This window comes from Podarcis liolepis (assembly GCF_965112155.1).
Source record: "Podarcis liolepis genome assembly, chromosome: 3".
Classification (NCBI taxonomy): Eukaryota; Metazoa; Chordata; class Lepidosauria; order Squamata; family Lacertidae; genus Podarcis; species Podarcis liolepis.
Genome location: NC_139557.1, coordinates 3322781 through 3466504, shown reverse-complemented (window position 1 = coordinate 3466504; position 143724 = coordinate 3322781). Strand labels below are relative to the sequence as shown.

At 42.5% G+C, this 143724-nt stretch overlaps 5 protein-coding genes and 1 long non-coding RNA gene across 8 annotated transcripts; 3 read left to right on the top strand and 3 right to left on the bottom strand.

The window, feature by feature from the left end:
- Nucleotides 1-3221: 3221 nt before the first annotated feature.
- LOC310702413 (serotriflin-like) lies at nucleotides 3222-12534 on the top strand. The gene is made up of 8 exons (XM_083493891.1): nucleotides 3222-3259; nucleotides 4486-4545; nucleotides 5393-5497; nucleotides 6152-6239; nucleotides 8822-8970; nucleotides 10306-10400; nucleotides 11663-11751; nucleotides 12187-12534. Exons 2-8 carry the CDS (start codon nucleotides 4486-4488, stop codon nucleotides 12309-12311), a joined length of 711 nt encoding a protein of 236 aa, XP_083350017.1. The 5' UTR covers nucleotides 3222-3259; the 3' UTR covers nucleotides 12312-12534.
- A 7974-nt stretch (nucleotides 12535-20508) lies between these two features.
- On the top strand, nucleotides 20509-30655 carry LOC310703177 (serotriflin-like). The gene is made up of 8 exons (XM_083495328.1): nucleotides 20509-20604; nucleotides 21624-21685; nucleotides 22148-22252; nucleotides 24161-24248; nucleotides 25733-25881; nucleotides 26400-26494; nucleotides 28834-28922; nucleotides 30402-30655. The coding sequence occupies exons 2-8, from the start codon at nucleotides 21626-21628 to the stop codon at nucleotides 30527-30529; spliced, it is 714 nt and encodes a 237-aa protein (XP_083351454.1). The 5' UTR covers nucleotides 20509-20604; nucleotides 21624-21625; the 3' UTR covers nucleotides 30530-30655.
- Nucleotides 30656-38869: 8214 nt separating this feature from the next.
- On the bottom strand, nucleotides 38870-49841 carry FAM161A (FAM161 centrosomal protein A). 3 transcript variants are annotated; one of them, XM_083495159.1, is made up of 7 exons: nucleotides 49635-49841; nucleotides 47288-47523; nucleotides 44570-45748; nucleotides 42359-42526; nucleotides 42081-42180; nucleotides 40916-41076; nucleotides 38870-39238 (listed from the first exon to the last, which is right to left on the bottom strand). In XM_083495159.1, the coding sequence occupies exons 1-7, from the start codon at nucleotides 49767-49769 to the stop codon at nucleotides 39001-39003; spliced, it is 2217 nt and encodes a 738-aa protein (XP_083351285.1). In that variant the 5' UTR covers nucleotides 49770-49841; the 3' UTR covers nucleotides 38870-39000. The 3 variants fall into 3 exon arrangements, with proteins under 3 accessions (XP_083351285.1, XP_083351286.1, XP_083351287.1); XM_083495160.1 differs by lacking the exon at nucleotides 49635-49841 and adding an exon at nucleotides 47800-47954; XM_083495161.1 differs by lacking the exon at nucleotides 42359-42526.
- Nucleotides 49842-53726: 3885 nt separating this feature from the next.
- Nucleotides 53727-68042, bottom strand: CCT4 (chaperonin containing TCP1 subunit 4). Its single transcript, XM_083495281.1, has 14 exons — nucleotides 67759-68042; nucleotides 65625-65677; nucleotides 64475-64564; nucleotides 63199-63307; nucleotides 61610-61752; nucleotides 60574-60695; nucleotides 60352-60484; nucleotides 59595-59734; nucleotides 58993-59089; nucleotides 58134-58244; nucleotides 56241-56371; nucleotides 55913-56147; nucleotides 54175-54288; nucleotides 53727-53885 (listed from the first exon to the last, which is right to left on the bottom strand). Exons 1-14 carry the CDS (start codon nucleotides 67889-67891, stop codon nucleotides 53871-53873), a joined length of 1626 nt encoding a protein of 541 aa, XP_083351407.1. The 5' UTR covers nucleotides 67892-68042; the 3' UTR covers nucleotides 53727-53870.
- Nucleotides 68043-69998: 1956 nt separating this feature from the next.
- Nucleotides 69999-137731, top strand: COMMD1 (copper metabolism domain containing 1). The gene is made up of 3 exons (XM_083495326.1): nucleotides 69999-70784; nucleotides 95857-96138; nucleotides 136527-137731. Exons 1-3 carry the CDS (start codon nucleotides 70407-70409, stop codon nucleotides 136632-136634), a joined length of 768 nt encoding a protein of 255 aa, XP_083351452.1. The 5' UTR covers nucleotides 69999-70406; the 3' UTR covers nucleotides 136635-137731.
- A 606-nt stretch (nucleotides 137732-138337) lies between these two features.
- LOC310703213 lies at nucleotides 138338-143508 on the bottom strand. Its single transcript, XR_014523999.1, has 2 exons — nucleotides 139835-143508; nucleotides 138338-139584 (listed from the first exon to the last, which is right to left on the bottom strand). It is a non-coding gene; the product is annotated as an uncharacterized lncRNA (long non-coding RNA).
- Nucleotides 143509-143724: the final 216 nt, after the last annotated feature.

Below are 143724 nucleotides of genomic sequence, written 5' to 3'. Positions count from 1 at the left end.
AATTCGAGATGCTAGAACATTAGGAAGAGCCCTTCTTAGAAGCATGGTATTTATGGGAACAACTTAATTTGTACTGAAAAGTTCATTGCTAATATCTGTCATAGCCAAAAGTAACACAATGCACCACTATGTGGACTCAATTCACAACGGGCCAGTTCGCGGACAATGGGCTGGTTCATAGACTCACCCATCCAGGGATATAATATGCACACAAGGCCACAATTGTACTTCACCTGCGCAATAACCTCCATTTCCCCACTCAGTTGTCAGTGGCCAGGGTTATTCTTCTGAAGGAGGGAAGGATGAAGGTCTATGGGCAATGAGACCACCAACCAGAGCCATGATTCCATCACACTGATGAAGTATTTGAGCCTGCTCCCATTTCCCACACCAATGCATCTTGTGTAAGAAAACCAGAATGAGAGGCCAAACCTTAAGATAATATGCGAGATATGAAAACGTATTATGACATATTATTGGCTCAGTGCTTTAAAAAAAATATTCCAGCACAAAAAAAGTCATGACATCCCTTGTTCTAGAAGAACATTTGAATAGGAACATTCAGTTTTGAACATTATGACTTGCCACAATCCAGAAAGGACATGTAACACAGTCACTGTATTTTGCTTTTCCTGATACATCCTCCTGCTCCCATGAATCCCTACTCTGCTTCAGCAGATTCCAGAAGCACATGCAGAAGAACGTATGTGCAGCAATTATGTCAGGATGCTAAGTGGACAGAAGCAATCACTGAATGCTGGAATGCCACTCAGTATGCCATCATCAACATCACCTCTGGAAAGATCAGCTGTGTGGCATCACTGCATAAAGAGATACAAGCGGCCAAGTTATCAGCAAATGAGGGACACCAGAACATTTCCTATCACTTCAGCAGTGCATAAATAGTGCAAGTAGTCAATAGCAGGCAGAGCCCAACTATTATCAGGAGGGACTTAACCCTTCCCTTGCTACAGTCCTGATCCAGACTGGGCGACTGACACCTGCTTCCATTGGCTCAAATGGGAGCTTTACTTCCAATATAATTAGCAGGCACCAGGGACCAATGATGCCATTAAAGAAACAACCAAACCAGCTAGTTTAATCTGTGGTGTCAGACCAGGAAATATCAGACAGACATAGGAGAAACTGGTCTGGAGAGTCCCAGGACTGCAACCTATGGAAACAATTGTGACTGAGAAGCAAGATCCCCTATGCTCAATGTGGTTTACTCCCAAATTGGTGCTTAGCACTGAAACTGTACATTCATGCCTGGAAATAGGCAATAAAACTAATTTCTGCATGTCATAGGAGTGCTGGGGAATAGATACAATTATTATTTCAGAAGAAAACCATGTCAAAAGGTAATGTAAAGAATTGCACATTTTTCTAGACACACAGGTAATAATGATTATTCAATGAAGAATGGACTATGCTACAATTAAGTCCTAAACTGAAGGCCCATATTGTTAGATCCGCACTTCTGAAGCCCATCCCATATAGCTGTGTAAACCAATCTTTTAATTTTTCTTATAAACTTTTACACACCCATTATCTATGCTTAATTAAGTATTCTATGTATTTCTTTAAATCTACGTTCGGTTCTTGCTCAGATTTATTTAATAATTATTCATTTAGATTCATGCTGTTATGCTATTTATTTAGATGTTTTGTTTATGCTGGTCTATGACCATAATACAGTAAATAATAATAATAATAATAATAATAATAATAATAATAATAATTAGTATCCACACTGAATTTTCAGGTACTGAAAAAAATACATGAAATGACATTTGCCCGCCATCATGATGCTCCTGTGATCTAATCACATTTTATCCTCCTCTTCCTCCTTCAAGTACAAAGAATGTCTTCAAATCCTATTGTGGGCGAAGGGGAGATTCAATTGGCAGTTCTCTATTAATCCTGTGGCAAATGTTTTAGCATATTTTGACAGAAAACCATTAATATTTGATGCGTTAATTGTAAACCTTTACAGATAGCAGCAGAATTTTATGGTTAATCTGCATCCCTGAAAAGAACAGTTCATATTTAGTTATTTACAGTGCTTTTCCGGGGGGGTGCAGGGGTATGCGTACCCCTAAACATTTTGTGAATTTAAGCCTGGTTTCTTTGAAGGGCAGTATTTCGATATAAGTAGGAAAATGAGAGTACCCCTAAACATTTTTTAAGGAAAAAAGCACTAGTTATTTATAGAGTTTTCTTAGCTTTTCAAGAAAATTTGTCTGTTATAGGAAGCACACAATTTTGTATCAAAAGAAATGGTAGCCATTATTATGCAATGCTACCTAAAAAGCATTTATCCATGAATGTTAACACATCCAACATTAAAAATCCTCAGATCTTCTAAATCAAGAGTAAAGGCAGGCACATCAGTGATCTGATTCAGCCACACCCCTTGACTTTTGTAACCTATGCAAATGATTGATACATTGGGTTTTCTAAACAGCTTGTGATCACATACTGCAATCTGTAATGACTCAGTGCCTTCAACCATTCATGATGGTTTGCAGTTGGTTTAGAGTCTTAGGCTGCAGCTGCAAGTACATTCTGCTTTGGGGGGAAATGGGACTTGCTTCTAAGTAAATGTGCTTAGCTCTATGGGTGATGAAATGATGCCATAGGACAGGGGTCAGCAACCTAAGTCCCATGGGCTACAGGCGGCCCATGGGGGTTGTTTAACCGGTCCCCGACCTGTCCTCGAACTGAGCCACCCGCTCGGTGAGTCCCCACGTGCTGCGCTAAACCAGTGCAGCGCAGCACGGGCACTCGCTTCCGCAGCACCGAAAATTGCGTCTGCGCAGGCACAGGCAACAGAAATCGTGGGCGGGCGCACTCACACACACACACACACAATCCGGCCCACAGAGGGATCTCCACTGGAGTGAACCGGCCCAGGTGAGGTAAACCTTGCTGACCCCGCCATAGGATAAAGAACAAGCACAGATATCAATCCTTCATAAGAAGTTGGCAGGCATGAAAGAGCTCACTAATAAGAGATGCTTTGTTGTTGCATAGAAGATGGTTAATAAATTTTAGGAAATAATATTTTTTTAAACAGCGTAAGAGAAATCCAAAGTTCCCCCTGGTCAAAATTGTGTGATTTACTGTTGGACATTGAGTCATTCTGCAGAGAAGGAAACAGGAGTGGTATATAAGCATAACATCATCCAGTGACATCCAGAACCCCCTTAAATCTACAAAGAAGGTTATTCCAGTCTTACTAGAAACAAGGAGGAAGGTAAGATTTTGGGAGGGAGGGTGCCAGTTTATACCATAGTCTGCTATATCCCATAGTCTGCTATATGAAGTTTATTAGCAGAGTTAAACAATTTAGGTTATCTCAGGAGGATACAACTTTTTGATCAAATTTCTATTATTTATGTACTTATTTCATAAAACCTACTAGGGTTACCATATTTCATGAAAATCCAGACACAAAAGCTGTTGAGCTCTTTTAGGCAAAGTTGTTGAGCTGTGGGGGGAGAGGGGGCAAAGTTGTTGAGTGATTTGCTCCCGGGCACTGTTCCCGACAGCCGGATCCCGGGTATGTAAAAGGTAAACGACCCCTTATAGTTACGTCCAGTCGCGAATGACTCTGGGGTTGTGGTGCTCATCTCGCTTCACAGGCCGAGGGAGCTGACGTTTGTCCGCAGACAGTTTTTCCGGGTCAGGTGGCCAGCATGACTAAGCCACTTCTGGTGCAACAGAACACCGAAACCAGAGCAGCGCACGGAAACAGGCCGTTAATCAGCTGCCAGCACAATATCAGTGTGGCTGAAAGGACCTAGTTGAGAACCTGTGATTGTACCACCTGTGAATTTTAGCATGTACTGGAAGAGATTTCTGTTGCACAACAGATTTAAACAATGGGAATTAACTTTCTTCTCCTCCTGCTGCAGCCCCATACTTACTCACAGAATCTGTTCCAGGGTGTTGGGAGCCCCTCCAGACAGTGGCGTAGCGTGGGGGGTGCAGGGGGGGCCGGCCGCACCGGGCGCAACATCTGGGGGTTAGGGTTAGGGGGCGCAAATCCACAGGTTAGGGGGCACAAATTACTTGCCTTGCCCCGGGTGCTGACAACCCGCGCTACGCCACTGCCTCCAGAGCAAATTGAGGGGCAATTCAGTGAACTGCAGGGGAAAAGAAAGGAAAGGATGGCTGCATAATAAAGGAAATTTGAAGGGCTCAGGTGGTGTTTTCCAGTGCAGCCACTATGTCCACTAACCAGAGACAGAAGCAAAATAGTTTAGTGGGGTGGAATCAGATGCAACATGGTGACTCTGGATCAGAGACACTTGCCTGCGGCACTCCTATTCCAGGAGGTACAAGTCTCAACTAGTGGCACATGAGCAATTTGAAATCTAAACTACTACTCAGAAGAATGGCACCATGTTTCAATAAGTACGCTCTTTATCTAAACAGAAACTCTAAGATAATCTCTCCAGTGTTATTTTGTTTTCAGAGATGATCCTGCACATCGTGTTGCTGAGTCTTGCTGCTCTGCTGCAACAGCCTGCTTCAAGAGTAAGTTGTTTACGTTGTGTAGTGTAGCAATACTGGGAGATGCTAAACAGTCTCAGTGAGTGGGACGTGAAAAGTTACTAAAGTTAGCTGGATTGTTTTCAAATGCAAGATTTAGTTGGGCCTCACTTTAATAAGCCAAAATGCTTTTGACTGCTTCATCCATAAACACATTGAAGTGAAAAAAGATCATACTTAACAGGAAGTCCAAGCAAATGGAATTAACTTGGGTTAACCTTAAAACATGATGGAAGGATGGTCCAGTTACATATCCCACTAAAAGTAATGCTAAGTTTCTCATAGTTTTCAGTAGCTGTGGATTTATCCAGAGGAGTCCAGAGACATCTTGACGCCTCTGCATCACCCAACTGGAGGACCTGTTGATCTGCTCCATGGAGCCAGTGTGGTGTAGTGGTTAAGAGCGGTAGTCTCCTAATCTGGGGAACTGGGTTCGCGTCTCCGCTCCTCCACATGCAGCTGCTGGGTGACCTTGGGCCAGTCACACTTCTCTGAAGTCTCTCAGCCTCACTCACCTCACAGAGGGTTTGTTGTGGGGGAGGAAGGGAAAGGAGAATGTGAGCCGCTCTGAGACTCCTTAAAGGGAGTGAAAGGTGGGGTATCAAATCCAAACACACACACAAAAATGGTCAGAACACTTAAAATACATCCCTTCAATTTTAGTTTACAACTGATGTTTCATTTATGACAGAAGAGCCTGACAGAAGCAAGTGCACACTTTTTAACCATGTCCATGATTCTTAGTGAAAGTATGCTAAAATTACATTGGTGTGATGAAAAATATAATCATATAAATAAATACAAGAAAAAAATACTCACTCTCTCACTTTAGGCACATGCACAAGGGGTTGGACCAGGGGAGCGACAGGAAATTCTTGACAAGCACAATGCCCTGCGGAGAGGAGTGCAGCCACCAGCAAGCAACATGCTGAAGATGGTAAGTGTTTTAAAGGTTTACTACGCTTTCTGGCTGGCAGAAAATTGCATGCGCTAGTTTATACATATCTTTTATTATTTATTAATTTATATTCCCTAGTGGCTACTACATGATTTGCAACTATAAACCCAATCTATAATTAAAATACACAATAACATTAACTTATTTAATTCATATATACGACTAAAAGCATTCATTGTCCACTACATAGACAATGAAAATGCATTTTTCTGAGAAGCTAAGTAGAGCATCTAATTCAGCATTTTAACCTTGGTTTGAAGTGGTTCACGGACCCTGGTAACTACTGTTACGTATGGTTGGCATGGGTCAGGAAGAATAAACAAAAATGTTCACACAACCCAGGTAGTATCTGAGAGCACCTAACTCAGCATCTTTGACAGCTGGCTGTTGCCATCAACCATGACGGACATGAGTCAGGCAGATGTAATACTAAGCCCAAGAGGGAAAAGACTGCACACTTTGATTTTGCTTCATGTATTCAAACCATGACATAGCCTGAGAAGAACTATCATTAAAAAGACACACAAGTTTTTTAAGAGAGCTGAAAGGTGAAAATGATCAGGCAAATATGAGCCTCTCCATTTTTACATTTTGCATCCAGTCTCATGTTTAATACATATTTTTTTCTTATAGGAATGGAGTGGAGCTTCAGAAGCAAATGCCAAAAGCTGGGCAAGTAGATGTCAATATCAACACAGCCCACCACAACAAAGAGCTGCTGGCAAGTAGAGCTTTCACTAAGCATTGTAGAAATAATTTGGAGATCTGAAATAGAATCCACATTTAGTCACCATTCACTAACTCTTCAGGAACCCTGCAATTGTCATTCTGCAGATAATACTGAAAATACTGGAGGAATGCCACTAAAAGAGGAACGGTGGAATGTTCTGGTTCTTTCAAAAAATTGAGGTCAGAATTCCACACTCAGTTCTGACCAGCTAAGCTTTGTCTGCAGGAGTGGAGGAAGGGGTGTGTGGTGGGGGCAGACCATCCTGGGTGTGGTGTCTTCGCTGAGGGGGCTGACATTTGGCACGCCATCCGCCCGCAACTCCCAAGCCTAGCCCGAGCTGTAGGGGGAAGGGGGAGCTGCGCCACTTTGCCATTGTCATTTCTCCCTTCCCCTTTGTTTCGACAGCTCGAGGGAGACTTGGGAGTCGCAGGCAGGCTGCGCACTGAATGTCCGCCATTGGTGACTCGCTCCACCCTCAGCTGCAGACCTGAGTGGCTATCCTGCGCCTGGGAGGGCACTCTCCGCACCCTTCAGAAGTGTGCCCCGCCCTGGGCAGCACTGGCATATGCTCCGCCACTGTTTGTCTGTACACACACTTTACACCACGCGTGTCCAAAGTCCGTTTCGGGGGCCTAATCTGGCCCGCTGGTCAGTTTAATCCAGCCCCTGTAGCAGTTTATTTCTGGGGGGAAATCCCCAAAAAACCTCAACAACTTTGGACGGCCCTTTGGACAGCCCTCACGGCCCTTCACTTCATCAAATCTGGCCCTCTTTGAAAAAAGTTTGGACACCACTGTTTTACACCAATGATGCATACTCCCTCGTTCTCTGAGAATGGTAATGGGACTCACTTGAGTTCCAGCTGGAAAAAAGCCCTGCTTCCACATACTCTATTATGATCTGGTTTTTTAAAGCATTATTTATGGCCACATCAAAGAAGCTGACCCACCAACTCCAGGTTCTCAGAGGGGAAGTGGACTTTGTGGCTCTCTGTTGATTTATGTAACTTATTTAGTAACTGACGGCAAATGTGTTTTCATATTGTGCTGTTCTTGATTATGAGGCTTTTGATCGGCCATTTTTCCCTTATCTTGGTAAACTGCTGTACAGTGTTGCCTCTTTTGCACAAGTTTCTTTAATATTTTTCTCTATATCTTTATTTTTCTTTATATACCTGTGATCATCGTTTGAGACACTTCTTCATGTGTCACACCATGAAAGGTCTAGATGGTGTAAATTCATAGAATCATAGAATCATAGAGTTGGAAGAGACCACAAGGGCCATCGAGTCCAACCCCCTGCCAAGCAGGAAACACCATCAGAGCACTCCTGACATATGGTTGTCAAGCCTCTGCTTAAAGACCTCCAAAGTAGGAGACTCCACCGCACTCCTTGGCACCAAATTCCACTGTCGAACAGCTCTTACTGTCAGGAAGTTCTTCCTAATGTTTAGGTGGAAACTTCTTTCTTGTAGTTTGGATCCATTGCTCCGTGTCCGCTTCTCTGGAGCAGCAGAAAACAACCTTTCTCCCTCCTCTATGTGACATCCTTTTATATATTTGAACATGGCTATCATATCACCCCTTAACCTCCTCTTCTCCAGGCTAAACATGCCCAGCTCCCTTAGCCGTTCCTCATAAGGCATCGTTTCCAGGCCTTTGACCATTTTGGTTGCCCTCCTCTGGACACGTTCCAGTTTGTCAGTGTCCTTCTTGAATTGTGGTGCCCAGAACTGGACACAGTACTCCAGGTGAGGTCTGACCAGAGCAGAATACAGTGGCACTATTACTTCCCTTGATCGAGATTAGGCCTTTTCTGCAGTGGCTCCACATTTTGCAGACTGCTCTACGCAGAGACGCTCAACTGGAACCACCATTATATATCTTTAGGAGCCAGGCAAAAACTTTCCTCTATAACCTTAGCGCTATCAGTCAGTTGGGTTTATTGTGTTTAGCAAGAAGCTATTACACACTTAAAAACAATAACAGGAATGCTAATAATAACAGGAATACTGCACTGCTACTAATAATGGTTAACATTTCTACTCCCCAACGCCTACCTCTTTAACTATAACTGGCCTTTAACTATCTATGGCCTTTTAGAAATGGGTGGGATTTTTTAATGTATTTCTTTTTCTTCTTGGTTTTATGGTTTAGCTAGTGTCATGGTGGGGTGGGAGCTGTGTGGCTGTCTGGTTGGTTGGTTGGAAGTCACTTTAGGTTGCCGTGGGTAAGATAAAGCAACTAGCATATTTAATAAATAATAGGAATAATAGGAATATGCTCAGTTGTTTACTCCCTTTCTTGAATTGTTGAAATACTCTGTTATGGGGATGAAGAGAGAGAGAGAGTGCACTATACCTTTTGCTTTGGAACTATTGTTGTACATACAAATGTATACAGATTTACTTAAGCAGACAGATCTGCGGGGGGGGGGGCAAATCCTGCTTGGAATAAGCAAGTTTTACCGGTTGTAACATGTTTCTCCAAAGCATTGAAGAGCTCCCCTTGTTTATAGAATTCCCCGAATCACTAATCATGACTTTTCTTAATGTTAACCGTCTCCACTTCTAGATGGATTCCCATGTGGTGAAAATTTGCTCATGTCAAGTGCCCCTATGGCATGGTCTAAAGTAATTCAAGAGTGGTACAACGAGGTGAAAGATTTCCAGTACGGTGTTGGAGCGGTCCCTGCAGGAGCCAAAGTTGGCCATTATACCCAGGTAACTCAAACACCGTTTTGTATCTTTGTCAAGTGCATGGTTCATCTAGTCAATCCATGTCTGACAGCCCTCTTGCATCTTGGCTTGCTGCTGCCTGTAGTGGGGGAGGAGAGCTGGAAAAAAGAAATCCATATTTAGACAAATCTAAAATGTCTGGGATACAATTTTCCATGGCCCTCTGGCAGCTATAGTGGTTCCTAGGGGCTTAATTTGGTCAGAATCAACTATAGACTTCAGAATTAACACTAAATGCATTAGTTCTGGTAAATGAGCCACCATAGTTGCTGGTGGGCTGTGAAAATTTGTGTCCTGGGCTTTTTAGACTCGTCTGCAGTAGTGCTATTTTTCTGGAAAGAGAGGTGCTGGAACTCACCATGAACACCTCCCTTAGAATAGCACCTGAGAGTCTACCCATGTACTATCTGAAGCCAAAGGGTGTGTTGGTTGCCAGATGTGAAATATATTAGCATTATTTTCAGTTCTTCCACTACACTTCTGGGACTGTGCAAAAGAAAAGATAAAGAAACCAAGGAAGGTTCTTGTGCCCCCAACAGGTGACACATCACATGGCAGGTAGACTGCTTTTGGTTTGGTGGGTCACTTTGGCCAGGGGCGGCCTCTCTCACATATTCCTATTCATAGTTTTCACACAGGAAGGATCATTGTTCTCTCTCCTACACCTTTGCTTCTGAGGGTTCTTCAGGCACCCATGAGGCCATTCCTATTCACAGCTGTATATAGAATCATAGACTCACAGAACTGTAGAGTAGGAAGGGACCACAGCGGTCATCTAGTCCAGGCACATCCAACAGATAGATCGTGACCCACCAGTAGATCACAGGATGTTTGTGTTAGATCACTGGTAGATCACTGTTCCCCCCCCCCCGAAGCTCGACAACTTTGGCTCTTCTAGAAAAAGCTCAAGAACTTTGATTTGAACCCCAAAAAGAGGGGTAGATCACTGCCAGTTTTTAACTCTGTGAGTTGATCGCAGTCTCTTGGGAGTTGGCCACTAGTCTAATCCCCTGAAATTTTGCCCAATGTGAGGCTTGAACCCACAACCCTAAGATTAAGAGTTTCATGATCTACCAAATGAGCTATTTCTGAGCTGCTACTGCCAGAGGAAGAAAATGATTGAAATTGTTATCTGGAAATTGTTTATTTCTTTAGTATCGTACTCCTTTTCAAGGTGCTCCTAATTATGCACAACACAAAGTGGAGATTGATTTATTTTTGCGGGGGGAGTTTAAATGGTATTGTCAGGTGAATGTTTTCCTGGCTCAAAACAGTTAGATTCTAACTGTTTTTCTTGTGTGGATGTTTTTATATCTACAGGTGGTTTGGTACAGGTCTTACAAAGTCGGTTGCGCTATGAACCAGTGCCCTCAAAATTCCCTAAAATACTACTACGTTTGCCAGTACTGCCCTGCGTATGTATCATTCAGTCAGTCCGTCATTAAACCTGTTAGTCATTTCTTACCCAAGGTCTCTAAGGGACTTACAACACATTTAAAGCACAAATAAAAAGGCATCATACGATAAAAACAACTTCATTAAGAACCACAGGATGCAAGGGCAACACATTAGTAATGTATTAACTCTGCATTTCAATGGTTGCCAACCAACTAGAAAACAAAAACAGCCAGGTCGTTCCTCTTAGCTTTGAGCCATTTGCCAGGAAATCAGGAAACAACAGTGGGGGGGGGGGAGTTTAAGTCAAAACCCCTCAGAAAAGAATTTTCTGACAATCTATGGAAAACTTTATTTATTTATTGGGTCCTCTGAACAGCTGGAGATTTTCACTCCTCCTCCGGTGAATATTCAGTGACAGGCCCTCCCTAATTTCACCACCCATTACGGTTTGGTGCACCGGTGAATCCAGTTTCATCTTACCTTCATATTGTTGCTGAAGGAAGCAAAGGGCTGTGCTCCCACGCCTTGCAGCCCTCCTCTCTTAGTGCCCATGGCTTCTGTCATCCACCAGTACGCACCTGCAGCATATTCAACATTAAGTGAGCCACAGTGCCTCAGAAAAGAATGTTCTCATTTTTAAGCTTGTTGTGAACCAGGTGTGGGAACCACCAACCCAGAGACCTAATTAGCCTTGCTCCCAGCCATTCAAGCCCCGCCAGGTGCTGGATTTTGTCATTTGAAGAGTTAGTTGGCCGGTCTACATTTTCCTGGACTTGAATAGAACAACTCATAGTAATAGGCCTAATTGAACATATATTTGGGAGGCAAAGAAGATACTGCACCTCCTCCTCTCCCCCCCCCCACCCCACTCCTGCAGCTGCACAGCAGGCACAGAAGTGTTCGCTCCTGCTCAGTCTGACCACCTGGCTATGTTCCCCTGCTGGGAAGAGGAGTGCGGCCAAAGTTCCTTCTTCCCACACAATGTCCCTTCTCCTGACAGCCCAAACACTCTGGGAGGGCGTTCCTATCAGTGCTGTCTCCACCCAACTCATCCAAAGCCCAGGTCTACCTGAATTAACCTTAATTCGATTCAGGCTGAAGGCTTTGGCTGAAACCAGTTCACAGCCCTACTCCTCAGATTGCACAATATTTGTGCTATAAGTTCATTGATTAAATAAATGGAATAGAACTTTTCTAATTAAGAAAATCATTTACTGAGATTATACGATCATTCTAGTCAAATATATCCTTGTTTACTCTTTCACTTTCATCATTCCAGAGGGAACATAGTAGGATCACTTCAAACCCCATATAAATCTGGATCACCTTGTGCGGCCTGCCCTGGCTCATGCGACAATGGATTATGCAGTGAGTAGAAATAACTTCAAATATTATCATAATGCCTTTTTTCACTTTAGAAAGGACACTTAATAAGAATGGATCCCAGTAAATTTGATGGAAGCTTATTCCTGAGTAGATGTGCACAAGATTGTAGACCCCATAACCTTCCTTATTCTGTAGGTGGTTGCAGGATGTCTATGTAAATGTTCTCATGACCTGCACATCCACCCTTAAAAACATGTCCAATTTATTCTGGGTTACAGCCAGGATTGCTAAACTAATTACTAATTCAGTTCCTACATTCATTAAAACAACTGCTAAATAATGTTTTAAGTGGGGGGCTTTTTCTTGTAAATCACCTCCACTATAGCAACTAAAAATGAAAGCATCTCTTGAGTTTGAATCACAGGGGCATTTTGCTTTTGTTAACTCTGATGTGTTCTTGTCCTTTTTCATTTTCAGCCAATCCTTGCAAACATGATAATAAGTACAGCAACTGTGACGAGGCAGTGCAATCGCAAGGGTGCAAGGGCAGCCTTGCGAAAGACTGTGCTGCTTCTTGCTATTGTCCTAATGAAATAAAATAGGGGGTCCCCCTGCGTGATCTTCGTTGAACTCTGCATTCTCATTTAATTTCATCCTCTAGCATCTTCTGACAAATCCCATCCAAATGAAATTTGTTAATTTGTTTTTGAACCGGAAAACTCATAAAAAGTCTTGCATGCATGGATGTTTTCATTCTTTCTTTTTGCCTAATGGGGAGGAATGGAAGTTGGGAGTAGGGTCTTACAGTCGCAGGAAAAATAACAGACACAGAAGGTGGACAGAAGGTGGACAAACGAAATGAAATCAACACAGCATAAGCAGCTGCTTACACCTGGGCCCACCCTGACATAACACAGGTGAAAATTCTCAAGCCAGGAAGAGAATAAAAATTGATGAGTTAATTGAGTTTAGAATGTGAGACTGCACATGATCAGAGCATTTTGTTGCAGTTTATCAAAGTCTGCGAACTGGCTTGTGTACCAAAAGTGGAACGTAGCAACCAAAGTACAGAGGATGAAGAAATGTTTGCTTTCTTGGCTTTGTCATGAGTTTCTTCACATCACATTATTTATGTATTTATACACACACACACGGACCCACATTTGTATTGAAATTTTCCCCAGCAACGGGCAAGAAAAGGCTCTGGCGTGATGCTGTGGCCCAGTGAAGCAGTACAAAAACAAGAATTGGCATTAGTTTTATTTGGTTCCTTTGTGGGAGCATAACACTGGTAACCCATTTTCATCAGTGAGATATTGGAGGGCCAGCTACTCTAAACAGGAAAGATCCCTAAGCAGGTATATTTAGAGTTGTTGGAGAGCGAAGGGCCCAGAAACAAGAGCAGGGCCCTGACTCTTGTGGGACCAGGCGTTGGGCTCCCCAGCCCATATAAATAAGAGACAAATATGACTGGTTTTGGGGTCAAAACAGGTCACAGTTTTATTGAATACAGATGAAAGAGGTTTGGCTTGGGCATGGGGCAATCTAAATACTTCCGGCTCACCCGCTGGAAGTGACGTGGGGTCAATCCAGGCAGGGGTTCCTAAGACTTGCATCAAATAGGGTGACCACTGTCTGGGGAAGTGCCTTCAGCCCTGGCTTCACTGACTTGAAAGATAATCCAAGCATCTATAAATTTAGAAAGCCAAAACATGAAGGTGATATTTTATCAGATGGCAGCAGGTGCTGAGCACCCTTAGCAACAACGACATGTCTGTATCCAAGTCCCACTAGGGACTCAAGAAGGTAAGGGGCTCCCAGGTCAGCAGAATAAATCAAACAAACTTATTGTACCTGCTGCTAGCCTGACACTGGCCAGAGGAGGACAATCTAACTGTATACTGGAGTGTGTTTGTTTAAGCACTTTCCTCTGTGTCCATACTATTTCATTCACTGTCCAAGTGTGCTGCCTTTCTTCCTATATACATAAAAATGTAAGGTTGTCATCACACAGCCCCCATTGGATGACTTGTAGTGCATGTAACCATGTACGGTATGTAAAGTGTAGGTGTATAACAACTGACTGGTAGGGGAATTCCTGTAGCTCCAATAAAACAACTGAGAGATGTATGGAGGGAGCTAGTGGTATAAGCCTTCTTCCCTGAGAGTATGAAGCATGCAAAGTAGTAGGGCACACAATAACCCTCAAGAACAAATGGGCAAGGGGGGGACTTAAGAGGCTATGGGAAAGTCACACAGCATCTACCTTCCATCATAATTTATGGAACTTCTTAGCCTGTCAAAGGCTATAAAATGTTGACAGGAGCCCCAAACATTAACAGTAACCTGCCCCAAAGAGAAAATGGGTGTGTATGATAAAATTACCCCCCTTCACCACAGAAAAACCACCCTGCATTCCTGGAATGGAGCAGGGAGGACTGAAAACTGCCCCCTGATGGGCTGCACAATAGGGGGAGGAGAAGGGGAATGTAGGGAACCCAGGAGAAACCCCCACAGAGCCTGCAACCACTGAACCCTGCTGCCTCAAAGGGGGCTGTAAACAGCACATTGTTGTGGGGGAAGCTGGCCAGGATGCCCACCCAGCTCCCAGAGGCCATACACCATGGTGATCTGGATGAGGCCACCACACCTGCCACTCACCCCAGCTTCTGCAGCTGCCAACCCATCTCCATGGATTATGAAAACCCTTGGAGCAGGAGCCATGAGGAAACCACAGTTGCCGGGCACACTTTAATGCCCCAAACACATCTGACTTCCACCAAGGCCCAACCTACTAAGTAAATTCTTATGATCCTGAATCATTAAGGTTTCAGTGGTGTTTTTCCACCAGATTTGTCCCTGTTTTTGAAATAATCTGAAGGCTATATTTTTTTTTTGTTTGCAAATATGGGGGGGGGGGGTTACTTGGGGATTTCTGTTTCATTTCTGATTTCCTGATATGTTTTTGATGCCTTTTCATTTATTAGCTAATTCAAGCAGCCCATATTGTTTCCATAATGACAAAGTAACCAACAATGTTTCATAATCTCTTTAATATAATTAATTGCAATCAGTGGAGGCAGTCCTAGACAAAGTTTCCTCTTATATTATGAGGCGGGGGGAAGTATAACATTTTGCCTGAGAAGAGACCAATGTTTTTAATGTTCCAAACATAGGTTGCTTTTAACAAAATCTTTTAGTCATAGCAACCTGAGCATATATTGTAGGCTGAACCATTCACAAGATTGGAATGCAAATAGATACCTGCTATAAAATGAATTTTAAACATTATTTCACAGTGGTGAAAATGATTATATAGCGTATCCACCCTAAAAGAGGGCACATGTTGCAGTGAGACCTGGAGGCTGACCTCCTGGTTGTAGGTGGGTATATTGGACAGCCACAACACCCGATTGGTAGGTCCCTCGTTGCTGGGTATAATCTGGCCAATGGGGTGCAGTCTAAACGGACCGAGGGACCTAAATATACCTAATCACATGACCCAGAGCTTCCTCTTTCGGCTCGTGCATCAGAACACCCACCCACCTCTCCCTACTATTAGGCCATTTCGCGATTGACCTTGCTATGCCGTCGTGTGTCGTCTGTCATTGAGACAGGGGCACGGCAGGAATTTTCCCCACTTAGCTGATTGGCTGTTGCCATTTGGGTTGCGCCTGCCGGGTAGCAAATCGTCACAACTTGTAAGGTTATGGATAGGGACTGGTTCAGGTGATAGGGATGGGAGAACGGTCTCACCAGCCCTATGTGAAGGGTATTCCGGTAAAGGAATCCAGGGACTCAACCCGAAAAGGGGTTGTGCCCATGCCTGAGTCCAGGGGAGCATCTGGGGAGGGGACAGAGTCTGCTCCTGGGCTTTTCACCTTCCTCAGGTGTTCATCCTTGGCTGACCTATGATAGAGCTCTGGGTCAGTGCTACGGTACCTGCAAGGGTGCAGGGAGCTAGTCGAACCAGAGCCTATGCAACCACTCACCTTTCTGTAATCAATAAAGTTGTGGCCTAAATTCTGCCAAAAACCAAAACTAAATTTTGAGTCAATTGTGTGTTTATTTAGGGGGGAGGTCTCTGGGTCTAAACACACAAAAAGCCACCTTCACTGGTCCTCAGTTGTAAGAACACTTGGAAGTGTTCTTTTTTAGAAATATACTTATGGAGATGACTAATATTTTTCATAGCCAGAACTAACACAATGGGACCACTCAGACTCAGTTTGCAATAGGCCAGTTCATGGACAATGGGTTTGTGGACTTAACCATCTAAGAATTTAATATGCATATAAGGCCATGATTGTACTTTGATTGAGCAATAAATCCTCATTCTACACCCTGGCTGCTGATTTTTAAGTGGGAAGGATTGCTCTTCTTTTCAAAGAGAAGTGGATGAAAGAAAGCCTACCAATGCAGAAATGAGACCACCCTCCTGACCCCTGACTCCCTAGGACAGGCATAGTATTGGAGGCCAGCCCAATCTTCTCACTACTTCCCAAACCAACCCATATTGTGTTGTTGTTGTTTAGTCGTTTAGTCATGTCCGACTCTTTGTGACCCCCTGGACCAGAGCACGCCAGGCACTTCTGTCTTCCACTGCCTCCCGCAGTTTGGTCAGACTCATGTTTGTAGCTTCGAGAACCCTGTCCAACCATCTCGTCCTCTGTCGTCCCCTTCTCCTTGTGCCCTCCATCTTTCCCAACATCAGGGTCTTTCAAGGGAGTCTTCTCTTCTCATGAGGTGGCCAAAATATTGGAGCATATTGTGTTAGAAAACCAAAACAAGAGGCAAAACTTCAGTCTAGTAAGTGAGATATAAATGACATATTATTGGCCCTGTGCCAACAACTTATCAAGAAGCGTTCAAGATATACAGTGGTGCCTCGCAAGACGAAATTAATTCGTTCCGCAAGTTTTTTCTTCTTGCGAGTTTTTCATCTTGCGAAGCACGGTTTCCCATAGGAATGCATTGAAAATCAATTAATGCGTTCCTATGGAAACCGCTTGCCAGGCTGGCGGTGCGGAGAAGGGCTTTTCTCCCCACCGCAAGCCTTCAGGACAGGTACGGGAACAGAGGGGAAGGGGCGCGGCGCTTCTCCTCTGTTCCCGGGGCTTGCGGTGGGAGGAGGGTTTTTCCTCCCCACCACCAACATTCAGAACAGCATTCTGAATGTTGGCGGTGGGAAGGAAAACCCTCCTCCTACCGCAAGGCTTCAGGACAGCCATCCGAAGGCTGGCGCGGGGAGAAGCTCTCTCCGCCCCACCGCCAGCCTTCGGAGCAGCCTTCCGAAGGCTGGCGGTGGGGCAGAGAGCCCTCCTCCCGCCGCCAGCCTTTGGAGCAGCCTTCCGAAGCCTGGCAGTGGGGCGGAGAGCCCTCCTCCCGCCGCCAGCCTTTGGAGCAGCCTTCCGAAGCCTGGCAGTGGGGCGGAGAGCCCTCCTCCCACCGCCAGCCTTCGGAGGAGGTCCGAGGACAGTGGGGAAGACGCGCTGCGCTTCCCCGCTGTCCCGGAGATTTCCCTATGGGCTTTCGTCTTGTGAAGGAAGCCCATAGGGAAATTCATTTTGCGAAGCGTCTCCAAAACGGAAAACCCTTTCGTCTAGCGGGTTTTCCGTCTTGCGAGGCGTTCGTCTTGCGGGGTACCACTGTAGCTTGTTCTAGCCGTATGTTTGATTTTGAGAATTACAGCTTGTAGAAATCAAGAAATTACTTACAATATTACTTACTGTTTTTTGCTTCCCCATTGTCATGTTCTACCTAAATAGGTTACAGAAATGCAGGAAGGGCTGGATTAAGACCTACAGAAGCCCTAAGCAACCCTGTATGTGATTTTTTAAAAAGCAATACGAAACCATAAAATAAAATAATATTTTTCAAATGACATGAAACTTACATGTGTGTGCTGAAATTAAAATCACTTTTCTGCCTAGATTTTCTGATTGCAAAATTCTGGATGAATTCATCGAAGCTGACTTGATGAAGCATGTCTGCAATGGCGGAGGAAGGGGGTGCGGTGGGGGCAGACCGCCACTTGGGGACGGGGTGACAAAATGTCGGGCGGCACTCAACGCAGGGCCTGCAGTGCACCCAAGCCACACGTGTCTCCTGGGAGAGACACGGTGGCTTAGGCGCACGCGGGCTCCATGCTGCCTAAATGGTCCTCCCGCTGCCTCCCTCCCCCCAGCTGTAGGACGACTGAGTGGGAGGAGCGGTGGACTCGTAATCTGGTGAACGGGGTTCGCATCTTTGCTCCTCCACGTGCAGCTGCTGGGTGACCTTGGACTAGTCACACATCTCTTGGACTAGTCACACAACTTCAATTGCAGCATAGATATCAGAAATTTGTCTTTGAAGTGCAGTGCTGTTCCTATCGCACTGCCATTGGCTTGTTTTTTCATAAATTTCTTGCAGTAATGGGCTTCTTTGCAGTCAGTATAAGGCAATATATATTTTGATACGTCTTCTGCAGGCAAGTCGGCAGTAGCCAGAAAATTTCTCACTTTTCTCAGTGGAACCATTTTTTTTTAAGCCTCCTACCTTGTGGAATTCCCTTCTAAGAGACATAGAGTTGGCACTATCAATCCAGGAACTCCAGGACTCATTTATGGGAAGAGGCTCAATAGCCGGCTCCTATCAGGAGAGGCAACGATCGGTATCTGTGTGATCCCTGTGATCTGCTGGCAGAGTCTGAAATGTTAATGAGCACCTCAATGCTTCTTTCTCTCTGCAGTTTTGCATCAGGAAGAGATTGCCCTGATTAATGCTTCCGATTTTAAAAAGAACGGAAAGATGTTAGAAGGCCGTGGAGGGGTTTACAAGGGTGTGTTTAACTGTACAGTTGGACTTGGGTTACATTTGGTGATAGAACAATATGGGGAACAAGGTGTTTCACTGTGTGTTCCCTCCATCTTAGGAGAAAGGAGTAACTTCAGACACCTCCTCCACACTTGTCACAGCCTGGTCAGGTTTGTGGGCAGCTGTACCCATATCTATAAGACCACAGTCAGATTTATATGTATTAGCCAACTGGTATCAAGTGATTTGCTTTTAAAGTCTATTTCAGAATTTTGTAAGTTTAATTTACAATGAATGGATGTCTGTATCATCAAAACAAATCAACTGGATTGTCATATTGTGTCTTGAAATGAATTACAGTGGTGCCTCAGGTTACAGACGCTTCAGGTTACAGACTCCGCTAACCCCAAAATAGTACCTCGTGTTAAGAACTTTGCTTCAGGATGAGAACAGAAATCGCCCCATTAGCTAAAGAGGTGCTTCAGGTTAAGAACAGTTTCAGGTTAAGAACGGACCTCCAGAACGAATTAAACTCTTAACCCGAGGTACCACTGTAGCGTTAAACTTTGCAATGATAATACATTTTTGCTCTTCTGTTCCCAGCCACTTTAGGCCTGTTTGTGTTACAACCATAAAAATAAGTCGGGTTCAAGGGGTGTGTCTTTAGCATTCTGTATCATGAATGTGCCAGTCGCACTTCTGTGGGGAAGGAGAGCCACAGCTTAGGGGCAGCCACAGAGAATAGTGTGAAACTGACCTCTGCAAACTCAGCACAGGTAATGTAGCACTTGATTTTCTGTTTCTTCAAATACTCAATAAGATTATATCCATAACTCAGAGGACTATATCAATAATAAGACATAGTTTTGTTACAACACATGATGGGGATCTGATTTCGTCACATTACCGCTATCTACTTGAGTAAGACGCCCTTTGGTTTAGGTGGGGGGAAGTAATAAAAAAGGAAGAGAAAAGTGCGTGGAGTGTAAGGAAGTCTAACAAACATTTTCCCCACAGTGACTACTTCAGTGTTTTTTTTAAAAAATATGAAATACAGTGGTGCCTCGGGTTAAGAACTTAATTCGTTCTGGAGGTCCGTTCTTAACCTGAAACTGTTCTTAACCTGAAGCACCACTTTAGCTAATGGGGCCTCCTGCTGCTGCTGCTGCCGCACCACCACCACGCGATATCTGTTCTCAAAGTTCTTAACCCGAGGTACTATTTCTGGGTTAGCGGAGTCTGTAACCTGAAGCGTCTGTAACCTGAAGTGTCTGTAACCCAAGGTACCACTGTATTAAAGTTTTCAACAACAAAAAAATCCTCTCATTTATTATTTATTTTATGGTGCCTCTGCTTTGCTGATTCCATAAGGACATTCTTAGTCTGCTTATTGAGTAATCCAGAACTGAGCACATGCAACAGGAAGTATTTGCAGAAATTATATCTCCACTGTGATGCTAATTGAACATAAGCAAATACTGAATATTTAAATGGCCGTTGGCGTGTGATAACATCATCTCCAGGAATACCAGCTGAGTGGCATCAATGCATCAATAGATGCGGGAATCAGCAAAGGAGTGGAGCAGAGGAGGGAAGGAATGGGTCCAACTTTCAAAACAAGAAGATTTCCTATCACTTCAACATCTGCAGTAACAGGTTAAAAACACTTACCGTACATCCTTGTTTACTAGATTATGGCACCACCAGTGCATTACTTCATACACAGAAAGAAGGAAGAAACCTCTTTGGTAGCAGCAATAGCTTGTGAATTCCTCTCATTACAATGTATATTGAGTCAATGATGTGTTTAGATCTACCAGCGATAAAATGATGCCACAGGATAAAGAAAAGGCACAGATATCAATCCATCATAAGATGCTGGTTGGAATTTTTCAGGAAATAAAACATTGTTAAAAAGACATGTGACAGATTCAAACTTCTGACTGGTCAATGAGGTGTGTAATTTACGGTTGGACACTGAGTCATTCTGCAAAGCAGGAAACAGGAGAGGTATATAAGCATAACATCGCCTGTTGATTTCCATAACCTCTTTGAAGCTACAAAGAAGGTACTTCAAGTCTTCCTTGAAATAATAAGGTAAGGTTTAAGCGGGGGGGGGGTTGTTAACCTATACATTAGCCCGCTGTATCCCATAACCACCTACATGAAGGTTGCTAGGAGAGTTAAGTAAGATAAATTGTATAAAAATAATTGCTCAGGAGGATGCATCTTATTGATCAAATTCCTACTGAAGAATCTGCACTTAAGCCATCTGTCTTCATTGGCTGTATTGCTGGGGGTGTATCTAATTTATGGTTTACAAAAGTTTACTGTCATGCTTTCTCATGGGAGGTAAAGGTAAAGGACTCCTGGACAGTTAAGTCCAGTCAAAGGTGACTATGGGGTGTGGTGCTCATCTAGCTTCAGACTAAGGGAGCTGGTGTTCCGGGTCATGTGGCCAGCATGACTCAACCGCTTCTGGCGCAACAGAACACTGTGATGGAAACCAGAGCGCATGGAAATGCCGTTTACCTTCCTGCCACAGCAGTACCTATTTATCTACTTGCACCGGTCTGCTTTCGAACTGCTAGGTTGGCAGGAGCTGGGAGAGAGCAATAGGAGCTCACTCTGTCACACAGATTCGAACAGCCGACCTTCTGACTGGCAAGCTCAAGAGGCTCAGTGGTTTAGACCGCAGCGCCACCCGCGTTGTATGTGTAAATACTGTGTGTGTAAATACAAATCTGCATCCGAGTTACTACAGGTCAATAATTATTTCTAACTGCCTGATTTTGGGGTGGGGGTGGGTTTCAGCAAGTTGTAAGCTATTTTAAGCATTGTACATTCATTGGGAGGGTGTGGTATAAATCTGCTAAAATAAATTGCCACTCTTAAACAAGCCTTATTCATCCCTTGCATCCAGAGATCTTCCAGCAGGTTCTGATCTGCCACCTGCCCTGTTCTAGGAGGCACAAATCTATTTTCTCATGTGGAGCCACATGAGCATTTTGAAATTTAAACTACTACTCAGAAGAGTGGCACCATGTTTCAATAAGTATGCTCTTTATCTAAACAGAAACTCTAAGATAATATCTCCAGTGTTATTTTGTTTTCAGAGATGATCCTGCTCATCGTGTTGCTGAGTCTTGCTGCTCTGCTGCAACAGCCTGCTTCAAGGGTAAAGTGTTGTTGTTTTTTACGTCGTGTAGTGTAGCAATACTGGGAGATGCTTAACTCTCTCCTATCTCAGTCAGTGGGACATGAAAAGTTACTAAATTTAGCTGGGTTGTTTTCAAATACGGGATTGGAGCTTCGTCAACCTAAACATTCTCTTTAATTAGCCAAAATGTGCTTCACTGCTTCATCTGTGAAGGCAATAAATTTTAAGAAGATCATACTTAATGGAGGAAGTTGATTTCAATAACTGTGGATTTATCCAGAATACATCAGAGAGACGCTAATGCCACGGCATTGCCCAACAGCTTACAACAGCTTACAACTGAGATTTTGTTTATGTCAGATTTCATTTATGGCATGTTTTCACCATGGCCATGTTTCTTACAGAAACAGTGCTAAAATTATATTGGTGTAATATATTATGAATAAATGCAAGAGGAATTTAATCACTCTCTCACTTTAGGCACATGCACTAGGGGTTGGACCAGGTGACCAAAAGCAAATTCTTGACAAGCACAATGCCCTGCGGAGAGAAGTGAAGCCAACTGCAAGCAACATGCTGAAGATGGTAAGATAGAAAGAGGTGAAATTCATAGTTCCAGGTACATTGGCAAGTGGTTTGCATGTTTACTACTTTCTTGCAGGCAGAAAACTTGTTCTTGATCACTTCAAGAATGAGGCTCACAAGCAGATTTGCATTTCACAAGGGAATGCCATTTAAACATCATTTTTTAATTTAAAAAGGACAAGCAGGCACATGATATTTGCATATGCTAATTCATAGGTATAAGTGTGAATTTAGAACTAATCAGTATGATTTCAACCGAAATACAATGCAAATGGGGAACCAGACTGTAACCCTTGGGCCTCGTCAGTTGGCTGGCTGGGTGTTCCTAGCTTGTGATATTAGAGTCAGCTTAAGGAAGTCGTGCCGATTCATGTTAAGCAAGCAAGGTTCAGCTTAATGAGTTGCAGTAATCATTAGTAATAATAGTGCAGGCTCAGAGTCTATTGATGCCGCTTCTCACCTCTGCGCTTTGTGTTCCCTTGGATAGATATAATCCAGCCCTTGCTTGCTTTAACTTCCTACATGTTCTTGTCCAATCAGGAGAAAAAACACCATGTATGCTTTCCCTTCCTCCACTTGTCCATGTAGTGGGCTAGGAATATGCACTTACCTCAGTAGTAACTTAGTAGTAGCTGAGAGTGCCTAACTCAGTCTCCTAGGTAAAAGGTAAAGGACCCCTGGATGGTTAAGTCCAGTCAAAGGCGACTATGGGGTGTGGCACTCATCTCGCTTCAGGCCGAGGGAACCGGTGTTTGTCCACAATCAGCTTTCCGGGTCATGTGGCCAGCACAACTAAACTGCTTCTGGTGCAACCAAACACCGTGACGGAAACCAGAGCGCACGGAAATGCTGTTTACCTTCCCGCTGCAGTGGTACCTATTCATCTACTCGCACTTGCATGCTTTCAAACTGCTAGGTTGGCAGGAGCTGGGAGAGAGCAATGGGAGCTCACCCCGTTGTGGGGATTCGAACTGCCAACCTTCTGATCGGCAAGTCCAAGAGGTTCAAGTGGTTTAGACCACAGTGCCACCCGCATCAGTTTCTTAATCAGGGTTTGAATGATGGTTACTGACATTAAGCAGGGCTGATAGGAGTCAGGCAGATGTGATGCTAAACCATGGTTAAGATCATCCAGGCGTTGGGGTTGGGGCAGAACCGGCCCTCCCATGAGGCAAGCTGAGGCAACCGCCTCAGGCAGCAGAATCCACAGGGGCAGCAGTTCTGACTCCAAGGAACATGCTGTCTGTCACTGTTGCCACAGTGGCAGCTGTGGTGCCTTCCTTGGAGGACACGGCTGCTACCACCTTGGTACCCCCCCCCCATGGCACTTCCCCCTCAGCAAATAGGAGGGACTGCTCATCTCCTCCCACTTCTAAGGAGGAAATATCTGGGGCTGCCCTCTGGGGTCTCCTGGGCTCTGCACCCACCTGGCATGATTCAGAGATGGCCCCTTTCCCCCCATGAGAGCCTTTGATTACCAGTTCAACCATCAGGTAAGGCTGATTTGATTCCCTCCCTTGTTCCCAATGTAGTTCTTCAGTCCCCGCTTGTTCCCAATGTTGATCTTTACCCCCCCCCCATTTTTTCTGATGTAGAACCTCATTCCCCCCTTCTTTCCTAGTGGGGGGCACTATTTTGTGGTTTGTCTCAGGTGCCAAGATATCTTGGGCAAGTGCTGGGTTGGGACTGGCTCCCAAGAGTGATGGGAAAGGACGGCAGTTCTGTTTTTCCTTCATATATTCAAGCCATGACCCAGCCACAAAATAACTATCATTAAAGGGGAACATGGACATACACATCAAGGTTCTGAAGAAAGCTGAAAGGTGACAAGCGATCAGACAGATATTATCTTCTCCATCTTTACAGTATGCCTCCATTCTCACCTTTGCGACATCTTTTTTCATTTAGGAATGGAGTCCTCCTGCGAAAGCAAATGCCGAACGCGTGGCAAAGAAATGTCGTTTTGCCCACAGCCCACCAGACCAAAGAATTGCTGGCAAGTAGAGCTGTCAGTAAGCACTGTAGAAATGTTTTAGAGAGACCTATAATATAATCCACATTCAATCAGCATTCACTTATTCCTTCAACAACCTTGCAGTCGTCAGTCTGAGCATAATTTTTAAATAGCATATTTTTAAAAAAACACACTGGAAGAATGCCACAAAAAGGGAATAATACAGAGGAATGTTCGAGTTCTTTCTAACATCCAAACTCAGAAATCAGCATACCTTTGCCTCTATACATGCTGCATCTACCTTAGATGCATACAATTTTTAAAGCACCACACAGCAGTTCATACATGTTCGTTCCGGATCCTGGAAGTATGTAGTTAATCACTAAAATAATAAATCTTTTGCAGTCACTAACAATTCAGAGATGGCAACATTTTAAAACAAGACCTTTCAGCTTCCACTTTCTTCCACTGAAGGTATTCCTTTGGAATTCATCAAAGGATGCCAGCTATTGAGCAATTAATACAGCACAGCTGAGATTAGCCTTTTTGGGCTGTATAATAGATATGTTTAATGTCTTATACGCTGACAGGTTCTAAATTCAGACTATTTTAATTTGCTCTAGCGAACCTATGGATAGTCACCAAAGAATCAGAACCACATGAAAAAGGAAGCTCATTTAACATTTACTAAAAGTAATTGACAAATGTTTCTTTCTGGTAACACCTTTGAATAAGTTTACTCGTTAAAATTAATTCTTCATTATTTATTGCTTGTACCAAAATGCAGACTCTTCTTTCTTCCTCTACCTTTCATTGCAACTCAGTTTTCCATATCAAATGTAAACCACAAATTCTGCCCACATCTGGGACTCAGCTAGACTGGTAAAGAAAAAGTGATTTATATGCACTGTATGTGTGATATAACATTGTGCCACCAACGTAGAGTTCTGTTTTTCTCTACCTTGTTACAACACTTTAAAGTGAAACGTTTCTAGCTAAGAATGTACCCTACTGAAACAAAGACTTCTGTCTCTAAAGAGGGATTATAATATTGGTTGAAATAAAGATATTCTTGTATAACAAACATTTAATATAAAGACAAATACCTGGGCAATTATACATCAATCACCACCCTTAGTGTGCCCAGTTCATATTTTATATCCCCCCTTTCACCCCATAGTTTAAAACTGAACAGCTGCTTCCCAGTTTAATCAGATATAGATAACTCCTAAACGCTAAGCAAGAAACATGGAACATCAAAAGGTATCCCAAATAGAACTGTATCAAAGAAGTTATAAGATTTATCATTCCCAATTAAGCAAAGATTCTGTGTTGTTCAAGCACTGGCTCAAATGGGTTACATACAGTAAATAAAATCTCTCCTCGGGTGAACAAATTCTGCTTGAATAAACAAGCTTTTCCCTGTTGCATCATGTTCCCCTGAAGCATTGCATGACTCCTCGTTTACAGAATTTCCTAGGTCAGGAATCATGAGTTTTGTTAATGCTTCTCATCTCCACTTCTAGATGGCTTTTCATGCGGTGAAAATATATATGCATCATCTCACGCTACTCCATGGAATGACGTGATTCAAGCTTGGTACAACGAGGTGAAAGATTTCAAGTACGGTGTTGGAGCAGTCCGTCCAGGGGCCGTAATTGGCCATTACACTCAGGTAACTCAAACACCGTTTTGTATCTTTGTCAAGCGCATGGTTCAGCTAGTCAATCCATGCCTGATAGCCCACTCACCTCTTGGCTTGCTGCTGCCTGGGACCTCACAGAAGGAGGTGAGAAGGGGTGGTTGTGTTCCTCGTGTTTCACCCAGTACTTTTTTTCATATTTTTCACATAGGACGTTCAGATAATGGATTGTCTTTATCTCTGCTGTGCCTTTCTTTCTGTGGTTTCTTCAGACCCCCATAATGCCATTCACATTCACAGCTCTATACATTTCTGAGCTGCATCTCCCAGAGGAAAAAAATTATTGGAATTGTTACTTGGAAATTGTTTATTTCTTTAGTGTCATACCCCCTTTTCAAGGTGCTCCTAATAAAGCAACACAAAGTGATGAAATCTAGGGGTTGTTTTATTTTTATTTTTAATGCTGGTGTTAAATGTATGTTTTTCTGGCTCATTATGAAAACAGTTAGATTCTAACGTATTTTCTTGTGTGGATGTTTTTATATCTACAGGTGGTTTGGTACAGGTCTTACAGAATTGGTTGTTATGCTGCCCACTGCCCTCAAAACCGCTTGAAATACCTCTACTTTTGCCACTACTGTCCTGCGTATGTACTATTTAATTATTTATTGAGCTTGTTAGCTGTTTGTTACACAACGTCTTCAAGGGATTTAACAACACATTTTAAACATAAATATGAAATACATTAGACTATAAAAACGGAATGGAACTCTCATAACAGCCACAGGAAGTTTGCACACTAGTAAAGCAGTAACTCGGGATGTCAATGGTTGCTAGCCAGCTAGAAAACAAAAACAGCCAGGTCATTCCTATTACCTTGGGTAATCAGGTGGCAGCAGCTGGTGTTGTTGTGTTGTGTTGTGTTGTGTTGTGTTGTTGTGTTGTGTTGTGTTTGGCTGAGTCAAAATCCCCAAATAATTTTCTGTCAATCTCTGGAAAACTTTATTTTGGGAGTCCTCCTGAACAGTTGGTACCTTTACTCCTGTTAAGGTTTGGTTCACCAGTTTAGCTATGGTTTAGGTAAAGGGACCCCTGACCGTTAAGTCCAGTCGCAGATGACTCTGGGGTTGCGGCGCTCATCTCGCTTTACTCGCCTAGGGAGCTGGTGTTTGTCTGCAGACAGCTTCCGGGTCATGTGGCCAGCATGACTAAGCCGCTTCTGGCAAAACCAGAGCAGTGCACGGAAACCCTGTTTACCTTCCCGCCGGAGGGGTACCTATTTATCTACTTGCACTTGACGTGCTTTCAAACTGAAAGCAGGAGCAGGGACCAAGCAACGGATACTCACCCCGTTGCAGGGATTCGAACCGCCGACCTTCTGATTGGCAAGCCCTAGGTTTTGTGGTTTAGACCACAGCGCCACCCACGTCCCTTAGCTATGGTTTAACCTTGCCTTAATACAGTGGTGCCTCGCAAGACGAAATTAATCCGTTCCGCGAGTCTCTTCATCTAGCGGTTTTTTCGTCTTGCGAAGCAACCCTATTAGCGGATTAGCGGATTAGCGCTATTAGCGGTTTAGCGGCTATTAAAGGCTTAGCGGCTATTAAAGGCTTAGTGGATTAGCGGCTAAAAGGCTATTAGCGGCTTAGCGGCTTAGAAAAAGGGGGGGAAGCGGGGGGAAATCGGAACACTTGCAAGACGTTTTCGTCTTGCAAAGCAAGCCCACAGGGAAAATCGTCTTGTGAAGCAGCTCAAAAACGGAAAACTCTTTCATCTAGCGGGTTTTCCATCTTGCGAGGCATTCGTCTTGCGGGGCACCACTGTACTGTGAAAAGGCACAAAAGGCAGCGCCCCCACTCCTTGCAATCCTCCTCTCTTCATACCCATAGCTTCCGTCATCCACCAATTCACACCAGCAGCATATTCAGCATTAAGTGAGCCACAGTGCCTCAAAAAAGAATGTTCTTTTTTATTCATTTACATATTTATTAAGTTTGCTCTAAACCAGTGTTGGGAACCTCCAACCTGGCTTCCCTGTTTGACCCACCAGGATATTTCAGCCAAGCCAAGCCACACCTGCCTGCCCTACACCTAATGTTATATAGAAGCAGATGGGGGCAGACAAAGACCTGGCTCAGCTGAAAGAGATTTTCAGGCACCTCTGTCAGGTGGACCAGTGGCAGCTGCAAAGGCCTGTTCAAGGGGCTTAACAAAGGCTGGCATCTTTGACAAGCAATGCAGAGCCAAATTCTTCAAAGTTCAGAACCCAGGAAGTTTTACCCAAGAGGGTAAAGGGTTCTCTTGAAAAGTGTATGGAGATACAGGAACCCCTTGATCATATTTTGTTGCATTGCTAGTGGGCACATATGGTACAGTCTGTGAATAACGCCCGTGAGATTCTCTTTACTGATGATACAGACCCAGCCCTTTGGAAGAGGTATCCAGCTATTAACATTCCTGAGAGATTACATAACACTGGGAGGTCCACAAGATAAAGGGAGTTAATATCAGATTGTCAATGGACAGAATAATCTCCACAGAACATTAGAATAATCCAAATTACAACATGCTGTGTTCATTAAGTTCATTTGCATTGGCTCGTTCTGGGTGTTGAGTTTTCACCCTTCCCTCTTTAGAAACAGGGATGTGGTGTTGTGCAAGCAGCTTAGGTTGCACATAGGAAAATAAAGTAGTTGTGTTTTATCCCCCCCCCCCCCATGTGATGTCCTGCCTTTCTAGTAATTCTACAGGCAAGACTTCTTCACTCTCCAGCCAAGGCATCCCAGCCTCATTTCCATTCCCACTAGCAGCTAGAGCACAGCATTACTGAACTGACGCCACTAGATTGCTCCCTCTGAATACAAACAACCGGCTACAGCATACCAGGACTGAGCTGCTTTGGGTTTTTTAAAAATATATATATTTATATAAATTTCATGAAACAAATAAAAAAAACTGTGCACTTTTTTGCATTTCTCATTCCAGAGGGAACATACAAGGCTTACTTAAAACCCCATATAAGTCTGGACCATCTTGCGGGGACTGCCGTCATGCTTGTGACAACAAATTATGCAGTACGTACAAATAACTTCAAATATTAAAGCTTCTCCATCTTTTCTTTAGAAAGGGCACTCAGTTAGAATTCAGAACTCATTGGGCCTGTTAACTGTCACCAAGTTAGTATAAGGGATAGTAGGAAAAGCTGTGCTGATTTCTGCTTAGAGGCCCTACTTCTGGATCTGCCCCAATGAGCACTGGGAGCAGCTTCTGGTGTGATGTGGAAGTCTTGCATCCAGATATGATACTTCTGCGCTGCATGCACAATGCACTGCCAAAGAGATGCTTGGCCCTGACAGTTTAGCCAGGAAGGAAGCAGGAGATGGGCAGGCATAGATCCACTGCTGCTTATGAAGATCTATATAGATATCTCTGTTACCCCAAGATTACAAGGTTATTTGTAGAGTGGAAGGGATATCACCAATTATATTCTAAATTTGAATGCTAAAACCAGCATATTCCAAACCTAGTTACTCAGAAGAAAACCCCACTGAATTTGATGGAAGCCGGGGCAGCACATCCCATTTCACCACTAGAGGTGAAATGTGAAGTTCTGTCTTGCCTTGCTGCCACTCCCGCCACCACCTAATTTCTCCTGCCGCTACTGCGCACCCTGACACATCTGCCAAAGGTGGAGTAGCAGCGCTCCCATCAGCACCAAAGATCTTGCCCCAAATGGACACAATCTTGCCCAAAACTGGCACTGATGACAGTACCACTTCTCCATCGATGGTGGGGAGGTCATACCACCTGCAGAAAGGCTTCTGCCTCCTGAGTCACAATAAGCTTTTATATTGTTAAGGTGAATGTAGGGATTTCTACATAATGTTCATAAGATGTGGCAATCAAAGCATGCCCAATTTCACAGCAACATAGGATTGTAGAGTTGGTAGGGTCATCTAGCCCAACCCCCTGCAATGCAGGAATCTCAGCTAAAGCATCCAGGGCAGATGGCCACACAACCTCTGCTTAAGTCCACCACCTCCCAAGGGAGTCCATTCCACTGTCAAACAGCTCTTACTGTCAGAAAGTTCTTCCTGATGTTTAGTCGGAATCTCCTTCCTTGTAATTTGACTCCATTGGTTCAGGTTCTACCCTCTGGAGCAGGAGGAAACACGCTTGCCCCATCTTACATGTGACGGCCTTTCAGATACTTGAAGTTAGCTGTTAGATCACCTCTCCGTCTCCTCTTCTCCAGGTTAAACATGCCCAACTCCCTCAACCATTCCTCATAAGGCTTGCTTTTCAGGCCTTTTCTTCTGAGTTATGGTCAGGGTTGCTAAACTGTTTATGCATTTAATTATTACATACATTAGAACAACTGTTAAATAATATGTTCAGTGTTCTTTTTTCTTTTGTATAATCTTCAGTTTTGATCTTAAGCTCCAGTATATGAACTAAAAATGAAAGCGTCCCTAGAGTTTGAATCTATTGGGGATGTTTTGCTTTTGTTAATGTCCAGACTGATGGTAGCGTGTTCTTCTTTTCACTTTCAGCCAACCCTTGCAAACATACTGATAAGTTCAGCAACTGCCCTGACTTAGTGAAGTCAGAAGGATGTACGAAACAAAACATGCTGAAAGACTGCACTGCTTCTTGCCTGTGTAAGAATGAAATAAAATAGGTCTCCTTTTGGCACTGATGATTTTCGTTGAACTCCACAAACTCACCTTCAGCATCTTTTAATGATCTTTTCCAAATGAAATTTGTAAACAAGCTTTTAAAATTGAAAAATAAATCATCTTGCATACATGGATGTATTTTTTGTGTAAGGTGGGACTGGAAGTTGGGACGGGAGGAAAATTTTCAATTTACAAAATTAGCAGCTGCTACACCAGGGCTCACACTGCATACCATAGTTAACATCCTATGCTCAATGAGAAACTGCAACAATCGCTCCAAAATGCTAGAGAGTTGTTTAAAAACAATATTAGAAACTCAACTGGAGTGCAAGCCACAGATCAGCAAAGGTAACATGAAGACCAAGAGGCTGCCAGTGTGGTTAAGAAGTGGAATCTAAGGAGGTTTTAAACTGTTCAAATGAAGGGAATGAAAAGGAACACAAAATTTGGCCCAAAAAATGGTAAGCAGACAGTAAGGGATCCTAAAAAAAGAATTTGTGGAACAGGAACACATTGCTAAAAATATTAGGACCAACAACAAAAAAGTTCTTTAAATACACTAGCATCAAGACACTGCCTAGGGAGGCAGGTGGACCTTGGGTGACAGGGGAGTCAAAGGTGTACCAAAGGAAGATGAGGGGACTGCGGAAGAGCTGAATGAATTATTTGCATCTGTCTTCCAAACAGAAGATATAGGGCAGATCCCAGCGCCTGACTAACTTTTGCAGTAAGAGTCTCTGAGGAACTCCAACAAATAGTGGTGACAAGAGATGAAGTTAGAGGCATAACAGAGAAAATATAAACGGGAAAATTGCTGGGTCCAGATGACATCCATGCAAGAGTTCTCAAAGAACTCAAATATGAGGTAGTTGATCTTATAACAAAAATATATAACTTGTCCTTCAGATCAGATGGCACACCTGCGGACTGGATAGTAGCCAATGTAACAGCAATTTTTAAAAGGGAGACAGGAGGATCCTGGAAATTAGTTTCATGTTTCTGGGCAAACTGATGGAAAGTATTGTTCAGAATCATATAACCAAGTATATAGAACACCAAGCCTTGCTGAAGCATGATGCTCTGAAATGGGGGATAACTTTAGGTAGCAGAAATAGGGGCATGTGGAAGGAACAGAAGAACTATGATAAATCCATTCTAGGAAGAGACAGGGTTGGATCCTAAGGTAAGGTAAGCAAATTCAAGGAAGGAAAATGTGCCCTTTCTTTCCCTCTTGAAATCCTCTCTGGAAGGCCAGGAAGCTCTCTGTTCAATCTAGGAATTTCCTTCAGCAGTCCCCTATGGCACACCCTCTATTCATAAGACCACAGAACTTGAAAGGACCTTGGCAGTCATTGTCAGGCCCCTACTGAGTCCAGTATCCACAATGCAGGATGCAACTACAGCACTCCCAGACAGGTGGCTGTTGAGCCTCTGCTTAAATACCTCCAGAAAAAACCCGATAATAAATGTTGGAAATGTAAAGAAACTGAAGGTACATTCTTTCACCTTTGGTGGACATGCCCAAGGATTAAGGCTTTCTGGGAAATGATATATAATGAACTGAAAAAGGTATTTAAATATACCTTCTTGAAGAAACCAGAGGCCTTTCTCCTGGGCATGGTCGGCCAATTGGTGTCAAAGAAGGATAGAACTTTTTTTATGCCACAACAGCAGCAAGAATACTCATTGCAAAGTATTGGAAGACACAAGATTTACCCACTTTGGAGGAATGGCAGATGAAGCTGATGGACTATATGGAACTGGCAGGAATGACTGGCAGAATCCGAGACCAAGGAGAAGAGTGGAAGAAGATTGGAAGAAATTTAAAGACTATCTGCAGAAATATTGTAAAATTAATGAATGTTAGAATGATGTTGGATAGAAATTAAGTGGTTTCCAGCTGTAATGCTTTAAGGGAATATGAAAAATGGGTTGTTAATAGGGGAAAATCTAATGTTACTATTTTAAGACCAAAGATTAGGATAAACAAAGAGAGTAAGGATTTGCTGAGCCAACAAATTGAACTGGAATACAAAAAAGGGAGGTATGAGGAGGTCCAGGAAACAAGTTAAGGAAAATAAGTAATAGAAAAATGGAGTGGTTTTTAAATTATTTTTATTTTGTATTTTTTTTTTCATTTTGTATTGTAATATTTTTTAAAAAATCTTAATAAATATCTTATAAAAAATAATAATAAATAACTCCAGAAAAAAGAGCCTACATCTCCTGAGGCTGCCTGTTCCATTGCTGAACAGGTCATACCGTTAGAAGCTTCTCTTAATCCTTAGCTGAAATTTGCTTCCGGAAACTTCTGTCCATCATTTCTAGTTCTTGCCTCTGGAGAAACAGTTAACAAATTTGCCCCAACCTCATACCCTCCAAGATTTCTCTGATGAAAATAGGGACGTCCCATTCCATAATAATAATTTTACTATTTATACCCCACACATCTTATTGCCAGGCTCTGGTATAAATACTGCAAGAAATATATATAAGTGAACAGTAGAGAAGAGTTACCCCTATTTTCAGCTTCCTTCCTGATGCAAATGGCAGCTGCTCAGGGCTTTTTTCAGCCAGAGCTCACTGGAACTCAGTTCCGGCACCTCTCAGGTGGGTGCCATTGCCATTATGAGAAGGGTGAGTTGCAGCACCTCTTTTTCTAGAAAAATAAGGACAGGGTAGATGAGTCTAAAAAGCCCAGGACACAAATTTTCACAGCCCTCTGGCAGCTATGGTGACTCTCTCCCCCCCCCCCTCTCTCTCTCTCTCTCTCTCACACACACACACACACATTGAATGACAACTGTCTCCTCCCACCTGACATCTCAAAGTGCTTCCACCAGCTTTAAAGGACGTTTGCCCTGTGACTAACCACAGTGGGATAACTGCTATTCAAGAAACAGAAACATCTCAAGGCCTCTGGTGGACAGGAAACTCAGGTGCCAGGAAACATTACCTTGCCAATCAGATGTTCCCTCTCTTGTTGAGAAAAAGCCTTTTCTAGGAGGGGGGGGGAAATATTATGTTTGTACTTTTGGGTGGCTTTAAGAATGACTATTGGACAGTAAACAGAAAAAGACTATGATACTTCAAGGGCAAAGTCTTGAAATGAACATGGAAATGGAAACCTTAAACTTGACATCTAGTTAACAAGTAAGGCAGTGGATCTTAACCTTATTTGGGTCATGAACCCTTCTGAGAATCTGATGAAAGCACATAAACACAAAATTTTGCATTCAATCTATTTTATTGCATTGGAAAAATCATTGCTTTTCTGCCCAGTTCATGGATCCTCTCAAGCCCTTCCATGGACCACAAGTTAAGGACCCCAGATACAAGTTTAACCAGTGTAAGCTTCTCAATGAAGTCAAGAGAAGCATCCATCAAGCTGTTTCACTGTACTCAGCATTTTAATATAATTATTTAATAGCCAATGTAAGTGTATGTCTGATATTACTATTGTGCTTTTAAAATGTTTAGGAACACTGTAACAGTAAGAAAGTTTTATTTTTGAAATGCTGTATATATTTAAAAGTAATGAATCAATGCAACACTGATTAAGCCACACAATGCTGAGTCAATGGCAAAAGTCCTTTTGAATTTTAAAGGAGCATTATAAGCAGAGGTTTAAAGGAATATTATAAGCAGAGGTTTAAAGCGTTCAGATTTCCTGATAGTAGACTAGCATTGAGACCTGGGGAACTCTTGGAATAACTGATGAAATCTTATCTGAATAAATAAAAAATGAGCAGTTTGCATGCTATGTCTGTTTAAGACGCAGTTTGCCAATTCTTTGGGGTCGGTGGCCATATTTGAGGAAATTTTGAGAAAATGTCTTACGGCATATCGCAGCAGACTCCCTGGAAGATGGTGGACACTCATTCATTTGAAGCAGAGATTAGATGGCTACTTGTCAAGGACTCTTTAGATGTGATTCCTGCACTAGAGGAGGCCTTGAGGTCCCTTCCAACTCCACAATCCTATGAACAGGGTTGCCATGGAGATGTGGTATAATACAAAAGGATTGCCACAGAAGTGTGGCATAACACAACATGGCTGCCACGGGGGGGGGGGGTGCCACTGCTACTGCATCTGAGAGACAGGACCACAAAGTGATGGGGCAATCTGCCTCATCAAAGGAAGACAACTAGACCAGCCACTGCCACACCTGCTCTCGGAAGGAAGCTCTTTGTACCTCTCCTCTGTTCAAAACAGATGAAATGGAGGCATGTTCGGTGGGGGGGAGGGGGGCCAATGCAAACAGGAACTGAGTAGGAAGAACAAGTTCTTCTGTATTGTGGATTTTTGAAGAGATATTTATGGAGACCTACAGTACCGCTGGCGACCCCTGAGCAAAGCATTTACTGCTACGCATATTAAGTCATTTGGTTTTTCCAACTATAATTAAAAAGTAACCTATTGGCTGCAACACTTACCTAATTTTTGTACTTTTTATACTTTCCTCACCACTCTCAAAATACTTTTTAGTATAAAGGTTTTATCACTATACTGAGATTCATGACTGCTGAGGAAAGTATCATTTCCACAAACCCTTTGCAGAACAGTAAACCTACATTTTGAAAATTCAAAGGATGAGTCCGTATTGATATTATACTGTGAGCCCCCTGATTGGACTGTGCCTCAAAATGTGACGTAGAAATAATTTGATAAATGTAGCATAGGAATCATAGGCAAGCGCAAGGTACCACCTCAGTTATTGTCATAGTGCATGCCATACCATTCAATGAAATTATTGTGTGATGATCTAATTTGAGATCTGAAATTTCTACAGATGCAAAGGAATAGCAAAGACAGAATAAATAAAAGTTAGAAACTACCGTATTTTTCGCCCTATAGGACGCACTTTTCCCCCTCCAAAAATGAAGGGGAAATGTGTGTGCGTCCTATGGGGCGAATGCAGGCTTTCGCTGAAGCCTGGAGAGCCCCACCGCCAGCCCCACAAGCTCGGGGGACAGCGGGGAGGTGGAATGCCGCCATCCCGCTGTCCCCCAACTTGGTTAGAAGGCTGGCGGGGGGGGGGAGCCTGCTCCTCCCCGTCGCCAACCCTGCAAACTCGGGGACAGCGGGAGAGGCGCAGCGCGCCATCCCGCTGTCTCCCGACCTGGTTTGGGGGTTGGCGGAGGGCTTCCCCCTCCCTCAGCCCCGCAAGCTGCCAGAGCGATGCCGAAGCTGCGCGCATCTTGGGCATCGCTCTGGGTCGTGTTCTGGGGGCTGGGGGAGGGGGAAGCTCGGGCTTCCCCCGCCCCAGCCCCGTGCCTGGGGGGGGGAAATAATTTTTCCCCTTTATTTCCCCCCTCCCAAAATCTAGGTGCGTCCTATGGGCCGGTGCGTCCTATAGGGCGAAAAATGCGGTATAAAAAATGACAATAATAGAGTACAACTATGTTTTGAAGTAGCAAGTTTTCACAGATGCTACAAATCTAGTATTTGTATCTTAGAGATGAATCTTGGCAATCATTAATTAGTACAGCTCTTGGCAACTTTCCCCACTTCTAAGCTCTGCTGCACTGATTCACATGGGACTCAGCTACCTTCATCAATTTTACTGTTATAAACATGTAACACCAGGTGGCGCTGTAGGGCTGTGCTTCCTAATGGAAAACATTGCCCAACGGTGGGTGTGGGGGTCTTGTGGATCAAAAGCTTCCACTGCTTCTCCAAGCTTCAGGGCAAAATGTATATCCAGAGGTAGATGATTTTTACCACTCATAGAGGAACTTTGCATTCTGAGAGTGACACACCCTTCAACCACTATGCAATAGTTTGGGCTTCAATTGACTCATTTACTTAAGATATCACGTAAAATTAATCTCTAGTTTTACTAACATTTAGACTGCCACATTTCTCTTTGAGGGTTGTTGGTTTTTCCCCCAAACAAGTGGTATATAAATTTTACGAAATAAATAGAACACACACACACATACAGTGGTGCCTCGCAAGACGAAATTAATTCATTCCGCGAGTTTTGTCGTCTTGCGATTTTTTTCGTCTTGTGAAGCACGGTGTCGGAAAAGTTTTGGAAAAGCTTCAAAAATCACCAAAGTCTTCAAAATCCTCAAAAAAGGCTACCACACCGCGTGCTATGAGTTGCTCCTCGAAGTCAAGTCGCAACTGTATTAACGGTGTTAAGAAAAAGGAAACAAACTTGCAAGACGTTTCCGTCTTGCGAAGCAAGCCCATAGGGAAAATCGTCTTGCGAAGCAGCTCAAAAAACAAAAAACCCTTTCGTTTTGCGAGTTTTCCGTCTTGCGAGGCATTCGTCTTGCAAGGTACCACTGTGTGTGTGTGTATATATCGTCGCCTAGACACCCCAACTTTTACACGGGAAGACACCCGAGGACACCAAAACCTGCATTCCTGTACCCGTGAAAATCTACGAAAACATATATATATATATATATATATATATATATGGAACAGCCATTGCTTATTTGTCCCAGAATCCTAAATGCAAAACCTGATACCTACAGCACTAAACAGAGACTTACCAGTTTGCAATCTCTACCCTGGAACAGTGCCTGAAAGCTAAGGCTGTCCACAGGGCCCAAGATTTGCTTTGAATCTATATGCAATTTCTCTCTCTTCCTGCCATGTTCTGTGCTCTCATCACTTCAATCTATGTTTTGGATTCCAAGCTGCATTATATAAAACAGAGCTCTATGGTGTAGAATCAAAAAATACCTAGGACTTGCCAAATTGCAGAGAAAGCCTGTCCAGTTGGAGATTGTGCTGTAACTTTCCTTCATAATCTATATTAGGGCAATAACTTCAGTGGGCCAATTAAAACACCCAAAGCCATAACAGTTGCATCTTTTCAAAGGGGACTGTCTCTTGCTCTTTCTTACCTTAAGACAATAAATAGAAGGTCCATGTGATGTGTATTCTTGCTGCTACATTTAAAAAAAATTTCCTGTGGCTGTTTGTGTCCTCCAAGATAGGCCTTCAGACGTCTGATACAGGCCTCACAATATGAGGCTCTCTAGAAAATGGCCTGGAGAGCTTTCTTATGGTTTGATTAAAGCAGGGCAACAAAGAATTTATGAGACAGATGTAAATTTTAACTTTTAAAAAGTATCCTCTGCTGCTGTGCTTTAACAAAATTCAATCCAAATTTCTTCAGGGCTCTACAAGCAACATTTTTGGCAGTCTCGTGTTTTACAAAGCCCATGGACCTAGAGAAAGAGAGATATACAAAAAACAGAACTATTCTGTACAAAACAAGCAGAAAATCACATGGCCTTGCGGGAGCACTTACTCAGTTTTGAGAAGGGGGATTATATACATTGTGCTTCAACCTCAAATCAGCCTAATTCACCTTGTTATTCAGCCTCTACACACAGCTGAGGCACACCTCTACTAAAATCTACATGCTTTATACTTGCTTATTTTGCCTCATTCCCCTGCCCTTGCTCTATGTAATATCTTGCCTGATTAAGAATTTTGGAAAACACAAATGCTTGCCACTGCTTTGTGATATTTCGATTTGTCCTAATAAGGAATTGCAAACTGTAGATTTTGGAGGGTTTTTTCCCCTTAGGGACCAACACAGCTACCTTTGCTTTTTATAATAAAAGGAGTAAATGAAAGGTGGCTTCAGTGGCCCAGAGAGCCTTCCATCAGCTTTAGCTGGTGGCCCACTATCTGGACAGGGACAGCCTAACTACTGTTGCCTATGCTCTGGTAACCTCTAGGCTGGATTACTGCAATGCGTTCTACGTAGGGCTGCCTCTGAAGGCGGTTCAGAAACTTCAGCTGGTGCAGAATTCAGCGGCCAGGTTGCTCACTGGGGCAAGACAGTTTGAGCATATTACACCAATCCTGGTCCAACTGCTCTGGCTACCAATTAGTTTCTGGGCCCAATTAAAAGTGCTGGTTTTAACCTATAAAGCCCTAAACGGCTCAGGACAACAATACTTCAAAGATCCACCTCTTTCTATATGGACCTATCCAGCCCCTGAGATCATCTTCTGCGGCCCTTCTTCGTGTGCCTCCTCCACGAGATCCAGAGGGTGGGAACACAAGAACAGGCAGTGGCTCCCCATCAGTGGATTGCTCTCCCCAGGGAGGTTTGCCTGGGGCCTTCATTATACACCATTAGGTGCCAGGCAAAAACATTCCTCTTTAACCAGGCCTTTGGATGAATGACATCCGATGCCTTTTTAAAATGTGGGGGAAGGATTATTGGGTTGTTTTTGTTTTGATTGTGAATTTTGTGGTTTTATATTGATTTTATCCTGGGAACCACCCTGAGACTTGCAGATATAGGGGAGTCTACAAATTTAATAAATAAGCCAGTTGAAAACTCACAGCTGATCAGCACATTAAAAATGCTTCAAAACTCTATTTGCACCAGTTGTCTCATTTTCTCCATCTCTTATATTATTATTTGGAACAACAGAATAAATTCAAAACACCAAAACCCACACGACATGGAAGCAGCCATGTATTTCAGTTAGCCTTCATCATCACTGGATTTTTCTGCGGGAGCTTGTTCATTGTTTTCACTTTCATACTCCGGAGCCTCCTGGCCATCGTGATCTGGCTGAGCTTCCATGTCCACCTCCTCTTCAGAGGCTTCCACATCCTCCTCCTCATCACCATCCTCCTCTCCACAAGACTGGGCAGAATGGAGCCGTGAGCTCTCCCATTCTCTCTCAGATTCTCCACCTCCTGCTTTATTTTCATTATCACTACAGGAGAAACAGAAGAAAAACACTGCCCATTGGCATCCTCTGAAGAACAGCTGACCCAATCAGATCACAGCCATAAGGAGCTATTTTCAAATTTGTCAACTGGCGTGATTTCGTGTTATTGCACTGGTGACAAGGTTATTGCATTGTAAAATTTAGTTTCAACTTGCGTAGCATTATGGCCTGCACCCAATGCAGCACTAAGTCACAGGTCCATCAGTGCAAGGATTTATGCTTTGTGCAGCAGGTCCCCTCCACTTTTCCTTCCCCCCGCCCATGTGCCCTGCACCCTCAGATACCCTCAAAGGAGGCATCTGCAGAGACAAAACCATCAATCTCGGAATGCTTCATGAACAAAGAAGCCATCAGGCTGCCATGCACGTATATTCAAAGGGCGCACTGGTACAGAAGATCACTTTCCCCCAGACAAAATGGATCGTAAGCCCACAAGAACAAAGAATCCCTGGAGAAGCATGCAAACTCTAAATGCCTGCCCTTCTCCATCTTGACTATAAGAAGACAGTAAGTGATAAAACCATCACTGTGACCTTTCTTGAGGACATCCTGAAGCAAGTCACCCAGCAGCCTGCTTTCTGTGTGAAGCAATTTACAGAATAGCCTTGTTTTTAAAATCAGCACTCCGATATTGGAGCCATGCATGTGGTTGGTCCTCATACTCATGGACCTAGCTCTAGCTCTAAGTGCCAGTCAGTCTTCATAGAATAATCAGCCACAAGCCCAGCTAGGTCAGCTCAATTAGAAGTTATCAAGCTAAAATTACTAATGTTCCAACATGATTGGTATATATGGGATGGTTCAGGGGGTGGCCTCACAGCCCCTCCATTCTAGGGAACACTCCTGAAAAATAAGGGCAGCTATTGTCATGTCCACTAGAGAGCTCCAAGTCTGCTGTTGATCTTCCAAAAGCTGCTTGATTACCTTGCCCATTCCAGTTCTTGCAGTTCTGATGTAATAACCTAATAACTGAGTAAAAAAGGAAATGCACACTTGGTGTAATCCCAGCTAGAGGAAGCATCCGTGGACTTTTAGGTTTTGGCAGTTTGCTTTACTTTGAGTACTTTTACTATCAATTCTTCAATCCACCAATCAACTGCAGGTATAAGGGCTGTGAATATTTTCACATTCTTTTCAATGGGTGAAATCCAACAGTGTCCATCTGCCAGTAGAATGACCACAGCTGGCAGGACAGATCTCCCACCATCTTCCATGTAGTCCCCTGCATGCTCCCCAAAAGAGCTCTGGAGAGTTGGGGAACCCACTAGACCAGACTGGGATAGCATGGGGGCCAGAAGAGGAAAAAGAGGAAGGGGAAGTTGATGCTGACTCACATGATGCTGTCACCCAATGGAGATTTAAGTCTCTCTCCAGAGAGGAGGTGCAGACATACCACATGCACATGAGGCTTTGGATTTTAGAGTTCTGCGCTATTAGAATAAACTACAGCAAAAGGGGCAGTTTGAGATTAAAGTTGTCAGTTTCCCTCTTAAAACATCTAGGGCAGGGATGGGGAATCTGTATCCCTCCCAATTTTGTTAGACCACGGCTTCCATCATCCTTGAACCTTGGCTGGGCAGTTGCTGGCAGTTGGAGTCCAACAACATCTGGAAAGCCACAAGTTGCCTATCCTGATCTATGGCAACCACCGGCAGTATTTACCTTTCGCCGTCTGCTGTCAAAATGTCAGAGCCACCACTGGAATGGTCCTGCAAAAGCATTTCTGTAGCTGTTTCACCTTTCTTTGAAACAAACTCTTCACATAGTCCCAGCTCTCGAAGAATACCGGAGTAATGCTTCTCGGCTGCTATTCGTGCATTTTTCTATATTTTAGGAGAGGTAAAGTAAAAGAATAACAAAATACATTAATAAGATACTCTTAAATTTAAAGAATATACAGTGGTACCTCAGGTTAAGAACTTAATCTGTTCTGGAGGTCCGTTCTCACCCTGAAACTGTTCTTAACCTGAAGCACCACTTTAGCTAATGAGGCCGCCGCACCGCCACCGCACGATTTCTGTTCTCATCCTGAAGCAAAGTTCTTAACCCAAGGTACTATTTCTGGGTTAGTGGAGTCTGTGACCTGAAGCGTCTGTAACCTGAAACGTCTGTAACCTGAGGTACCACTGTATACGGCTGTGGATGTGTACATTGGTTGCCAAACATCCATGACCTCAGAGCATGAAAATGTTGTGGAACACAAACACAAAGCTTTAGACAGTAGCATTTTTAAATTTGGTCCTCAACACCTCTGCGCCAGCAAACACATTAAATGTTTAAATTACATGTTAAATATATTAAACGTTTAGATTACATATCTGCTCAGCTAGGGCTGGTTCATCCATCTCTGCCCTTGACTTGCAGCCTTAGGTAGAAGGGAAGACATACTACCACAGAGCAATACCATGTGCCAGAAATGGAAGAAGCAGACCTAATGTTGTTGCATTATTTTAAGTAAGCCGCTTGGGATCCTTCTGGATCAAAAGGCAGACTAGAAATCAAGCAAGCAAACGAAACAAGTGTAAATAATCACAGTTAAATTAAGTGGCGTCTCCTCTACTCTTCACACTGTGGTGGGTGGATTAGGAATGCAGAGTATAAAATAAGACAGCTTAACCGGGACATTACTGTACACAATTATAACCAGGAAGGCAGCAATCATTGCTGGCTGAGAAAGCACAGACAAATGAAATGAGGCATACAGAAGTGATGCAATGGGAGACAGGAGCCTGGGAAGGTGGCATAACTTGCATCACCTCAATGACAGTTCTTGATCATCAGATAAAGAAGAAAGCTGGCACCCCAATATATGAGAGATGTCAATAACCTGTGTCGCTTGTTCCAACAACAGTGGCCTCTTTTTCACTCTTTCTTCCATTTCTTCCAGCTCCTGGAGATATTCTTTCATTCTCTGCTTTTCATGTTTCCTGTTTTTTTAATATACCATGACATGGAAATGGTATGGAATTTAATCATGAACTTTCACAGCAAAATAAAAATAGAAGCAGCAAGACTAAACTATGTTACACACTTTGAGGGCCTGCTACTGAACTAATGATCTTGCACCTATTGGGTCAGGATTTGGAGGCTACATTAGCAGAATACCTGAGTATTTTAAACTTCGATTTATGCATCTGAGCTAGACTTTGATGGGGATCATTTGCCTCAGCCCGGGTGTATATAAGTCTCTGTAGCTTTCTTGCTCTTTCTTTTTGTTTTGTTCTATTTTTCTTCTTCTCTTCTTCTGCCTTTCTTTTTTCCTCAGCTGACTCCCTGAATAACAAAATAAAGCAGAACGAAATAAATTTAAATTGAGAAAAGGCTTTATAGACTTTCTCAAGGATACATTTACACAGACCAAGAAGTAATGTGCTTCACACAGATGGCAAATCCCACCCAAATATTACTTCATCTGGTGCCTGTGTCCTGTCTTGGAATGTTGCCATGTTGCCTCTTTTGTATAAGTATATTTTTTATTATTTAAAAATATGTTTTATCTCTTTACCCTTATACATAATCGTGCGCAATTGTTTTTCTTTCTTTCTTTTGAATTGCTGGAATATTTTGTTAGTCTTGTGATACATTTAATAAAAAATGATGTGAATGGGTATGTGTCAATCTCAACTTTTTCTATAACTTATTATTGTAGATATATGGAATGAGTAAGAAGGTTGGCATAACTTAATATAACAGGAGATCCCCATTATGAACTTTCTTGATGCTGGTACCAGCTGTATCTCAAAAATATGCCCTGGAAGGCACTGAAGAGACATCCTGAGCTCAAATACCTTGTGTAAATATCAGCATGTGTAAATCTAGCAACTAATAACATCTAATCAACACCTGAATGGATGCCGCCACGATAATAGTAAGGTAACTTTAAGACAGGAAGTAAACAAGGATAAACAGTTCAGTCATTGCTCACTAGATCCTTTCAACTTTTTATTAAGCAAAATAAAGAAAATGGGAAATAGGCAGGAAACTCTGGGAAGAAACAACAGAGCAATAGAAATACTAAAATTATAGGAATTGCTCATCTCAGAGCTCCCTTCCTTCTCCATTAGAATGAATTGGCTAAAATTTTTACAAAAACCCTAGATTTTCAATGGTTAGTTAGCTCTCCAAGCTCCAGGAAAGGATTCTTACTTAGCACTCCAAAGGAAACAACACAACCTTTGCTTCAAGGACAAGTCTACCTTCCCCCGCTCCATTTCTTGACTTGCAATTAGTGTGGGTTCTGTGGTGAAATTGTCACACTCATTTTCTACAGGCTTTTGAGAACAGTTAAGGATTCTTTCACTCACTCTTTGCCTGCTTAAATTGTAATTTTGCTTTCTGAAGCAACATTTATCTATTCTGACACTTTCATTTCATATGATACACCTCTGGTGTAGGAACTTCTTGTGGGCACAACAGACGCACATCATAACTCGATCAAAGGATCCTAAACCCCTCAGTAGTGTGTGTATGAATACACGAGTGTGGGACATGCAGGTGAGTTCAGACATACATGCAATGTAACAATGTACTTCCTGTAATACTCCACCGTGAGACTAATCAAAGATGGTTTCCTTATCCTAAAAGAGAGCATAGCCAAGCATCCATCCACAGTTCTCTGGAGACATCCATTGCTACAACCACTACATCAGAACACTGAACTCAGGAAATGGTTGGCCCCCTTGGTCTTGTCAGCTGTGTAACTAGGGCAAAGTGACTGGCGCCCCAACACCAGACACAAGATCTGGGAAGAGGGGACGCAAAATCAGCTGCTGACAATGGAGTGTGGCTTAAAACAATTATGGGGAGGAGAAGGACTTCCCCACCCGCCACCCCCATTCCCTGAAAGCCCCAGAACAGCACATGGAGGAAGGCAAGGGGGGGGGTTCATTTCATCTGAAATGCTTGCTCTGATGAAATGATTGCCTTAGTGCAACACTGAATTCCTCTCCAAAATAGCATGAATTTCACACATTCAAAGATAATCTTCATATTTCGTTATAAAAAAAAAATTAATATGATTAACATGATTATGTTTAGTTGTCTACTTATATGTTGGTAAACAGATACAAAAACCAATAAAAATTACTTATATAAAAAAAATCCACGTGCAATTAGTAAAACCATTATAAAGAGAGAATAATAGTTTTATTAATCCCATGTGGATCATAGTTTTAACTTCAATTAAGATATGCAGCGATACCTAAAACAAGTATTTAGTACCTTATTGCATCAACATGGTTTTATTTTCCACAGGAAACTTGAAATTAAACTAACGACAATTACCGGTACATCAGTTCAGGCCTGTGAACAGCTCACCTGACTGCTTGTAGTCGTCGTCTTGTAGATTCTGTAATTCTTGGAGATACAGATTCTTCACAGCCTAAAGGAGATGGATTTGCATTCAAAGACCTCATTTGAGGCTTAGCTCTTGAAGAAGCATAGGGCCAGCGTGTTTCCTTTAATTTTTCTTCATCCATTTGAATGTCCTCAAGAATTTTCTCTTTGTTGGATGCTATATTTGGTGTACAGAGATTGAAGGGTTCACAGGCTGTAATGTGTTTCACATTCTTCTGTCTCTGAAGCCGCTTCAGGAATTTTTGATGTAAAATTTCAAAATCTGGGACCTTGCCTTTGGTCTTTGGTTTGTGTTCTACTTCTTTAGTCAGCTCAAGATGATTTTGCTGCCTATTCTTATTAATGCCTCTGTTTCCTAACCTACTGTTAGGGAGAGATGAATTGCGCAGAAGCTCTGCTGATCTCATCTGAATTCTAATATCTCTATAAAGCTCTTCCTCCTTTAGCTTCTCATTAATTTCTGAACTATAAACAAATTTAGGAACTGGCTTTGCTTTGAATACTTTTGCTTTCTTTTCTGGTGAAGAAACGTCCTTCAACTGCATTTTCTTCATTTCTTTCTTTCGTGCTTCCCGCTCAATAAACTGAAATGGCTTTTGTGTAGCTAGAAGGATCTCTCGCCTCCTCTCTCTTAGTGACTTTCTACGTTCTTCATTTTGCTGCATAATATCATGATAGAGAGGGAAAAAGACATAAGCAGGCACTGGATGGGCTCGGAATTTCTTTTGACATTCTGCTTCCTCCTCCAATTCTTTCTTCAGCAAGTTATTTTCCAGTTCAATCAGTGACTTTGACTTTATGTTCTGTTGTTTTATCTTAGCTTCTCTGATAGTCATCTGGAAAGGCTCAGGTATTGTGATCTTTGGGGACCACTTTTTTTTCTTCCTCCTGCTCTTCCTCAAAGTCTGTAATTTGGATAAAATACTTTGGTTGCCGTGAGAATAGTCCTCCGAAGATGACCGATCCCATGAATTTTCAGCTTGCTCCTTACCAAATGTCAGTGATCTGTCTTCACTGTCTTCTAACTCTAATTCTTTATCAGATATATGAGATAAATCTGAATGAAAAGAATTGTTCAAATCAGGCTCAGAAAATGATTTACACATATTCTGAGGTTGAAAAGGGCTTGGCTCCCAAGATCTAAAAGGAAATAAAAATGTGAAGGTTAGTTTTCTGCAAGCAGCAAAATATAACCAGACTGCTTTGATGAATAACAGAATGGAGGAGCATTTAAGTCTAAAGAATCCCACCAGTATAGCAGGTTGGGCTATACTGGTTGTGTCCCAGGTCATCGCCTTTGTTACCAGAAGCCTGAAAAATAGCTCTCCCCAAACTGGGTGATCAAAAGCAACTTAAACTGCATTTCTTCCTTATGATAAAATGTAGAGTTTAGTGAAATATTTGTGTTAGGACCAAGCAGCCATAGGCTGGATACTAGCTTTATGTCTGCGATCAGAATTCGCATCACTGGTCTCCTGTAAGACAGAGAATAGAAGTAAAAATAAGAAGTATTCCTATTAGCAAAACTGAACATTAATTTTAGAAGGCGCTCCCTAAGGAATATCTGCACAGTGTTCTAAAACCTTTGGAAAACCCTACGCAAAAGTACTTTGTTACTAGGAACAGCAATGATAAGCCACAGCTCATTAGCAGAGCCTCTGCTTTGCATGCAGAATGTCCCAGGTTCAATCCTTGGAATTTTCAGGTGCTGCTGGAAAGAAGCCAACTGGAAACTCTGGAGAGCTGCTCCCAGTCAGTGAGGCAATATGGGGCTAGATGAATCAATGGGTTGACCTGGTATTAAAGCCGCATACTATGTTCCCAAAAATTAATTTCAGTCCCATTTCAGTACTTCTGTCCTAAGCCATGGCTTCAGATTCTGGTGTAAACAGGAAGCCTGGTTAGTCTAGCAGCAGCTAATGCCACCATCAGACGTAATAGTTAATTGGTGCTAAATCCCTAGGAAGAATTTACACTCCAGTCCAAAAGGATCGAGTGGGGAAGAAAGTGGATGCAACCCTGCACTCCCAATTGCTTAAGCATAGTTAAGCAATTAGCAGTGTTACACACTCAGTAACTGAAAGTTAAATAATTACCTTCCGACATCTATATGTATATCTATATATAACCTATTGTACACCACAATAGTTGAACCAATTCTGACGTTTTCAGTAGGATTAAGCAGTTTATCCTACAATTAAGAATATTTTCAAACAAATCAAGGCAAGAAACACACACACATTCACACAATACTCAGTTCTCTTCCTTGTTCAGCTGTTCTTTCTGAGTTACCTGCAGGGAGACAAGTGCGGCCAGATACAAAAATCTAGAACTGAAGGTTCTTCGGCAGTTTAAAAAAATTAAGCTGTTGGCATATAGTATATAAAACACAGTTTTGGTGATATTATCAGCATGCAGATTCCTCCATCATATACAGGCAGCAACTATTTCATGCAGGGGCTCCGTTCCTGGCCCCTGCATGTGTCAGCAGAGCACACATAAGAACACCCCACCCCATTCTGCCCTGTTCCGCCCCCATCCCCCATTCTGCCCTCTTCCAGGTCCAAAAGAGCTGCACGTCAGCAATCATGTGTCAATCCCTAAAAGGGTTGCTGCCTGTAACTGCATATTTAACATCTTCAGATAAATAATACTACAAAAATAGATTATAAACCATACCTATCATTCATACTATGGGTCACATCCACATTTGTTAAAGGTTGAACATCTTTTAGATACAGTTTATTCCGATACATGTTTTCCAATTTTGCCATGGTCTCCAGGTGAGCGTACTTAAGCTCTTCCAGCTTTAAATAATATTCTTGATTTGAAAGGTACATTTTGGAGAGGTCTATCCAGTCTCTGCAATCGGCTTGTCCAGTAGAACGCTGCTGTCTCTCCGGACTCAAACTATCCTGAAACAGAATATTATTATAATGTTTTCATTTCCATTGGAGATATAAGTATAAAATGCTAGTAATTTGGTCAAGTGGTAGGTGCCATCAACTGTGAAACTTGGCGCCTCTCAGCACTGAAAACTGCTGAGAAATGGTAAAAGTAGGGTCCAATCTGCACGACATCATCCTGTAGCCAAAACTGCTCAACTGTAATAAACATTTAAATCCATTTTTATTTCTAATTTCAAATGAATAATTGCATTTCAGCAACAGATATACTACAACACTATGCACCTTTCTGGTTAGCTGCATGTAAACTCATTTCGACTCCTCTGATGTAAAGCTCATTAAGAGATTTGTGTAGGCTTGGTATACAAATACCATCTGGTTCCTATAGTATTTGTCTTACAAATTCTCAGAAAGATTACCTATGCTAATGTCTTCAATCAAAATGCAATAAGAGAAGTAAAACCATTTAGAATTGATTCCATCGGTTTTCCTTTATTTCATACAATTTATATACCACTTGACTGCAAAAAAGAGAATGCAAGTTAAAGAATTTAGAATGTTTCGAAACTTGCAGTGTTATTACCTTTGCAGTTGACAAATTTAAAAGTGCAAGCTTTTATTCTTAGAACACTACTACTCATTAAACAGCTGGTTTTCAGTCTGCCACCTTTCTTGTTCTAAGTGACAGCCCAGTGACATGATTGGCAGCAGAAAAGAGAGGAGGCAGGAAGACGACCCACGTGTCATGGAGCCTGATCCATCATACACAAAGACACACAGACTTTACAATATGCACTCTCCTTCATGCCAGAGAGGAAAGGCAGACCTTAGCACAGCCTGGCAAGGTACAACTTCCACTCATACAGAACAAAACTGGACCTACAGCAATATCTGATTGTCGGCATTTTCAGCCCAGCATATAAAAAATGTCATGGTTATGCCCAACATCAGAAAGACCTGCCACCTCCGTTTAAAGCAAAAGTGCACAAGAGGCACATGTTTCACTCGCAGAGTTTTCATTGTGCTAATACAAACACTGCTGATTAAATGTGTGCCAATCTGGCACTCATTCAAGGCACAAGCATGGGTGATTTTGAGAGGAATTGTCAATCTTTCAGTGTTTCTCTTTCTTTCTTATTAAGCATATTTGGTTTAACTGTTTTTCTTAGCTGCTAGCATTTGTGATTTCCAATCACTGCAATCACAGCTGGAAAAGCTTTGGTTGCTGATTTCTCCTAGTTATTTACATGGTGGTTGTGTTGCTTTTATTTTTTCATACATGTTACGTTAGACGATGTACTGATGTATAATTCCCCATGCCCCAATATTTCCCCTTCTCTTAAGGCATTGTGTCCATGGCTGTAAGTCACTTGGCGATCTTCTGGGTAAAAAGCAACTAATAAGCTTACCTTTACCTTTTTAAGCTTAAAAAACAGATAAACATTTTTGTTTAGACAAGCCTACCCAGGTGCTTAGAAAGTTCAGGTAATTTTAATCTGTTTCAGTATTTTAACTTCTACAGGCTTTAAACTATGGTTGTGAATTTTTCTCGATTTTATTGTTTTATCTTTTTCTAAAAAGCTCTGAGGTTTTTAACAATCAAGCGGCGTATAAATTGTGCGAAATAAATAAATAAACAAAAACAAGAAGAAGATTTAACTTCCATCTAGCCTAATCCCCCTCCCTGCTCTTTGGCAAAATAGTTGCCTGCTAATTACTGGGTGGGAGCATTCTTCATTATTATTATTTTTCTTTCTTTGTGGTCATTGCATGTGTGCGAGTGTGTATAATAGACCTTCAGGGGACAAAGGACTATTAAGTTGTTTATTATTATTATTATTATTATTATTATTATTATTATTATTATTATTAAATAATAATAAACATTATTATAAACATTATAATAATAATTTAATAATAGTTAATAGTTAATAATTAATAAATATCATTAATTAATATTAATACGCTCCTCCCCTCCGCTCTTTGGCCTCGAGACCCGCAGCCAGCGCCGCTTTTCCTGGCAGGAAGGGCAAAGGCTCCTCTGCCGTTCACTCCCGCGGCCACCAGGGGGCAGCCCTCCCGCCGCCGACTCCGGCCTCCTCCCCCCGCTTTCGGCCTACCTGCCGCTCGCCGCCCCCCGGCGCGGGCCGCCCGCCCTCCCTCTCGTAGAGCGCGACCGGGGCCCTGGTGCGCGGGTCGACCGGCGTGTGGAGGCAGGAGGCGGCGAGCAGGGCGGCTCGGTGGGCCGCGTCCATGGCTCTCTTCGCGCGGCGCAGCGCAAGGCCGCTTGGCCCGGCTCGGTTGCCAAGGCGACGGCGCTACGGCGGCTCCCGCGGGACACAAAGCCCTCGCCTGACTGCTGGCGAACGCGGAGCCCCGGCTGCTCCAGAAAGGCGAGGCGGGGCTGCGAAGCCGAGATGAGGGAAGGGACCCCAGGGGTCATCTAGTCCAGCCCCCTGCGTTGTCCTTGGCTGGGCTCGAACCACCGACTTTCTGGTTGACATCCAGGCGCACTGACCCTAATACGTATAATCTCCCTTGTCTGCCGAGACAGACGGGGGGCAACCTGGCCTGGGTGCTTTAGCTGAGATTCCGGCACTGCAGGGGGTTGGACTAGATGACCCTCGGACCCCTTCCAGCTCTGCACTTCTATGTGAGGAGTAAAAGTGGTGAATTTAAAAAAGAAAGAAATTTGGACACTATTATTCCCCCACCCCATAGTGAGCATAGGCACTGACTTGTGCCTGGGCTCCCACAATTTTTTAATGGAGGGGCCACCGCCCTCCCGCAAGTTCCACTCTGTAGCATGTGGGTGCACACATCACATCAGCACGCACACACACACCCGTGATGTGCCCAAGTGACAGCAGCAGGCCATGTGAGGGATATTATTATAATAATTATTATTTATTTTAATTTATATACCACCCTTCAATGAAGATCATCACAGGCAGGGCAGTTTACAGCGTAAAGAACTCAAAATACATAATGTAATAACAAAACAAAACAGTGTATCATGTCCACCTATCAGAATTTCAGGGCGGGGAGGGGGGCAAATAAGTATTCGTTCACTTTATTTGTATGCAGTTTTTCCAGACCCAAAAAGAAAATCATGCTCAAAGCAGCTTACAACAAAGAAAACAGGAATACATTTCAAACACTAAAGCAATTTAATAATACCGTACAAAAAAATCAAATTTCAATACTATATAGTAAGATAGAAGCATTCAGTAGCAAAAATAACAAGGGAGCTTCACAGCTTCACCTTAGTCCTAGAAACACCACTGAGATTGTATGTAAATTATGAACCATGCTATGATGTAGGCCACTCTTCATATCTCTTTTGTATATTACTCAGTTTGTGTATTATGATTTTCGTTCTTTCACAAGGGAACCAAAAATCATGAATAGCAGAATAGAATCTTAGAATCTTAGAGATGGAAGGGACCCCAAGAGTCATCCATGCAGGAATCTCAGCTAAAGCATCCATGACAGGTGGCCATCCAACCTGTTTAGAAACCTCCAAAGAAGGAGAGTCCACCACCTCTTGTGGGAGTCTGTTCCACGGCTGAACAGCTCTTACCTTCAGAAAGTTTTTCCGAATGTTTAGTTGGAATCTCCTTTCTTGCAACTTGAAGCCATTGGTTTGAGTCCTACCCTCTGGAGTAGGAGGAAAGAAGCTTGCTCCCTCTTCCATGTGACAGCCCTTAAGATGTTTGAAGATGGCTATCATATCTCCTCTCAGTCTCCTCTTTTCCAGGCTAAATATACCCAGCTCCTTCAAGCACTCCTCATAAGGCTTGGTTTCCAGACCCTTGATTATCTTGGTTGCCCTCCTCTGCACACATTCCAGCTTGTCAACATCCTTCTTAAATTGTGATGCCCAGAATTGGACACAGTAGTCCAAGTGTGGTCTGACTAAGACAGAATAGAGTGATACTATTTCTTCCCTTGATCTGAACCCTATTGAAATTCATTTTGTTAGCTTGTGCCCAGTTCTCCAATCTGTTATGGTCATTTTGAATTTGATTCTGTCTTCTGTACCCCTCCCAGTTTGGTGTTATCTGAAAATTTGACGAGCATCCCAATTCCTTCATCCAAAACATTTATAAAGACGTTGAATAACAACAGGCCCAGAACAGAACCCTGCTGTACCCCATTTGTGACTTTTTTCCAGGATGACAAGGAACCATGAATGAGTACTCTTTGGGTTTGGCGAGTCTACCAGCTACAAATCCACCTAACAGTTACCTTATTCAACCCACATTTTCCAGGTTCCTTACGGGACTATTATGGGGAACTTTGTCAAAAGCCTTAATAAAATCAAGATACACTGTGTCCACAGCATTCCCCTGATCCACCAAGTTTGTAATTCCATCAAATAAAGAAATCAGATTGGTCTTGCATGACTTACTTTTGAGAAACCTATTCTGGGTTTTAGTAATCACAGCATCCTTTTCCAAATGCTCACAGATTGACTGTTCATCTGTTCTACAGCGTTCCCTAGTATCGATGTCAAGTTCACCGGTCAGCAGTTACCTGGGTCTTCCTTTCCCTTTTTGAAGATGGGGACATTTGCCCGCCTCCAGTGTGTAGGGGTCTCACCTGTTCTCCAATAATTCTCAAAGATAATAGACAAAGGCTCTGAAACTACACCCACAAGCTCCTTTAGTACCATTGGATGCAGTTCATCAGGCCCTGGAGGTCTGAATTCATTTAAAATAGCTATGTGTTCCCTTACTACCTCTTGTCCTATCTTGAGCTGCAGCTCCCTCCTTACATCATTTATTCTGTCATCACCAGGTTGGGCAGCATCGCTTTTATTTTGGGTGAAGACAGAGGCAAAGTAAGGGTTGAGTAGTTCCACTTTTTCTCTGTCACCCAATAGCATTTCTCCATGTTCCCCATGCAGAGGACATACCACTTGCTTGTTCTTACTTACTTCAGGCATAGCCAAATAAACTTTTTACAACACCTCTCTATAAATTTCAAGATCTATTGCCTTATTGGGTTTCTATTGATGAAATACATTATCGGGGGCAAATCTCCATACATTCTATGCTGTACAACTATATTGTTACCCAAGTTGAAGAGAGCACTGGATGATAGAGAAGATGTATGGTTACTGCCCTTGAACTGACTTAGCTAACCATGTCTACTTAACTGAAAAGTAGCAATTGCATTGAAAATGGACAATACTGCAAGAGACCTTTCAGAAAATATGCACCTCAGCTTATTGTACAGGTAAGTATGGTTTAATAGCGGTCCTCTGAACCCAATGGCAGCACCGAATTAACGCATGTGCATTCTGCTCTATTGATTTGTATGCAGAGGTCCCAAATAAAACAGGAATTTGGATATTTCTCTAGTTTTCTTTCTATTCCTGCACATTACACTAATATGCAATCATATACACGCTTGGGAGTAAGCTTAATTATACTCTAAGTGGTTTACTTCTGAACAGATGTGTAACAGATTTCATTAAGAATATAAAAGCTGCTTTTATTAATTCAGATTATGACATTTATATCCCACCTTTCCTAGCTCAACATGGTTTACATGGTTCTTCCCCTCCAACTCTGCAAGGTCAGTTAGGCTGAAAAGAGTGACTGGCCCAACGCCATCCAGTAAGTTTCATGGCAGAGTGGCAATGCTGATCTTCCACACCCAATACTCTAACCACGAAATTACACTGGCTTTTTTCCAATGGTGACAGCAAGTCTAGGCAGACTTGTTCAGGACAAATTGTAGAGGCAATTGTATTAGTTGTAGGTTCTGTTGTTACAAAGTCTTGAGGCACCTTAGAAAACTGACCTAGATTTATGGTACAAGGGCTCATGTCACCAGCAGCATGAACTGATGTAACTTCTGACACCATTCATTTTAGGCGTTTAATTAAAGCTGAAATGAAAACATGTCGTCTCAGCTGAAGCAAAGATGTGGAATTACAGACAGACGAGAAACACAAATTACTTCCATCCTTATCCAGAAAACCCTTTGGCTTGTCTTCTGTTAAGTTTGACTTTGAGTTTGAAGCTACCATGGCTTACTGCTAGCATAACTATAAACCTTTTTAAGTGACTGATCAGTTGAAATCAAGAGTGGCAACTTTGGTTTCTGTGGCAATACTGGTTTTAACTCTAACAGCATCAATTGTTGTAAACTGCGGGAGGCGTGCTTTGTTTAGCTATAAAGACAATGTAAACAAGATATGCCTTGAGAATTTAAGGTTTTATTAATTTAAGTTGACAAGTATACATGAAATGTAACTGGGAGTTATGCAACGTCCAATGAAGGAACTGCATTCCAAACTTGCGACACTGTGCTGAGCTTCACAGTCTGTTTCTTTAGTCATCTCATCGAGTATTCACCTGCAAAGAGAAACAGAATGGTATGGAATGATACTTTTAACCATTACCTTCAAATGTCTCTGCATCACCAACATTCTTTTGTATCATTGTTTGCATCCAGCATTAATCTACACTTTCACTAAGTTATTTGTCTCTTTAAATTTGAACAGCAACTTTCATCATTTAGTTACAAATGCAGCATGTTAACTTGCAGATTCACATTGTGATCTAATAGGAATTGTCATTTAAGATTTGCTAACTGCTATGAAATACCCATTTGCAAGAATGTTAGCCTTTAAGTGTAACTTACCACATCATCAATCTTAAGAATACTGCGGACTGTTTCTGTCGCCAGGGTCAGAGCACTGATGGAAACCAACAGAGGCTGGACCACCAATTCTTCCAGGATATTGGAAATTCCACCCTACAAATTAAGAGTGGAAACCTCAGTTTATAAACAAATTACCAGCATAAATTACATGAAATTATGTATCTCAACATCTTCATTCTGGAGAAATGCACCTCTGTCTCATCAGGTGGCCAATCAACTCACGTAACCATATTCACATCCAAGTTTTAAAGTGCTTTTGAGCATGCTGTACATGATCTCATCTTGTAGGAAAGAACAAATATTCTTGTGCAGTAAGTATATGAGGCACTGATGGCATGCAGCCAAGGAATATATTTAATTATACTAATTCTAGTTGAAGTAGCCTTAAAATAATCAAATATTTTATAGTGCTGACTATGTTAATCTTTACCATTTTTAATAAAACCGCAATAAGTGTTATATATAATTATTTTTGTAACACCAGTAAAATGTCATAATAATAAGAAGACGACGACTTATCAGTTGTTACATAGTAGGTTTCCATCAAAGATTAAATTTCACAACATGAAAATAAAAGCAAGCCACTTTTTCTGTTGCTTAACTCTGGGCAATAAAAGGTCACTTTTGATGGATCTACAGAGCCAAATATGTAATTCTTGGTTCCTTGGATCAGTAAGCCACAACAATCAATTATCTCTAGGTACATTCCACTATCAAGCTTCAAAAACCACACTTGACATTTTTCAAACATAAGTAAAGCGAAGTTCCAATGAGTAGCTCTTGCATTTAAGATAAAGTTTTATATTTTGGAACCAACTGGACCAAGATCCGTGTTGAATGAATCCATCTGAGCCTATGTTTAAGTTCCAACTGGACCCTGTATCACTAGATTTTTTTTTATGATACCATTTTGCCATTTTATGTTAATTTGTATTGCTTGTACACCACTTAGAATTTTTAAAATTATACTCAGAAATAAAATAAAAATACATTTAGCAACTGTCACAGCTGAACAGCAAAATAGGCTTGAGAATGCAAGTCAACACAAGTCAATGCTGTTTTTATGAAACTGAATATGTTAATTGGGGTCAACATTTCGTGTGATTTTTTATGAATCAATACCGTGTAACAAGAATGCAACCCAAGGGATTCCTCTATTGTATTCCTTTGCAGAGGCTGCCAATTATTACTGAAATTACACTTAGTAGTAGTATTCTGCGCACCTGACTGGGTTGCCCCAGCCACCGCAACAAAATGTTGCAGTGCAGGCAACTGCTGTTCATGAGTCCAGCTACTTCAAACCTCGTTTTCCATTCAACCAGCCAAACCACCCCAACCACCAGTCAGCATTTTGTGGCCACTAATCAAGTTTAATCTTAATCAGGCTGTTTCTAGGGAGCCCTCCCCCCCCCCATTTTTTTTTTTTTTTTTTTTGCCTTTAAATATATCCTGTACCTGAGCGATCCACAAAACCTTTTGATATCTCTGTTCTGCACAGATGGTACCATTTTGGCTACATGTAAAATTACACTCACAGGCGGAACACCAGAAATAAAGAAAACAAATACATGATATTTTGACTGTTCCTTTGAGTTATGCATAATGCGGTGAGCAGCATACAATAAACTACATAATAAACTCCAATATAAAAAACAAAATTCTATGGCATAATATACAATAATATGTATTTGTTTTGTCTCACCACTTTGCACCTTACCTTTCTGACATTAATTCCTGCAGTTCTCTCGCCTTGTGCATGTCTGTTTCTCAACTCAGTCACAGTAGAAATAGGATTAAGGCCTGCATTTTCAGCCAGGGTGGATGGAATTATTTCCAAGGCCTCTCCATAAGCACGTACACAATAAGACTCCATGCCACTCAAGGTGCGAGAATATTCATCCAAGCGTAAGGCCAACTCTATTTCTGGTGCTCCACCACCTGCAATCAGGGCTCTGAAATTAGAATTTTGCAGTTTGAAAATGTTAACAAAAGGCATTTGTAAAGCTGAATGGTGACTTTACTGGTCTATAAGTCTTATACATTACCTTTTCTTTACCAAACAGCGTATGACACACAAAGCATCGTGAATTGAACGTTCAGCTTCTTCAATTACTAGTTTGTTGGAGCCACGGACCACAATTGTTACCGTTTTTCCAGGGCTGGCACACCCTGTAATCTGCAGGACAAAAACAGTGTCACTACAATATTTAGAGAATTAGCAGCGCTGCTCCTATGGATCCCCCTGCCCCACCCAAAGAGTCAATGAAGTACCCCCAAAGGCCATTCTAGATCTGAATGAGCAGAAAGAATTGACTCCAATATCCGGACAATCCCAATGGAGATGAATAAAGTTCTTGATCAGATGGAAAGAAGATAACAACCACGCATGTCCATCAAACCACCTAAAATACTGTGATGCCTGCTTGGGGCTGCTCTTCACATTGTTGGAAGCTTCAACCAGTGAGAAATGTAGCAGTCTACTCCGTTATAGGGCTGTATCAGCAGACGCATATTACCCCAGTGTTCCATTAATGGTCTGCTGTAGAGGCTAACTATGTTATAAGAGGCTTGGCCCATCACAAATTAGAGATGACTGTCTTCCCTGAGTCCTGCTATAATCTCCTGGTGCCAATAAAGGGTGGACTATCTCTTTGCCAGGTAAAGATGAGAGCCTCAATGAACAATTTTCACAGTAGTCCAAAAGTTATGAAAATACCCCACAGTAAAGCTTCAGCGTAATTTCTTTTGGGAATCGGCACTATGATAGAGGGATCATTAACTCTAAGGTGATGAGGTTTCATTCTGTGTGAAAGGTTGCGTTTCACACATGCTACTATTAGTGTTACTATTAGCATACACAGTCATACCTCAGAAGTCGAACAGAATCCATTCCGCAAGTCCGTTCAAATTCCAAATCATTCGGAAACCAAGGCGCGGCTTCTGATTGGCTGCAGGAAGGTCCTGCAGCCAACCGGAAGTTGCGGAACCCATGTCAGACTTTCGGGTTCCAAAGAACATTTGCAAACCAGAACAATCACTTCCAGGTTTGCGGCATTCAAGAACCAAAACATTCGACTCACAAGGCATTCGACTTCTGAGGTACAACTGTAACTTGGGACCAGTTTACCTATGAGATTGCCTTACCAAACATGTGCCCACTTGACAACTTCAATCGGTGGAACTGGCACTACTACAGTGCCACATAACGCCCCTTACACATTTGTAAGAACTCAATAGTTTAGTGTGGAACTCCCTGCCTATTTATATCAAACAAACGGAATCCATTCCGGAAGTCCGTTCGACTTCCAAAACGTTCGAAAACCAAATCACGGCTTCTGATTGGCTGCAGGACATTTGGACATTTGGGTTCCAAAAAAAGTTCGCAAACAGGAACAATCACTTCTGCATTTGCAGCGTTCAGGAGCCAAAACATCAGAGTTCCAGGGCGTTCGGGATCCAAGGTATGACTGTATTTGTTTTGGGCTCTGTTAAAGACATTCCTGTTTATACAAGCCTAACCAAATGCTTGGTAATGATATGAATTGTAATCTAGTTTTTTAACTTTTTGTATGTTTTAATGCAGGTGGTCCAACACACAGCCCAGGGGCCGTCTGCCACCCTTGAGGCCTTTCTGGCGGTTCCCTGAAACATTACTGACCCCCTCTCCATCTCACTTTGCCGAAGCTGGGTAAGCAAGGCGCTGGGCTTTGGGAAGGAGGCAGGAGGGCTCTGACAGGGACCTAGAGTATGAAAAGTTGGGCCTCCCTGTTCTAATGTATTGTATTTTTTAAAATCCTGATTTTATGTTATCTTTTTGTAAACCGTTTTAAGGTTTTTACAATCAAGCAATGTATACATTTTATAAAAATGACATGAAAATTACTTCCTCAAGTGTCATAAAGAAGCAAGCTAAATAGCTAAACAGGAGTTCTGCTTACCTTTACTAGCTTTCCAGATCCATTTAAACTGACCTCTTCTGCCAGTTCAGCAGATCCCAGCATATCCCCAGTAAACTGATCAATATGAGCAACTGGCTTGGTTCCAATGGTCTTTTCAAAAATAAATCAACACAGGGACCAGATTAAAAAGGTATGATATAGTTCAATATGCTATACTTTATACTCAGGCTGCAATCCTATACCCACTTACCCGAGAAGAAGTCCCATTAAATTTGGTGGGACTTCCTTCCGACTACTCATGTATAAGCTTGAAGTAAGACAGCTGCATCTTTATACGCAAGATCAGTGTTTTTCAACCACTGTTCCGCGGCACACTAGTGTGCCGCGAGATGTTGCCTGGTGTGCCGTGGGAAAAATTGAAAAATTCGAAAGATTTTTTTTTAAAAAAAAAGTCAAATTTTCGCCCACTAGGCAGGCGCCGGACTATGTCCACCCTATTTTCCATCCATCCTGGGTGGGGATCAGATCGGATGGGATCGGATGAGAGCGGACAGGCAGTCCGCTCTCATCCGATTCCCCATAGAGAGCAGCGGGGCTCTGACATCTCCCTCTCCGCACACAGTGGTGGTGTGCCTCGTGATTTTTTTCATGAAACAAGTGTGCCTTTGCCCAAAAAAGGTTGAAAAACACTGCGCAAGATGACACATTACCATTTCCTTGGGAAGAAGTGAGACTAATAGAGCCTACTAATTCTTTCACATATTGTTTCCTCCCACAGCCTACATACCAAGTGTGTCACAAATTCCAAAGCAGCACCAATCAGTATTATGACCAATTTCAATTACTTTTTGAATCAAATATTCACCTACAGCAGAACTAGTTAACAGCTCCTCCTTACCTTACATATAAACTCAATGTCTTCTCTTTCAATATCTTTAATCACCATTATCTTCATTTTGTTCAAGAAATGTAGTGCTAGATCACTTAGAGCATCCCTGAAATCAACACAATGAATGAGCTAGAAAATCAACAAGACTCACAGCAGCGTTATTAGTGATGGGCAAGCTACTCTGATCAGACTCAGAATTTCCCAAGACTCAGAACACACCTTTAAGTATCCTGGGCCCGACGAGATGTCATTATTTATCCTGGGCCCAACTGGATGTCATGGAGTGCATCATTGGTTTGAAGCTTTTCCTAAATCTCTCCAAAAGGCCTACAAGCCCTCTCCCTCTCTACACTTTACTCAAATTGAGTCACCTAACATAATAGGTAGTTGGACTAAACATTCAACCACATGTGTGTGGGTGAAATCTGACAGTTGGTCAGAGCCTCAAATGTGGCTGAGTGTCTGGTCCACTGGCCAGATTCTGTTGTCTGCCCCTGGTTTAAGGAATACATTTCAGAGCAAGTCTCTTAACCTTTATCACACCGTAAACAATTTTAATCCCGAATATCATTCATTCTTCGACAGCAAGCACATTACTGGAATAAACATACCGCAGAATAGATTTCTGAATGAGCAGCACATTGCATCCTGTCTTCTTAATTTGCTTGACTAAATTGAGAATGTAAGCTCTCTCTTCACGCAAGACTCTGTCCATTTGAGTGTAGTCAGAAACAACAATTTGGTTATCCATCTAACAGGAGAAGAAGCATAACAAAGCTTAACTAAGCATCTAAATCAGAGATAAGACATCGTGGTTCAACTCCCACCATTCCTTACTATTGGCCATGCTGCCTGGGACTGATGGCAGTTGGAATCAGCATGCTGGCTACCCTTAATCAAAATTTCTATATGTAGTATAGTAATATATAACTCACTGTCTACAATCAAAGCATTCAGTTGCAACCTAAGCAGTTGCAAGCTTAAGCTTAGTTTATAGAAGAATATGCCACTGATGACTATTTCTTTTATGCTAATACCTCTTTTTCAGGCTTAAACTGAAGAGATATAGGAAGTTCAGTAGTGGGCCAGTAGTTCCTGCCAATTCTTAACAGGAAACCTTAACAAAGATTTTGACTGTTAAAAACAAGAGTGCTGAATATCTGATATGCTGTTGGACCACATAAAATCTATGTAAGCAACTGATCATACAAGTCAGCCCACCCCTATTTTAATTTTTTGGCATGTAATTCTATTCAGAAAGTAAAATAATGTACTGTTAGCATACTTAGAATTTTTAAGAAGTTGCAATCAATGTGTAAAGATAGCTGATAATGATGCAAACATAACAAATTAAGCAAAGCAACTTACATCTGTCTTTGGAGCTGACAAGCAGAATTGAATGAGACCTATCTTAGCTTTTTCAACTCTGGTTATACCACCATTGGCCACTTTCTGGGTGAGGACCAGCCCTTCAACCAATTCACAGTCATCAATTGTGCCTCTAGAAAGAAGTATTGAAAGAGTAAGCTAGCACAATAATAATTAAAAATAAATAGGTAACAGAATTTGTATTTTGAGATTACTACTTACCCAAGCTTTTTAACAATTTTGATGTCTCTAAGATCCACACTGCTAGCTGTATTTGGATCTATCACCTTCATCACAGCTTCCACACTCATTGGAGAAAGCAAACTAGAATACTGTGATACAACCTGCAGGGATTTAGTGAAGACCCACATTTTACTTGGGGGGGGGGGGTTCATTGGTTATGCACATTTCCATAAGAACTTCCACCAACGGATCTGAATTTCAATCTACCTAACAGTTACATTAAATTAAACAAACGGAGATCAACAGTTTATATTGTTTCTTTGTAGGACTCATAACAGTAAGTAATTGGCATGTTGTTTTCTTAATTTTTCTTTTCTTATTTAAGACAGAACCAGAGAGCAGTATGGAGGTTGCAATTCCCATTCTGAATCTCTAAGTAAATCTCTGACTCAGCAATACAATTTTAGTGGTGAAGTTAAAGAGCAGCAGGGCAAGATCTAAGGGGAAAGAATACGCAGTTGCAAAGGCGGAATTTTCACTATTAAAAGGCAACATTGCAAGTAAATAATGATGCCACACACATTCAAAGGATCCTGCAGAGGGTGCGCCTCTCTTTAAATGCTAGCAAGCAGGATCAGAGCACCACTGAGAGCCAGTGTGGTGTAGTGGTTAAGAGTGGTAGTCTCGTAATCTGGGGAACCGGGTTCGATTCCCCGCTCCTCCACATGCAGCTGCTGGGTGACCTTGGGCCAGTCACACTTCTGTGAAGTCTCTCAGCCCCACTCACCTCACAGAGGGTTTGTTGTGGGGGAGGAAGGGAAAGGAGAATGTGAGCCGCTTTGAGACTCCTTAAAGGGAGTGAAAGGCGGGATATGAAATCCAAACTCCTCTTCTTCACCATAAAAGATTCCTCTCAAGAAATGTCTGGCAATTCTAAGTAATTGAAGCATTCCTAATATTACTGTAAGGAGGGTCCAAACTTTGGCCTCAATTATTAGTTAATACAGTTGCATGCAATTTATATTTAAAGCACGAGCTAGACATGCTGTAACCACGTATGTCACAAGTTACCCACCTTTGAGTTCAGCGCAGTAGCTGCATTGTTAAGTAGGGTTTCTCTGTCACTCAGCTCAACAGGCTGCCCCATGCTGGTCAGGATCTCAGTACCTTTATCCAATGCCTTCTGGAATGACTCAGAGATGATTGTGGGGTGAATTCCTAGAAAACAGTTTAAGTTTATTCAGCAACACTTAAAAACAAGTCATTGGGGGGTGAAGTTTCCAGTTGAATTAGCATATAAAATATGCTTTGCAATATTGCACATTAATATAGCTCACATTGACTTATTGCCCTTAATCCTGAATATTAAACTGGTTGACAAATGAACTGTAGCAATAGAATTCCAAACCTTCCATTGCCTTGACTAAAAGAAAACACTAATCATCCATTTTAGCTGGACCCCACCCCCATTATTTTAGAGAAAACACAATGCATGAAACAACACTTTAGGCCCATCATAAAAACGATTGTTTCTTTTTCTGATTAAGATCCAATTCCTTCCAAAAAACAACAACCCCAAAACCCTAATAAAATTATAATAAAGTTTTCTGGAATATTTTCCTTCACCATATCTATCATCATGTATCATCATCCTTATTATTAAAGGTAAAGGTACCCCTGCCCAAACTGGCCAGTCTTGACAGACTCTGGGGTTTGTGCGCCCATCTCACTCAAGAGGCCGGGGGCCAGCGCTGTCCGGAGACACTTCCGGGTCACGTGGCCAGCGTGACAAAGCTGCATCTGGCGAGCCAGCGCAGCACACGGAACGCCGTTTACCTTCCCGCTGGTAAGCGGTACCTATTTATCTACTTGCACCCGGGGGTGCTTTCGAACTGCTAGGTTGGCAGGCGCTGGGACCGAGCAGCGGGAGCGCACCCCGCCGCGGGGATTCGAACCGCCGACCTTTCGATCGGCAAGCCCTAGGCGCTGAGGCTTTTACCCACAGCGCCACCCGCGTCCCTATCCTTATTATTACTAACCTCCAAAAACTTTGTATCACTGAACATATACACAAAAATCCATTCGGGGGAGATATGTTGCAATTACCACAGGTACGTAATAGTGCCAATACAAAAATTTAGATACATCCAATAGTCATATCATGTCAGGAGTAGGGCTGGGCAATATTTGATTTTCAACATGCTGATATATCACCAGCTAAACATTGTGATACACTGATATATCATAATGTCAGAAATAAGGATGGAGCCATGTACAGGCACTGGCTGGCTTCACTCCCCCCCACCACCACACACACTGTGATTTTTACATGGCGCGCACACACACGCACACGCACACAATGATTCACAATATATTGCCAGGTTATAAACTGTGAAACTGATATCACGATATGGACTTCAAACTGGCTCTGGATGATATATCAATGTATCCAAAAAATAGTAAGTCCAAAACAGACAACCACCTTTCCCCTTTCCTCCCACAGACCCACTAGTACACACTTTGGGAAAAGAAAACACTTATGCTATACTTAGGACTACACAGGTGTTTATATCTTCAGTTTTCTCTTTCAATTTCATCCTTTTGAGTCTCCATTTATTTCATATGCCAAAATTACCTATGTATATTTTTAAAAGTGAAACCTACCTTTCTGAAGGAGTCTGGAACAAGCATCTAGCAGAGCTCCGGCAATGACAACAACAGAAGTAGTGCCATCCCCAGCTTCAATATCTTGCGCTTTGGATAACTCCACCAGCTGTGTGTTGCCAAATGTTAAAAAATTATTATTATTTGCCCTAAATTGCTCCCAAACGCAGCAGATCTAGCTTACCACATTTTGAGGAAATTGAAGTTAATACGTATTAGCATCTAATGAAATTTCTCAACCAGTGCTACAAACTGAGATATGAAAGCTAGGAGCGCTGTTTTTATAACAAGAATGCAAAGCTGAAAATGAATGAACTGCAGCTAAAATATTGTGCGCATTTTCCACATGGTTTAGCCCTTCCCCTGCACACCCCCTAATATTCTTAAGAGGGTCTCTTCTACGGGCTTCAGAGAGTAGCTGGAAGTGGGGAGGCAGAAAAAGGTCCTCCTTTTTTCCACTCTGCAGTTTTAATCTGAAATCTTAGGTGCAGTACTGCCCCAGAGGTCAAAAACTGCTCACGCTAATGAAATTCCCTGTCACAAAATGCACCTAGAACAATGGGAGTTTTCAACACCACTCTCAACCCTATGTTAGACCATTAAGCTCAGAACATAAGATTACCCAACTACACCACTTGAAGGAATGTTTTTAAATATTGGTTATGGGTGATATCCAATGTCATACTCAAAGTAGACACAACTGCGTTTGATTTAGCTGTCACTAATCAATTATATGGTCTTCTTGCCAAGGGGCACTCTGGTCAAATACTGTAATAATTTAATTCATGCCACTCAGCCTGAAAATCCATTGTAACAATCTGTCACAATGAACATTAAATTTTAACTAGAATGTTCTGGCAACGGCCATTTGTCCATTGTTACTTGGAATGGTACACAAATAGCCCTAATTCAGGTTAAAAACAAAAACAAAATAAAGTTTATCAGGCTTATGTGGACCATAAGCATTTTACAATTACAGTAGTGGTTTTCTGTGGCACTTTTGCCAGTTGTTTCTTCGGGAGGGGCTGTGTAATGTCCCAGATTCCGCAAAAGGATCAACATTATGTGTACTGAATCATTGTAACAGTCCTGTATATTTCTTTTTTGGACAGATGCCGTCAGAAGGAAGAGCTCCACATATAGCTGCACAAAATTCTAGGCCCGATGTTGTTTTCTACAAACAACTAAACAGCAGCTAAAAATTTGGAGGATTATATGTGCATGATTTGATGTCACCTTGGGGACTGACAGGAAATTTAATTTAAATATTACTTGCCATTTTGGCTGCAGGGTGAAGGACCTGCATCTGCTTCAGAATTGTTGCACCATCATTTGTGATTGTTACATCTCCTTTGCCATCTTGGATCTGAAAAAAACACAAGTGTTGTAGACCAACTCAAGAAAGAGAAAAACAAAACAGAGTGTGCCTGATTTTGTAAGGCACAATGTTCCAAATTACTACGCTAAAAGCCTTGGCTTGTACCAGCAGTGCCATCTGGCAGCAAAGACTGAGGGGGCCGTCTTATGCTACCTGCACACAAGGCGTGCTTGTGATGTTACATGTGCAACATGTGACATGCACTTATGACGCCATGAGAAGGTCAGGCGCTGCTGGGCACCCCGCAGTCGGGAGGCCAGGAACTGCACCAGAGCACCCCATACATTGGGGTGGCTGGGCCCACTCCCTGAAAATACTGAAGGGGCCCAAAAATTCTCAGCCCCTATGAGCCAGCACCTCTGGCTTGTGCTGAAGCTAAATGAATGTGTGAAAACTGGGACAGTGAGGAGGGCTTCTCCAGATGATCACAGTGATCTGGTCTGTTTGAAAAGGGCAAAGCTGGTACATCAAGTACGACAGATACATGCCCTTCAACATCTAAGCACACCTACCTTGGAGCCTTGATTAGGCTATCACTCCCCAAACATGTTTAAAGGCGTAAATCTGTCATTTACATTTCACACGTTTATGGTGGGGGAAAATTGAAATATTTGCACCAATTACACAACTGCCGCAAGAAGCATTAGATACCCTCTTTGCTATAAAGGTCAAGAAAAGTTTAATCCCACCTTACTCTTTTCCAGGTCCTTTTTATTCTTCAAGCCAAAGGATATCCCCTCCCTTTGCACTATTCAAAATCCTGAAGCATCTTGCCACCCAACAACCTCACTTTGTTTGCATTCTCAGCACAATCTCTTTATGTTTGTCTGCTTGTATAGTTAGTGCTAACCAAAATAATTAATTTCACTCAACATGGAACCTGCTCCATGACGATTTAATCATAAAGCCTTTTCCCCACACAACTGAAAAAGTTTATGAACAATAAATAACTTCACAGCAGCTTAGAAAATGGATTACATAGAATTCATAAGCACCATTTAAAAATTTGCTACATGCAAAATATGATAGGCATACACTCAAGACGTACCATTTTATCCATTCCCTTTGGTCCAAGGCTTGTCCTAACCGCATCTGCGACCGCTAAAATAAAAGTGAAAATATAATTTTTATTTTTCCAGCAAACATTGGAATGAACCAGGCAGCAACCATACATGGCAGATCCCTGAAGCTCTGATGCCCATCTAATTATTCTAAGTTGGTTCTGCTGGCTGCACAGGAAAGCCTAGCCATGGACACCACTAACTGATGGGATGGAGCTAGTAGAAATGCTACCCCATGCATTCCTCGGGCTCTGATCCCTGTCTGGAGCCAAACTCAGCCTAGACATGGGAGGTGATGGAGGATGGGACTGAAAGCACCACCACCTATGGGAATTTCCCTTCTCTCTGTGGACGAGAGGAGCTGTTCCCTGCAGCACTAAAAATGTGTTTGGTGACATCCTGAGGCATGTCAGGTTCCCAGGCAACCTTATGATGCCCCCTAAATTTATTTTTGTCACTTATGTTTAGGTGCCTTTTGAAGTCTTCCAGGTGTCAACAGGCCTTTCCAGGTATGCATGTGCATTTTATGAGATTAGCCAGTTCTTTATGACTTTGTGATTGGTGAATTCTTCACAACTTTTTCTGCTTTTAGTCTTCTTACATTTATCCTGACTTTATGTTTGTTCTACACTGCTTAGATGTTTTCAATACAAGTTAACCCTGTCATCTCCAGCCCAATATGTGAAGGCACCATGGTGTCCATGAAAGCCTTCCTCAGTCCTCTGGGCTGTTACTATCTTACAATGACAAGTCTCTTACACAAAATACAGGAATGCCTTTCATGAAAGGTGAAGCTTATTTCAGATCACTGTAATTCTATATTAGTATTTGGGGGGCCCACAGTCCACCAATATGTTCAATTATATTTACTTTGCTCTGATAACCAAGATACATACCTCCAATTTATTCATGATTGTTACAGCATTATCTATATACATGGCACATGCAGTCTCAAACAGTAAGGGAGCGAGGACCTGATTTCTGAGTAGATATCCACATGAATGAAAAACACAGAAAGTGTCCTGTCCCCCCAATAGCTTTTATTCAGCAAGCTGTGTGTGCACTATTAATACTGTTTCATCTTTGGAGATCTTCCGGCTTTGTAGAAGAGATGCCCCCTTTCCTCTCCCCTCACACAGCAAAAGATTGACTTCAGCAATCTTCAGCATGGTTACCTTTGTGCTGATCCTAACACCATAACTTAGCAGTTCTCAAACTTTCCCTCTGGGTCACACTTTTAGAATAAACTGGCCACATCAAGTTTTTTGTTGATAAGAAATGCATTGGAAAACAAAAAGACACAACTGCTATCGGTGCTTGATTTATAACACAGAACACAACCCCTTTATAATAGGAGCATGAGACGTCCAGAAAGTATGAAACAATGCAGAACGTGAACCATTCCCAAAATACTGATCTGGTTGGCAACTGTGAGAATAGGATGCTAGATTAGATGGGCTACTGGTCCAGCAAGGCTCATATTATTATTATTATTATTATTATTATTATTATTATTATTATTATTATTATTTAATTACATGTATATACCGCCTATCATCCAAACTTTCACAGCACAATATTTAATCACTATGTACAAGTGGTACATTTGTAGCTGAAAAATAAATAACTTGCATCACAATGTGCTTCTGCATAATCACTGTCTAGCATGCTTGGTTATTATCCTACTACTGCTATTATTATTATTATTATTATTATTATTTATTAATTAATTAATTAATTAATTAATCTTGTATACCGCCTTGCCTCCTAAAATCTCAGGGCGGCCCCCAGAATTAAAACACAGAATACAAAGTACATAATAAAAGCAAGAAGAAAAACGAAACAAAGCAATAGCCCCCTATGTTATGTCCCCAAGCACGTTCAATGGATTCTGCACAGCGCCAATACCACACACGGCGCCACCTGCGAAGGAGGGAAGGGGAGCCGCTGCCCGGTCCCCGAGGGGTGGAGGGGCGACGAAGGGCGTGGCGCGGCCTAGGAAGCCCCCTCCCGGCCCCCTATCAGGAGACAATGGCGCCTTCCGCTCTCTCTCTCCCCCCCCCCCCGCGCTCGGCCTGGGGACAAGGGGCGCTTCCCCCCGGCCTGGGCCCGCGACATTACCTTTCCCCGCCGAGATGTTGCTGAAGCGGATCTGGGTGGGCTTGTCCCTGTCCTGGTAGGAGCCGCGGTTCCCGCCGGAGCTGCGGCTCCCCGCGCCCCCCAGGCCGCCCTTCGTGCCCGCATTCTCCGGCATGACTGACCCCGGATGCCCCTCTGGAGCCCCCGATGGAGATGGATTGCGCTGCCTCCCCCCGCCCGCCAAGCTCCGGCGCCAGCCCCAACCGATGCTCCCTCGCCGGCACGAAAGTTCCAGAAGGCGCCGGGGAAGAAAAGGGCCTTTCCCGCAGTCGCCGAGAATGACGTCATTCACAAAGGCTGCCTATCGCAAATGCCTTTCCTCCGCACCAAAAATAAATTATTTTTTTTAATGGTTTGCTGTGGTATAAATCTGGAGAAGAGAAGCAGGAGCACGTAAGAAAAGACACCTGACAGAAGCCAAAAACATTTACAAGCGGGGGCTAGTAGGAACTGGCGAGTGCGATAGGCACCTAAAGGCAGTGCTGTTCTGAATTCTGATCTCAGAGTGCAAAATATAATATCGTTTATTTATTCATAAACTTTACCCCCTTCTAACAGTCTGACAAAGACTTTGCTGTTCCAGAAGGCTTTTACTTATTGCTCTCTTGGTTTTATTTTAGTGACGCTACCTCTGTTACTGATGTTTATTTGGTGTTTATCGGTTGTAATTTTTATTATTTTATTTATATGTCACCTGTAACTCCCAGGAGATCAAGGTGGCATAAGCAGTTTTATTTTCCCAACAACCCATTGAGGTTAGGCTGAGAGACATCAGCTGGCCCATGGTTATCCAGTGATCTTCCTGGTTGAACAGGGATTTCAACCCTTATCTCCCACATTTTTATAATGGATCAGTTGTTCTTTATCACTTTGAACTCACTTTGTGAAAAAGGTAGATAGAAGTGTTTTAAATAAAACAAGTACAGATTTTGCCACCCTGTGATCCTCAGCTGAAGGGCAGTATATAAATTTAATCAAATAAACAAATATATATAAAGCATCACAACGCAGCAGACTGCAGGTTCCTGATCCCAATGAATTTACAATCTGTAGACTTACTACTTTTACAACATAGCATATGAAACTGTCCTTAGATAAAGTAGTTAAGGTCAAACTCTGCAGATTGGAGCAGCTTGACACAAATACGAGATAAGACTGTCAAATGCAGATTTACCTGAACATATGCCCCACTGAAATTGGTGGGATTTCTGGGTAAACATTCACAGGACTGGGCTGTTAAAATTCCAACTAATCATCCAAGTGCAGACAAAACATTTCAAAAGCAGCATATGTTACCAATAAAACATTTTCTCTAAGTAGTTTGGCAGGCGACAACGCATTGTTCCACTGTTTCATGCTAGTATACACTGTTGACTGGTCATGGGACAAAAAGGCAAGTTACTACCATAATGCAACAAGAGCAGCATGTGACCCTATCTGATTTGCTAATACACTGAATAATAGACTAGATATATAAATTAAATGTGACGAGAGAGCACCAGTATTTTCAGTGATAATAACAACATATCAGTGAAAAGGAGACAATTTCCTTTAAATATGGATCCACAGAGATATTTCAACAATGTAGAGAGAGATTCATGTAAGTTTACATGGTTACAATGAGTTGTCTATTCCTTACAAACATACTTTGAATGGAAATAGATGTGTTAGTAGCACACCTCTTTTCACATTTATAAAGAATGTTGCCTATGTCTCTTCATCCATGAGTCAATAAGAGTAGCTCAAAAGGAAATGTGTTCTCTACTGTATTTTTCAGACGGGGGATCAATAAAATATGCCCTCTCCAGCGAAGGCCAGTTTAAGAGGGTTGCCTCATCTGGTCTTATAGGGAGGCCAGCTCAGCACCTAGCGAGAAAGTTATTGTAACCAGTGCTTTTTTCTGGGGGGGACGCAGGGGTATGCATACCCCTAAATATTTTGTGAATCTAAGTTTGGCCTCATTGAGGGGCAGTATTTCAATGAGTAGGAAAATGAGAGTACAGTGGTCACTCAGGTTACGTAACCCTGTGGATAGGTAATACATATTTTTCCGCATTTTGCCGCTTGTGCATGTGCATGTGCAGAAGCGGCACCTCTGGTTACGGATTTTTGGGGGTGTGCATGGACCCCCGGAACGAATTAAATCCGTATCCAGAGGGTTCACTGTACCCCTATTTTTTTTACGAAAAAAGCACTGATTGTAGCATTATTAAATAGGATCACAGTTACCGGTACAATGTGCAAAAATGAGGGAGTAAGGACCAGAGGGGCATGGGCTTCTTTGCTCAAGATGGAAATTGCGTTTCCCATGTGACCCTAGATAGCATCACAAAGCCTTTCTCCTGCTACTTGTGGCCTTTTGCACATCACACCGAAGCCCTCCCCGGTCCCATGCACTGCGCTGTTGTTGGCTTAAATAACTTCCAGACATGCATTAAAAGGCCATTGTGTGTAGACGGAGGTTTCACCGACGACGCCCCACTGCCTTGTCCATGGGAAACCTGCGTTGAAGAGAACACCTTTACTTCAGTGCTTTTTATTTATTTCATAAAATGAATCAGCGCTTTATTGTAAAAAGAAAAAAACACTCTTAAAAAAAACCCTGCAAGCTCAAACGTGAAAAAACAATAATGTTTCCGATGTTAACCAACAACGTGGTTTACTATTGTTGTTCTGTTACCATTGTTATTACTACGGCGACCAGCAGGGGTCGCCACCGAGCTGGGCAGGATCGCCCCGCTTACGGCTTGGTTTGTCCCCGCCCGGCCGCCGTCCGAACCAATCTTCCTGGCTGCGGCCTAGTCCCCTCGGGAAAGATGGCGGCGGCAGCGGACCGTCCTCCCGCGGAGGCCGCCAAGCCCTTGCTGGGGCTGCTGAACGGCATCGCCCAGGCCACCTACTACGGCAACGCGGAGATCACGGAGGAGCTGCTGCGGGACCAGCTCTACCCGGAAACGGCGCCGCAGGAATTCCGGGCCTTGCTGGCCAAGACGACGGGCGTCGTCAAGGTAACGGGGGCGGGGCCGGCGGGCCAGGTAGAGCTGCCGGGCAGCCAATGGAGCGGCGCGTTGGGGGAGGCGGGGCGGGCGGGAGGCGGGGCGGCGCAGCTGAGCAGCCAATAGCTTCGAAAGAGGATTAGACGAATCAGGCCGGGTGGCCTAGTGGTTAGAGCGTCAGACCAGGACTTGGGCGATCTGGATTCAAATCCTCCCTCATTGGGGGGGGGGGGGCTTGGTCCAGTAGTTCACTCTCAGCCTAACCTTCCTCATACCAAGAACTAACTTAGTTGGTCTTTAAGGTGCTACTGGAAGGAACTTTTTTATTCTTCCTCACAGGGTTTGTTATGTACTGAGTTGAATAGGATCCAAACTGCAGCAGTCTGATTGGTCCTAGAACAATAGGATTCGGAATGCAGCAGTCTGATTGGTCCTAGAGCAGTAGGATCCAGAATGCAGCAGTCTGATTGGTCCTAGAACAATAGGATTCAGAATGCAGCACTCTGATTGGTCCTAGAACAATAGGATCCAGAATGCAGCAGTCTGATTGGTCCTAGAACAATAGGATTCGGAATGCAGCAGTCTGATTGGTCCTAGAAAAATAGGATTCGGAATGCAGCAGTCTGATTGGTCCTAGAACAATAGGATTCGGAATGCAGCAGTCTGATTGGTCCTAGAACAATAGGATCCAGAATGCAGCAGTCTGCTTGGTCCTAGAACAAAACGATTCGGAATGCAGCAGTCTGATTGGTCCTAGAGCAGTAGGATCCAGAATGCAGCAGTCTGATTGGTCCTAGAACAATAGGATTCGAAATGCAGCAGTCTGATTGGTTCTAGAACAATAGGATCCAGAATGCAGCAGTTTGATTGGTCCGCAGGAGCCATCCAATCCAGCCCCAGTTGGAAGGGAATCCGCAACCTGATTGGCCTACAGGTGAATCCCGGAATTAGCCAATTCTATACATTGTTTAAATAATGTATATAAAGCAGACAGGTTGGGGAAACTTCCATTCCTCGCTACTATGAGCTGAATAAAGAGCATGAAATCCACTTGACTCCGAGTATATTTCAGGGTTGTTGTGGAGATAAAATGAGAACATGGAGAAAAAGTTGGGATATAAGTGCAGTGAATCAATTCACAGAGGAGACGGCGATATGGATGGCTCCACCGTCGGAAGCAGCAATGCTTCTGGATATCAGTTGCTGGAAACGTCACATGCTCGGATCCGGGTCTCTGGTTGCCCAGAGGCAACTGCTCAGCCACTTGGGAGACCAGGAGGCTTGGCTAGATCATTGGCCTGATCAGGATACAGTGGTACCTCTGGATGCCAACGCAACCTGCGTCTGCGCATGTGCGAGCGGTGAAACCCAGAAGTAACACGTTCCGTTACTTCTGGGTCGCCGTGGAGTGTAACCTGAAAACGCTCAACCCGAAGCTACTTCAACCTGAGGTATGAATGTACAGGGCTCTTCTTGGGTTCTCATGAAACACCATGTTAGGGTTGCCATGCGTCGGGAAATTTCCAGACATACCCGGATGGAAGTCGCTAAAATCCGGACGTATGGCAACCTTAAATGGCATTTCTTCAGCAATTTTCCTCAAAAAGTCACTGAAAACCTTCATTTCTTGTTGCAAATTTGCCAAAAAAGCTCAACAACTTTGCCCGGTCCTCAAACCCTAATGTGATTGAAAAGCCAGAGTTGGGAAATTTTCCTAGTTGCCTTTAAGTGGTGAGCATTGCTCATAAAGCAAGTGCCATGTGAAAAATAACCCGGGGGGAAGCGCGGTTCCAGGTTGTGGGTGGCCTCTGGCAGCATGCCTCTATTTATTTATTACATTTATATTTCACATTTTTCTTTCAATGAGCTCAAGGTGGTATACATGCTTCTCTCCCCATTTAATCCTCGCAACAACCCTGAAAGATGGTGCCTGGCCCAAGGTCTCCCAGTGAGCTCTGTGGCCGGTGTGAATTTGAACCCTGGTCTCCCAGGTCATAGTCCAACACAGTGTTTTTCAACCACTGTTCCGCGGCACATGTTGCCTGGTGTGCCGTGGGAAAAATTAAAAAATTCGAAAGATTATTTTTTTTTTAAAGTCAAATTTTTGATTGGGGCGCCGTCCCCGGAGGGAGGCGGGCAAGTCGGGCAGCGAGAGGCGGGGCGGCGGCAGCGAGGAGAGGCCGCCCAGCGCGGGGCTCTCGCCGTCTGCCTGCCTGGCTGCCTGCGAGCTCGGCGGGCAGCGCCTCCGTCCGCAGCGCCCGCCTCGCGGCTCTCATTCCCTGCCCCTGCCAAAGCTCACCCAGCCAAGCCGCGCTCTCCTTCCTGCCTCGCTTTGCTGCCTCCTCCCCCCCCACCCCGGCACCGACCCGCAGGTTTGACCCCCTTCTCACACCTGTTCACGCTCCTTGCACGGAATGGGGCGGATGGGGAGGAACGGGGCTCGCCGCTGCCTCCGCTCGCCCTCCCCCCCTCCGCCGGCGGTCCCGCGATTCTTGGCTTTTTGGCGGTTGGCACAGAAGGAAGGCAAGGGGGAGGGGAAAAAATTGAAACTTACACTTTCGTGCGTCCCTCCCGGCGTGACGCTGCACGCTGACGTCACGGGGCTGTAATGGTGGTGTGCCTCGAGATTTTTTTCATGAAACAAGTGTGCCTTTGCCCAAAAAAGGTTGGGAAACACTGGTCCAACACACTAACCATTGTTCTCCAGTTTAGCACAGGCCTTCCCACCAGCCGCCAGCAGAGAGACAGGATGAGAAACTGGGCAAGGAGGGAGCAGGGCTCACCTCAGTCTGGGTGGCACAGAATGTAGAAACACATTATTATTATTATTATTATTATTATTATTATTATTATATTTACATCCTGCCTTTTCCCCTGACAAGGACTCAAGGTGGCTTACAGATAAAATAAGAGCAGCTGAAAACGGGGTGGGGGAGGCAAGGAATAATTAAAAAACAATTAAATTTTAATAGGATTACAACTACATGTATAAAATCTATTATATGGGTACAGACTAGGAGATTTTTGTGAACTGTGGGCCCCAAAGACCATGAAATGCAGGCCTATGCCCAAATATATGCAAACAGAAGCACTGTGATCATTCTCAACAGGAGCAATTGGCAAGAGTTTTTTTCTAAACTAGTTTTAACATCTCTGTTGGGACAGAGATCCCTGGTACCAACTGAGCCCTAAACTAGAATTAAAGATGCTGACAAATTTTTCATCAGCAATATAGCGTTGCAGTTTACCTTTGAAATTCTTTAGTTTGAAAAACTTTTTCTTTTAGGTCATCCACAAAATATCCTGAGAGACTGAAATGTTTTACCACTTGTTTCTGAATGCTGTGATTTTTTTAAAGTCAGATTTCTATTTTTATTTTGAATGCCAGATTTGTATCCCTTTGTTCATTTGTGCAGGAGCAAGGGTGCATATTACTTCAGAGAATGAGCCCCTACTGCTGTAGCTGAGGGCATTTCTGTTGTGACCTCATGCAAAAGCAGGGACCTTTTTCATGCTGAGGGCCACATTCCCTTCCAGGCAATCTCTGTGGGACCATGTGCTAAGGCAGGGAGGAGACTGCAAATGTATATCAATATAGATAGAAGGCTCCTGCCCTTAATTCAGGCACTGCACGCAAACACGGCTCTTAGAGTCAGGTGCAGCTGCCTAGGACACCTAACAGACCCTCTTAAAACCTTCAAAGGAGTCAGGCAGGGGTGCCTATTGGCCCCTCTACTGTTTAATTTCTATCTAAATAACTTGGTATCTGCACTCAGTGACTCAGAACTCCACCCGCCGAAGCTCGCAAATCGGCATCTTTTGGTCCTGCTATATGCCGATGATGCGGTAATTCTATCTAGAACCCCCATTGGACTCAAAAGAGCACTAAGAAAGCTCGCAGCATACTGTGAATCTCAATGTCTCAAAATCAACTCTCAAAAGACCAAGATACTCGCTTTTGGGGGGAAACCAAAGCTTAGAAGCTGGGAACTCCAAGGCCATAAATTAGAACAAGTCACAAGCTACAAGTATCTAGGAATGGTGGTACGGGCCTCAGGAACCAACAAACTACTGCAAATGTATGTGATGCAACAAATGCGAATTTGTACAGTAGGGTAGTTTCTACACACACTCACACATGCTTCTCTAACCTCCATATGAGCAAGCAGACTTATTTATTTGTTGTATTTATATAGCTCCTTTCAGGTGGACCTCACAAACTGGTTTATGTAAGGTTACTATAACAGCATAGCTCAGGGTGGCCCTGGGGGCCGGATGGTGGCGATTCCCACCCTGAGCTATGCTTATTGTGAAGCAGTGCTGCGGAGCAAAAACTTTCCATGAGGTAAAACAAAATCTGTTTCATAAAGTTCATTAGTAGCAATGAATGCATGCCAACTGCAAATAAATATCAGGCAGACTTGGTAGTTTCAAAGTGTTTAGCTTTGTTTACTCAACGGAAGAACAAGAAACATACAAAATTTGCTTACTCTCTAGCTAACCTTTTCCAATGCAAATTACTTTTAATTCATCTCCCCCCCCCCCCGAAAAACCCACATCACTGTTGGGGAGGCAGGACAATTGTTTAAGATAATTTATTTTCATAAGTGTGCTTCAGGCTATGTGAAGGACGCAACTAGGACATTCTACCTCTGATGGGTGGACAGAAATTAACATACAGTGGTACCTCGGGTTACAGACGCTTCAGGTTACATACGCTTCAGGTTACAGACTCCGCTAACCCAGAAATGGTACCTTGGGTTAAGAACTTTGCTTCAGGATGAGAACAAAAATCGTGCTCCAGCGGTGTGGCGGCAGCAGGAGGCCCCATTAGCTAAAGTGGTGCTTCAGGTTAAGAACAGTTTCAGGTTAAGAACAGACCTCCAGAACGAATTACGGTAAGTACTTAACCCAAGGTACCACTGTACTGTAATTCATTGTTAAATATTTTGCGAGTGATTTTACATTCTCTTCTGACGTTGCCAAGTGGTAGGGGCCTTCTGATTTCTTCCCATTTATGTAATTTATTTCAGTTTACATATCTGCACACATTATATTTTCTGTAGCGTTTTCTCTTTATTGTAACCTGTCTGTCCCTCTGGATGTTTCCAGTTTAATATGTGGCAATAAAAATTTCTTGGGTTTGGGTCTTCTCCGCCTCCCCACAAATACATGTTGCTCACTCAATCATTTTCTTTTTGTGTGCCTTCTTTGAGTCTTACCTTCGTTAACCCCACCTCCCATGACCTAGCAGTGTGTTTGCAAATATAGTTTCTGCAGTGACGTGCCTGACAGAAAATGAATAAAATATAATGATGCTGGGAAAGGTTCTGTGGTGTAGGAATGTATTGGCGCAAAAAGTTTTAGTACTCTTGCAAGAAGAATTAGTAATACAGTGGTGCCTCGCAAGACGAAAAGAATCCGTTCTGTGATTCTCTTCGTCTAGCGGTTTTTTCGTCTTGCGAAGCAAGCCCATTGACGGATTAGCGGATTAGCGCTATTAGCGGCTTTTAGCGGCTTATCTGCTGATCGGATCAGCTGATAAGCAGCTTAGAAAAAGGGGGGGGGGAACCAGCAGGAACTCGCAAGACATTTTCGTCTTGTGAAGCAAGCCCATAGGAAATTCGTTTTGCGAAGCACCTCCAAAACGGAAAACTCTTTCGTCTAGTGAGTTTTCCGTCTTGCGAGGCATTCGTCTTGCGGGGCACCACTGTACTGCATTTTAGGCCTGCAGAACACCTTTTTGGAATCATTTTCAAAAGAACATAAGAAGACCCACCAGGTTCAGGACTCTGCTCTCAGGGTGGCTAGTCAAAGGCCTCAGGGAAGCCCCCAAGCAGAGCACCAGCAAAATAAGCCCCTTTCCGCTGTGATCTGTAGCAACTGGTATTTCAGAGGCATTCCTTTTCATGAGGGTACTGCATTTGCTCACATAGTGATCTGATTTGCAGGTCACAGTAAACCCTAATTAAATTTAATGTGATTTAATGTGAATGGGCAGCGTGCTGGCGCATGCAGCTCCGAGGGCCACGCTTCTCCTCTCCTCTGCTCTTGTTGCTGCCCGCCAGTGAAGAAACTCGCTAGAATCTGCCTTGTTCCTGCCTGTGAAGCTGGGCTCATGGTTTGTTTCCCCCAAACAAATGAGGAGTGGTAAGCCAAGAAACAAACTTTGGCTTCTGCTTGCATTGTGTTTGGAGACAAACAAATCACGAGCCTAGACTCTGGCTTGTTTCCTCTCCAACAGGGCAAAGTGAAAAGTGTGGACTTTGGAGCAGCATGCTGCCTATTTACATTAAACCTTACATTAAACAATAGTTCATTTTAATTATGGTGTAGAGTGACATGCAAACCCCACCAGTATTAGGCATTTGCATTCTCTTTCCACTTTAGATGCTGGCCATCTCATTGACCGGTCTGTTTACCATAGAAATTGTAACTGGAATAGTTGGTTGTCAAGCAGTAATGTCTTGTGTATTTCAGACTGAAACTTCACATTCATCCGCAAAAACTATGGATGTATAGTCTAGCCTTGAAAGTTGAAATTATTCCACTTGTTATCCGAAGTACTGTACACCATCCTTCTTACGGAAATCATTTGAGCAGAGGCTACTTCATTTTCTGCCTCTAGGTGGCAATACAATATCAGCTTCAAATACTGGTAGATGGGTCATAGTTCTTCTTTTAAAATTCAGTATTTAAAATTCATGAATATGTATCGTTTCTTAGAACATACAAAATATATTATGCTGACTTCTGCAGCATTTTGTTATTCAACTCTGGTTGAATATTAAACAAGTTGCATAATTAATATGGAATCGTACTTAAGCTATAACCGTTATGCAATATCATTGTATATCTTATTAAGTGCTTTTTTAGCCTGCCTTTTGAAGATGAGAACTGCAAGGCGGGCTGCAATGAAACGAAGTTAATTGTTGAAAACAACAGTTTTTAACAGATTAAAACCACAGAGTTCGTGCAGTGCCAAAAGCCCACAGAAATAGTAAGGGGGGTTCAGTATGTGAATATGATAGGCAAAGCACCCAGTGGCCATCGTTCAGGAGGGCATTCCACAATCTGGATGCTGAAACTGAGAGGGCTGTATCCCTTGTGCCTGCTTCTGACTTGGATGGTGGGACGTAGAATAGAGTCTCAAGGCAGGCACGCTAGTCCTTCAGATAGCAAAATCATAGAATTGCAGAGTTGGAAGGGACCCAAGAGGGTCATGTAGTCCAAGCTCCTGCAATGCAGGAATCTCAGCTAAAGCATCCAGGACATATGACCTCCCACCCTCTGCTTTAATAATCCATCCATCCTCCAACGAAGGAGAGTTAACAACCTTCTGAGGGAGTACGTTCCACAGTCAAACGGTGTTTGCCATCAGAAATTTCCTGGTATTTAGTCAGAATCTCCTTTCTTGTAACTTGAAACCATTGGGTTTGGTTTCATTGGTTTGAGTCCTACCCTCTGGAGTAGGAGGAAACAAGCTTGCTCCAGCTTCCATGTGACAGCCCTTAAGATGTTTGAAGATGGCTATCATATCTCCTCTTTTCCAGGCTAAACATACCCAGCTCCTTCAACCGCTCCTCATAAGGCTTGATTTCCAGATCCTTGATCATCTTGGTCGCCCTCCTCTGCACACCTTCCAGCTTGTCAACATCCTTCTTAAATTGTGGTGCCCAGAATTGGACACAGTATTCCAGGTGTGGTCTGACCAAGGCAGAATAGAGTGGTATTATTACTTCCCTTGATCTGAACACTATACAGTGGTGCCTCGCAAGATGAAAATACTCCGTTCCGCGAGTCTCTTCGTCTAGCGGTTTTTTCGTCTTGCGAAGCAACCCTGTTAGCGGATTAGCGGTTTAGCGGCTATTAAAGGCTTAGCGGCTAAAAGGCTATTAGCGGCTTAGCGGCTTAGAAAAAGGGGGGGAGCAAAAAAAATCGCAAGACTTGCAAGACGTTTCCGTCTTGCGAAGCAAGCCCATAGGGAAATTTGTCTTGCGAAGCGCATCAAAAAATGGAAAACCCTTTCGTCTAGCGGGTTTTTCATCCTGCGAGGCATTCGTCTTGCGGGGCACCACTGTACTTCTGTTGATGCAGCCTAGAATAGCATTTGCTTTTTTGCTGCTGTACCACACTGTTGGCTCATGTTAATAAGCTTGTGGTCTACTAAGACCCCAAGATCCTTTTCACGTATACTACTGGCAAGCCAGGTGTCCCCCATCTTATATTTGTGCAGCTGGTTCTTTCTACATAAGTGTAGAACTTTTCATTTGTCCCTGTTGAATTAATTTCATTGTTTACAACCATTGTTTACAGTTTTAATCAGCATTTTGAATTAATCCTGGATGCAAATAGTTAGCCAAAAAGATGAAACCGATTGGTGTTACAAGTCCCACACAGCATACGCTAGTTAATAATACATCTTCTGCACTTTGAGCAAGTCAGAAATTCCAGGTGCGTTTGAATGACAGCCTATGTGCCGTGTAACAGTAGTCTGGTTGGGATGAGAGCTGGAGATAATGGCTTTGGTTAGGTCCATTCCTAATCATTACCCCTGAGAGGATTATAATTTAGAACACCAGCTGAAACTGTTTACAGACACGTCTGGCTACTGATGACCCCGTACACCCAGAAATGCCAGATCTAGGAGAACTTTCGACCTGCAAGCCTAATTGTAGGGTAAGCGCAATCACATCCAAAGCAGGCTTTACAACATATACTATTCTATTGTTCACTACATTCAGTTTCTCGGATCAGATTTTTGTCCCCTTTATTATTGGAAATCTCAGGTGACTCCTTGGAAACACAGCTAATTCATTTATTGCAAGATTCTGATCCGAGTAGGTCCCTTTCTGTTGCCAGATTTCTGATAACAGTATTAGCCTATAAAAGGAAAAATGGATTACTCTATGAATATTGATTTTGCCTAAATAATATTGATTTATACTGATAATTTGATATTTTAAGTGCTATATTCTTATTTTAATGGTATTTAGAAACTTACGGTCTGAGATGTACTTGATTTAAACGTAATTTAATTGATTAATTTTATCTTGTTATACCTGTGTTGCTGTATGATGTATTGAATATGGGCCTATGGCCGTAATAAACTATCTATCTATCTATCATCCAAAGCAGGCCATACAATTCTCTCAAAACCATAAAAGGTAAAGGTACCCCTGCCCGTACGGGCCAGTCTTGCCAAACTCTAGGGTTGTGCGCTCATCTCACTCTATAGGCCGGGAGCCAGCGCTGTCCGCAGACACTTCTGGGTCACGTGGCCAGCGTGACAAGCTGCATCTGGCGAGCCAGAGCCGCACACGGAACGCCATTTACCTTCCCGCTAGTAAGCGGTCCCTATTTATCTACTTGCACTTAGGGGTGCTTTCGAACTGCTAGGTGGGCAGGCGCTGGGACCAAACAACGGGAGCGCACCCCGCCGCGGGGATTCGAACCGCCGACCATGTGATCGGCAAGTCCTAGGTGCTGAGGTTTTACCCACAGCGCCACCCACGTCCCACAAACCAGCGTCTCAAAACCATGCATATATTTTAATGTCCCAAGCCCATTAGGAAGCAAAACACGCTGATGTCAAGAGAATGCACTTTCATGTTAAGTGTATTTAAGAGTGTAGCCTAACAGAGTAACCCAAGCCCCACTAAGCTGGGCTGCTGAGGTTAGGCAGAGGTGTTGCTCTTCCAAGCTCAGATGCCCTCCAAAAATTACATGGGCGAGCAGGAGGCCTCCTGGGGCATTCCAAGGGAGGAGGCGAGACTGAGCCACTGTGCAACGGCATCAGGGCCGGATTAAGCTACTGAAGGTAACGGGGCCCTTTATATGTCCAGCTGTCCTTTGTCAACAACAAATCGTCACTGTTTTTTGTGTTGAATATATGCTATATGGTAATTTATGGACCTAATAGGTATCTTGGACGTGGGTGGTGCTGTGGTCTAAACCACAGAGCCTAGGGCTTGCCAATCAGAAGGTTGGTGGTTCGAATCCCCGCAACGGACTGAGCTCCTGTTGCTCGGTCCCTGCTCCCGCCCACCTAGCAGTTCAAAAGCACATCAAAGTGCAAGTAGAGGTACCTATGCAGCGGGAAGGTAAACGGCGTTTCTGTGCATTGCTCTGGTTCGCCAGAAGCAGCTTAGTCATGCTGGACACCTGACCCAGAAACTGTCTGTGGACAAACGCTGGCTCCCTCAGCCTATAGAGCGAGATGAGTGCGCAACCCCAGAGTCATTCACGACTGGACCTAACGTCAGGGGTGCCTTTACCTTTAATAGGTGTCTAAAGCCATTTCCACATCACAAATAGGAGCCTACACAACACAAAACACTGTTGCTGTATGTAGGCTTTATTTTATTAGTTTTTTATCTGATATTTTGGAAATGTACATCCAGGTATTTTCCCCTTTAATTTTTTGGGGGCCCCCCAAGATAGTGGGGCCTAAGATAGAGCTTGTTTATCTTACACGTAAATCCGGCACTGAACAGCATTGACCTGGAAACAAGCCCACTCATCTCCCCCCCGCCCCCCCGCCCCACTTTCTGACGTGAATGCCGAGAGCTATGCATGAGGCATTGACTTTCCCATTCCACAAAGCCCCACCAGTGGAAGGGTGGAATTTGGATTGCTTTCTAAATCTGTTGCTTCTTTTTGTTTAGCTTATTTCAGAGATGCTAGATATTACAGTGGTGCCCCGCAAGACAAACGCCTCGCAAGACGGAAAACCCGCTAGACGAAAGGGTTTTCCATTTTGGAGGCGCTTTGCAAGACGAATTTCCCTATGGGCTTGCTTCGCAAGACGACAGCCCATAGGGAAATATCTGGGACAGCGGGGAAGCGCAGCGCGTCTTCCCCACTGTCCTCGGACCTCCTCCGAAGCCGGGCGGCGGGGCGGGAACACCTTCTGAAGGCGGGCGGGGGGCGAAAGTCTTTGTCCCCCCTGCCTGCCTTCCCAGGGGCTTTTAAATCACCCCGGACAGCGGAGAAGTCCTCTGCTGTCCCGGGGCGATTTTAAAATGCCGCCTGCCAGCATTTTAAGATCGCCCGGACAGCGGAGAAGTCCTCCGCTGTCCCGGGGTTTTTTAAAATGCTGGGAGTGGGAAGAAAAGCCCTTGTCCCCCCCCCCCCAGCCTTCAGAAGAGGTCCGAGGACAGACTGTCCCGGATCTGGTCTGAAGGCGGTTTCCCTAGGAACGCATTAATTGATTTTCAATGCATTCCTATGGGAAACCGTGCATCGCAAGACGAAAAAACCGCAAGACGAAGAGACTTGCGGAACGAATTAATTTCGTCTTGCGAGGCACCACTGTACATTGTACATGACTGCTTTTGTTGGCTCTCCCTCTATATTCAGTAGTTGAGAAGCTGTAAGTACCTACAGCATAATGTAACTGAATGATGCAATAGTGGTGAATTGGAAAAGGGAAGGCACAAATAAGAATGTTAGAAGATCACTGTTGGATCACTGTTCTTACACTGGCCAACCATAGACCTGGGGGAAGCTTTCAAGTAGGATGTGAGCAGAGCAGTACCTGTCCATGTGCATTTCCCAACACCTGGCATTCAAAGACATCACTGCCTCTTACAGTAGAAATAGAACAAAGACATAATGACTAGTAGCCACTCATAGCCTTGTCCTGCACGAAATCATTTTTCAAGCTTATATGCTTCTTCCTTTATGAGCACAAAGGCCTAAGGATCTTCACGTGGCAGTGGCACTGTTGCAGGTCTGAATGGGTCTAATGGTATGTTGAACTGGTAAGGCTTTTGTGTGAGGAAGGGGGACAGTCTTGTGATGTGTCTTTTATGGTCCCTATGGACCGGATTCAACTGAGTAGTTGTGCTAGAGGGAGCTAGCACAACAGAGCTCCTTCTATAGCAACTCCCTCTTCAGGCTTATTTTTTGAACAGTGCTTTTCATCCTTGAGAATTAAAATGCTTGTGATTGACCTCTGCTAATTATTGAACAGCGGTTACCAGAGTGCTTCAGCTATCTGACAGAGAAACCACGGGAATTAGGATTGCATTGCAGCTGGAAGCATGAGTTTGCTCCTGCACTTTAGGAAGAACACTACTTTCATACCAATAAAGTGTAACACATACCTTCATCCTTGTAGTACAGATGGCTCACTAAGCCACGACAAGACTTGTTGTTCTGCAAGAAGGTTATAGTCAGCTCATGTGATGATTTGTTTTTCAAGTTCCTTCAGTTCAGAACGTGTTTCTAAGCAATGGCCGCATTTCTCATTCTGAATCTGTATTATCTTTTATATCAGAGACCTCTCACAAGGTTGACTACTGCTTCAGTCTCTCAATAAAGCTCTCTATATGAGCTAGCACTCCAAAAACCTTTTGTCGGTATCTTGGGGGCTGCATATTAATCTGTACCTATTCAGGTCTGGATGGGATTAATACATAGATGGAAAAATTGGTGCAGGGCATAATAAAGAATTGCCAAAGGCAAAGCAGTGTGATTGAATCATTAGCATCTTTCCTGTTGAAACCCACATGGATGTCCCAATTTACTAAGTATGGAAATTTAGACCACAGCAGCGCCGGATCATAGTCTGAAGGCTTTCCCCCCACTTCCAGCCTCCGCCTGCACAATCACCTGATCATCTCGGCAGGTGGGGAGAACCCCAGAACAGTCGTGGGGGGGGGAGAGAAAGGAGGAGATTGTTCTGTCTAGCAAGTAGAAACGCTTGCACTGATCATAATAGCACAGCATTGAATTCCTCCCTGTATGTACAGGGAGTTTCCATGGTAGAAGAAAGGGGAAAGAAATGTGATAAATAAAATAAAATGAAAAGAGAAGAGAAGCATTACACATGGCTATTGCTGCAAGGAATAAATAATGTGTTGCTTTTCTTAACTGGCTTTGTTTTCAGACTACAGTGGTACCTCAGGTTAAGTACTTAATTCGTTCTCGTGGTCCATTCTTAACCTGAAACTGTTCTTAACCTGAAGCACCACTTTAGCTAATGGGGCCTGCTGCTGCTGCTGCTGCTGCTGCTGCCGCGCCACCAGAGCACGATTTCTGTTCTCATCCTGAAGCAAAGTTCTTAACCCAAGGTAATATTTCTGGGTTATTGGAGTCTGTAACCTGAAGCGTATGTAACCTGAGGTACCACTGTAGTCTGTAAGTAAAACATTATACAGGAAAAGTGATGGTAGAACTAGCATTAGAGCCGACATCGCTTGTTTCTCAAGAAGAGACTATTTGGGGATCAGCCAAAATACTTAATATGGTGAACTACGCAGTCCTGTTCTTCAAAGACTTCCTTTAGCTTTGGCATGCCTTGGTTACAATTAATGCTAGTTAATGAGCAAACAATGCTGCCGTTCACCCTGGCCTTTGAATGGGCTGCCCAAACTAGCTTGCCCAGTCTGAGTGTGGGGCAAAGAGCAGCTGAAAACCGAAGGAACTGACAGGCAGAGTTGATAAGAAATCTCTGGATCAGAAGCAGTTATTTGGTTTTGCTGTTATTTTGTGACACTCCTTCTAATGTTGTACTGCACCTTGAAATATTTTTAGAACGGTGCAGGTTATAAATACACAAATAAATAAATATTTTTATACCCTGAAGACTTCATTATTTGAAAGTACATTTTTTGTCTTCTGCATTCGCTACCTTTTAATAAAGTCTGCACAGAATAGATTTCCATTTTCAACAATCCTTTGCAAACTGCTCCCCCCGTCCCCGAAGACAGGAAATAAATCACTTAACGCCATTGATTTCAGTGGGTCTACTCTGAGTATGATGAACATGTGATATCACCCATGGGGTCTGTGACTATGCCAAGGTGCTGTGTTCCTTACTTTAATTGAAAATGTTTTATTTCTACTGTTGTAGTGCCTCATTTAATTTGTGGGCTTGTACAGTATGTACTGTGCCAGTTAACTGTCTAATTTATTGATGCCTACTGGCCAAGCGAAGAAATGAGAACAGCACAAAGTGCACTTCATTGTATCTTGTTGATGTAAGAAAGAGCCTATAAGAATATAGCTGTTGTTTTGCTGAATCATACCATAGGTTCACCTTCTCCGAAAGCTCACGGACGGCATATTCTTGTTTGTCCTAAACCTATTCCAGTCTTACTGAATGAGCCATCGTCTTCAGTGTTCCCCCAGTCTTTTCTTTTTTGTTAACATAGTCCTTGTCATAATTCTTTATATGTAGGGAAGATATTCCAACTCCATTATTATTGCTTTTCTCTGCCCTTTCTCCTGCTTAATGAAGTAACAGAACTGTTACACACATTGCTTATTTCTACTTAATCATATAGTTAGAGAATAAAGATTTTGAAGACCCTTCAGTTTTTCTCCAGCTTTCACAATTCAGATTCTGGTTGCCTTCTTTTCTTTTCCTATTTAAAATCTCTGTTGAACAACACTGTATAAAATAAATAGCAAAAAAGAAAACAGGAAACTTCTGAATAGTTGATGCTGTCAAATGAAATAAGGGGTTCAAATTATTATTTTGCTTATTTCGCATCACTGTTAATCTTAGTCAGCTATAACTGACACAGACTAAACCTGAAACAGGTAAATCACGATGTTTACAATGTGTAGATTATTTTAAAATGTATAAATTTGGTTTAACTTTGTGATAAACAAATGTATCTGGCTTTTTGGAATGAATTAAAAAGAACAATATAGCCAAAGTTAAGCACGCTGTTTTATTGTTTTTATTACTAGGGGCTTAAGCACTATGTGTTTACTCTGGACTGGACAGGTTTCTTTCACACACTTTTAATGGGGCAATTATGTGTTGCCGGCATTAAAGTACCATTCTCCTGTGTTTTCCTCCACAAGTTTAGATTCAGTGCTACTAAAGATAGGAATTCTGTTTTAAAACATGAACTATAGCTTCCCTTTAACTTGGCACAACTAAAATGATAAAGTGTGCGCACTTTGAGAACACTCTGAAAATAAGACATACATTTGTGAGTCAGAAATTTAAAGATCTGTTGTCTAGCTACCCGTTTTTGGAAGATGAGGATGAATTCAGTTAACGGTATCACACATTTTCCCTGAATTGTCCCTCTCTCATGTTTGGATTTAAATCAGATTGCCAGGTCTTGAGGGCTGACCTAAAGTTCCAGGGTGTTTAGCATATAGTATGTTCACAACCCTTTGGTGGTACGGTATTCCAACACTTCCTTGCACAGGAAGCAGTCCTGCAGAATACATCCTGCAGTTTCCTCATATTTCTGAATCAGGTTACAGAATGTAGCAAACCTCGAATGTCTTATTAGATTCTAAAGCACCACCTCCACATCCAGGCGTTACAGAAATCAATAAAGACTGAGCCTGTGTCCTCTTGTGCGCTGCAGGGATTATTGATTGGAGGTAGGCTGCATTTTCCCCATCCCAGGCTCTTCTGCTTAAGATCTTCTTTCTTGACCTCTGAAGTACAAAGCATTACCGCTCCCTTTCTCACAAAGGCAAGGGCTTAGCTGTTTGCCATTTGGAAGAGCTCGTTAAATACTTTTCTGAGTGCACTTTCCTTTTCCTTTCCTTTTAGAGGCAAGAGGATTTTGTTATTTCTCTTTCAGTTTTCTAAGCTTTAGCATGAACCGGCTCATCCAACTGTATTCTATTTAAAGGTCAGTGTCCCTGAAATTCCATAAAACCTTTCTTAATGTAGTTCACAACCCTACAAAATACAGAACCACCTCCAGAGTTGGACAGAATGTTTAAAACATTATAACTATTCCCCTTTTATTGTGTGTGACCTCCCCCACCCACCCCATAATCTCTTTAGCTGAATTATTTTATACTTAAATATGATTACAAGGATTAAAGAGACCCTAAAACTACTGGTAGTTCCTTGTGGTCTAGGAGGGCTTTAAACCTTGTTTTTCAGTAGTGAAAACTACCTTGTGCTGTATGGAAAACGGCTTTTGAAAGCAGGGAGAGTTAAAAGCAGTTTGTGGGATTTTAAAAGGTAGGGAAAGAGAAAAATGTACCGGTGTCTGAGATCACCTTAGCAGTTCTCTGGATGACACGCAGCCCATTTGCACAATTGCTGTATCAAAAAGGTAAAGGTAAAGGGACCCTTGACCATTAGGTCCAGTCGCAGACGACTCTGGGGTTGCGGCACTCATCTCGCTTTATTGGCCGAGGGAGCCAGCGTACAGTTTCCGGATCATGTGGCCAGCATGACTAAGCCGCTTCTGGAGAACCAGAGCAGCGCACGGAAACACCGTTTACCTTCCCAGCAGAGTGGTACCTATTTATCTACTTGCATTTTGACGTGCTTTTGAACTGCTAGGTTGGCAGGAGCTGGGACCGAGCAACAGGAGCTCACCCCGTCATGGGGATTCAAACCGCCAACCTTCCCATCAACAAGCTCTAGGCTCAGTGGTACAAATAATTTGCAGAGGGAGGTTCTCCTACTGGCTTCTCCAGTGTTTTCCTAACAGAAGACAAGCTGAGCATCTTCTGAGCAGCCAGTGGTTCAAGTCAAAGGAGCCCTGATAGTGCCATCAGCCAACAGGAGCCAGGAAGATGGAGTTGCGCGCCTGGTTCTTCTGAGGGTTGCCGCTACTTACCAAGAGGGGGAGGAGCCACCCATGGGGAGGTCACCGTGGTGCAGGAGCTGTGGGAGGAGCATCGCCTGCTGCCGCCATGGGGTTCGCTTGAAACACATTCCAGCTCTTGAGGTGACAATCCAGTACATGCTTCAACCTGGGTGTCGGTGGACACACATAGCACTGCATGGCAGGGGCCTTAAATTTCGTGGGTGTCTTAAATCTACTCTGTACTCCCAATTACTTTTTAGTTTTATATAGATAGGCCAGCTTGTCTGCATGTTTTGCTTATTAAATTGGGCCATATTGCATTTCCATCTGGCTGAAACTGAAGTTGTACGTTTGTGCAGTGAAAATTGGTACAACTCTCCATGATACTAAGAGAATGTGGCCTAAATACTTGTAGAGAAAGAACAGGCAACTGTCTCATATACCGGATAAGTTAAACAAAAGCAAGATGGTCGTCAGGCAAAGGAGATGCTAGGGCCAATCAAGTCCAGAACATGGCAACCATGGTGGCTTATGTGTATCATTTCTGCCTTTTCCCTTTTTGTTAATGTTTCAGTGGGAGCAATTTGTTCTGTCTTGGAGCAGTGCAAAGCAACTTGTGGTAGTTCCTGATTTCCCCAACCACTCCATTTTTCTTGAAGTAGCTGTATTTAAACTATGAAATCCGTTTCAATATTTAACATGGTAAACCTATAGCATGGACAGTAAACATTGTTCAGTTGACCAGCCAAATAACAAGTGATAATTTTTATAAAACAAACAAACCCAATAAGATAATCAACAAGTTTTTGTACTTTCTGTAATCAGCAAATGTTGGTTGATGGTTGTGATTTATAAAGCAATTGCATTAACTTAAAAAAAGCATTTTTATTAAATTTTTATTCTCCCCTTCCCCCAAGGATTTCAGGCTGGCATGCATAATTCCCTTCTAATATTATCATTGCTGCAGCCCTGGGAGGTAGTTTATGCTAAGAGCGGGTGACAAATGCAGCCACAGTCGGTGGGGGTGTTGCCCCCCTGCCTTCCCAACACTGAATGTCATCACTAACTTGGAGGGGAAGGGTGACGCATTGTAGCTCAGAAAGCCGGACAGACGCAACACTGTCTGCGGAGCTTCATAGCTGCATCTTCCCTGGATTTCCCTTAGTCCAACACTCTGCCCACTAAGCAATGGCCTGTGACATTAACTGCTTGTTTTCATTGTGGAAACAATTGAAATTAAAGAAGAGAGCCAAGCTTCTCCCACCAGCCGGGTGGCCCCTGGCTACTGCAGGACTGCGGGGCCAGGTGCAACAACCGACGCTCCCAGGCTGTAGTCTTATTGTGACATTGCAAACTATTAGTAGATATGCATGGCTGCAGAGCCTGTTACTACTTATGTATGTCTAGTTCTTTTGGGCTTGAGGGGAATAAATACCAGGATTTCAATATTATTAAGTACCGTATTTTTCGCTCTATAACACGCACCCGACCATAACACACACATAGTTTTTAGAGGAGGAAAACAAGAAAAAAAATATTCTAAACGAAACAGTGGATGTATGATTTTTGTGGTTCATGCTGTGGCCACAGACATGTGATCTGACGGTGAGTTTGAGGTAGCCCAATGCAAAGATCCTGAGGATCCATGTGGATCCATGCTTTGTAACCACGTTTTTGCACCACTGCGGCCCCAGGCAACAGTGGGTGCGTGATTTTTTTGGTGCAAGCTGTAGCCATGGACATGCTATGTGATCTGATGGTGAATTTGGGGTGACCCAGTGCAAAAATCCTGAGGATCCATGTGGATCCGTGCTTTGTAACCACGTTTTAAGTGGGGAGGGAAGGAAAAGCACTCAAGGGACAAGGAACACGCGTGGGGTGGGTGGAGAAGGATGCTGTTAATAATGCAGAAGAGGGGTATAAGAGGAGAAGCAAGCAGGCTCCCTCCTCCCCGGCTCACTGAAAAACTTTGCTGCTATTTAGCCAGCTGAGTGGGGAGGAGAGAGGGACAGAGAGCCTGCTTCCTTGAAATGAGTCAACCGGACTCCTCTCCTCTCCTGCTTTGCTCCTTTAAACCAAGCAGGCTCTCTGTCCCTCTCTCCTTCTCACTCAGCGGCTCTTCTCCTGCTTTGCTGCTTCAAAGTGAGCCACGGAGGAGGGAAGGAAGGGGAATCCTGGATCCTCTGCTCACGACTGCAGCAGATCCCCTCCGCCACCCGTAGGCATTCGCTCCATAACACGCACAGACATTTCCCCTTACTTTCTAGGAGGAAAATAGTGAGTGTTATGGTGCAAAAAATACGATAAATATTGAGGGGAAATAAATATCAGGATTGTGACATCTTACTATGCACTTCATGGCCTTGGTTTGGCCATGTCTCAAGTGTGATGTTGAAGCACTATGTCCACACATATCTAAAACTTTAGAGCAGGGTGGATAAAAATCAATGATTTTTTTAAAAAATCCACTTTTAAAAATTTAAATCGGATTTTTTAAAATCAGATTTTTAAAATAAAATGCTTATGGAGGAAAAATCTTTCTAAAGATAGTTTTCTGTTTAAGTTACATTATAGTCCAAAGGCTATTCATCAGGAAATAAGGATTTGTTTTAAGTTTTTCATGTGTACTAAAACTCAGTCAAAGTTTTTGTTGTTGCTTTTTTAAAAAACCATTTAACCACATCAGTTAACAAACATAGATACATATCCTATAGTGTTATTGCTTTAGTTAAATAAATTGTTGTTAAGGAAATGTTTATTTTTCTCCTTCCAATAAAGTACAGCAGAAAAGTTGTCCAAACATAAACAGTTAACTTATTAAACCTCACAATAATTTAATAATTATCTCTCTATGTATTTCTAACGGTATAACCAAATCAGTAATTTTTGATATAACTGTAAAAACTTCTCTGAAAATTTATTATTCGAAAAATGAAACCTTCATCTCGTTGTCAATATTAAGAGGATGCCAGCAAGGCTGAAGCTTTCTGGGGGGTGGGAAATGATTTAAATGAAGTCTTACTGACTAGTGATTTAAATCGTGATTTAAATCAAATCTACCTTGCTTTAGAGTATTATTTACACAAGCTTTCAGATGAATTCTGTTTACAGTTAGGTATATCATAATTGGAAATCAAATAAGTGGAAGCTCTCAAGCGTAAAGATGTATTCCTTTCTTAACTATCTGTGAAATAATACAGTATTTCCAGTGTTCTGTGGAGCTGTGCATATCTTTGTTCATTACTGTAGTGTGCAGAAAAAACAAAATGTGCAGTAATTGCCTACAGTAACCTCGAGTGAGTGCTGATATGCTAAATTTAGCCAGAGAGAACTGCAACTTTTTGTCCCTCGTGTCTTCAAAACATGAGCTGACCCGTCTTCTATTTTTAGCTTTCTAAGTGAAACAAGGTGAGACATTGAGGAGCAGTCCAAAGCAGCAAGCTGGTTTCCCAGAATGCTTGAAGAAATGTAATAAATAGGAACTCGTGATTTTTTTAATGGAAAGATTAAGGAAGGAGAGTAATTCACATGACCTCTCCAGGGCAACGAAGGTCATTTAAAAGTTCTATTGCTTGTCGTCCATTTCCCATAGGGTCCCCCCCCCGCCCCATTTGGTTCCCTTGAAATAGTCGCCTTTCAGACAACAGACCAAATAGGCTGCATTTAATGCAGTTCTTTATCTGTTAAAAAGGAATCCTCCTTAAGGAATATGACTCTGAATGACTCTGGGGTTGTGGCGCTCATCTCGCTTTATTGGCTGAGGGAGCCAGCGTACAGCTTCTGGGTCATGTGGCCAGCATGACTAAGCTGCTTCCGGCGAACCAGAGCAGCGCATGGAAACACCGTTTACCTTCCCGCTGGAGCAGTACCTATTTATCTACTTGCACTTTGACGTGCTTTCGAAATGCTAGGTGGGCAGGAGCTGGGACTGAACAACGGGAGCTCACGGGGATTCGAACCGGCGACCTTCTGATCAGCAAGCCCTGGGCTCTGTGGTTTAGACCACAGGGATCTAATTCAGCTGCATTACTTGACACTGGTATTTGGTTGAATCTGCTGGGCAGGTTATTCTGTTTTGCTCTGTCATATTGTTTTTATGATAAGGATAAATGGCGCTGGTTTTATATGAAGCAATACTGTACGGTGTCAGCTGACCTGAGGGCCAGAGGTAGATTTAGGGCAGCGTGACCGGTCCCACCGCACTGAGCGCTGAGCCTAGGGGGCGCTGCAGGCGGCTGCAACTGTGATGTAGTGAATGGAGCAGAACAGGAGGCAAGAAGTGGAAGGAGGCGCCAAGTTTTGCTCTTGCACTGTTGACATTTGAAAGACCAGTCTGCCCCTGTGAGGGCTCCCAGATGTGGCAAGTTAATGTATTGTCAAAAGGACATCAACGAAAAGTGGGTAAAATGGGGTATATTTGCATACAATTTGCAAATGCTAATTTATATGTGTAGATGCAACTTCAGAAATACAATAGTCTCACCATAGTGTGAAAGACTGCGACTAGGTGGTCTGCATGCCTGCTCAGTCTGCTCTCCAGGTGCTAATTGCTGGAAGCCCCATTTCTGCCTTCTTGTGGTTCTTTGTCTTTAAATTGGCCTTGGACCTGGCAGCCCTTCAATTAGAGGAAACCTTGAAATAAAGGACTGAGCTCTGTGAAACAGAATACATGGCTACCCTCCTGGAGCCATGTCTGACAAAGTACAACTGTTATTTCATTATAAGTCATAAGCATAACTAGGACGCTTATTCCAACTTGTAACGATTTTTTTTCCTAATGGGCAGAGCAATACAGCAATGCAGTTTCTATGTTCAGTGAGGAAGTAATGGGGTCAGCACACTTCCTGCCTGTGATCTGCATTTTTCTGGTTATGAAGATCCCTGGGTGTAAGCAAGCTCCTTTTCAGCTCCCACAAGTGCTGTGACCTTGCAAAGGGCTTTCAAGAGAATGTCTTTGTTTGGAAAGCCCAAGTTTTCTATAGAACAAAGTGTTACGCTACCTTTAGTACCCATTTGGGAAAGAGTTGAAGGAGTGACTAAAACCACAAATACTTTTAGGAGATGAAAGAGAGAGGCCTACACTTTAAGAACTTCTAAAATATATGAACTATAAAAGCTAGCATTAAACACACTTGCCTGATGTGCTCTGTGGATTGTGATTATAATTATATTTTTAATCTTATAGAATCAAGGATATTTTCCCCAAAAATAGATTGCTATTATTATATTTCTATTTTGTCCTTTCTAAAAGGAGCCCAGCATGGATACATTTATTTAGTTGTTTATTTAAAATATTTATATATACTGCTACACCTCATATACCCCCTGCCCACCAGGTCTAGGCTGATGCTGTACTACAGTGGTGCCTCGCAAGACGAAAAGAATCCGTTCTGTGATTCTCTTCGTCTAGCGATTTTTTCGTCTTGCGAAGCAAGCCCATTGACGGATTAGCGGATTAGCGCTATTAGCGGCTTTTAGCGGCTTATCTGCTGATCGGATCAGCTGATAAGCGGCTTAGCGGCTTAGGAAAAGGGGGGAGGAAAAAAAACCAGCAGGAACTTGCAAGACATTTTCGTCTTGCGAAGCAAGCCCATAGGAAATTCGTTTTGCAAAGCACCTCCAAAACGGAAAACTCTTTCGTTTAACGAGTTTTCTGTCTTGCGAGGCATTCGTCTTGCGGGGCACCACTGTAATGATACAGCCAGGCACAACTCAGAGAAATTAACTCCCCTTCTTCATTCAACTTGTCTCTGTAATGCTAGCCTGGTCAACCTTCTAATCCAGGATCAAATCCTATATCACAGATGATATATATATATATATATATTTTAAATTGTCCAGTAGCACCTTAGAGACCAACTACGGCAAGTTTGTTCTTGGTATAAGCTTTTGTGTGCATGCACACTTCTTCAGATGTGAAGAGGATTAGTATCTGAAGAAGTGTGCATGCGCACAAAAGCTTATACCAATAACAAACTTAGTTGATCTCTAAGGTGCTACTGGACAATTTTTTATTTTTAATATATATTTCGACTGCGTCAGACCAACACGGCTACCTACCTGAATCTATATCACAGATGCTTTACAACAGACTCAACTGGCATTCAACAGTATCACTTTAGATCCTGGCTGTTGTTAATAATAATAATAATAATAATAATAATAATAATAATAATAATAATAATATATTACTTGAACCCTGCCCATCTGCCTGGGTTGCCCCAGCCACTCTGGGAGACTTCCAACAGAGTATAAAAGAACACACGATGCATCAAGCATTAAAAGTATTCCACAGAGTGGGCACCATCACCAAGAAGGGCCTCTGCATATGGACTCTGCCTCCAGGCAATACCCCCCTGAGACTTGGCTGTTCCTCCAACTGCCTCCAGACGCTCACACAGGACATTCACTGCCTTCACCGGTTCAGATTTAAACGAGAGGTAGAGCTGGGTATCATCCACATACTGGTGAACACCCAGTCCAACCCCCCTGATGATCTCTCCCAGCAGCTTCATATAGATGTTGAAAAGCGGGGGGGGGGGGCATGGAACCCTGAGGCACCCCACAGGTGAGAGCCCAGGGACTCACTCATCCTCCTGTACCACTTTCTGGGCATGGCCCCCAACTCCCAACCCTTCTAGACGGTCCAGAAGGATATCATGGTGGATGGTATCAAAAGTCACTGAGAGATCCAGTAGAACCAGGAAACAGCTTTTACTTCTGTCCCTAGCCCACCGGAGATCATCGAGCACCATGACCAGGGTGATTTCTGTCCCATGGTGGGGCCTGAAACCTGATTGGAAGATATCTGAATGGTCCGCATCCTCCAGGCATGCCTGGAGTTGTTCAGTGACCGCCTGCTCAATCATCTTGCCCAAGAATGGAATATTTGAGACTGGAAAATAATTGAACATTATGGCTGTGTCCAAAGATTTTTTTTTCTTCTGGGAAGACTCACCACCCCATGGAGCCCTTTGCCCAGCCCTGCCTGGCTTTTATGAGCCAATGTGGGCAAGGGGCAAGGAGACAGGTGGTCAGTTTCACTTGTTCAAGCAGCCTGTCCACATCCTCAGAGGTAACAGGTTGAAATTGGTCCCATACAACAGAGTAAGAAAAGTTCTGTTTCAGGAAACTAATAGTGATTTGCTTGTCAGACTCTATTTCTCAGAAAACATAATGAATTTATACTTGTATTTCCTGTTGTGTGTGTAGTAGGGTTGCTTTGCTTTTGGATCTAATATAAAAACCATCTTGTTGATCAATTATTCTTCCATTATGGAAGTAACATTAGAAAGTATTGTTGGATGGCAGGTTGAGAGGAGTTCCCTACCTACCAGGACAGACTCGTGTGCTCAAGACATCGATTCCATAAAACATATTTTGTTGCACTGTGCAAAATATGAGCAAGCCAGGGCTGAACTGATACTACCCTTGCTGGTACCTTTCCTGGGAAAATCAGAGGCTCACTATGTCAGGTTCCTAATGGAAGACCGGACAAATGCTAGAACATTAGCAGTGGCCAAGTTTTTATCAGTGGTTGCAAGAACCAATGATCCCTATATTCTGAACAAAATGCATGTTTAACCTGGAGGTAGGCTATATGAATTGTGTATTGCTTTGTAACGATTTGTTGGGTCTCTGGACTGTAATAAAGATTGATTGAGTATTACTATTTTATAGGGTGAGATATGAGAAGGCAGCTGTTTGGAACAAATAGAACCATAACAGATTTATTCTAGGCAGGTTAGCAAACTTTTTTTTTCATTTTTAAGAGCCTTTAATTATTCTTTTTCCTGCTTAAATATAAAATATTCAGAGTTCCACAATTTCACATACCTGCTGGCTAATACCAAGCAGCTTTCACCGCTCACCCTTCTCATGAGTTCTCTGTGCTTCTCGAAAAAGTTCTGCCTTGTGGAAGAAGAATTAGTTCATGGGGTACATCCGGGGCTGAGGTATGTCACCCAGGTGACAGAATTCACTGTTCTCCATTGTATGAGGCCGTTAAATCAAAGGAGAATGAAGGTAACTTACTTGGATGGGGGTGGGGAGGAAATCAACTCTGAACTCAGAACCTGACAGGAAGTGGCACCTTGCTTGCAGCTACAATAGTAGGCACAAAAGTATAGTGGCATGGCAGTTCACACAGCTGCTTATCGTGTATTAAGGACCAAATAATGTATGTTATGGAAGAGTTTATGCCTTTTCTGTTCACTGTCCGCACTTCCTTGATTATATACATTATGATTATATACAATATAATCTTCTTATGATTATATTCCTTGATTATATACAATATATGCATTATGTTTTGGGAACTGGTTAACTGAATCCATTCCATGTTTCCTTCTGCAAGAATGAGGAGTAATAACTAATGGAGTATTATTAGGGACTTGTATTCCATACCTCAGTTTTCCAAAAGTACACTAATACAGACTATGTTTTTAAATTTATTTATTTTTTAATTGTCTACTGGACCATTTATTTCGTCTGCATCAAACCAACACAGCTGCCTACCTGAATCTATATTTTTTTTGTTTTTGTTTCAGTCAATAGCTTCGGCTGACATGGATTTAAATCAGCTAGAGGCTTTTTTGACTGCACAGACGAAGAAACCAGGAGGCATCACAACTGAGCAAGCTGCAGTTATTGCCAAATTTTGGAAAAGCCACCGAGTGAAAATTCGAGACAGCCTTATAAATCAAAGCAAGTGGGAAAATAGCTTGAAAAACATCAGCTGGAGAGTGGATTTAAAGTCTCAGTCAAGACATGCTGACCAATTAAACAACCCTGTGGCAATAGTTGAAATGGAACTGGGGAAGCATGGACAGGTGAGCAATTTTTATCTTGTTTTATCAGTGCGAAAATGTTTCTTAAACATGGGGTTTAGCTTCCAACCATGTCAGACAACTGAGAAACCGTACAGACACAGAGCACTCTGCCAAGTTGTGGGTGTCTATTGATACAATCTTACAGAGTTTATTGTTTACTCAGGGGTAGAGAACTGGTTCTCACCAACAGAACTTATCTTTATCTTCCCCCATCCTCTGTGGAACAAGACTGGCAGGTTTGTCAGTCACGTGACATCACAATGATATCAGGTGAAGCATTTTAGTATGCACAGTTTGAAATCTAGTCAAAGGCACAAGGCTTTGCAAGCCACAAGAAGCAGCTGGTTATCAGGACTTGCAAAGTTCTGTGCATGGGCTTTCAAAGTCCCGACAACCAGCTGATTGTTGATAGGGTTTCCAGGCACTACCAATCAGCTGATCACTGGTGTCTGCAGTCCTAAACAAATGTATATTAGATGTGAATATGGATGAAAAGTGTTTTACTTATTTTCAGGTAAATATATTTAAAGGTAAAGGTACCCCTGACCATTAGGTCCAGTTGTGGATGACTTTGGGGTTGCACGCTCATCTCACTCTATAGGCCAAGGGAGCCGGTGTTTCTCCGCAGACAGCTTCCGAGTCATGTGGCCAGCAGGACTAAGCTGCTTCTGGCGAACCAAAGCAGGGCACGGAAATGCCATTTACCTTCCCGCCACAGTGGTACCTATTTATCTACTTGCACTTTTGACTTGCTTTCGAACTGCTAGGTTGGCAGGAGCTGGAACTGAGCAACAGGAGCTCACCTCATCATGGGGATTCGAACCGCCGACCTTCTGATCGGCAAGTCCTAGGCTCTGTGGTTTAACCCACAGCGCCACCCGCGTCCCCGAGCCTGCTTCTACACAAATCCTGTTCTGCAATAATTACACATGTGTGAGCCTGCTTCTACACATGTAGAATTATTGCAGAACAGGAGCTGACTCCCAGTTACCTTCTGCGTAAGAAAAACACCATGTGTGAAGAAGAGAGTCTTTGGTTGAGAGCCTTGCTGTTGTTGGGATGAGAGCTTTACAATTGCGCATACAAAAACCTATTTTGAGATATCTACTTGGCTCTGAAGCTCACTGGGCAAGTCACTCTTTCACAACTTAGTTAGCTGACAGAGCTGTTGCGAAGTTCAAATGCTATTCTCAGTTCACTGGAGGAACAGTTAGGTATATATAAGGATTTAGCCAGATTTTGGGGTGGGGGATCTGTTCTCAGCTTTTTGGTTCTTCTTGGCACCTACTAATGTTAAACAGAAGCATGTCATGCAGCAGCGCTATGGCTAACTCTGCTCAAGATAAAAGATAAAAGTACTGCTTTAATGTATGTTTCTGAAAGCATTACATCTCTTAAATGCATTACCTTCTTAAAGTCACTTTCTCATTTTAGTTTTACACTCATCCCAAATAACTAAAATCAGATCCTTCATCTGATATTCCTTGATCTGGTCAAAGCTAACGATAACGTCATCCTGTGAATTTTTCTCAAGACCTTTATCTCAGATAGTTTATTGTACAAATAGTTTAAGTGGCCTGAATAATTCTCTCTCCCCTCCCTGTTTCAGAATGTGCTGGCATTTGCTATCATTACCATGTGCCAGCCATTTTAAGATTGTGTTCTTAGGAAACTTGGCATTCCACAGAAACTGACCAGAGATTCCCTGAAGAGACGCTGAGCCTTGGTGGACAAGCAACCAAGGAGACAGATTGTGAGAAACTGTGGAACTTTTTGTGAAAGGCACTATCTCAGGGGAATGTTGAGTGCATTTTGAAATGTGCACTTAATGGAGAAGCAGTTAGGCCAGGATGGCACCCTTCATGACCTGAGAATGCCCTCAGAATCTGTTTCAGAATCCTTTGCAATGTGTAGGAATTTTTACAGTTATCTCGAAGGGGAAGAAATAGGAAGTTGGAAAACTGTGGTTGTATCAAATTTGTGTTGTTTGAGTTGATTGCCATTACAGACGGATCACATGAAATAGTGGTTTCTACATATATTTTAAGGGGTGCAAGTGGCGCTGTGGTCTAAACCACAGAGCCTAGGGCTTGCCGATCAGAAGGTCGGTGGTTCAAATCCCCGCGACGGGGTGAGCTCCCGTTGCTCGGTCCCTGCTCCTGCCAACCTAGCAGTTCGAAAGCACGTCAAAGTGCAAGTAGATAAATAGGTACCGCTCCGGCGGGAAGGTAAACACCGTTTCCATGTGCTGCTCTGGTTTCGCCAGAAGCGGCTTAGTCATGCTGGCCACATGACCCGGAAAAACTGTCTGCAGACAAACGCCGGCTCCCTCGGCCCATAAAGCGAGATGAGTGCCGCAACCCCAGAGTTGTTTGCAACTGGACTTAACTGTCAGGGCTCCTTTACCTTTTTTAGAAGCAGGCTCAGAAAAGGAAGCAGCAAAGTTAGAGGTGTTAAGAGGCAGGAAAAAGCATGCAAAATGTCTTTTAGAGTAGTTGTGGAAAGACTTTGCACAGACGTGGAGGAGCAGTAGTGTTTTCCCATTTCCTGCAACTTTAATCCAGACTGTTACATGTCTTTCTTACTTTACTTTTGTATGACAGGTGTAATAGTGGCAATTTATTAAAAATATACTATCTCCCAAGTGAAAACTATTAGAAATCGGTCACCCTAGTGACCAGGATAAATGTAATCGCTTGAGCTTTGTTCACCTTGAAAATATACGTATTAGCTGGAACAGTTATGTAACTGGATAAAGTGAAATGTGAAAAAACAAAACAATAATAAAAGGGCAAGGTTCACACTGCTGAGGGAGAAGTGGAATAAAACAGATTTATTATGCTGAACGTTGTTTAAAAGCTGTGCACGATGTCAATGGTTATTTTTCCTCTACATTATTTCTCTACTACATCATCAAACACTGAACAAAAAGAAAATGTGTGTTATCAGGATACAGTTGGGAACAAGATCACCTTGAATATTTTCTGTTGCCACTTACTCCCAACCCCCGCCCATCTCTGAGTCCACTTCTGGCACCTGAGCCTCATTTGTGAGAAAGGTGGCTGGGGAGGCTTGAGTGCATCTTTCGTTACTCCCTTTTGCTCTTAAATTTTTCCTTTCGGTGCATGTATGCTGTTCTTTATCCAGTTCCTTAACTTGCACATTGGTCAGTAGCACCTTTTCTTTCTCCTGTTGCTGAAGGCAAGTGCAGTTTTCAGGTTCCTCAGCTTGTTTGTCTGTGCCACCTAAAACAAGCAGAAAAAAGAGGAAGAACAGGTTGCTTCTGAAAAGGTGGGAAGTTCTACTTTGTAAGTAAGCTCCCACCCAGAATATACTCCAGCTCTAGAATGCTTCTGAGCTCTAAGCTGTGAAAGTTGTAGCTGGCATCTTCAAAGGTCCGCTGGATCTTTGTCCCACTGTTCACTTCTGCCAGCATGCAAGTGCCAACTCATTGCAGGATAGATCTTCAACTTCTAACCAGTCTCCTTGCAATGACTGAGTGCTAACAGAAGATGTTGCAATTCCTCCAGTGCCTGCCTCCCTTCTTGTTCTTGCCTCTAACCTATTGTGGGAAAAGAAGAGCACCAAAAGCTTCATTCTAGAGCACTGCTATGGCTTCTTTAGGCAATAGTAACTTTTGGTATACAGTGATGTTGGAGGTGTTTGAAGACGGCTCTTCTGTAGGTCTTTCGGTGTCCCAGGTGATGGTGCTTTGGCTGACTTTGGGCTGCTCACTGGGTTGGTACCACGTGCAGTCAGTCCAAGCCTTGGAAAAGGCTGCTGTGAGTACTGCCCAAGGAAAGGAAGTGCTTGTTCATGGTGGCCTTTGCAGAGATGGCACCTGTCACTGCCTTGAGATTCCTAGGATGAGGTGGGAAGTCTGCCTTGACAGGCTGGTTTCCTTGTGCAAGTTGGTCTGAACTGTTCTACTGATGATGGTTAGGAACACAATGCCACAATGGAATAGGGGGGAAACCACCAAAGAGGAATTCAAACAAATAGCCAGCACATGTAGACACAAAGTCAGAAAAGCTAAAGCACAGAATGAACTCAGGCTGGCTAGAGAGGTTAAAAGCAACAAAAAAGGCTTTTATGGGTATGTCCGTAGCAAAAGGAAGAACAAAGAAACAGTGGGGTCACTCAGAGGAGAAGATGGTGAAATGCAAACAGGGGACACAGAAAGGGCTGAACTCCTCAATGCCTTCTTTGCCTCAGTCTTCTCCGATAAAGAAAACAATGCCCGACCTGAAGAATTTGGAGCAAATGATTCAGCAGAGGAAACACAGCCCAGAATAACTAAGGAGATAGTACAAGAATACTTGGCTAGTTTAGATGTATTCAAGTCTCCAGGGCCAGACGAACTGCATCCAAGAGTATTAAAAGAACTGGCAGATGTGATCTCAGAACCACTGGCAGTCATCTTTGAGAATTTCTGGAAAACAGGCGAAGTCCCGGCAGACTGGAGGAGGGCAAACGTTGTCCCTATTTTCAAAAGGGGGAAAAAAGAGGACCCAAATAATTATCGCCCAGTCAGTCTGACATCAATACCAGGGAAGATTCTGGAGCAGATCATTAAGCAAACAGTCTGTGAGCACCCAGAAAGGAATGCTGTGATCACCAATAGTCAGCATGGATTTCTGAAAAATAAGTCATGTCAGACTAACCTGATCTCGTTTTTTGACAGAATTACAAGCCTGGTAGATGAAAGGAACGCAGTGGATGTAGCCTACCTTGATTTCAGCAAGGCATTCGACAAGGTGCCCCATGATATTCTTGTAAAGAAGCTGGTAAAATGCGGTCTTGACTATGCTACCACTCAGTGGATTTGTAACTGGCTGACTGACCGAACCCAAAGGGTGCTCATCAATGGTTCCTCTTCATCCTGGAGAAGAGTGACTAGTGGGGTGCCACAGGGTTCTGTCTTGGGCCCGGTCTTATTCAACATCTTTATCAACGACTTGGATGATGGACTCAAGGGCATCCTGATCAAATTTGCAGATGACACCAAACTGGGAGGGGTGGCTAACACCCCAGAGGACAGGATCACACTTCAAAACGACCTTGACAGATTAGAGAACTGGGCCAAAACAAACAAGATGAATTTTAACAGGGAGAAATGTAAAGTATTGCACTTGGGCAAAAAAAATGAGAGGCACAAATACAAGATGGGTGACACCTGGCTTGAGAGCAGTACATGTGAAAAGGATCTAGGAGTTTGACCACAAACTTGACATGAGCCAACAGTGTGACGCGGCAGCTAAAAAAGCCAATGCAATTCTGGGCTGCATCAATAGGAGTATAGCATCTAGATCAAGGGAAGTAATAGTGCCACTGTATTCTGCTCTGGTCAGACCTCACCTGGAGTACTGTGTCCAGTTCTGGGCACCACAGTTCAAGAAGGACACTGACAAACTGGAATGTGTCCAGAGGAGGGCAACCAAAATGGTCAGAGGCCTGGAAACGATGCCTTATGAGGAATGGCTAAGGGAGCTGGGCATGTTTAGCCTGGAGAAGAGGAGGTTAAGGGGTGATATGATAGCCATGTTCAAGGATGTCATATAGAGGAGGGAGAAAGGTTGTTTTCTGCTGCTCCAGAGAAGTGGACACGGAGCAATGGATGCAAACTACAAGAAAGAAGATTCCACCTAAACATCAGGAAGAACTTCCTGACAGTAAGAGCTGTTTGACAGTGGAATTTGCTGCCAAGGAGTGTGGTGGAGTCTCCTACTTTGGAGGTCTTTAAGCAGAGGCTTGACAACCATATGTCAGGAGTGCTCTGATGGTGTTTCCTGCTTGGCAGGGGGTTGGACTTGATGGCCCTTGTGGTCTCTTCCAACTCTATGATTCTATGATTCTATCCTTGCAGCGTAGCCAGGAGTCGCGTCTCTCCTACCTAGAAGGGTGGTTGCCAGCTTGTGGGTGGGCATCATCCTGAGTTCCACTCCTGAGCATTTTCTGTGAGTGATGATTTCCTTGTTCTTCGTTTTCAAGGCATTCCTTTTTTCCTTGCTCTGCTGGCACATTTCCTTGGAGAGCCAGGCAAAATGGCATCTTCCTTAAACTAATGAGTGAGTTTCTCCTGAATGTTGGTAGAGGACCAAAGATCACTAAAGACCCCAACCTCCTCCTCTGTCTATTATTGTGTCTTTTCCCTCAGGGGTGCCTTCTGCCATGAGTCAAGGGATTCCAAGGACCATTTGAATGGCAATGCCCATCAACTTTGGGGAGGCCCAGCCCTCTCAAATATTTTATTAGGAGGGACCAAAGAGACCTCACCCCCTAGGAGTTGGCTCCTAGGCTTGCCAGTGAGGGAGGGTGTCTGTGACAGAAGGAATTTGCAGACCATACCTGTGGGTCACCTACGCTGCCCAGTGTGTCATTTAGCTTGGTGAGAGCTCCCTAGAATGGTGATCTCTAGAAGCAGCATCTCGGAGCCCCTTAGCACTGATCATAAAAGACCACTTCTAAAATGTGTTGTGAAAGCACATGCCCAAAGATCATTGAGTAGGTTCAGACAACGTTATTGAGATGTCCAGGCACCATGGTTTCCAACTAGGTGGTTGCAGAAGAGGAACCAATTGCAAACTGCAGGCTGCAAGCTTTTTATGGGGAGGATTGAGGTTTGTTTGAAAACTCACTGTTTGGTTTATCCTCCTAGGATTTTGTGGAGTTACTGTGTGAACTACTTAAGCCTTAGCCGTTTTACAAGTGTTAATGACTTCTGGTTTTTTCCCACCACCACCACCACTACTCCCAGTTGAATTGCTGTTGTGTTTTTCAATCTAAGTAATTAAAATACAAGTAATTTTGACTATGCTAGTGTACTATTCAATTTTACATTGCTTTTTTCTGATTTTCAATTTTATACATTTCAGTAATTTTACAATCATTTTAACATTTTGAAACCTGACTTCCTCCCCCCTCTTTCTGAGGTTCCTTAAATTTATTTTTTATATTTTCTGCCTATTCCATATTAATTTAATTTACTCATTTATTCATCTATTTTATGCAATTTTACATTGCTGCTTTGCCATTCATACCCTTATAGATGTTCACTGGACTGCAGTCATCTCCTCTCATTGTTGAGAAGCAAGGCTGCCTGCTTTGCAAGGAAGGGCTTGTCAGGGAGGAGCAGGGAAGAGTTAGGAGTGAGATAACCTTTGACGAAAGTGTGAGCAACAGCCGCTTAGCTTAGTGAACTGGTGAACTTAGCCTAGTGAACTTAGCCGCTCGAGCCATTCGTGCCTTGAGACTCTGTAGCATGGCAAACATCTGGGACAGGATGGGCAATCAAACCATGGTTAAGGGAAGGTGCCAGGTTCAAACATAACACCAAGCCATAGTTAAAAGAAAACATGATTCATAAGCTAACAACAAATCATAGTTTTAGATTGTGGTTTGTTGGCCAAAAAAAGCCGTGGTTAACTGCAGAGCAGGGTTTGGAGACTTGAACAAATCATAGTGAGGCTAAACAGACTTTGGCTTTGTGCATATGAAGGAAACCAGCAAGAGACAAGAACTCAATAGTAATTCTTGAGATTTCATTTTGCTGCCAATCTTGAAAGACGTCACTTTAGTTTTTCATTAGCATGCAAATAGAATGTGGTGGTGGGTTAATTGAAGAAGCAGAATGAACTAGGCTGAAACTGTTCTGCAGCTGCCAATGTCTCAAAAGACTCAATCGAAGTAGAGTTTATCATGTGATGTTTAGCTGCCTGGCATATCTGACCTTAGGTGAGGAAATGAAGCAAGATGATCATGCTCAAATCCACTAAACCGTCTTTAATATGCAGCTCAGAGAATCTTGACTGTCCATTTCTTATGCAGATTATGTTAAGGATAATGGTTTAATTTCTTGAAATGGGACTGTTTACTTATGTTAAATTACTGTGTATACTCAACTTGGGTTTTTTCCTTTGGCAGTAGCTCTCATGTGATTGGCTGATTGTGAGACACACAAGGGAGGCATTTCATTCTGTTGTGACTGTTATTCAAGTAGCTGTTGTTTTTGTCTGCTCTCGGTTTCTTTCTCTCTGTGTGTGAGGGAGAATGCCTGCTGAGAGAGGTTTCTCTGTATACCAGGGGTCAGCAACCTTTTTCAGCCATGGGCAGCCCACCATGCCTCAGACCATATGATGGGCCGGATTATGTTTCAGGGGGGAAATGAAAATGGGCCAGACTACATTTTGGAGGAAAAAATATGAACAAATTCCTATGCCCCACAAATAACCCAGAGATGCATTTTAAATAAAAGGACACATTCTACTCATGTAAAAACATGCTGATTCTCGGACCGTCCGCAGGCTGGATTGAGAAGGTGATTGGGCCACATCCGGCCCCCGGGCCTTAGGTTGCCTACCCCTGCTGTATACTGCTGAGGACAGTGTGTGTCAGTGTGATCTTTCTGAAACAGACAGAGGAAGATCCCTAAATGTTCATAGGGAGAATCATGTGCAGGAGCTGTCTATAAGGAACAAAGTGAATAAGCATGAGATTGTAAACATATTCTTCTCAGTTATATATTATGAAAGTATAGTTCTTTTGAATATAAAATCTTCCAAGGCAAACCTTTGGTCCCTCTAGCTCAGTACGGCCAATACCCACAGGAAGCAGCGCTTTAGAGTTCCAGTCCTGTGTCTCTCCCAGCCTCTCTGGAAGGGATTGAACAAGAGACTTTCTGCAGGATGCTGAAGTATGGCTTTTCCCCAGTGTCTTAAATGTCTTGTTTCCAACGCTTCGTGTATTTAATGCTATAATACACGAAGAGTTGGAAACAAAACATTAAGATCGTTTTTTTTTAAAATAAAGCTTTGCTTTGTTAAATGGGCATTCTGTACTTTTTTTATATATATAATAATTTTTATTAACCGACCAATCAAATCAAATTAAATCACATCACATAAATTCCAAATTACAAAGCCGAATTTTAAATTTTTGTTGAGGGGACCCATATTTCAAGTTCCGAAGGGGGATTCCGATCATCATCTTGCTGCTGCGTTAATATCCAAATTAGTCCAAATAAAGTTCATAAAGTTCATAATTCTATCCAGTCTTATCTTGCTGTTTCCACAGCTCATCTTGTTCGTTTCTTTTTTCTTTTTTCTTTATGATATCTTCTGATAATCTCCTTAAGCAGATAAACACCAATTATAATCCTGTGTGAATTTTTCCGTTCGTCCAATCCTCATATCAAGATGGTTTACATATATCATCACTTTCATAAATAACATCGCTCTTTCCATCATTAATCTTGCAAAACTGTCGCTCTTAAGTCCCTCTGAGGAGTCACATCCACAGTATAAAAGCAGCTCTATTTCTCCTCCCAGACTTAAGTCCTCCGACAGCACTTGCCAACATGGCAACGGTATTTTTAACTGCGTCATTCCAAAGCTCTTATACTTTGCACGATCTTCTTAAAACGTGCTTTGGTTAGAAAATTTATCTCCACACAGTCATAAATCCACAGCTTAAGTCATTAAAACGACATTTCTGACTTGTGGGGGGGGAGGGATTCTTGGTTAATCACATAGAGGAGAAAAAAGGAAAGTTTTTTTCCCCCTCCCCCCTCCAGCCCTTTGCCATACCGAGCCTTGGCGTTTCTTCTCATGATTTATCTTGTTCCTCCGACCCATCTTGTTTATCAGAGATCTCTTCAGTTAGCAGTCTTTACTCCCCCTTCTTCCTTGAAATATGTGCATTCGCTTCCTCCTAATTGTTTCTTTTGAAGTTCTTGCAGCTAGTGGCACGGATCAGAGACAGCGTCCAGGAGCGCCGAAGTCCACACAAGGGCTTTCTGCCTAGTTCCCCCATCCCCACAAATTTGGGGGTGGTATAGGGCACAGCAGGCAAGGGCAGCCCCCCCCACAACCTTGGGGGGGGTAGGGAGGCTATTTACTCCCATCACAGCCTCCTAATTACCTCGTGTGGGTCGGAGAGATGTTATTGTCAGCCATCTTCTGATGTGCCCCTAGTGGCCCCTCACAAATGTGCATTCTGTACTTGAGGTCCTTTGTAATATTTTATTCCAAAACCTTTGAGATAATGTTTTGGTTTTCTGTTAATTATCTTGCTTTGAATGTACACTTTATAGTTAGCTTTCTTCTGTAATATTTTATTCTGGGTTGTTTTATTTGATGTTTTAATGTAGTTTGTAAACTGCTTGGAGATTTTTTTCTTAAAAATATAAAGCGGCATATAAATGAAATGAATAACAACAAAGTAATAACTTTGGGTTGTATCCTGTGGTACAACTCAGCTCATGGAAAGACTTTTGTCAGCAGAATGGAGAGGAAAGCAATTCCACCACCAACCTGCCACATCGCCTGGCATCCTAAATCTATTTTAGCGAATCCCCCAACACTCCAGAGCCATTTTTTGGGTGTGGGGTTACAGGAGGGAGGGAGAATCACCAAAATCTGCTTCCCTCCCATTCTTACCAAGGAACAGCACTGGTGGACACAACCTATTTCACTCATGCGATCCGTGTCACTTAGGTTAGTTGTTGCTGCCTGTCTGAATTTCACCCAGTGTTTTCTGAACTCTTGCGCTGCCATTTTATAATTAGTTCCAGCTTGTGGACCACAGGGATCTGGGTTTGTTTTGTTTAAAAATAGTGTTCTCAAGTCTGGTTCTCCCACACCGATGTCAAATTGAAAAAGGAACCATTCTTATTATTAGCACAGCGGAAAGGTGTGTGCCTCAAACCTGCAAATGTGAGTGGAATGCTTTACTTGTGGGTGGGTAAATTTACTTAGGCATCAGGTGTAAATAAGCAGGGAATACACTAGACATTCTTTAGCAGCTGGGGAAAAAATCAAATATGATGCATCCAAAGAAAATTCAAGGTATTGCTGTATGAGGGACAGGAGGAAGAAAATGTAAATCTTTCCTGTCCACAGACATTTTCATCCTGTTTTCTGGCTTTATGCACCAACTGCAGTCCTTTGTTCAGTCCCCAAGTCTTCCTCATACTCTGTCTCATTAAGGTCTAATAAGTACTCTTAAAGAGTCTCTTCCTGGATCCAATTCTGCTTGATAACTGCCGCCCAGCTGCCAAAACCGTGTTTTGGAGGGAAGGTGATCAAGAGGGATTTAGTGATGTAACTATGACTCTATTGAATGGGATCATTTTTCTAGATGCCTTTCGATCTGGTCACGAAAAGGAGTTGCCATTTTTGGCCCATAGTGGCAGGCATAGGTCAGCGATAAAAAACATGGCGTCAGTGAAGTTGGCTCTTTATTGAAAGTGATCCCAGTAACTCCTCCCAGTAGGTCTTGTTCCAGTGAGGCAGTTGCAAGGACTGAAGGTCACCAACTTCCCAACACTCTCTAAGGCTCCTTCTCTCCAGGGTCTTTCTCAAGCAGTCACAAATTGCATCTGCACACAACCAATCTCTGCTGTGCTCTTTTCAATTCTCCGCGTGTTTTAGGAGGTGGGAGGGGAGCTGGTTGCAGCACGAGGGGGGGGAATGACTCCCTGGCTTCTTCAGCAGCCTGCCTCATCTCTGTCTCCTGGACCCCCTCCTCTGCCACGGTGTCTTCCTGCTCACTGAACCCTGTTGCCTCTTCGGCTTCTGACACCTGTTCCTCCCAGTCATCTCCCTTTTCTCCCTTGGACTACTCATTGTGATCCTACCACTAGTCCCCAGGCTCTGAGTCTTCTTTCCCTGGGGGTTCCCAGCTAGTGCCCCCTCACACTCCTCTGCATCCAGCCAGTCCATGACACATAGCTATTATTATTATTATTATTATTATTATTATTATTATTATTATTATTATTATTACTACTACTACAGAAGAAAATATAGCACTGTTTCAACTGTAGCCAGATGTGATGCTTAAATGTAAAAGGACTACGTTGATTCAGACATTCTAGACTAGTGTCTCTTACAGTCACTAGGTTACATCCATTGTTAAAAATATTCAGAGTACACCCATTTAAATAACTTATCTCCATTAATTTCAGTGGGTTTACTGTGAGTAAAACGTAGCTTGGTATAACCCTCTCTCAGCTTGCATACATTTCATTGACAACTCCTGAGGGAGAACCTACACCCTTATCCAAGGAATAGGTCTTTGATACAGGGAGATGTCTCATTCCACAAAGTATATACCTGACATTTCACATGAATAATCACCTTAACCTGGGTGCTGTGAAACAAGCAGGGGTTGAATGATTCGCGTTCTGAATGGCACCATTAACCTCTGTCATTGAGCTGCTGTCTTGGATTTCTGGCAGGACATGTAGATTAAAGTTCAGGAAGAATGAGGCTGAACCCTTGATAGTCTTATCAATATTATTATATTGCTTTGGAAGTTGTTGCAACATACCAATATGTATGTCTGAACTTAATTGCATTGTAAAATTGAGATATAATGTAAAGAGAATGTCAAAAGTATCTACAAATACATTAACTGGATGAATTTGATTTGGGAATGGACTAGTTATGGTTGGTTGGTGCAAAACAAACTATGCTCCCTCATTTAGACATAAAACTAAACCAGGGAGTGTGGTTTGTTTCTTTCTAGCCTGAACAGGAAGGAAAAAACAGTCCACCTCCGTGTCTTCACAGTAAACCACATTAACTTTTGTTTGCCATAACATGAAAACTGAGCCTATATGCATCCTTTCTAAGCATGTGGGGGAGGCTAGGGTTACTAGCTTCCATACTACAGAGGTGCTCAAAACATCTTAGCTAAAATATGTATTGGCACTTTTACTGTGGCTCCTCTTTCAATAACTGAACTAAAGTATGTTTTTACCCTAGCAAACTGAGATTCATAGTAGTACTTTTATCCATAAGTAGATGGGGAAATATGTGTCTGATGGAGATGTCGATTTCACCACAATGATGAATCCTATATGTGCCTCTGCCTTCAAATGCCAAGTACTCAAACATTCATGTGAAAAAGAAATTCAGGCCAACAAGCAACCCACACTAACCAGGTACACAGACAGGTGGTACAGAGTAAAATTATGTTTCCTGTGTGTATTTTTTAATAGAATCTGTGGTTCTTAAAGACCAGTCTTCCTTCTCTTCTCTCTCCACCTTTTCCAGCTCTCTTGCCGTTTGCTTCCTGTCTGAACCTTCCTCGCCCTTCATAGGCACCAGGAGTGGGTAACCACTTTCAGTTCAAGGGCCAGATTCAAACTCAGAGATATCCCTGTGCACTCCCTAAGCCAAGGTGGCCCGACTTTTCATATCAAGTGAAATTTTTCAACAGCAAGAGCACTTTGATACAGAACCCGTGGGCTGCAAACTGCCTTGTTGTATGTCGGGGGGGGCGCTCTGGCAGGGTATTACAGCCCTCCCACCTCCTCCCCAAAGCTGAGTAAGTGCAGTGGCATAGCGTGGGTTGTCAGCACCCGGGGCAAGGCAAGCAATTTGCGCCCCCTAACCTGTGGATTTGCGCCCCCTAACCCTAACCCCCAGATGTTGCGCCCGGTGCGGCCGGCCCCCCCTGCACCCCCCACGCTACGCCACTGAGTAAGTGCTAACTCGGCTTTGGGAAGGAGGAGGCGGGACTCTAGGACCCTGTTGGAGCTCTCCTGCCTCCTCAAAGCCAAGTGCCTTGCTTACCCAGCTTTGGAAACACAGCGCAAAGGCAGGGGGGCATCAAATGTTGCTGAGGGCCGCATGTTGATTCACCCTGCCAGAAGCTATATAGACGTCATTAAAACATTAATTATTTAATTTAAAAAAATATTTATCGTAATAACTTTTCTTATTGGTGGAAAATAATACTGGGGAAAGTGAGTTGCAGGGGTCCCTGCAAATCTCTCCTATCCTTTCTGCATGAATTTTCAATGAGCAGAATTCGACTCACGGGAACTCTGGGTTCAAGCCATTATGGGTTGTTCTGTAACTGATCGCCTCCGTTTTCTGTTGTAATTCCTTGGGGGGGAGGGGTATTGAGGAATTTCCATTTTGTCGTGCTATGACTACTGCATGTGGTTTACGGCAGGATGTGGAAGTTCCCGAAGAAGAAGTTATAATTGTAGATTAAGAATGTGACACCATTCCTTGTTGCATGACTTCCTGTCAGTTTTCTGTTTTTCAGAAAGCTATTGCTTTTAATAGTCAGCCTTTTAATCCTTAAGCATTTGTACTTGTACAGAGTCCTGTAATTTTGTTAAGTATAGATTTGAATTTCCTTTGTCAAACAAAGAATATATAAGCAGTAAAACAGAGGCTCTAGAGCCTGTTGTCATCATTTTACAATTTCACGTGGCAAAGCATCCACTATTTATTTTGGAAAGTTGTTTATTGGTTAGCTTTGCTTTTGGTTAGCTTTGCCTGTGAGTTCAAGGAGTAGGTTTTTCATCTGTGTTTAGATACAACTGGACACCATTTTTAATCAAGGTAGTGAACTGAACTTTTCAAAACTGTCCCAATTTTAACCACTACTTTCAGAACTACTCTAATTGTTGTTCTTGTTAGCATTCCTAGCATCACCAGAAATTCTAACCAATGTTTGCATAATGGTTCCTGAGAACAAGGAGATGATTGTCTATATTTAGTAGACTTGGGTGCCATATTGAATCAAGATGGTAGACTGAGCCTTTCAAAACTGTTCTGATTTGATTTTTTTTTTATTTGGTTCTTAGAATTCCCAAGCAAAGCCAGGTGCAGGGCTGCTAGTGTTCTATAACTTATTAGTATGCTCATTCTGTGGAGCTAGAACAATAGTAGGCAGCACTTCATAGATGTAAGAATGTTTTCCTGCAAATTACAGAATGATAATGTTGAAGCGCTTTTGGAGGATGTCAGTTAATAAAAGCTTTATTGAAAGCTAGATCTTTTGTGCGATGCTTAAACAAGTAAAATTCCCCCATGCAGTTTTTTATGCCTTGCTTTCTATGTTAGGATCGCTGTGAGGATTCATTGCATAAACTGTAATTCAAAATAATCTGTTTATCCACAGATATTTCTCAGATTGTTGCAAGTTTTTCAGTACTACAGCTGCAGCCTAGGCTCGTGGGCTGCATTCTATGTGCCTGAATATCTGGACGGGTTACACTTTCAATATAGGACCCCTGTGAAGAGTAGCCCCCATTTTAGTTGTTTAAAAAAACCTTTTTGAAATAGCCCATGCCTTTGCTGTTTTAAGATTATGTTGCTTTTCAGGGCTCTGTAAGGAGTGAATCTGTCTCCCCATAGTCTGAAGGTATGAAATACAGTCATAGCTTCGGGATGAATATTTTCGGGTTGCACTCCGCAGCGACCCGGAAGTAACAGAGCGCGTTACTTCGGGTTTCACCACTCGTGCATGCGCAGATGGTCAAAAATGCCTTCACGCGCATGCACGGAAGCGGCGAATCGTGGCATGCAGACTCGTGGACGCGGGTTGCGTTTGCTTCAGGATGCGAACAGGGCTCCAGAACAGATCCCGTTCTCATCCAGAGGTACCACTGTATGCACAACCAAGGCAGTCTGGGCAGAACGGCTCTGACCCAGAGACAAAAGTTTAAACCTTCCTAAACCCATTATCCATACAGTGGTGCCTCGCAAGACGAAATTAATTCGTTCCGCAAGTTTTTTCTTCTTGTGAGTTTTTCGTCTTGCGAAGCACCGTTTCCCATAGGAATGCATTGAAAATCAATTAATGCGTTCCTATGGAAACCGCTTGCCAGGCTGGCGGTGCGGAGAAGGGCTTTTCTCCCCACCGCAAGCCTTCAGGACAGGTACGGGAACAGAGGGGAAGGGGCGCAGCGCTTCTCCTCTGTTCCCGGGGCTTGCGGTGGGAGGAGGGTTTTTCCTCCCCATCGCCAACATTCAGAACAGCATTCTGAATGTTGGCGGTGGGAAGGAAAACCCTCCTCCCACCGCAAGTCTTCAGGACAGCCATCCGAAGGCTGGTGCGGGGAGAAGGTCTCTCCACCCCACCGCCAGCCTTCGGAGGAGCCTTCCGAAGCCTGGCGGTGGGAGGAGGTCTCTCCGCCCCACCGCCAGGCTTCGGAGCAACCTTCCGAAGGCTGGCGGCGGGAGGAGGTCTCTCCGCCCCACCGCCAGCCTTTGGAGGAGGTCCGAGGACAGTGGGGAAGATGCGCTGCACTTCCCCGCTGTCCCGGAGATTTCCCTATGGGCTTTCGTCTTGTGAAGGAAGCCCATAGGGAAATTCGTTTTGCGAAGCGCCTCCAAAACGGAAAACCCTTTCGTCTAGCGGGTTTTCCGTCTTGCGAGGCGTTCGTCTTGCGGGGTACCACTGTACATCTTTTCCTACCTTTTCTTTTATATTTATGTTTGGAAGTGCCATCAACTTACTCCTTCCCTAGCTCAGAGCTCCTCTCAGCAGTACCCAGGCAATAGTAGTGGCAGTTCCAGGGGATTATACTTGTACCAAGTCCTTATACTTAACTCTCAGCTGTGCCATACAAAAGGCACCGCAAGCACAGACTTTTCTGGAACTCCTTTTCTTGAGATACATGTTATAGTTCCACTATCCTTTCAGTTCCTCTCTTTCTGGCTCAGACTTAGAGATGTATGTCTGCTTTCACACATTTCTACATGAAGGTTGCGTGGACGCATGTGAAATTTTACAAGTGGAAAGGCTTTCAGTAGAGACCACCTCTTCTAATAATGTGCTTGCAAGTTTTTCCTGTGTGTATTGCCTTTTGGGTGTTTCACAAATAAACAGAAAATATTGAAAAATAAACAGCACTAATAGGGGTTCACTGCTTCCTGGTTTCAGGCATCTTGGATGTCTAGCTAGCTCCACGCTGAGAAGACAGTAGAGCTGCAGATGGAACGTGTGACAGAGGATGAAGCGGTTGCTGTGGCTGGAGTTTGTAATGGTGCTTGAGGAAGTGAGCCACCAGGTTCTGCCACAATTAATGATGTTATTGGAAATCTCATCTCTCTAAGCACCTCCTTGGTGTTGAAAGTTTCATTTATTTACTTAAAGGAAATATACACTACCCTTCAGCCAAATACAGCTCCCCGGGCAGCTAACAAACCATTAAGAGGGAGTCCTTGTCCTTAAGCTGACAATCTGTGGTAGCCTTCCCCTCCAGATGTTGGACTCCCATCTGCCCTATCAGCATTGCCAGTGTCCAGGAATGTTGGGAGTTACAGTACAGCAACATCTGGAAGGCAGCAGGGTGGGAAACCTGATCTATGGTATAATTCTTAGTGTAACTACAATTCAAGGTGGGTTTTTGCAGAGGAGAAGAGAATTATTAGTAAAAACCACTATTCCTGATCTGAGGTATCACCCCAATTGAAAAACACCTATTTCCATAGATCTATTCATCACAATAGTGTGTGTGTGTGTGTGTGTGTGTGTGTGTGTGTGTATTTGACACAACTTACATTAAACATTTTGTAAGGGTGACAACATCGGCTATAGCCTGTGCTGTGAGAGGTAAGGGAAGCAAGCAGATCAGCCAACCCAGTCTCCCTTGCAGCTCTTAAAAGACTAATATTTTATTATGGAATCCACTTTTTGTTGGGTTTAATGCAAAATAAATAAGACAATCCTGAGCTAGATGTAGTTGTCTTTGTATAACACAGCCTCCTGTGTTCTTGGAACAGATTCTGCAGTTGGAAAATGATACTTTTGAACAAATGCTTGAAAACGCAAGAACAAATCTTCCTAACTGAGATCAATAAATCCCATTTCTCTGTGGAGAATTCTAGCTGGTTTGCTTCAAATGTTGGCTTCTTCCTTTACTAATTTCATTTTGTCCCATGGCAGACAATTATCAAAGAGCTCATTTAGCTTTTCTGTACGTCTGCTGGGTCACAGAAAAAATGTGGAACAGGACAAAACGTTTATTTTGAGGTCTTTAGATGTGAGACCTTTCACATGATTATCATCCCAAGTTCTGTGGGTGTGTATTTGCAGTGCTTGGCATAATGAAAGCTTGTTTTTATTCATAAAGAACTGAAGCCAAAATGTGGAAACACAGCAATGCTATGTCTGTATGGGGCTGATGGCGGCCCGTTTTCCTTCTGATAGCCCCCCCCCCCTCACACCTCATATTCCACCTTTAAGCGAGTGCTGAAATGCCCCAAGCATACAAAGCACACACTGCTTTGGGTGGATCTTCCTTTGTCCTGGTTTGGGCGGCATCAACGATTCTAGTGACATTCCCCAGCTTCTTCCCTAGAATAGCAAACATTTCCCACTCTTTGCTCCCCCGACCCCAGTCTCCTTCTCAAGGTAAATGTCTGTGTGGGAAAACAAGGGCGTGGGCAGCAGGACTTGGGTTTGGAAGTCCTGCACACCAGCGATGGGAATACTAAGACAGAACCATGGGCGTAGGCAGGGGGGCAGTTGCCCTCCTAAATCAAGTAAATAAATATAAATGCTTAGCTAACTGACCTATCGCATCACAGATAGCTTGGTTCTGCCCCCTGCCCAACATAAATCCTGGCTACGTCCATGGGCTGAGCTGAAATGCAGCTATCAGAACTGAAGCGCAGTTCAAGTACGTGTCAATACTGGAGACTGGTCTGTCTTAAAAACGTTGACCAAGCAGGCTTAGGCGCTTGCTACCTGACAGCTTGCACAGAAAGGCAACGCGGGAACCTTTAAAATAATAAATAAAACTAAAACAGATGATGCCTAGCTGGAGTTGCTGTGTTCAAAATTTTAGAGGCCAGGAACAAAGCATGTGGAAAGGTTATTTGTCATCCTGGCCTAGTTGTGGACTTCCAGGAGCATTTGGAAGAGTGGGACTAGCTTGCTCTTGCCATGCATGCTTGGGAAATATACCTATGCACACCAGAAGCTAATTCTTCACGTTTAGGGAATAAGATCTTCCAGAACATGAATGACTAGGAGGCAGTTCAGCTCAAGGGCTTTATTATGCAAGTGGACAGGCTACTATCAGTCTGATAGATCTAAAGGACATTAATTTCAAGTGAGCACTGTCCACTTCAGTTGTCTGTGGTTCTTGTTGCTATTCTTCTTCTTGTTGTTGTTTTTTGTCTTCTTTTTTTAAAATAAATTTTTATTGGTTTTCCATACAATTATACATTTTTAAACAAATTTCTACAGATTGTCTCTTTTTGAACTTCCTTCAGCATCTCTGAGAATCATCCATATTTTATTTTTAATTACACATTCCCTTCTTTCGTATTGCCATTAAACTTCCCTTCCCCCACTATTTCATATTAACAATACTTCTCTATTTTTACAGTGCCTCTTGAAATCCCACTAGCGTTGTGTTCACATCACATACATTTTTCAGATAATCTACAAACTTTCCCCAGTCTTCGATGAACTTTTGGTCTTTGGTATATCTAATTTTCCCAGTTAATTTGTCCAGTTCCGCATAATCTGTCAATTTCAGTCTCCATTCCTCTATTGTCGGTATTTCTTATTGTTTCCATTTCTGGGCCAACAATATTCTGGCTGCCGTTACTGCATATTGGAAGAGTTTACAGTCTTTTCTTCTTATTTCCTTTCCTGAAATCCCTAAAAGAAAAGCCTCCGGGTTTTTTTTACAAAAGTATATCTTAACATCTTTTTCATTTCATTGTATATCATTTCCCAAAAGCTTTTCACTTTCTTACATTCCCACCACACATGAAATAATGTTCCTTCTTTTTCTTTACATTTCCAACATTTGTTGCACGTCTTATACATCTTTGCTAACTTTACAGGTGTAATGTACCATCTGTAAAACATTTTCATACCATTTTCTTTCAGTGCCGAACATGCAGTGAATTTTATATTCTCTTTCCACAGTTTTTCCCACTCATCAAATTGTATATTATACCCAAAATCTTTGGCCCATTGTATCATTACCGATTTAACCTCTTCATCTTTCGTATGCCATTCCAACAGTATTTTATACATTTTTATCAAAATTTTACAATCATTATTTATTATATCTATTTGAAATTTAGAATCTTTTTATACATACCCCCTTTCTTTTAAATCTTTTTTAAACATTTCGTTTACTTGAAAATAATGCAACCAATCATATACATGATCTTTAACTTGTTCATATGGTTTCAATTTCCATTTTCCTCCTTCTTTAATTACCAGTTCTCCGTATGTACTCCATTTACCTCTCATGTTAATTTTCTTCACACTCATAACCTCTAGCGGAGATAGCCAATGTGGGATTTTTGGTTCCAATATATTTTTGTATCTATCCCATATTTCTATTAAAGAACCCCTGAAAATGTGGCTTCCAAATCCTTTATGAACTTTCTTCTTATCACACCATAGATACGCGTGCCAACCAAATCTGTTATCAAAACCTTCAAGTTCTAATAGCTCCTTATTTTTCTAATTTAATCCATTCTTTTAGCCAACATAGGCATGCTGCTTCATAGTATAGTTTCATATCTGGCAGGGCGAAGCCGCCTCTTTCTTTTGCATCCGTCAATAACTTAAATTTTATTCTTGGCTTCTTCCCCTACCAGATATACCTTGAAATCACTCTTTGCCATTCTTTAAAGATTCCTATACCCTTTATAATGGGTATAGTCTGAAATAAAAATAACATCTTTGGCAGTATGCTCATCTTTATCGTAGAAATTCTTCCCCAAAAGGATAATTTCATTCTGCCCCACACCTCCAGATCATTCTTTATTTCCTTCCAAACCAGAATGTAGTTATTTTGATACAAATCTATATTTTTAGAGGATAACCAAATTCCCAGATATTTTACCTTTTTCACCACCTCTATCTCCGTTTGTTGCTGCATTATTTCAATCTTACTTTGTTCCATATTTTTTACAATCATTTTAGTCTTTTTCTTATTCAGTCTAAATCCGGCTACCCTTCCAAATTGTTCCATCTCCTCCAATACCTCTTTTACACTTTCTATTGGTTCTTCAATAGTCATTACCAAATCATCGGCAAAGGCTTTAACTTTGTACTCATTCTGCCCTACTGTCACCCCTTTTATTTGTTTATTTTGTCTAATCACATTTAAAAAGACTTCCAGAACCGTTATAAATAACAATGGCGAAAGTGGGCAACCTTGTCTTGTTCCTTTAGATATTTTTATATCTTCAGTAATTCCGTTGTTAACTATCAATTTTGCTCTCTGTTCTGTATAGATTGCCTTTATACCATTGAAAAATTCTTTCCCCACCTCCATATATTCTAGATTTTTCAACATAAACTCCCATATAATATTATCAAAGGCCTTTTCAGCATCCACAAACATTAAAATTGCTTGTTTGTCATTCCTAGCAGTCAGGTATTCTAAGACATTGATTATATTTATTATATTATCTTTCATTTGTCTGCCTGGTAGGAAACCTGCTTGATCCTTGTGTATAAATCTTGTTAATATCAAGACAGCTTTCCAGGTCATGTGGCCAGCAGGACTAAACTGCTTCTGGCTAAATGGAACACTGTGACGGAAACCAGAGCGCACGGAAACGCCGTTTACCTTCCTGCCACAGTGGTACCTATTTATCTACTTGCAATGCCGTGCTTTTGAACTGCTAGGTTGGCAGGAGCTGGGACAGAGCAACAGGAGCTCACCCTGTTGTGCAGATTTGAATCGCCAACCTTCTGATCGGAAGCCCAAGGGGCTCAGTAGTTTAGACCACAGCACAAGGAGGATGCAACAGAGCCATCCAAGTATGTCTTCTTTGCTGCCTTCACTGCCACTAGGTACAGTGTTCAACTGCTTTCAGCTGGAGTTTTCATGTTTGAGCCATTTCCCAGCTTGTTTCCTCACCCTAAGCTCTGGAATATACTAGGGAGCCAAACAGGCTCCACAAAGTGGGAGGCAGCTCAGGGGCAATTGTGTCAACAGCCTGAGCCATTTGGGTGCTCCCGGACTCAGCCATGGCTTTGACAGGAGCGCCAGTCATATCAGCCAAAGAAAGCCATTGTTTCCATGTTTGAACCAAAGATATGTTAACTTTAAAGTGGGAAAGTTTCCCCCCTCTTTTTTCATGGCATAGGGACAGTCTACCTAGCAACATACCCATGAATCTTTCTGGTCTACTGATTTCATTTTTATTTAATCCTGCGGTAGCAGTTATCCTGTAGTAAGAAAGCTGTAATCTCTTGTTTCTTTTACATTGCATATAGCATTTTGCAGTTCTGTTCAAATTTTAAAATGAAGCATGAATGTTGATTAGATCTGTTCTATAGACCTTTCTATATTGAAAAAGGCAGCACTCAAAGCAACTCTCACAGAAATATAACAATAAATAAAAACAAAATTAAAAAGAGCATCAAAACATGGCTGACTTCTATATGTTATACAAAGTAGTGGAAAGCTTAAGGCTTTTCTGAAATTATGTGCTTTAAGCTTGCCATGTGTTACAGAAAAATTGATCAGATATTTACTGGAAATTTGTCTGATGTCAGTTTAATGAAATGAAAGCTTTCCACAGTGTCATCAAAATGGACTTTACCTTTCAACAGATTGATTGTAATTAAAGGGTTTAAAGTGAGTATGCTCTTATCAGGGATGCTCTATAGTCACATGAAGTGAGAGAGATCAGAGTACTGTATGGTCCAAGCCAAATATTAAGAGGATTTTTTGCCAGCTGGTATGAACACATGGCTGCTAATCATTATAAAAGATTTAATCTATATTTTAGGGGAAATTGTTTTCTAAAATTATTCTTTCCAATTAATTATGCAACCACGTAACAAAATCCTATTTTCTGGTAGGACTCTAGTTTTGTCTAACATCTACCCGATAGGTGAAAATTTAGCAGCTGTCCCTCGCATTGAGATGAAATGATAGCAAAATCTTCACCAGTTACATTTGTATATGCTGACAGGAAAAAGAGGACAACCACATCCTTAGTTTGGCTGAAAGTTGAGTTCCATAGTAGTTCACTTCTCTCTTTCTGAATGACAATGCAGTTTAAAGCCAGGGTTGTTAGCAAGGTGAAACTCCGGATGTGGAGCTACAACACACCCTCTCCTGATGGCCAGGTTCTGCAAGGACTTTCCCTTGAGGATACCATCCAGAGGCAAGGATGCAGCAGGGGGCCTTTTGCCTCAGGTGCCAAATGTCTTGGGCCGGCCCTGCTGTTTATCATACAATCTGAGCAATTTCAGGCACTTCATGTGCATTACAGCAGAAGCATTGGAACTGATGGATTCCGCAGGATTGCTGTAATGATTAAAGGTTCGCCATTATGCGGGGAGAGGGGCCAGTCACACAGGTCCTTGGCGCACAGCCTCTGTCTCTAATGAGATTCTGCATGAGCAACCATGGTATGGTTAGGACCAGGGGTCCCCAAACTAAGGGCCGCGGGCTGGATAAGGCCCGAGGGACTCGTTTATCCGACCCACAGCAACCCCCGCTGCTGCTGCCTGCTCTTACTGGCGCTGCGCGGCTGCCCACTTCCAGGTCAGAGGAGCACCAGAAATAGCTTGTGTGCAAGCGTTATTTCCGGTGCACATCCGGATCAGAGGAGGCCCGTGCACATGCGCACAAGCTATTTCCAGTGCTCCTCCGACCCGGAAGTGCACTGGAAATAGCGTGTGCGCATGCGTATCTGCACACGCTCCCCTGCCCTCCGGCCCGCTGCGCAATCGGCGCTGGAGACACCGGCCCGAGACACGGTAAGTTTGCTGACCCCTGGTTAGGACCTACAGTCAGACCTTTAAATGTTACAGCAGTGCTGTGGGATGAATCCTCAAGTAGTGATGTTAAATTCTCCAGAATAATCTTTTGGAGAATATTCTCGAGAATATTCTCGATTAATGAGTTGTGTACATTTAAAGCAGCTGTGTCAACGACACAGAATTTACAGTTTGTGGAGAATATTCTCCGGAGAATTTTCTAGCAGAGACTATTCTCCAGAGAATATTCTCACCTCACATCACTACCCACAAGAAAATCAGCACTCACACTGCTGCAAGGCACCGGAACAGGGAATTGACCACAGCTGGTCATTTTGATACACTTTGGCCCCCAGAAGCTGCTATTAGGCAGCTTGGTAAGCAGCTAGTAACTCCATTTAAAGCTCTGCAGATACGATGTTTGTAAAACTTTGGGGAGATGTACGTTTTCATTGGGTAGATTATGTATGTTGATAATTTATCATGGGCTACATCAGGAGAGGTTAGTTTTTCTGCTTGACAGTTGCTCATATCTGTAATGAGTAAGGAGTATGTAGATCTTCCAGGAAGATCTGCCTCTTTTCAAAATAAAATACTTTCAACATGTGTATATATCTGTTTGAGGAGCTAACAGAAATCACTGGGTTAAAGCTGACCGAAAGTCCAGAGGTAGCATTATTATCAATTTACGATGGGGTGGAAGGTTCACAGGCTAGGAAGGACTTGCTCACAAATTCATTGACAGCTGCACAAATTATAATAGCTAGAAGATGGAAGGGGCAAGCAGAATATAAAATGGAAGAATGGTATAAAGAGGTGTGGGGTGTAGCTATTAATGATAAATTAACATGTGCCATTAAGGTGAGATGGGGAATACGCAGGAGAAATGATTTTGAGGAGATATGGAGGGTGTTTGTAGAATTTGTACTGTTAAAATGGAAAGGGGTCAAACCATCGCAAGAGGTGTTAAAATTTTGGGAGGTTGGATAGTTACAATGGAATGGTCTCGGTGGTGGGGTGCACATTTTTATTCTTATTTATTTATGATTATTACTTTGTCAAAATAAAAGAAGAAGAAGAAGAAAGCAAATACAAAAAACAAACAAACGTGTATATATCTAAGTTTTACATGTGCTCTATGATTTTAGGAAACAGACAGCCGAGTCCTAACAAATAGCTTAATGAATGCTGTTACTTTGATGACCACTAGCTTCAGAAAAGAATTCAACAGATTCATAGCTGTTAGACATGATAGCTAATTGAAACTCTGTGTACAAAGACAGTAAATCCATCTCTCTTTATCAGGGGCAACAACAGATGGAGGCATTTGGTATTGGCATTCTTCTCCACTTTTGACTATGTTGGGAGTGGGAATGGTTGAATTCTTTGAACCTGAAGTTTTATAACCTAAAGATATAAAAGCCAACTATGTTTTCACAGTGATTAAATGTGAAGTTGCCTATGTTTTTGAGCCAGTATGGAATTTTGAAAAAGTGGCCACAAAATGGGATGAACATGCTCACTTGGCCCTTATAAGTAGCAGCGAAAGAGGCTGACAGTATATTAACCACCACAACACTTACGTAGGGAGAACAACACTTTGCACCTCTCTGTTCTGAACAGAAAGGAATGTGGTTGTCCAGTCCAGGCATGCAATGAAATGTGGGCATGTTAAATCACTTCATTTTTCACTTTCCAATGTTTCTATCTTCAGCAGGCTGCAGCAGAAATGAGAGATTTGTATGCAAGAAGTGTAATTTTCAAAAGTTCAGTGAAAGGTTTGAGAAGAGTGTTTGTTAGAGAACTTAAGCAATCACTAGTAGATATTATAAAAGCTGTGCAAAAAATAGCTTAGTAAACACAAAGACAAGAGAGGAAAACAGACGTGGTAACATGAAGGACAAAGTGTTCAAAATGATTTTTACCGTACTGAAATAATAATTTCAGTTGACTGACGAGAAAGACTATAGATGGATTTTTAAAGGAAGTTATTTTCAGGAGATAGCCATTGTTACTTAAGCAAAAGATTTAGAAGAATAGAACACCCACAGACTTGAAAATAATAACCATCACACTTCAGAGCACTTAGTACACAGGTGGAATTAAGCAGGGTCTCCATTTCATATCTTGCATTTATGAAGTGTTTTGTCACAATGGGATCCTAACTGGTGTGTCCCAGGATGAATGTTATTGCAGATAAGCTGTGTCCTAACCCCCCATCATAGGGTTGGATTCAGAGCAGCACTTAGTGGAACTCTCTTAACCAGATTCTAAAATTCAAAGAAACCAGTATCCCTTTTAAAAATAGCTGAATATTTAGTTTTTTATTTTGTATTTAGGTACAATATTATACATACACTTACTTATGTCATACTTTTTTATCTAAAATAACAGATTCATCTATTTTATATTGATTCCAATGCAAAAGAAGCTCCGTTCAATTTCAATTTTATTTTGCCTGCATCCTTCCATCCCATAGTTGCTTATATCTCATTACTTTATTAATGATCATTATGTCCCAGATCTTCCTCTTCCATTGGTCAATTGTTGGTAGACTATCAGTTTTCTGTGCCTTTACTATCAAATAACACTCTGCAATCAACATGTGTGGCTAGAACAAAAGAGTCTCTTGCTGTACCTGATGCAGTTTCATCAGCCTTAAAACAACTGAGAGCCTCAAGCTCAAAGCAAAATAAGCTACCATTCTTGTTTCAGATGTAACACTAAGCCACAGATTGCAATAGCAGTTTGCAAAATGAGAAGAGAAAACCACCCAGAAAGACACATTCATTGTAAGCTATTAATTATGCTTTACTGTGATATGTGAACTGGGCACTGGCCAGAGTCTGAGCTTCCAAGTATATAATAAGCAAGTCATGGATTTTAAGCTTTTTTTTTGTTTATGTTTTCCATCCTCGGGGCAGTTTCATAAGTTCAGTTCACTTTCTTATCCATTATTCAGAAATCTCTAGAAGCAGAAGTGTGGTTACTGTATAACTATCACTTGTCAATTCAGACATTCAGCCAAGCAACAGTTTACAAATCACAGTTTATGTCTCTGGTTTCCTAGCTGATCACAAACCTTGGTTTGTCAATATAGATCCGCTTGCAAACATAGCTGTCCCTCTTGAAAAGCAGATGTTTTATGAATACAGACCTGGACCGCCTTCCTGGCATAGAGGATAATTAAATTGTTCTCTTCCATTGTCTTATGGATACAAAAAAATGGTGTCAAAGAAGAAGGCAAACTTCATTGTCTTAATTTCCCAAATTGAAATATTGCAGTTTGTAGAAAAGCTTGTTCTGGCAAAGCTGCTTTTTAAACATGGTGCTAAAGGATTTTTGATGTGCCCTGTTTTATTGGCTCAATTTCTTTAAGACACTGAAAGAAGAGTATTATAGTGTAGATCCCATACTTTAGCTGATCTTACTTTGTGCAACAAATTATGAATTATATGTCTAATGAAAATACAGACCATGAGCAAGGACAGCAGGATCTGTGTGGGTGGGCCCCTAGGCCTTTTGTGTGCTGCAATATTCAGCACAGGTTTAAGAGAAAAGTCCGCCCACACAGATGTCTCCACAGAACTGAAGCTTCCAGCCTTCTTTCTGTACCTTCAAGTTCATTTTCTTTCATTTTTTTTCTTTTTCCAGAATATTTATATCTAAAGAGAGCTTGGAAACACCATTGTTGACAGAGAATATCAGTGAGAACAGTCTTCACTAAAACGTGCTCAGTTGCTGTATTTTTAATACATTACGTTTTCCATTATTTACTTTATGTGTTTATTTAACAAAATATATTGCTTGACTGTAGATAGAAACGCTAACCAACAGTTAAGCTGTAAACAGATAAAAAATACCTGCCAACCTCTACATACCTAGATAGGCCTGCCAAAACAAAAATGTTTTTAAAAGACGCAGGTGCCAGAAAGGGTCTGCCTGGTGCCAGGAGGGGGGGAGCCCCAAAGTGGGGGTTCCAACAGGCTTTTTAGAAGTGACCGCTTTTAATGAATGGGCTGGTGCCATGCTGTTTTTACTGTTTTTACTGTAATTATTTTATGTTTTTAAACATATTTTAATATGTATATAGTTTTAATTCTATTAATGCTTCATTTTTTTTAACAATTTCCCCCCCAATATGTTTTTAGCTTTTGATGCTTTTATCTGCCACCTTGAATCTCGTCAGGGTAAAAGGCAGGGTATAAATTAATAATAATAATAATAATAATAATAATAATAATAATAATAACCAGTGCTGGTCTCTAAGCAGAGGTGAAAGAGGCTGAGACTGAATTATGCTTTTTCATTAGCCTGTTACAGAGCTTATTCATAACCTCACACCCCAGTGGTTTTAATACACTATGAGGAAAGATACTCTGAAACATTTTCACTTGTGCTTTGCCTAATTACCATACAGCAAAATGTGCTGAGGATTTTTATCATATTTTAGTTTTATTTTTTAATCTCACATCTGCACAAACATTGCTGTAGACCCAGCTCTTAATTTACTAGTTACTGGGTGTCCTTATATAAGCTACTATTTTACAGCCTTTGTCTCCTCTCTGGGGATAATGTATATGAAGTTTTTGCTTTGCTTTGCTTTGCTTTGCTTTGCTTATAGAGCTGAATGGGAGCACCAGGGTCATCTAGTCCAACCCCCTGCAATGCCGGAATATTTTGCTCTGTCTGAGGCTCAAACACACAACCCTGAGATTAAGAGTCTCATGCTACACTGACTGAGCTACCAAAGGATTATTATTATCATTTTAATGTATGTCCCACCATTCACCATAAGGTCCCAGGGGGTGACAACAATTTAAAATACAACATCAGGATGAGTCCTGAAAGCACACATCTGCCAAAAGGTGCATAGTGAAGGTGCCAGGGGCATGTCTGTGGGGAAGGAGTTCCCCAAGTAAGCGGCTGCCACAGATTGCCCTCTTCTGAGGGTGGCAGAACTACCAAGAGATCTCCTTTGCACCTTGCCATCAGAGAGGAGAGGGTCTGCAGGGAAGGAGAAGTCTATCAGATATCTGGGGTCTAAGTTGCTTTAAAGACTAATGTGAGCACCTGGAATGGGGCCTGGAAACCAACCGGCAATCACTGCAGCTGTTTTAAAATAGGGGTTATACGAGATCTATATCAAACCCCAGTCCAGTTATGGCTTCCTTGTGTTGGTCGTCAATATTTCTATTACCCCATAACCTGCTGAGTCTTTTTTCCTGTTTCTCTAGAGTCACATGCAGGGGCTTATACCAGTGAACCTGTGTTATAGGGTGTGAGAGAAGAGTTCGCTATACAGTTGCTTTTCAAGTTCATTAATTACAATCTGCACAAGAGCCCTGTTGGTGGCACCGCCTCTGGCTGCTGCCTGGTTGACCCGTGACAGGGCCTTCTCTGTGGTGGTTCTGTTTGTGGAATGCCCGCCCAGCTGAACTTTGTCAGTCTCCCTCACTATTAAAAACATTCCTGTTTACTCAAGCATTTGATGGCTAAACTTTGGCAACTATGAAATTAATAACTGCCATCCTGGGCTTCTCTGAGAGGAAAGGGTGGGATAGCAGCAGCAGCAGCAGCAGCAGCAGCAGCAGTAGTAGTAGTAGTAGTAGTAGTAGTAGTAATGGGCCCCTTTGCTCCTAGGTTTTGGAGGTGTCTTCCAGATCTAAACCAGATTTGCCTGTTCTAGCCTACTGAATATAATGGGATTTAAATTACTCCTTTTCTTTTTCCTTTCAAAAAAGAATTGCAATGTGGTTAGCAGTTTAAAATAAGCATTATTGTTACATACATACATACATACATACATACATGGTTTTATTTGTATGCCACCTGTCCACAGTTCAAATCATGCACAAGGCAGCTTACAACACAGGGGGGGAAATATAACTGCACCGTAACCAAGTACTCAGACAGTAAAGAAAACATGTAAACATATACAACCAAACTGAAGAATTTCCACATAAATTGTTAGGATCTGATCCAAACTTTATTCAGCAGTAACACTGTTCTTGTTGTGTGCCCTTCACAATGGGCTGCAGTTCAGTTTAGAGTTTGGAGTGCGAATGAACATGCTTGTAGCCTTGAGAACTATCAATTGTTGTACTAAACAATTAATATTTACAAAACTCTTTATGTTTAACCAACTCCAGTATTTTATTTCAGGGAAATGCATTTTTTAATGCCAGGTTACAAATCAGAGTTCAGGTTTTCTTGTGCTGGCTCAAGCTCCACAAAGCCAGGAAACTGGAAGTTAGGCTCCCATGGCTTCCCCAAAAACAACAATATCTACACAGCTGTTGTATTCTATAGCGAAGAGACTTCAAGCGCAATCCCGTCTTGACTCCCCAGTGGCGGACACAGCAGGGCTCTTTGTGTGTGCTTCCAGGAAAACACTTGACAAAATGGAAGTGAAGCCAAGGCATCATGGAGTAACAAAATGAAGCTGTGGCTCTTCTGCCAGAATAGTTTTATTCAATTCTAATGTGTGTTTGTTTACTTAAATGGGAGTAGCACTACAAAATGCTTATTCTAGCTTTGAAAGCATTGTCTCTGTAGATTGCCAGCAGGGTTACTGGCTTACACTGCCTAATTTCACTGTTGGCTCTTTTGTATTTGTCTTAGTTTTAATGCCTTTCCATTCCTACACAAAATGTTCCATCATGCTGTTTGGCTTTAAAGATAAGGACGGTTACTGACAACCACTCCAGTCAGGGGAAATTATCTGTGTTAAGTTGAACCCCTTTCAGTGGGCAACCTGACAGAAATCTCTGAATCTTCTACCTTGAGAAGAATATGGAAGGGTATTCTGCTGGTTTTATATCAGTAGTATTTGTTTTTCCTCTTACGTCTGCAATGCAAAAAGAACTTAAATGTTCATATGGTAAAATCACAAACAGTAAGTTTTTCTTTCTGGGAGAGGTGAGAACTTTATTTTTGATGAAGTTTGGGGGGAAAAGAGCGACTGCTGTCATGTGGTCGGAAAAGGGCTGTTAGAAAATCAGGGGCCAACCCCTTTTCTCGAGTCGAGTGTGATAGTATAATAGTATATTAAATGCGTTGCAAGTTATGCAGCACTTATTATTAGCAGCGAAACTCATTTTCATCAAAAATTATCTGAGGCATGTAGCTAAAAGATCAAGTATTGTTTCCATAATTTACAGTTCTTTCTTCAGGCAGATACAACATCAAAAATAAAAACCACTCCCGTCATCTTCCATAGTTGCAGTCCTAATATTCACACAAGTTCGCATTTTGTTGCTGCCCATTTGGAATACTTAGCTAATAGCCTTTGTGTTTTGTGCTCACAGTTACTAATAGTTTCAAAACCATGTCCCATCCATTAAAATCCACAACAGGGGTGTGGGGGGGGGTTAAGGCCCAAGTAATTCAGTCTAAGTGTTCTTGGGTGCACATACTTTCAGACTGCAAAGCACTTTACAGCCTTTATCTCGCTAAATAAATGGGCTTGGTGGTATTCCTTCCACTTCTAGAATCTGATAAGGATTCCACATTTTACTCATTCCTCTCCTTTCCTTTCCTATACAAATGGCATTTTTAATTGTTTAAAGAACACAATGAGCTTGCAGGCCCTTTCAGAGTAAAAAGAAGAGCAAGCTTTGCCCTAAAAGCAGCCAGCAAAGGGAGTTTTCTCTCCGTGGTACAAACAGTGAAACTATCCTAGAAGGTTACTTTCACCATTGTGTAGAAACCGCTCAATGGCACATGTAAGCAAGAAATAACAGGCATTCTTGGTTCAAATATGAGAGAGAAGAATGAGAAGAATGAAAATCAATGACATTAATATGTAATTAATTTAGAATGGTAAAAGGAAGCAGTGTGTAATTATATATAAACCATAATTGAGTTTTAGGATTCTATGTCAGAGGATGTCATCAAAGCTGAATTGGGCATAATTGCCTTATTAGTCCTCATTTACTTCAAAGAACACTGTGCAAATATTTGCTCAGCTATTGCACAGCTAAGTTCCTTCTCGGGACTTCTGCAGCATTCTTTATATTATTAATCTTTCAAACATTAAGGGTACAATTGTATCTTAATTACTTTGACTTCTTTATGCAAATAATTAGCAGGGGTGTGCACCAACCAGCAGATTTTGTTTGAACCCCAATTTGGTGCTTTGGAAAACAGCCTGCCTCAGTTTGATGTAGCTCAGAGTCTATCAAGCTATAATTTTTTTCTTTTTAACAGAGGTGGATGACGGTTGCAGGCCTACTAGCTTACCTAATTACAGGGGCTTTTGTGCTGACCACTTTTAAAGTTTTGGATGTGTGTGTTTTAAGGAAATGCCTATACTTTTTAATCTTGTCACAGAATTGAATAAAATTAGCATAAAGAAGGCTGATTGCCGAAGAATGGATGCTTTTGAATTATGGTGCTGGAGGAGACTCTTGAGAGTCCCATGGACTGCAAGAAGATCAAACCTCTCCATTCTGAAGGAAATCAGCCCTGAGGGCTCACTGGAAGGACAGATCCTGAAGCTGAGGCTCCAGTACTTTGGCCACCTCATGAGAAGAGAAGACTCCCTGGAAAAGACCCTGATGTTGGGAAAGATGGAGGGCACAAGGAGAAGGGGACGACAGAGATGGTTGGACAGTGTTCTCGAAGCTACCAGCATGAGTTCAAGAAGAGTCAGACACGACTAAACAACTAAACAAACAAAGTAGGCACGGGACCCATTCTGAAGGCAAGAAAATTAAGCGACGAGCAAATGTTACAGTTTTATAGACAATGAAAAAGGAAGCACTGTGGAAAATTGGTCTGAAAAGTGCAGACCTGAGAGGGGTGACACTGAGTAAGAAATCTGCCAAAATACAAATAAATAGGGACAGACTTTAGTGGTAGACACTTTCTAAAGTTGATTTGGGGGGTAGAGAAAAAAAGATTTACTTTCTTGGTATAATAATTCCCTCTGATTACAAGTTTCACCTATCAATCACAATGGAGTCTTCCCACTGCCCCCGTCACCTGACTATGGCAAGCTCCGAGACATTACTTTTGCTTTCAGCAAATGCTTCGTCTGCAACGTTATTTGATGCCAGATTGCCAAGGTGTCAGAAAATGCTTCCTGCTTCCTGTTTCAATTCATGCCACCTCATACAGAGGTGGAAGAACTGATGCAAACATCGTCACACTCCCCTTGGGACTACTCATTCCAGTCCTTTCCTTGGTAGAAAAGGGTGATCCACCAAGGACGTGGAGACCCTTTGCCATCACGTCCCTCTTTTCTTGCCCTAGGTAATCTTGGTGGGCCCCTTGAGATGGGGAATGCGAGGTGAGAGCCCGGCAAATGTTCTTTTGCTTGCTTACTTGAAATACATGCAAAGCCCACGCTAAGGACTGAACAGCTTTGGGGCAAACAAGATCAACCTGACAGATGAAAAACTTTACTGCAATATCTCCATGCCACGTTGAGAAATTTCTGATTGGGTTGCCAACATACATTTCTGACTTGGATGCAATCCAAACCCTAAAGGATGCAGACAGTGGTCTCCATATGTACATCCTGGACTACTTCTTGTTTAGAAGTAAACAATATTCATGAAATATAGTCACCCTCTGCCCCTGACTCCTTTATGTTTAAAAAAACCTTTAGTGTAGCATTGTTTGGTGGCCAGTGTTTAAGAAATAAAGGTCTCAAGTCTCTGTGCACATACCAAGTGGCTTGGTGCTCTGGAATGTGGTCATTTTTCTCGTGTTTAGATTATTACCTTCTGTTTCATGGTCTTTCCATGTCATCACTGCTAATGCTGCAAACTTTAGAAGAGGATATTTTAACAGTTTTTATTTATATTGAAACATCCAGCTCTAAAAACTAGCTAATCCAAATCAATTATGGATGACCCGTGTCCTAGCAACACAGAGAGGGGAGCTGTTCCAAGTGATTATGACAAAACTCCCTTTTTCAATAATGTAGAGAAACATGAGATGGAGAATCACAAATGTGAGGGCGTTCACTGGCGCTGGATTTTTTGTAGCTGCCTTATAGCACAATCCTACACATCTCTACTCAGGGAATTACTCCCTATAAACCTTAAAAGCCATGTTAATGAACAGCATTTCATGTTACCTTCCTGTATGACAATTGTAGTGTACTTCTTAAAAATTAATACATATTTGAAATTTGAAACACGCAGGGCAAAGGTAACTTTCCATAAAAAAGTGGTTGGGGATAAATGCATCAAAATGCAGCATTTCTCAAGAAGCTACAAGCAAAGTGTGGAATGCAGTAACTACATGCTTACACGACTTCATAAACTAGTAGTAGCACTGCACTGCATGCAAAGTAACTGGAGTGTATACGCAGCCAAAGTCTCCCCCTCCTCTCTTGATTGCATCTGCTCCCTGGATGTAATCTCTTCTGCAAAGGGCTGAAGCATAATTTCAGGCAGGAGGAGTAATGAGAAAGAGTGGTGTGCGTACCCCTATACCGTAAATTGAGAGGATTGGCTTTCCTTGTCTGCAAAGGAATTGCAGCCAGTCCCACTGAAATTAGGCAAGCCAGGTGACCTTTAAGCACTGTCCACCCACTGCAGCATCCATTCTTCCCTCCCATTCTCCCCCTCCACTGTCCTTATCTCCTTCTTCCTTTGCTCTTGGAACACATCTCTGAGTGTTTGAAGGTCCCCCTTAACAGCTGCACAACTGGCAGAAATTCAACGGCAGAGTCTACATGTGAGGCTAATGCCACACTAGTGGGTTTTTTTTGTGTCCTCCTTTGTTCTCGTCTTCAGTGATACATATTTTCTTTTTGGGCAGCACATAAGGAACCACCCTACTTAAAACTTTCTTTGTTCTGAATAGTGAAACCTGAAGGAGGGGACAGTTCATAAGCTTGTGTACAATTGTTTTTAATGACTAGCAACGCAAATACTATTATTTGTATTTCTCAATCTTAGAACCCAACATATTACTATGGGATACATGAAAACAAAGGGGCATTGTATGTCCTTTTGTTAACTTCACCATTCATTCCAGCAGGACTTGTATAGGAAGAATTGCCGGTGGATTCTGCTTATGGTGGGTTAGAACGTATCTTTCAAATTCTTTGTGTGCAATACTTCACACATACCAACTGGAGCTGAGCCTGGAAAGGTTAACTTGAGTGCTGGTAAATAATCCTCCTTTGATTTAAGGGTTATAAATGATGGATTGGAAAAAACGTAATATCATAAAAGCAGTGAAATTAAATTTACTGCACTGTAGCAAATGGAAGGCTTTACTTCTGTTCTTGGACTTGCTCCAGTCCCTTCAATCCTTTCAATTTAATCTCCAATAGGATATGATTGATTCTACATTAGAAGAATTAAAGAACAATTCCTCTTGAAAGACGGATAACTTTCCCCCCCCCTCCTATAACATAGCCTCTTAAATCATGTAATACCCAACTAATTATGGGAGAGCAAACAAAATTCTGCATATCAAATGCTTCTCCCATGGAAAGGAATCACAGATACAAGCCTCACTTTCAGGATTTTGATGCTGCCATTCTGTATCCACTTACTGGGGAGTAATCTAATTGACCTCAGGGTAGACATGCATTTGTTTGCACTGTACATGTCAGAATTATATTTACAGTGGTACCTTGGTTTACAAACATAATTCGTTGCAGAAGTCCGTTCTTAAACCAAAGCGTTCTTAAACCAAAGCACGTTTTCCCTACTGAGGCATCCCGCCACCAGTGCCCTTCCACCGTTTGGCTTCCGTTCACCCTCTTGGGCAAAGTTCACTAACCGGAACGCCTACTTCCGGTTTTGCGGAGTTCGTTCACCGAATGGTTCATTAACAGGACTGTTCGTAGTCCGAGGTACCACTGTATTGAGAAATTATAATGAATAGTGATTTGTTCTTTTCTTTTGCTGCCAAGATTGTAGTGCATATGAAAACAACTAGGCCAATAAGATTGTACTGCATCTCATTAACTTTGCAATTATCCAGCTTTTATTTGGTGATCATACATTGTTTGAACCTCACAGGATAGAAATAGTCCTTCAAATAACTTTTTGAGTCCTGCAATTTGATTCGGTTGAAGTGGATGCAATAGGATGTTAAATAATTTTCTACAACATCCTTACCTAACTGCACAATGGACTAGTTTGTCTCTTCTGAGATTGCTGATTTTATTTGAAAAGAGCAACTTTGGCAATGTCTGTTTGCCTTCGTTTGATGCTACTCATTGTATATGAACTGTGTGTGCTTAGCTGTCATGCTCAGCTACAAAAAGCAAGACACACAGTCTTTTCTGGGGTCTACACACATTTCATATTGGTTTTTTATTTTCATTTATATTAGCAGCAATGGCTTTGTAGCTACATCTAGGCAAGTCCCATTGAGGGAGGAATCTTAACTGAACAGCAAATAACAAGGTCTCTTGAGACATATATATTCAGGTGAGCAATTTTTCACTCTCAAAGTAAGAGAACACATTTTCCAAAGGCATAGTCAAATTGATTTAAAAGCACCTTTTTCAGGTGACGCTTACTGCAGCCTATATTCTCCAAAGAAAGCAAGACCACTGCACATGGTATACAGAGAGGGCATAGATGGTCTGTATCGCTAGTTCCTGAACATTTTGGCCTTTACAGAAATACTCTTACCGACTGTGGTGCCTCTAACTTCCCCTCACTTGCAAACATCTATATGAACAGCCATCTTCCTGCAATACCATGTGTACAAATCCTCTTAGATCAGGCATAGGCAAACTCGGCCCTCCAGATGTTTTGGGACTACAACTCCCAATGATCCCGAGCTAACAGGACCAGTTGTCAGGGGTGATGGGAATTGTAGTCCCAAAACATCTGGAGGGCCGAGTTTGCCTATGCCTGTCTTCGATAAACCGCTCTGCTGCAATGATGGGCTGTATCCAGTGTTAGTCCTACTTAGAGCAGGCTCATTGAAATTAGAATTGCAGAGTTGGGAGGGACCCCAAGGGGCATTATACAGGCATCCCCCCACTTACACATGATCAACTCACGTTTGACCATGTATCTGCACGGTGCTGGGAAGTAAATAGACTCCAACCAGGAAATGGTGGGAGAGAGCTGGCGAGTCCTTGTGGCTTGTGAGGACAACCCTTCACAGAGCCAGTGTGGGGGCAGAGGAAGCCCCAAAGAGGCTGCAGGCACAGTGGGGCTTTTTTAGGCTGCTCAGCCTCCCTGCCTAGCAGCTGACATGCACAAGTAGCGCAGAAGCAGCCGCCACTTTTCCATGCGTCCTCCAGCCGGCTTAGAAAGACAATCATGTGGAAAGAAAAGACTCTACGAGAAAAGTAAAGCTGAAAATTGTTCATGTTATATTTGTTAACCGATATGCTAAATATATTATAGTGCCTGTCCAAAATGGATTACCTACTGAACTTTCAAGTTATGGGGACAGACTCAGGGGTCCCTAAAATATGATTTAGCAAAGGATGTTAGTGTCCCTTCAAAGTACTGTTAAATGTCACTGGGAAGAATGTGGGAGGCCAGGCAACATGGCAGAGGGAAGGAAGATGCAGTCTGAAGGCTTTGATAAGAAACATATTTGACTGCAGCAAAGCAGACAGCACTTATCAATCTGGGTAAGCAGAACTGACAGGCTTGACAAAAATAGCCTTTCACATTTCCTTGTCTAGGAAATAGGCTAGACTGTGAATCATGGGTTTCATTGGCTGCATACATTTCCCAAAAAAATTCTTCTGCTTATAGTTGTATCTGTCCTTTCAAAAAACCTTTGGGCAAAGTGCCTCACCAAAAACTTCTGTGGAATCTTATCAGTCATGGCGTAAGAGGCAAAGTTCTCTTGGGGATCAGGAGCTAGTTAATTAACAGGAAGCAGAGAGTGTGGAAAAAGGGATAGCTCAGTGGGGAGAGCATGAGACTGAGGGTTGTGGGTTCAAGCACATTGAGTAAAAGATTCCTGCATCGTGGTCCCTTCCAACTCTACAAGTCTATGATTCTGTGCGTAGGAATAAATGGACAGTGGAGGGATATAGAAATGCTACTCAGTGTTAACAAGTGTAAAGTGATGCACATTGGTGCAAAAAATCCTAATTTCACATACATGCTTATAGAGTCTAAACTGGTGGTGACTGACCAGAGTGAGACCTTGGGGTCAATGAAGATGTCGACTCAGCATGCAGGAGCTGTGAAAAAGGCAGGTTCCATGCTAACTATCATTAGGAAAGGAACTGCAAATGCAACTGCTGCTATCATTATACAAATCTATGGTGTGGCTGCATTTGGAATACAGGAAGCCCGTAACTTATGCACATTTAACTTGTGTGCATTCAGCTTTACGTGCATGGCAAAAAAAGTAGAAAATTACTTTGGCAAATTCACCCACCATTGAACCCAAAGTGTTTTGGCTATACACAATTTTGGCTTTAGGTGTGATCCCCAGAACATAACCCCTGCATACTTTGTGGGCTTACTGTACTGTGTACAATTCTGGTTGCCTCATCTCAAAAAAGACATTGTAGTTGGAAATGGTCCAGAGAAGGGCAAATAAAATGATCAAGAGGATGATGAAATTCCCCTGTGAAGAAAAGTTTAAGCATTTGGGGCTTTTTACTTTAGAGAAAAGACAAATAAGAGGTGCCATGACAGAAGTACATGCAATTATGCCTGGCATTGAGAAAAGTTTTTCTCCCTCTCTCATAATTCTGGACCTCATGGACATCCTGTGTATCTGAATGTTGGAAGAGTCCAAATACTTAACTATGGAATTTGCTTCCACAAGAGGAAAGGTTGAGGAAAAATGCTTTCAGTTCTAACATTTCTCTCTTAGTGTGAGGGTTTCAGGCCAAAGGAGGGAATCAAATCCACTCCCCAACTCCCCCTCCCTTTTTACAGTTGAGTTTCACCCAAGTAAGCATTTCCCTAGAACAGGCTTCCTCAAACTCGGCCCTCCACGTTATTAGACTACAATTCCCATCATCCCTGACCACTGGTCCTGCTAGCTAGGGATCATGGGAGTTGTAGGCCAAAAACATCTGGAGGGCCGAGTTTGAAGAAGCCTGCCCTAGAAGACTGGCTCATCTTCCTCCATCTCCAACCTTTTCAATTTGTTCTAATATATCACAAACAATAGAAAAACTTTTAGTCTCTTTTCTCACCCACTTGCCAGAGCTAGGAGGACCTGTCGCCACAATTGCCAGCCAATCAGTTTTGCTGAAGCCTGATCCTGAAACAGACCTCCCCTATGACTATCATGACGCTGTGCTTTTTGCTCTCATGTGGAGCATGGCCTTGGGACAGTTTCTCAGCTAAATAAGCATGGCTTATTTAGCCTTGTATGTATAAGAGATATGGAGCAAAACTCGTCTTAGGTTATGTATCTGCTCATCCTTGTTTTTCTTCTCTGTTTTTAATGTGAAATTTTATGCCAGAAAGGTTGTTTACCGTTTTGCTTTCACTTGATTCTGTTAGAAAAAAAGACTGCTAGCATGAATCAGTTCAGAGACTATTTAGATAAAGTATGTTAAACAAAAACTGACTCTGGTTTTTTTTTGGGGGGGGGGTGCTGTTGCCTATACATTCTTCATAGCCAGAATTGACTCAGCAAGATTGTGTTTGTGCATGTGCGTGTGTGCATTTTAAATCCCTGTATGTATAGTTTTGGTTTGACTTGTTGTAAATGCCGCCAATTCTTCACTATAACTTTGACTTAGAGACTTTTCCTTGAAAGACACAAACAGATAGCTCAGTTTAAAACATATTATTCTCATTAATATGTATAACATTCAGTCTGTGTCTTTCAGTTTACATTAAAGCAGGTTCTGTAACGTTAATGTATGTGTCAGTCCATATTTATCCTATTATTTTACAGTACAGCATATTTGTAAGTATCAGTAGTTCTGAGATGTAAAATAGTTTCTTTGCTCTTCTTGCTCTCAGTGCTGAGGAATGCCCAACATGCTCCTCTGCCAAAATAAGAATTATCTGATGAGCAGCATTGTTGCTTGACTGAAGCTGGCATTCAGGGACGGATAAAATATATATCCTGTAACTAGTTTGCAAGGCATCTGGTTTGGGTTTCAACTGTCCTGGTATTGCGATTTTCAAACAACAGAACTCTGAAGAGTTCCTCCGAAGCTTATCAGGGGCTCTTAAATGAAAAGATGGGGAATAGTGGGCAAAATCCACAAAGTGCAACCACATACTGGGGATATCTACTGGGGTTTAGCAGCAGTTTCTGGAGCAAAAATGAAGCCCAAGAGGCTTGCTGTGTGTGTATGCTAGAAACCACTTCTCAGAAACCGCTGCTGCACCCAAGGGATTTATGTCAAATGTGTAGGCATTCTTCAGCAGACAGTTTGATGTAGAAACGGTTTCTGAATGTAGAAAGTTTGAAAGCTAACCTTTATGCATATTAGCTTTATGTAAAAACATTGCCATAAAAAAAAATTAGGACCGTCACTTTCTCACACTGTATGATTGATCATGTTAGACCATGTGACAAGCTCTATCCTTGGCGACTCTCTGTGCGCATCAGTAATCTATACACTTCCTGCATGTGGTAGATAGGGGACCATGAAATCTTATGCTGCAACAAATTGGTTTGTCTTTAAGGCCCCACAGGACTCCCCCCCCCCTACTGCTGCACCTTTCGTAGGTGGGGGTTGTGTTGCTGTTACATACTCATATGACTTTCCTTTTGGAAGAAAAATCAATATGGATATTTCCTTTCATCATACTGTTTTCACTGTTCCACAGCCATTATTCCAAAGCATTTCTGTGAAGGAAAAAGTCTAGTTTGGAACCAGTCCACAGATGTTCTCATCCAAATAGTCTTTCTTGCTCCTAATTTTTTTCTTTGTTAAGTTTCCAGCACTTTTTCCTAACATTAACATCTTCCTTCCTTCTTTGTTCCAGGAATCTGAATTTTTGACTTTGGAATTTGATGAGATCAAATTGAATCAAATGATGAGGAAGCTTTCGGAGATTGAAGACAGCATTACTTCTCTGACTCAGTCAAACTAGCTTTTGAGTTAAAACTGTGTATGGCACAAAATATGTTTTAATTCCTGTTCATTCCTTTGATCATCATGCTTGTTGTGAAATATTTTAGTTCATTCTTCTGTCATGTAAGAACTGAAATAAAGATGGCAAAAAAGTAACACAGGAAAAACATGCATAGACGCTTGCAAAGATCATTCCGCCCATTAAAACAAAAGGATGTAATTGGATTAAAATAGAGTTAATAGCAGAGCTCTGCAGAACAGCAGGAGGTATTGCTATTATTCACTTTTGTTCTCCAGCAGTTGAGACCAGAAGATAGCTCCCTTGCCTCAAGTGAGAACGAATGTGAAAGTGAAAAGAATGGAAAGTTCTACATACAGATTGTACTGGGGAACGAAGACAAGAGTCCTGGTTCAGACGTGAAGGCCAGTTCAGGCATTTATCTTAAGCTGACATCGCAGCTTGCATGGTGAAAGGACAGGTGCATGCCCCATCGCTGCACATAATGTGTGGCACAGGTACTCTAAACAGGCCTTCGTGTGTGCATTCTGGCTCAAGCTCCCCCTTCTTTAGGGAGAAATGCTGTGTGGCTCAGACCATTGCACAGCTGGTCCTCTATTGGGGGCGGGGCTAGTTACATTATGCGCCGGTGAGGCCGAGGCCTAGTCCTCCCTCCAGTGAGTTGTGGCAGTGGCTGCTATGTGACAATAGGCCCAGGAGAAAAATCCCTGTAGTAAATTCCTATACGTACCTTTATTTCCCTTCATATTCAGCAGCAGCTTGTTTGTACACACAAAGAGTTCATAATTGGAAACCATTGTCAGACTGTCAGACCCTATCAGGAAAATTAAGCATAAGTGTATTTTGGCTACTTCAAGCACAATGCATGAAAGTTCAAAACCCCATGCTGGAAATTATTATCCAGTCATTTGAAAAGCCTAAATAGGTGTAGTTTCAGATGGAGAGCAAATTAACATCAGAAAGACTTTTCAGCATGAACTGTTACATCTCTAGAGCAATGCCTTGTGGTATATTACAGTGCATATTGAAAATGTAAACTGTAGGGCAAAATATTAAAGTGACATGCATATATGAACTCCAGAACCTCTCAAGGGTGACAGTACTGTTGCTTGCTTTCTGTGGATGGATTTGATTGTGGGGGGGGGGGGTTCTTTGGCAGGGTTGCTATTGGGATTTTTCTTTCCCCTCTTTTGAGAACATCCTTCAATATCTTAACTAATTTATTCAGCATGTCAAGTGTTCAGTTTCACCTTACTCCCATTTCTCAGTGGGGCTATCTGCCTCAAGAGGAGAACTGGTTCTTGCCCAGGACCCTCATGTGTGGTCCCATTCCTGCTTTTTCTGACAGTTTGATGCTAGGTCCTAGTTCTCTTGCCCCTTCCCTCCATATTTTTAATAATATTTTAAACAAAAAACAAAACATTGCTTATGGGGCAGCAGGAAATACATCTCTTCCCAGAAGACCTGGTTTTCTGAAGGACTACTACTGGATACCAAACCAGTTTGATCCTTGTTTCATTGTCATAAACATGATTTGATGGTTATTGGAAACATCTGCTCCTACACTACTGTCCTCCTTTGCCCGCAAGAGAGGAAGAGAGTGAAAACTTTGTTTTCACATTGGAGCAATCTGCAGTTCCACATTATGTACAAGCCGTGGGCTGGCCCACCGTCCTTCAGACCATGTGGTGGGCCGGATTATATTTGGGGGGGGGGAATGAACGAATTCCTATGCCCCACAAATACCCCAGAGATGCATTTTAAATAAAAGCACACATTCTACTCATGTAAAAACACGCTGATTCATGGACCATATGTGGGCCGGATTGAGAAGGCGATTGGGCAGGATCCAGCCCCTGGGCCTTAGATTGCCTACCCCTGGTTTATATCATGGGTTTATATTAATGAGGAATCTTCATTAAACCTGAGGGTTGGAATCCACCGGGAGCAACCTTACTGGAGCCGCCTGGCAATAGTAGGTGGGTCCAGAAGCAAAAAGTAAGGTGGGTTGAAAGATGTGACTCTTATCTTTTATGACTTCAGTCCAGCCATGCAAAAGTCAGCACTTTCTAACCACACACACTCACACCTCCAGGCAAGCAAGAGGCATTGTAGACAAGATAGAGAAGTTTGGATTAATGCCCCAGGCATGAGGTCCTACACCTTTGATTTAGGTGATGGGCTGAATTGGGCCAGGAAATGGGGCAATGCCTTGTGGAATCCCAGGAACTAAATGACTTGATGAGTAGAATTTATAGCAACTGAGTTTTCAGGCATAGCTCCTTGGTCTTCCTCATAACCAGCAAAATAAACAATGCAACATAATAAATGGTGTGGGTTTCCTTAATTTGCACAAACTGGACAAGATTTAAGGTCCTCCCTCCCTCTTAGAGCACAGCAGACACATCGGACAGAATATAAGGAACCAAGCAGCACACATTCCACCTCTTAATCACATCCCTAGAAAGCACATGCTGCTTCGTCATAGGACAAGTGCAGTGGGATATGCCAAGAGGGCCCACATGGGTGCCATGGCAGCAGATGTCCTTGCAAGCCAAGCCCTCAACTGGGCCAAGTATCTGAAGGCACCTTCCCCATCTCATTTTACTTCTCCCTTCAGCACCACAACGACGTCTGGCCTCCTATCATGCAATGATGTTTTGTTTCTGCTGCCACATTTTTGTAATATTAATGGTTAATGATATGTGATCTTGCCTAACGAGTCAAGAACACTAAAACCATGATCTAACTGCTGAGGTACTTGTGACCTTTGATCACAGAATTATATTGAATGCTCAAATATACTTTGGACAAGAACTGTTTTTTGAACTGAAGGACGCAGTTTAAATAAGCTACATCATGTCAAATTCTTCAGTGGATGGAGCAGTGTGGTGTAAATGAAAGCTGCAAAGAAACTCAAGGCAGATGTCAGGAAGGAGTATTTTACACACTACAAAACTATATTCAAAATAAAAAAATTCCTTCCAGTAGCACCTTAAAGACCAACTGAGTTAGTTCTTGGTATGAGCTTTCGTGTGCATGCACACTTCTTCAGATACACTGAAACAGAAGTTGCCAGATCCTCCTATATAGTGAGAAGGTGGGGAGGGGTATTACTCAGAAGGGTGGTGGGAATGGGAGATAGGCAGAAAGCTGAGATGAGCCTGTTGACGACTCTTAACGACTGCAATAGGTCTTACAGGAAAAACTATATGAAATAGTTTACCAGAGGTTTGCTGAGGCAGGAAAGTCAGAATCATTTTAGAAGAAAATGGATGATATCCTGAAGTAACTGAAAAATATTTCTGTAAGTCAGAGAATCACAGAGTTGGAGGGAACCCTGTGGGTCACCTAGTCCAACCCCCTGCAAGGCAGGAATCTCAACTAAAACATCAATGACAGGTGGTCATCCCGCCTCTGCTTAAAAACCTGCAAGGAGCAACCACACCCTCGGCCAACCCCAACCTCTCTCACCACCCAAGGAACACAAGTGACTAGCAGGGAACCTGCACAAGCGACACTGACACAAAACCCCACATATATTAAGTATAATAGAAACATGGCCACCCGACCCCACCCCCACTCACCTTTCCTCCCTCCACCTCTTCCCCCCTTTTCTTCCTAATGTCTCAACAAATGAAACTGATCTGTAAAAAATGTTACTTGGGGGGAAAAGAGAGAGAGATTGCACATACTTTTGTAAACCAAGAAAATCTTTAATAAAAATACATTTTTTAAAAAAACCTACAAGGAAGGAGAGTCCGCCACCTTCCAAGGGAGACCGTTCCACTGGCTGAACAGCTCTTACTGTCAGAAAGTTCTCCCTGAAGTTTAGTTGGAATCTCCTTTCTTGTAGCTTGAAGCCCTTGCTTTGGGTCCTAGCCTCCAGAGCAGGAGAAGCCAGTCTTGCTCCAGCTTCCATGTGACAGCCCTTGAGATATTTGAAAATGGCTATATTTGAAGATGGTGGCTGGGGGAACCCAGTCAGATGGGTGGGATGAGTACTATCAGTCAACCAGACATTTGGTTGATTGACATCCTATGCCCTTTTAAAACATGGGGGGGATGATTAGGTTGTTTTCATTTTAATTAATTAGTTTGTGGTTTTCTTTTTTGATTTTATCCTATGGACTGCCCTGAGACCTGCAGATATAGGTCGGTATACAAATTTAATAAATAATAAAATAAATCATCATCTTCATCATATTCTCTCAGTCTCGACTTTTCCAGGCTAAACATACTTGACTCCCTCAACTGTTCCTCATAAGGCTTTGTTTCCAGACCCTTGATCATCTTGGTTGCCCTCTTCTGCACATGTTTCCAGCTTGTCAACATCCTTCTTAAATTGTGGTGCCCAGAACTGGACACAGGACTGCGTGTTTGGTCTCACAAGGCATCATATCCGTGCAGAGGGCGTGGGGCGTAACTGGCTTAGCAACCTGAGGCCTTTGGTTTAAAGTAACCATTTTGGCATTCTGTTTGTAAGTTTGCTTTGTTTTTCATGTAAAAACTCAATTAAATACTGAGATATATGAATGACATTTGTTATGTCTGTTCAGCACACAATTTTAAGTTTCAAGCCTGAATACCAGCTTATCACCAAAATCCCCATCTGCAAAGCAGAAAGGGAAATGCAAAATAGATTTTACATTAAGTGCCAACAGTCTGGTTCCTTACAGTTCAAGTGAAGACCTCTCTTCTGCATAGGTCAGACAGGCACTGTAACTAGATTTCTGCACCATCACACTGTCCGTTAAGCATTCAGACCAGTTTCCTTCTGGAGAATACTCACTGGTTGTCATTGTTCATAGCTGAATAGTGGAGGCAGCACCTCTTTCCAGAAAGTTAGTAATTGTGATAACACAAGAAAATACAATATGCCAGGTACGCCACCTCCAAAATTGCTTGTTTACTGCAGTTGATATGTTACCTTCTGGTGGTGCGCTAAGGCTCAATGAAGGCTGTAATCAAAGCTATAAACACTGTAATTTAGCTTTACAGAAAATTACAGTTCCCCTTAAAGAAACTGTGCACTACAGTGAGTTGACGTGCACATATTAATTAGATGGGTTTCTGGACACTGTTAAATGTCGTGTAATATGTATAAGCATCTAGTTTTTGCCAAACACTAACACAGAATACCTTCACAGTTTAAACTGTTTTTCTGAGTTAGGCTGCTTTCATCCAAGCTTAACTGTGTTCAAGATTGTAACCTTTCTTTCTCTCTCCTACCAGCTTTTTGTGGCAGTTCAAAATAATCTGCTTTGTTTTTAATCTGCTTCCATTGACAGCTGTATTGAACAGTATCATTTACTTCTGATTTATACAGATAAAGTTGAACGCAAGGGGTTGGGGAAGAAACCCTCTTATTTTACTACAAAGTTTGTGTGTTAAAATATTATGGGCTGTATTCTTCTTCTCTCCCCCCCCCCCCGCCCCATTTGTTTGTCTGAAGCTTAGAAATTTCAGCCAAAACCTTTGTAATCTTCAACTTTGTTCTTCCTTGAATATATCAACCTTTCCGCAACTAAAATCATCCCATAGTTTATTCACCCAACATGGCACTTTGTTGACTGCTACCTTGCCTCTTCTTGTCCTCAATGGTAGGCATGGAAATGGCTCTGGAACATCTTCATCTGTTCTGTGGCTGATTTTGGCCCAGGGAACATCTGCACCATCTTTTGTTATCAATGGATTTCACAGGCATAACACAATGACAGGAATAATTTTCCAGCTGTGAGTTTGGGTTTGGGGGCTAATAATAATGTAAAGAATGTTAGTCATACTCAGAGAAGGCAACTAACTTAATTTCACTGTGTCTACTCTGAGTAGAATTGAGTTGGATACAACTCACTGCCTGCTGTTTTAGTCTTCTAGGATGTTCTGTTCTGCATGCAAGATGACTTTCTGTTTTCTGTCCATTTGCCTAATGCATTTTATTTCCTATTTTTTGAAGCATAAAGTTTTATCTGTTAGTGGAATGTAGTTGCTTTAAAACTCTGGATTTTTGAAAGCATATATTAAAAGTACTGGTAGACAATTATCACTGCTTCCCTTTAATAAACAGTTTAGACTGCGAGGGGTTTTTTATTACTTGAATAAAAAATAAATCCTAAATGCCTCTTGGATTGCTAACAGGAAACATTAAAGCATTTTGACTGATGGATCTAATGCATTTCCCCCAGTTCACACTTGTTTATTTCTGGAACTTTCCTCTGCTTCCCCTCCTGCCTGCCCCAACCACTTCCAGGCATTTTTGTGTTAGCGTGTTTTAAATATTTAGAAAGAGTAGCTTAATTTAGCTGAGGGGAGTTGCAGTCATTTCTAATGAGAGCCTTTTAAGGATATAGTTTCATGGGAGAAACAGGGAGATTCTGGGGTGGCTCAGTGATCCTTCCCAGCAGCTGATGGAACTAACTCACTTTCACAAGCTTTATAATGAAGAAGTCGTGTGGATGGTTCTGAGATGGTTCTGCAATGCCAAGAGGAGAGAAAACATGACAGGAACTCTAAACAACTGACTTCAACAGACATTAAGGAGAAATGCCGTATTTAGGGTGTGTATATCACTGACGTTTTCCTGCAGAGGCCGTAAGTTTCTAAATAAAAGATGTCAGGGCAAATAGGGAATATCTATCATCTTCGTGCTCTGCGTGTGAGCTCTGGGAGGCATTTGGCTGGCCACAGCTGGAAGTGTTGCTGGATCTGACAGGCTACCACGGTATGTGTGGTGGCTCCTGACTGAGGCTTCCCTAAAGCATTCTTCACAAACTTTCTCCTGCGATTGTCACCTTTTGAAACCGTGGACTTGGGTGTTTCAACAAGCTCTCTGTTTCTCAAAGATGGATGTAAAAACAACGAACAGGGAGTAGTTCAAGCTGAAACAATATTGAAAAGGGGAAAGCTGGCTAGTTTTGTGGAAAACATTCTTCACTGCCATTACCGCTCCCTGCTCAGGCTGCATAGAATCACTTCAAGTGACAGAGATGAGCTATCTTTTTATCCCTCTGCCATATTCAAAATCAGTATGCCTAAATGGTCCTTTTATCCATTTTATTTGCATAGGAGAGCCTAGGACTTGCCAATCAGA

What these genes read in the sequence shown, in the direction of transcription:
- LOC310702413 (XM_083493891.1), top strand. Translation starts at nt 4,486, where the DNA reads ATGATCCTGCACATCGTGTTGCTGAGTCTTGCTGCTCTGCTGCAACAG. An exon ending in TGCAACAGCCTGCTTCAAGA is followed by an intron (nt 4,546 to 5,392) that starts GTAAGTTGTTTA and finishes CTCTCACTTTAG; the next exon opens with GCACATGCACAAGGGGTTGG. An exon ending in GTTTGCCAGTACTGCCCTGC is followed by an intron (nt 10,401 to 11,662) that starts GTATGTATCATT and finishes TCATCATTCCAG; the next exon opens with AGGGAACATAGTAGGATCAC.
- LOC310703177 (XM_083495328.1), top strand. Translation starts at nt 21,626, where the DNA reads ATGATCCTGCTCATCGTGTTGCTGAGTCTTGCTGCTCTGCTGCAACAG. An exon ending in CAAGCAACATGCTGAAGATG is followed by an intron (nt 22,253 to 24,160) that starts GTAAGATAGAAA and finishes TTTTTCATTTAG; the next exon opens with GAATGGAGTCCTCCTGCGAA. An exon ending in TTGTGACAACAAATTATGCA is followed by an intron (nt 28,923 to 30,401) that starts GTACGTACAAAT and finishes TTTCACTTTCAG; the next exon opens with CCAACCCTTGCAAACATACT.
- FAM161A (XM_083495159.1), bottom strand. Translation starts at nt 49,769, where the DNA reads ATGGACGCGGCCCACCGAGCCGCCCTGCTCGCCGCCTCCTGCCTCCAC. An exon ending in ACCCATAGTATGAATGATAG is followed by an intron (nt 45,749 to 47,287) that starts GTATGGTTTATA and finishes ATTTCCTTTTAG; the next exon opens with ATCTTGGGAGCCAAGCCCTT. An exon ending in TGTTGGAACAAGCGACACAG is followed by an intron (nt 41,077 to 42,080) that starts GTTATTGACATC and finishes CCTAAAATATAG; the next exon opens with AAAAATGCACGAATAGCAGC.
- CCT4 (XM_083495281.1), bottom strand. Translation starts at nt 67,891, where the DNA reads ATGCCGGAGAATGCGGGCACGAAGGGCGGCCTGGGGGGCGCGGGGAGC. An exon ending in CAACATCTCGGCGGGGAAAG is followed by an intron (nt 65,678 to 67,758) that starts GTAATGTCGCGG and finishes CTTTTATTTTAG; the next exon opens with CGGTCGCAGATGCGGTTAGG. An exon ending in TTCCAGACTCCTTCAGAAAG is followed by an intron (nt 61,753 to 63,198) that starts GTAGGTTTCACT and finishes ACTGTTTTCTAG; the next exon opens with GAATTCACCCCACAATCATC.
- COMMD1 (XM_083495326.1), top strand. Translation starts at nt 70,407, where the DNA reads ATGTTTCCGATGTTAACCAACAACGTGGTTTACTATTGTTGTTCTGTT. An exon ending in AGACGACGGGCGTCGTCAAG is followed by an intron (nt 70,785 to 95,856) that starts GTAACGGGGGCG and finishes TTTTTGTTTCAG; the next exon opens with TCAATAGCTTCGGCTGACAT. An exon ending in AACTGGGGAAGCATGGACAG is followed by an intron (nt 96,139 to 136,526) that starts GTGAGCAATTTT and finishes TCTTTGTTCCAG; the next exon opens with GAATCTGAATTTTTGACTTT.